The following is a 144,179-nucleotide window of genomic DNA, read 5'->3' as shown; positions in this document are numbered from 1 at the left end:
GATAACAATCTCCATCTCATCCATCAACTGGTTCAATTTCATCAGCCTTCTGCCCTTCTCAATGTACTTCTCGAGGCAACGTTTTATGTTCCCGCGGTTTTGTCCCATCGCTTCTGGGATCCCATTGCCTAACAATCCAGAAGTCATTTCCATTGTGTTATGTATCTCAAGGTTAATAGGAAGAAGAATAAACGTGGGGTTTCACGTTGGTTTGGATGGTCTTCGTGATGACAACTTTGTCTACTTTTATAGGGCAGATCGGAAATGCCTATGTGAATATGTTATTTGTGTTTGTCATATACCTTTCGTTTTCGCAAGGCAATGTTTTGTCCTCCAACCAATCAAATTACTTGTTTGTGTTTCGAAGGATTCAAAGAAATGTTTGGCCACATGAGAGAAACTAAGAAAATAAATTTTGGTCAAACAAAATTCATTTAAATTGGTCTCAAGCTCTGTCACAATATAATAATAAGCTAACTAGATGATAATCCGCGCTTTGCGCGGAGCAAATTTTTTAAAAATATATTGTATCTAAATAGATAATACATTTTTTGTTATCATTATTTTTTTTTACATTTGATTAGGGGGCATGTGGATAGGTATCATTTAGTTTGGTTAGGTTCGGTTTGGATCTTTGTAAACTTGGTTCGAATCTTTATATGTTCGGTTTGGGCTTAGATTCAGAAAACCCATTTAATTTTTTTTAAAACTTAAAGTTCATATATACTTTAAATTTCTCAAAACAGAAAAATAAAAATAATATGTTACATATAAATTTGAATAATGTATACCAAAATACTTAAACTTAACATAAAAATTGGTTTAACTTAAATATTTGGATATAAAATGAATAGATATTTTCAGTATTTTGGTATTTTGAGTAATGTTTAGTTATTTTAAATATATAATTTTTACTATTTTTATATATTTCTAAGTAGTTTGGACAATTTAAAATCATCTTAAGTATTTTGTATATTTATTTTAGATATTAATTTTTTTTAAATAATATATTTAAATATATAAATTTGGTTCAAATATACTCGGATACCCAAAATATTTTGGTCCAAATCGGGTTAGGTTTCGGTTTTTTTAGATACCAAAATTTTAAACATGTTCAGATATCTAACCAATTTGATTAAAGTTCCATACTATTTTCTGGATTGGATTGGTTCGGTTATTTGCATTCGGATTATTTTCCCAACCATATATTTTTTATTGTAACCAAATTTCAAATGAAAGTGACGATGATTCATACTGATTTTGGGTATGCAACAATTTTTAAACCAAAACACTTTCTATTATGTACGTGGTTTATTTAGTTAATCATTAAAAAATGGTCAAGGTCCATTAAAAACGATGGGCTGAACTGAAAAAAAGTTACCATTGATACAAATTTTTCAATGTGAGGGTTGTACCATTTTTAGTAATCTATAATCGTTTTAAAAAATTCGAAATGCAACATTTAAGAAAAAATATAATTTTTTTTATTATATGCTTTTAATGTGATTGTTTAATTTATTTTAACAACTAAAATTAAACGAAAAGTATAGAGGATAAAAATATTATCAAATTTTTATTATTCATAATCATTAATGGTGATATATATGTCAATCATATTAGGAAGTTCCATATCTTTTATTTAAGGAAAGAATAGATAATATTATTTTGTATATTAATAATTAATTTAATAATTATTTAATAAAAACTATAATATATGTGTAGATGGACCAACCATTTCTCTAACATGTGACTACCAAACAATGTTGTAATGCTCCAGGATTAATATATAGGGGATGACAGTAAAATATGTTGTAAGAAGTAATAATTCTACTGTCGAATAAGTCAAAAATAGCCAATATGCAGTTTATTATTTATAAACGTTACACAAAGTATATGCACTAATTAAAAATATGTAGGCCATTTGTTTTATTTTTCAAAACAAAAATAGATGCAACGGAAATCTTAGTTATGAATAAATTTGTAATATTCCAGATTGTAATATATATAAAACATTAAGAGAATTGATTTTGATACATATGTCATCAAAATACATTTACCTTTTCAGGAGCACATCTATTTAGAATTCCAGAGTTAAGTATGGTTGAGCTGGAGCAATAGAATGATGGATGACCTATCCGAAAGTGATTTGCAATACGTGTGAGTGAGGCCAAAACACGAGCACATCTATTTAGAACTCTAGAGTTAAGTATGGTTGAGCTGGAGCAATAGAATGGTGGATGACCTATTCGAAAGTGATTTGCAATACGTGTGAGTGAAGCCAAAACACAGGAAAATGTTGGGTGATGATTGCAAGGTGAATAAACAAAACTTTCGAGCCTCGAAAAACTTAAAGGACTGACAGTTGGAACAAGACGGGGCCCATGGGCTGAATGAGCGAGAATGGGTGGCCCATTAACTGTGGGCGGTCGGGACGTTACAAGTGGTATCATAGCTGGTTAGTCATCTCGGTTCTGACCCAAGAGGCGTCTTAAGACCTGTCGTGGGGCGCAACGAGGACGTTGCGTTCTTTGAAAGGCGATCAATTGTAACATTCCAGATTATAATATATGAAAAAGTTTAAAAGAATTGATTTGGCTATTTATGCCATTAAAGCGCACTTACCTTTTCGAGAGCACATTCATTTAAAACTCTAGGGTTAAGCATGCTTGAGGTAGCGTATTTGAAGGATGGATGACCTATCGAAAAATGATTTGCGATATCGTGATATTGTGTAAGTGAGCCAAAGCACGGACAAATGTCGGGTAGTGATTGTATGGTGAGTAAACAAGACTTTCAAGCCATAGAAAAATTAATGGACCAACCATTGAAACATGATGGGATCCAGATATATATATATATATTTATTATGATTTTACTAAATATATATTATTATTTTATATGAATAACTAAATAAATATATTATTATATGAATAATGAAAGGTCATATATATATATATATATATATATAGAAAGATTTAAGATTATCCTATTTGATTTAGTTTTCATTCATTGTATGAACTAACAAATCACGAGGTTAAACTTTTTAATTTTTTATATTATTTTCGCTATATTAAAAATTTACAATTATATTGACAACAGTGTATGTACCAAATATAATTCTCTCATAGTGAAATAGATCTATTTATCCCTGACGCACACATGACTAAGATTTTTTTTTTGTTCTGGTTGTATTTACATATCTGCAATACTTTCCTCTGTGTGGGGGGGGGGGGGGCACGAGTGAACAGGCGTAGATGGCCCATTAACCGTGGGCAGTCGGGGCGTTAAAAATTTACTTCTATATTTTTATGTATATCTATCTTATTAAAACAGAAACATTCTGTTGGACCTAACATTTATTTTGTAAGTTTTTAAATTAAATACACCTTTATACTTTATAGTTAAACATATATTAAGTCACTAATGTTCTTTTCTTTATACTACTATCCATGTTTTCAAACAATATACTTATTTCTTTATACTACTATCAATGTTTCTAAACAATATATTTTTTATACTACTATCAATGTTTCCAAATAATACAATAATTAATCTTAGTTATTTTATATCTATCATTTTCTCTTTAAAATTTTGTAGAAACGTCATAATTTCATAAATTGCAAAATAGTGAACTTTAAAATTTCGATTATAAGATTACAAATTATGAAACTATTACAATTTAAATCCAATTAGATTACATTTCGGTCATCCATCAGTTCAATCGGTTAGTCTCAGGTTTTAGTGATTTTTTAATATGAATATTTTAAAAACATAAATTGAATTGTCAGATCTCCGGATTAACCGGTATAATCACAATCGGGTTGAATTTAAAAATAGTGATTTAAATGCAAAAATATTTTAAATACACACTCTTTAAAAATAACCAAAATATTTGTTAAATTATTAGTGAAATTTTTCATCGTAAAATATTCCGCGCTTCAAAAGCGCGGATCAAAATCTAGTTGTTTTGTAAAACAGTTTATGTTGCTAAGCTGTTAACCATTTATTTTACATGATATGATACTATTGTAAAGGCATTTATTTATGGTTTAGAAACGTGTAGTCATCTTACCCAAAATACCCAACTTAGTAAATACTAAATACCAAGAGCTTTAAAAAATAAATAAATAAAAGTATTCCAATGTTTTATCCTATATATAGTTAGGGATAGATAAAAAAACGAACCGAACCAAGTCAAACCGTATCAACTGAATCGAAACCGATCCAAATCAAACGAAAGTCTATTATAAAATAGTTTGGTTTAAGAATTTCCCAATCCGAACCAACCGAAGCGAAATCGATCCGAATCGAAACGAATTAAATCGGACCGATAAACCAATATATTTTTGTTATTATTTGAATTAAACATATTAGCAATATACAATACTAAAATATAAGACTAAAGTCACTATTAACTTTATTAACGATGTTTTTTTGTAAACTAACTTTATTAACGATGTTTGTTTTTTAAATTGTTTTATTTACTTTAGTTAACTTTAGTTTGATTGTGTTCTTATATTTTTTTTGTAATTTTAAAGGTTTTCAGTTTTATATTAATTTAATTTACATAGTTTATTTTTTAAAATATATTATTAACAATGTTTTTTAATTTTCTATTTACTTCAGTTAACTTTGATTTAATCGTGTTTTATAAACTTTTTGTGTGTTTTAGAGATTTTTGTTTCAGTTTTATATTGAATTTAGTTTACATATTTTATTTTTCCATAATCACACGATTTCCTAACCATGTATTTATGTTTTAAAATATGATTTCTTTTAAAACACTAAACTCGAAGAAATCTGATTGAATCGAACTGAAATACAAACCAAACCGAATACAAACAAAACCGAAACTGATCCAAATCGAAATAATTATGGTTTACATCAGTTGAAAAAATTGTAAAACCAAATTAATCAAACCAAACCGATAAAATAACCGAAGTGGTCATCCCGGTACGTTAGCACAGAGGAAGGAGAGAGGGAAATTCCAAAAGCTTAGGGCAAGACGAACGTAAAGGATCTTTTTTTGTTGTCAGCTAGAGTAAAGGATCTAAAAGTGGACCATACACACAGATTCGTTCCGTTTCAAAGCTGCCATAGAACGATTCTTTTCTTTATTTTATTGTACGGAAAATGTTGTACAATGGCATAAACTGTTTCTTGCATATAACACCAAAAATTCTAATAGAAACTTTCAAACTAAATCTCAGTGCCGGTTCTTCCCTTTTGTCCTCTAGTCGGTTTGCTTAGGTTTAATACCAGCCCGGTCCGCATGTGGTATATTCTTGTTGTGTTTTCTTTCATTTAACATTTTAAATTCCATTTGTATTGCATTTAAGAAAAACTAAAAAAAATTAGTTGGAAAAGTATAAAAGACTTTCAAATTCAGTTAAACAAGTTCATTCATTTAAAGAGCATGGATATCCTTTACCCATTTTCATTCCATGTAATTGGATATATGTTTTCAATCCAGTTCTTGGAAGTGATTGATTCAGCCGTAACTATAGAAAATTTACTGAAGGATTTAGGCTGTAGAATTTTTAATTTAGATTTGAGTGATGTGGCTTTAAAATTTATTGGTACAACAATATATTTTCTACAAAAAAAATATGGAGTTTTAGAAAATAAGGTTGTTACAGTCATTTTTTATTTTATTTTTTGCTGTAGTTTTAAAAACAAATATAAAGCATGATATGTGATTTTAAAGGTTAGATAAAAATTAAAACTAAAGTTACCTTCTAAAACCCAACCAATCACACATTTTATCTTAAAATATAAATTAAGAATGAGCCAAAATATCAATCTTATTTTTTGCGCCATGCCAAAATAACAATCCAGTTAAGAAAAAGGGATAATTTGAAAAATACCTTATTTGTGATTTGAAATTTGAAAAATACACTTCTTTTTTTTTGTTTTTTGAAAATTAGACTTTGTTACTTGTAATAAGATGTTTTTACCCTTGGTATAATTAGTATTTTTTATAATCATATTATTAATTCAGAAAGTATATAACTAAATTAAACTTTTAAAATATTATTATTTGTGTTTGTTGTAAATAAACGTTTTGATTTTTTTTAAACATATTCATGTTGTTAATTTTTGGTATCCTTACGGCATAGAAAGATGAATGGGTTGAATTATACATATAAGAACAGTAAAAAATACGTTAAGAATTTATAACTGTAAGAGTTCTTAAAAAGGAAAAAAAGAAAAAACTGTAAGAGTTCTTACGTGCTCTAGATTCACAAAGTTCATAGAATAAATATTTTCTGGTCAAAGAAGAAAAATAATAAAAAAGAGAAAATATATATCAATGCACCATTTGCCTCTTATATTTCCTCTCTGGGTTTGTTTCATATGTCAATCATACATCGGAACCAAAAACAGATCTTTCAATCAGAGGTACAGGAAATTCTCTTGAAAAAAAAAACTGAAGAACATTTTGTTTGGAAAGGTAAGAGTTTAAAAGATGCTTTTTCAAACGCAAATATTTCTAAAGTTATTTGTGTTTATTAAAAAAATAATTATCAACATTGTAATTGGATATTTGGGTAATTTGACTTATGAATAAGTGTGTTTTTCCAAAAAATATATGATGGTATAGTTTTCAAGATAAAATTTTATATGAAAGTATTTCTCCAAATTTTTCCTAAGAAAAATCCTAATTGTTTTCCTATATAAATAAATAAACTTTCCTTAATTTTTATTTAATGGTAAATGGTTTTCGTCTTGATTATTCTTTTTTCTTAGCGTTCGTTCCCAGCAGTTATTTTTATTTATATTTCTGTTGCCAACCAACGATTTTATAGCTACTTTCTACATTAATGGTAATGGTTCTCTTCGACATTGTACAACTAGTACAACTGATACAACTAATAAACCAAATCTTTATCACATCACATAAAACCATTAAACAAACAAAGATTTAGCAAAATTAAAAGTTATGATTATATGTTGTCTGGACAAAATTTGCAGATATGTATTATTTATACACGTTCTAGTTGTATTAATTATACTTATTATACTAGTTATTTATATTCTAGTTGTGTTGGTTATATGTATTTTAGTTGTCCTTGTTATACTCGTTCGAGTTGTAGTAGTTGTTTTAATAATACTATGTGTTTTTCTTTGTTGTGAAACTCGCACAATTGAGTTTTAGTTTCGGGAGAGAAAAAATGGATATAAGATGATAATGTGTTGATTTTTTGATAATAAATTTTTAACATAGTACAACTATTATAAATAGTATAACTAATCATTTTCACATTTTAGAAAATAAGGAAAAAGATAATAAAAAATAAACAAGAAATAAAAAATAAAAATTTGAAAAAAATAAATACAGCTTGAGAGTTGTTTTTTGACTGTAAAATTTGAAAAATATCAAGGACAAAACCGACAATACATCACTGTTTTGATTAATATATATATATATAATATATATATATATATATCTATTTATATAAAGAAGAGCTACTCTCTTCTCTAGTGTTGCCACGTCACTAAATAAAGTGATTAGCGTTCGACACGTGATCATTTGTGTAATACGCTACGTTTCATTTAAAAGATGTGTTCGTCATTTTCTTGGGTTATGTTTGTTGGGCTTTAGGTGTTACGGAAGCATAGGAGCCCAACAGAGAGAAACCTTTGTCGTCCTCATCCGCCTTCCATCGAATTTTAGGGTTCATCCTACTGTTCGATCTCCGACGACGGCGTTGTTCACATACCTCTCCGACGAAAACGTTGTTCATATACCTTATCGCAGCCGACGTCTCTGTTGATTTGCTTGAAGTTCATCTCAACGAGTATCAAAAACAGGCACCGTTACGGAACTTCTGCATTCAATTATTTTCATTAATGCTCTATTTAACTCTATTTTCCCACTCATCACACGATCTGTCGTCCAATACATCCTCTCCTTCCTTCCGTTATGAGAATCTGCAGCTATAAGTATGTAAGTTTCCTCCCATAAAATTCATCATTTCTCTCTTCTCAATCCTTAATAGTTTAGTTATGTTCTTAAAGACAGTCTTCAACAGTTGATGAGCAAAGAATAGGTCTGCATCTATTGTTTTGTTTTGTTTTTTTTTCCGTATCAGATATTAAGGATCGTAACTTTTCAGCTCATTTTTTTTTTCAGCTCAGCTTACTTCATGCATTTAGATTAATGTTGGGTTGAAACAAACTTAATTCATGGTCATGTGTCCGTGTGTCGTTACTTATTTACTTATATGAAGAGGATATGTAATCTACTTCACTGTATTTGGGTTTATATTTATTGTGAATGGAATCACTAAAATTATATGGTACAGCCAGAATCTACGTGGGTTTCAGTGTTTTATCATGATCAATTCTTAGTGTTTTTAATCATGATAAAGTCTTTTGTCCTTTTGTGATTCTAATTGGTGGAATTTATACACTGTTTTGGCTCTAAAGATTTTGATTTCTGTGTCAAAAAAATTTCTTGGTACCTAGAAAAGGTTATAACTTTTCTTATCATGAAAAGGCATAAACTTTATTATTGGGTTGTTGTTGGTTTTGCTATGGAGACTCAGGTTGCAAAGATAAAGAGGTCTCACAAAAAGCTGGGAAAGGAACTCTGAGATGGGTTCGTTTGGACAATCTAGATTTTTAGCTGTACGTCCTAATTCCTTTTCTTTTTTTGAACCAATATGTACTAATTCCTCTGTTATGATTTTATGAAACATATATATAAACACACATTTTTGTTCGATTATTTATTGAGAAAGTAAGAAAGTAAGTTTGGGTTTCTCTTTGCTAGAGTCAATTCGAGTTGAGCACATTGTGTTTGAAGTGGATGTTTGTAATACCAAAGCAAACTCCTAAGATCATTAGATGGTGATAACTTTAATGTATCCTTTACCATTTAACTGCTAAGTTTGTTGTTTGGTATGTGATTACAGATTTAAGGTTGGTTGCTTTGGTTATTACAGGGAAATGAATAATATAGTTGAATGAAGCCATCCCTTGAATACTACAATAACAACAGGTCAAAGATGACATCTCATCTTCGGGAACATCCGTCTTGGAATGAGAATCATGCATCAACGATCGTGGTGGTTATATACTACAGGTTTGTTGAGGAAGCTCACCGAGCATCAACACATCACATGTTGAAGCAGAGAGTAATTAGAATGGTATCGGGTATGTTAATCTCATGAGTCGTTGCAGTTGTAAGTTATATTTTTGCGTTTTTGTTTTTAACATTACCGGTAAAGACCTTTCAATGGCTTACAACAGGATTCATAGCAATGCATGCTACATAAGCTAGCAGAGATGTCGATTGCTGCCTTACTCCTTAGTCAGCGTCTTATCTCTAAGGGAAGTAGACTCTTGGAGTTCTTTGATAAACGGATCAAGGTTGAGTGATCACATGGTGATTGTTCTTGCTGAAGAAGCAGGGCAAGAGTTAATGTGCGAAAGCATGGAATTTAACACGGACGCCTCTGATTAAAAGCTTCTTAAAGATGTCGGCTTCTGGCTTACCACAAAGCATCAAGGTAAAAGTTAGATTCAAACTTTCACTTATGCCATTTCAGATAACTGTTACGAGGATCATTTTCAGAAGATACAAAGTGGCTAATGGGTTAGAGTAAGTGAGCTGGGTCACGAGTCTTTAACCTTCCATGCAAAGTGATAATAAGAGAGATCCTTATCTAGAGATTAGATCACAAGAGGGGGAGGTGAGAGACTCCATTATAAATTCTCTCAATGTTGTAATATAGTTCTTATCATCATCTACGTTTGTTTCCTTTGCTCTGTTTCTATTTGGGTCCAAAAGATACGTTTCACGTATCAGTAACTTTAAAACTCATCATAATGTTTTTTTTTCTCTCTCTGGTGATAGGATCAATTTAAGAAGCATTAACCGAGGAGAAGCAAGAGGAACCGGACTTTTTGATATTCCTCCAGCAACTAAAGAGATCACTAAGTGAAGATCAGAAAAGCATTGTTTAAGAACTTCCAAAACATATATATTCATGATTTCCGTGAACTTTTGGCCAAAAGGAAATAGTTGTAAGTTCTAGCTAGCGATTTCACATATTTGTTGGCAAATATGCTATGTTTTATTATTCTGTTTTAAATTTTTAGTTTTGTCACCCTTTTGAACGTACACCACATCATGTGATTAGGAATGTGATTTTCTTGGTTTAAACGGATTTTGAAGCATATTCTGGTGGATAACCATTGATTAATCTGAAGTTATATTAAAAAATTGTTTTAACATTATATATATATATATACTAAAACTTTATTTAAATAAAGGATAAACTCTAACAAAGAAAAAATATTGAATAAAAAATATAGTAAGCTTCTCTAAATAATGAAACCCTTGATGGTTTGTTTTCCCTTTTGGATGGATCTGAGGGTGATATGGGTTGTGTTTTGCGGATTAGAACAAGGATGGTATTGTCTCCTTGATAGATGGTGAGATGGTTGATGGATTGAGATAGATATGGTGATGAACTTCAGTGTAGATCGATGGAGAGATCAAACACTTGTGTAGATGTGCTAGAGATCGTGAGTATTACGCCCACAAACAATGATCTCAAGCCAAAGCCTTGCAGAGAATCAATTCCTAGGCAAACAGTGTTCAGAAACTGAACAAAGGATTCACAAAAACAAAGGAAAGATTTTTATTGAAAAAGTGAATGAATCATACTTTGGATTCTCACGGTTTATGTAGAACAAAGACAAAGAAATATTGTGGAAACTTGCAACAAGACTTGTGTGAAACTAAGAAGAAAACACTTAGAACTAGGCAATCTCGAAGACTGAATAATTGAAGAACTCCTTGACTTGATTCTCCATCGAAGTTGGTTCTGGTTTAGAATAAACCAACATCGAAATTGCATTCTTCAATCTCCTGGTTTGTGATCTTGTAACCGGGCCTAACTTGGTTATGAGATCATGGTTGTCGTGGGCTTTACTTGTCTCCTCTTCAGCAACATCTAGCTCACTTGTCTCCTCTTCAGTATCACTTAGCTGAATCAGCTCCTCATGCTCCGCATTGTCTCCTTGTTTAGCTAGGTTTGCATCATCCCCTCCTCCTTTGAAAGGATTTGTCCTCAAATCTAAATGATCAGCACAAAAAGGAATTAGATCAGCAATATTAAAAGTATTACTAATAGCATACTTCCCTTGAAGATCGATCTTGTAGGCGTTGTTATTGATCCTCTCCAGTACTTCAAATGGTCCATCTGTTCTTGGCAAGAGTTTGGACTTTCTTTCCTCAGGAAACCTTTCTTTTCTCAAGTGGATTGTCACCAAGTCTCCTGGTTCTAGTATGAGTTCTCGTCTGCCCTTGTTGGCGAATCTTGCATACTCTTTGGTCCTCTCCTCAATATTCTTCTTAACCTGCTCATGGAAAGAAACAACAAACTCGGCCTTGGCCTTTCCATCAAGATTAATCTGCTCTTTGTATGGTATAGGCAACAAATCAAGAGGAGTCAAAGGATTAAACCCATAAACTATCTGAAAAGGTGAGAACTTAGTAGCTCGGTGAACAGAGTGATTATAAGCAAACTCAACATGAGGCAAACAATCTTCCCAAGTCTTAATATTCTTTTTAATCACAGCACGCAAGAGAGTAGCCAAGGTCCTATTAACTACTTCAGTTTGCCCATCAGTTTGTGGGTGACAAGTAGTAGAAAACATCAGCTTAGTTCCTAGCTTAGACCAAAGGGTTTTCCAGAAATGACTCAAGAACTTGGTATCTCTATCAGAAACAATACTCCTAGGCATGCCATGAAGTCTAACCACTTCTTTAAAGAACAACTCAGCAATGTGAAGAGCATTATCAGTTTTGTGGCAAGCTATGAAGTGAGCCATTTTAGAGAACCTATCTACCACCACAAAAATCGAATCCCTTCCCTTCTTAGTCCTAGGCAATCCTAACACAAAATCCATTGATATGTCTACCCAAGGTGCATCAGGGATGGGAAGTGGAGTGTACAAACCTTGAGGCCGAGCCTTAGCCTTTGCTTGAGTACAAATGACACATCTACTGCATATCTTCTCGACATCTCTCTTCATGTTTGGCCAGTAGAAGTGCTCTTTTAGAATAGCATAGGTCTTAGCAACACCAAAATGCCCCATCAGACCTCCACCATGTGATTCCCTAACATAGAGCTCTCGCAAAGAACAATTAGGCAAGCACAACCGATTTTCAAAGAATAAAAAACCATTAGCTTGATAGAATTTGCCACTAGTATGTTTCTCACTATCCTTAAAGTGTTCTTTGAAATCAGGATCATCAGCATAGTAAGATTTTACTTGATCAAAGCCTAACAACTTAGTTTCCATGGAAGCAAGCAAAGTATATCTTCTTGAAAGTGCATCAGCAACAACATTCTCTTTACCTTGCTTGTAGTGGATAACATAAGGAAAGGTTTCAAGAAACTCTACCCACTTGGCGTGCCTCTTATTCAGCTTGTGTTGTCCCTTCAGGTGCTTGAGTGATTCATGATCAGTGTGGATCACAAACTCTTTTGGCCACAAGTAGTGCTGCCATGTCTCCAAAGCCCTGATTAATGCATAAAGCTCCTTATCATAAGTCGGGTAGTTCAGCATAGCACCTCCAAGCTTTTCACTAAAGTAGGCAATGGGTTTCTTCTCTTGCATCAGCACTGCTCCAATACCTATTCCAGAAGCATCACACTCAATTTCAAAAGTCTTAGAAAAATCAGGAAGTGCAAGCAAAGGTGCTTCAGTCAACTTCCCTTTTAGGTTCTGAAAAGCTTCTTCTTGTGCTTCTTCCCATCTGAACCCCACATTCTTCTTGATAACCTCAGTGAGGGGTGCTGCAATAGTGCTGAAGTCTCTGACAAACCTTCTGTAGAACCCAGCTAGTCCATGAAAGCTCCGGACTTCACTCACACTCTTAGGAACTGGCCAATCTCGTATGGCTTTCACTTTCTCTTCATCCACCCTGATTCCTTGAGCTGAAACAACAAAGCCTAGAAACACAAGGTGATCTGCTCCAAAAGTACATTTATCAAGATTAGCAAAAAGAGTTTCTTTCCTAAGCACTTCTAACACAATTCTCAAATGTTCAGTGTGCTCAGACAAACTTTTGCTATAGATCAAGATGTCATCGAAATAAACTACCACAAAGTGTCCTATGAAGGCTCTCAAAACATGATTCATCAGTCTCATGAAGGTGCTAGGAGCATTAGTTAAACCGAAAGGCATAACAAGCCACTCATACAAACCATGTTTTGTTTTAAAAGCAGTTTTCCATTCATCCCCTTCTTTCATCCTAATCTGATGATATCCACTCTTTAAATCTATCTTAGAGAAAATGCAAGACCCATGCAATTCATCAAGCATATCATCAAGTCTAGGGATAGGATGTCTGTACTTTACAGTGATATTGTTGATGGCTCTGCAGTCAACACACATGCGCCAGCTTCCATCCTTCTTTGGCACCAGTAGTACAGGCACAGCACAAGGGCTCATGCTTTCTCTAATGTGTCCTTTAGCCATCAGCTCATCAACCTGCCTTTGCAACTCCTTGGTTTCGTCTGGGTTGGTTCTATAGGCTGGTCTATTTGGAAGAGAAGCGCCTGGAACCAGATCTATTTGGTGTTCAATCCCTCTGAAAGGCGGCAAGCTAGCTGGACTTTCTCTTGGAAAGACATCTCCATATTCCTGCAAGATAAACTCAAATCCTTTCGGAAGCTCCGGAGCATGGTTAGAAGAAGTTAGTAGTGAACCTTTGAAGATAAACAAAAGCAAAGGTTGTTGGAGAATCAAAGCTTTTCTGATCTCACTGTTTTTGGCCAAAGGATTAGTTCCCTTCTTTGAGTCAGATGAGTTCTCCTTGGTTTCTTGTCGCCTGAGCCTTAGTTGTAGCTGATCTTCATGTACTTCTTGAGGTGACAAAGGTGCAAGCACAATCTTTTTATCTCTGTGAGTGAAGGAGTGGCGATTTGTAAACCCATCATGGATAGCTTTCTTATCATACTGCCAAGGCCTGCCTAAGAGAATATGACTTGAATCCATGGGTAGTACATCACACACTATCTCATCTTGATACCTCCCAATGGTTATAGGAACCATAACTTGCTCAGTGACCTTCAACTCGCCTCCCTCATTAAGCCATTGAAGTGGGTAAGGTCTAGGATGCTTCCCTGTTTTTAGCCCAAGCTTTGCTACAAGAGATTCACTAGCCACGTTAGTACAACTTCCACCATCTATAATCAAGCTGCAAACTTTATCATAAACAGTACAACGAGTGTGAAAGAGATTCTCCCTTTGATCAATGTCTTCTGGTTTGGATTGGACCTGAAGAGACCTTCTTGTAACCAGGAGCTGTCCTCGGACTGGATAGTCTATCAACTCTTCCTCGGAAGTATCAGCTTTCTCCTCCTCAGATACAATATCTCCATTATCCAAGAGAATCATCACCTTCTTGTTAGTGCACTCGTTAGCATAATGACCAATGCCATGGCACTTGAAACACTTCACATCTCTTGACCTAGTTGCTGGTGCTTTGCCCTTGTCATCACGTGGTTGGTTCTTAGCCTCTTCTTTAGGTTTAGCTAGGCTTCTCTCATCTTTGGTTGTCCTGTAGTTGTTGCCGTATGAACCTTTGGAGCTGTTCTTTCTCTTCTGTTGTTGCTCAATGAGGATAGCTTTGTGAAGAAGCTCATAGATGTCATCATAGTCCTGTAGCTCCAATCGATCTTGTATTTCTCTGTTGAGACCAGCTTGGAACCGAGCCATAGTTGCATTAGAATCCTCAACAACAGATGCTTTTATCATGAGAGTCTCCATCTCCTGATAGTAATCCTCCACGCTCTTAGATCCTTGAGTGAGCCTCCTTAGTTTCAGATGAACATCCTTGTGGTAATGACTTGGAACAAATCGTTTCCTCATGAGAGTCTTGAGTTCAAACCAACCTGATACTGCTGCTTCCCCGGTCCTTCTTCTTGTGGAAGTAATCTGATCCCACCAGTGAAGAGCATAACCATTGAATTCAGTTGCGGCAAGTCGAACCTTCTTGAGCTCTGAGTAGTTGTGACAATCAAAGATCAACTCTATCTTTTTTTCCCAATCAAGGTAATCGTCTGGATTGCTGGTACCACTGAAGATTGGTACTCTGAGTTTGATGTTACCAAGACTGTCATCTGGCCTGTGTCTCTCTGCCCGGTTGGTTCTGGTCTGAGATGGTGCTCTGACTGATCTTACTTCATCTGAACTCCTTCCAGAAGAGGTGATATCATCATCAGTTAAGCCAGTAGCAACTCTCTTGCCTCTCCTTTTCTCTCTAGCAGCTTTCCTAGCCTGAGAAGCACTACCTAAAACATTGTTAGTAGCAAAAGAATTTCTTTCAAATTCAAGTTTCTTATCTATTGCTTTCATCAGAGTTGACATCATAGCATCCATCTGGACTTTGTTGAATAGGTTTGGATGATCTTCCCGCTCATGCTCTTCATCCGACATGATTCCTATTAAGAAACTCAACAAGAAAGGTTAGAACACAATATGATAGCCGAAGCCTCACTGGTGTTTCTCTCAAGTGTTTCTCACAAGTGTTTCAGTTTGTGAATCCAGGAGTTCAATAGCAAACAGAGTTCAAGCCTTTTGAAGTCAATTCCCTACCCCAAAGAGAAGAAAAGATAGACAGTATTAAGAGATTTAGTTCGCAAGAGGCTTTACCACCAGAGACTGGATTTCTCTTCAGTCTGGCTGGATTTCTCTTCAGCCTTAGATGCCTTGATCTTTCTTTTTTTTTTTTTTTATACTGGTCGGCCCCCTCGCACTTTTAGATAGGTAGAAAAGAGATGGATAGATTCACAGAATGATCAAAAAGAGGTTCCCAAAGAGAAGAAGAAAATTCGAGTACAAACCCTGAATCAAAGCCCTCAATCTGCTCTGATACCACTTAATGAAACCCTTGATGGTTTGTTTTCCCTTTTGGATGGATCTGAGGGTGATATGGGTTGTGTTTTGCGGATTAGAACAAGGATGGTATTGTCTCCTTGATAGATGGTGAGATGGTTGATGGATTGAGATAGATATGGTGATGAACTTCAGTGTAGATCGATGGAGAGATCAAACACTTGTGTAGATGTGCTAGAGATCGTGAGTATTACGCCCACAAACAATGATCTCAAGCCAAAGCCTTGCAGAGAATCAACTCCTAGGCAAACAGTGTTCAGAAACTGAACAAAGGATTCACAAAAACAAAGGAAAGATTTTTATTGAAAAAGTGAATGAATCATACTTTGGATTCTCACGGTTTATGTAGAACAAAGACAAAGAAATATTGTGGAAACTTGCAACAAGACTTGTGTGAAACTAAGAAGAAAACACTTAGAACTAGGCAATCTCGAAGACTGAATAATTGAAGAACTCCTTGACTTGATTCTCCATCGAAGTTGGTTCTGGTTTAGAATAAACCAACATCGAAATTGCATTCTTCAATCTCCTGGTTTGTGATCTTGTAACCGGGCCTAACTTGGTTATGAGATCATGGTTGTCGTGGGCTTTACTTGTCTCCTCTTCAGCAACATCTAGCTCACTTGTCTCCTCTTCAGTATCACTTAGCTGAATCAGCTCCTCATGCTCCGCATTGTCTCCTTGTTTAGCTAGGTTTGCATCACTAAATATATAGTAGATTAGTAACATATAAGATTAGCTAATCCTAAAAATATTCAAAACTAATGAGTAAATTTTATTTTTAAAATCTAATCAGTTATTTGTATAATAAATTTGATTAAGTTTCTAAATATAATAATATATATAATTCAGTAATAATTAATATTACGTTTACATTGTAACTACCAAACTTGAAATAATTATCTATAACAGTGAATTATATATTTACTTTTTGGATTATGTAAGTTAGTGATTCCAAAAAAAAAGAAATAAAGTATTAACAAAATTCAAAAAGATGTAAAAGAGAAAAATCAATGTTTTGAGTGTTAAACATAACTGAAATAATAAAAATAGATTATATTTGCTATATTTATGTATATATATTAAAATTTTAGCATACATTTGAGGAATATATATCAATTACAATAATAAAAGTATTTCCATGCTAATAAAAAATTATGACTTTAACCAAACTTATAAAAATTTAATTAGACGTATACAAAAATAAAATAAAAATATATTTTTCATTAAATATAAAATATACAATAGAAAAGAAAGATAATAACTGAAACAGTACAATGTCGCAAAATATATTTAATAAAAAATAAAAATGAAAACACATTCTAAAATTAATCAAACATCACAACTTGACTAATAACTTTCCATGTTTAAAACCTCAAAAATCAACATAACAAAATATAAATGTTCACAACAAAATATAAGATTAACAAAGTAAGTACTTTTCTCCATCTCCAAAGTAGGAGAAGGAGATAAAAACAACTACAAAGGAACATAGAGTGAGAGAATCCATGACGTACTTAGAGAGAGAGAGGCCTGCAGAAATAGACACGGTTCAGTGGTTGTGATTACAGACACAACGGAATCTAAGAAGACTGTCAAGACAGACCAGCCTCCATCAATTGTCAAGGAATTGGTATCTGGAAAAGAGGAGTTAGAGAAGCCAGCAACAAAAGAAAAATATCCAGAAAGAAGAAGAGTCACCAAAATTAACCAAAAAGGAAGAGGCGTTGATTAAGAAAGAAGAGGAGAAAAGAACACAAAAGGAAGTAGCAGAGGTGAAGGAGTAACATCGGTTGCAGGAGATATCAAAAGCTACAAAAGCAAAAGTAACATCGTTTTGGCAACATTATATCGACACTTACACGTACGTCAAATTGCGTTGATATATCCATGAAATATATCCTACTACCTTATTCATACAACTTCTTAAAATCATCATTAGTTTTAACCTCATAAATCTAATTATCTTCATTTATTTGACATAGCCCCAAAATATATAATCGAAATACTATTAAATTATTCTAACATTTTTAGAAACACATAAATATAATAGTAATAGGTTGTACATCCATAATATTGCTATGTGAAAAAGTATACTTCGCATATTCTGATGTAAGGAAATGTATATTAATTCATAATCATTTTATTCTAATATGTATAATTTAATATAATAGAAATATATATTAAATATATACCAAACCGTTTCAATTAAAATTTAATTTACATCCCGCCCGTAGGGCGGGCCGACCCTAGTCTATTTATATAAAGAAGAGTTGTTTTCCTCCTCATGACACGTCGGACGCTATGTCACAAATTCAACTCCTGTAATTGCACCACCTGTCAACCTAACCAATGAATCCGGCGAGGTTTTGCTATTCTTCTTCCGATCTTCTATTAGCCGCCTACGAATGCAGAAAGCTAAGAGTTTCAATCTCTTCATATACCTTACAATTAAATTCTCATCTTTAATAAACCAGTTGAGTTTCAAATTAATTGTAAAGACAAATGATTTCTACCGCTTCATATTTGATGTATAAGTGGGAAATTTCAGCCAAAGCCGATATGATTCACCCCTTATTCCTGCCACAGATCCTAATGCACGTCCGACAACGAAAGGTACCAAGTTTTCGCTCAAATCCAAAGATACATGTTCTTTAGTGTTCTTCATGTTTGCATCATAGAGATTGACTTCGGATTTTTTCCTCCTTGATTTGAATCTAATGGTAAGACTCTTTATTTTCTTCAAGTTTCTGTAGTGTCTAGAGATCTTTACAGTTACAAGTCTCTTCCTGTTTGTTTGCTATTTTGTTATTTTTGCTTAAATTCTCTCCTGATTGTTGTTTCTGTGTTATATCAATTCTGTTTTAGTCCACCATAATGCAAGCCACCATCGCCGCTGCATCTCCTGATTTGTCGTTGCATCAGTCTCATGCTTCCTCGCTGCGTCTCCGAACTATCCCTCTCAATTATGGTTTACTTGACATCTGATTCGAACTGCTTCACCCTTTTGTTTATTGACTTTGACTCAATTTGATTTAGATTGCAGATGAATCTCCTAGGCGTCACGAACAGTTAACCGAAGGCGTCAATCTTAAAACTGTTTCCTTCATGGCTCAGTTCCACAGCTCGCGGCCTGATTGTAATTTATACGCTTCTTGGGTTAGATTCTGTCTCTGTGAGTTTTTTTCTAACCCACATTTAGATTAGTGAAAATGATGTTTAAATGAAAATATTGTTTGGTTCTTAGTGTAACAAGAGAACCTGGAACCCTTGCTTTTATTTCATTTTGAATGGTGCTTGATTTATGATTTGACGAGTGATTAGATAAAAGGATGAATGCTTTACTCACTTTGTGTTTCCATTGTCATAGGTTTCTGTAAACGATGAAGTATTGTGTACTGCTTGATATCAAGGTGAAAACTTTGAAGAAGCTATCTAAGCAGCAGGTGTGTTCTCGACTGTCTTTTTACAACTGTTCTAGACTCTCTTTGTTATTTTGTTTTCTATTCGTTTATATAAAATGGGTTTGTTCTAAAGCTTGCTCCTTTATGTGATCTTGACCAGGCTTTAAGTCTCAAACACGTGTAGTCAGGCAGAGAATAGCTGTTGTGTGAAGTGTCCACTCTGTGAGAGGTTTGCGTGTGTGGACCGTGATGTTCCTTGGCGTGAATCTATGAGCTGTGAAGAGTTTCAGATTCTTCAGGTTCGTGAAATATATCAAGATGATATCATATTGCATCGTTTGGCGAGGTATAAGAGGTGGAGACGGTGTCAGTATTGTCGTGTAATGATTTTTAATTGCTCAAGGCTGCAACCACATGACTTGCCGGTAAGACATACACCCATAGAACGTTTCATATATATGCATTGTTTGGCTTTGTGGTTTTTTCTCTTTAATCTTGGTTAGTAGAAAAAGGAGATTCTAATTCTTTTTTTCATATAACTAATAATTCGTTGATTAAGTTTTATTTTCTTTATAGAACTTCTTTTAGTTAAGTCTTTACTTCTTGGGTTTGTTTCAGTTTTGAAACTTGAGTCTTTAATTCTTGAGAGTGAATGATGAAAAGATCTTCATTTTGACTTCTTGAATTTCATATGAAATAGGTATTAAAAAAGGAGCGAATGATAAAAAGATCTTCATTTGGTCACAAGATGAAACCGGTTTAGCACCGAGTGGACAAGTAAACCAGCTGATGAAGGTTGACATCTCATTCTGGGTTTGTAAGTCTCTAACTTGCGATCTCATTGTCTTAAATAAATTGACTAGATTTGATTTTGGTTTTATTTGAGATCAGGAGAGATGTAAAAGTATTTTCTTTAATCAATAAAAAAAGTAAAACAATTGAGCTAAGCAGATACGAGTTATACATGGAGGAATACACAGTTTGCACACATGTCTTGGTTAATTCAAGGATCCGATGCACCAAAGAAAACCATTCATTTTTCTACAGGAGATAAGTTTTGCTAGAAACAAGGCGCAACCAGAATTTACTGCTCTTTGCTCATATGTTTTGTCAGTTCTTCACTTTTTTATTTAAGAATGTATATGTTTCAGGTGAAAGCTTTGCACCACGAGGTTACTTGCAAATTTTTTTTTTCTTAAGGCTAAATGTTCTGTACAAGAGGTTTGGTTTTCTTGCCTGTTATTTTTAAATCATCTTTTGAACTTATATATATATATTAACTATAATCTCTCTGCAAATATGGGGTTCCGCTACAAATCTCTCTGCAGCTTATCATCCGAGATATTCAGTTATAGTTCTTGGCCTAATTCTACAGGTGAGTGAGAATAATGGCTCGGTTACGAAACGTATTTTGAATTAGGACTCCACTGAAGAAGTCATTCAACATCTTAGTGGAAACGAAAATGTTTTCAGCTTTTTATCTACCTGATAGATATCCCGCACGTACACGCTTCAATCTATAGGGTAATGAATCGGGACCAGCATGAGATCTGGCTCCAGGTTATGATGATGAGGACAGTGAGCATCTGAAATCTACACAGTACTCATCAGAAGCTTAGCCTCCAGAAGCAGTTACAACGGTGATGATCCCGCCATGATGACTTACTATGATGGGTGGCTTACTAGGATGCTAGAAAATATTTGGAGCAAGACGAAAGAAGCAACTATATTTCCGCCAGTCCCCTTCGAGGGACATGCCTAAAACACATACATAAGTGTTGGTTACTAATGTTACAGTACTTATCTTTCTACAGGAGTGGAAGTAGAACTGTAGAAGTAACATCATGGCTGTATCTGTAGCTGAAGCCCATTGCAGGGAGTAAGACGAGATGCTGGAGAATACTTCCACACACACAAGATGAGGCTAGGTAGAGAAATTAATGGTAGATGTAATAGAGATGGTGACTACAATTTTGTTTATATTGAAAATTGATTTCTGTTATATTAAACAGCCTTAAATTTATATTGTTTTAATTTCTAAATGGCTCTCTTTTCATTGTTTTTGAAATATATAAGAAAAATATATGAAATATACAAGAATATTTTATGAAGCAAAAGTTAAACAAACTAAAATTACTTTTCCCCGTCTAATGAAGAAAAAATAATGTCAAATATTTGAAGGAAGGAGCAATACAAAGACAGTAAAAATTCAGCCTACTTAAGGTCGGCCCCATATTTTCTATAAGGCAAGAAACTTACGATACCTTCCCTGTTGAAATGTCACTTAGACGTTTCGCGTTGCGTGATTCGATTTGAAAACCTTGGTCTATCAAGGGTAAGCCTAAACCCCTATGTGATTTGATTACAGAAAGTAACAACATCAATAAGAAAATCATAAATAGTTCAAAGTGAAAAGGTTTTTGTATTATAGCCAAAAATATTTTTTTGGTTTTATCAAAATTTCACTTATTATATTATTTTTATACTTTTCAAAATATTGGTTGAATTGATTAAAAATGTAAATCATTAATTATTAGTTGTGTAATTTAAAGATATAAAAATTCAACATAAATAAAGAATTTTAGATCAATCAAATTAAAAAAAAAGTCTTCAAACAAAAAAAATGATTTTCAATTGTTGGTTCTGTCACTAAACTAACTGTTGAATTTTGTTTACAGGACATAAATATTGAAGAAAACTATTAATAATATTGCTCCTAACATTTTTGGTTGGATTCGAAAATATCAAAAAGTGACATGAACAAACAATAAAATTATAAAATATTTTAAATCAATTTAGTATAACATATGTAAACTTAGCAATCACTTGAACTATATGTTGCAAACATCAAACAGTAATTTATAAAAACACATTAGAGCTTTATTTCAACCTTTATCATAAATTATTATTGTATTAATTGCAAATGTCTTTTTCATTAGAGCTTAGCAATTAAATCCTTTTCTTTTCTTTCTCAAAAAAAAATTAATTCATTTTCTCTTTTCGAGTTCAGAGATTTTGTTAATTCTTAAAGTGACTTTTTGATACGGTCCCTTTTCAAATTCATTTTTATATCAAAATAATATACAATATATAAACAGCTTTCCTCCTTATTTATATAATTCATAATAGTTGACTTCTTAACTAAAATAATTAGAATACTATTAAAAAATCATATTTTCAAAGAAACAGGCTAAATTTTCCATTAAAAACTTAGAAATAAATTAGAAAGTATTATAATAGTTAGGTATTTTTTCGGTTCCCAAAAATATAATATTATTTAAAATATAACTTAAATCAAAAGTAAAGAAATATTCCGCCCGTAGGGCGGGCCGACCCTAGTATATATATATATATATATATATATATATATATATATATATATATATTAAGAGTGTAGTTATATATATATAAAGGTGTGGTTGGGTGTGATTAATATATATATATATATATATAGGGGTGCTTGCAAAACAACCTAGAAATTCAAGTCAATCCCAAAACCAACCTCTTTTTTTGTCATTACTATTCACCATTGAAAGTTCCTATTCATCCCTATGTTTTTGAAATATTTACAGAATTGCCATTATTAATTATTTTTTTAATTAATTCGAAAATGCTAAAAAACCTATAACACCCTAAATATTTCTTATTATCTACAACCATGCCATTATCATCAATTCTTCAACCACCATTAACAACCATTTTTGAGCTCTTTCCACCTCTATCATTCAATTCTCAACCATTTTTTTTGTGTTTCTAAACAAACAAATCTTCATTTCTTCTCATTTCCTCTCCATTTTCATCTAAAAAACTCACATAACTTTCATTTTCATAAGTACAACTTCAAATTTTCGAGTGTTATCTCTTAAGGGTCGCGAAAGTTCCTTCTTTTTGCTCATATTTGGAGTTTGAACGGTGGAAAATGGTGGAAACGAGTTTTACACCGCAAAAAGGTAACTATTGACATAGTTTTCATCATTTTTCAGATCTGTGTCGCGAATGTAGACAACTTTTGTACGTCTATGTTTATACGTAGACTTACATTGCGGTCTACAAGTCAACGCACAGGTTAATTTTGCAATTGACCAAAATGCTAAAAAACCTATAAAGTAGACTTCCTTGGAAGTAGACTTTTCCTTTGATAACAAAAAAAAATAACGCGTTAAACTTACCAAGAAGTCTATGTAAAGAGGTTAGTTTTTGCATTTGACCGAACTTTTGATTTTTCAAAGTAGACTTCTCCAACAGTCTACAATATGTAGACTGCTATGGAAGTCTACATAAGGTCTGTTTTCCTGTTGACCCAAACTTTGACTCCGTTTATTAAGTTAGTTTTGTATTTGACTAAAATTATAAAAAGTTGACCAGGATGGAAAAAAAAGTGTAGATTTCTTATTCAGTCTACTAAACTCAGGAAAAAAAAGTAGATTGCATATGAAGTCTACTATTTTATTTTGGTCAAGCAAAACTAACCCAGCGGATTAAAGCGTAGACTTCATATAACATCTAAACATTTGTAGACGTTCGTGTCAGTCTAGTTTTCGAAAGTCAACTTGGTCAATTGCAAAAACTAATATGTTCTAAAAAATAAACAAATTGTAGACATATATGAAGTCTACTTTTCAAAGTCAAATCTGGGATGAGTTCTGGTCAATTGCAAAAACTAACATTTTCAAAATGTGGACTGAAAACAAAGTCCACTTGTATAAAATCACAATGTTTTTTTTAAATACAAATAGTAACCCGTGAATTTTGCAATTGCAAAAACTAACCTAAACAGTAGACCTAGAAGAGTCTACAAACGTAAACTGATAAGAAATTCTATTTATTTGTTGATGAAAAAAAGTCTACCTTCGAAAATATATAAAAAATGAACTTGTGTATTATTCATAATGTATTTTCAAGATTTTATTGTTTGAGAGTGTTTGTTAGTTAATCATAATGGTCCTGAACTATTTTGAAAAGGTAATCTTTAATAATTATGAAAGTATCAACCTTTTGGTTTGACTATTTGGTTAGCTAATAAGTGTAGACATATTTGTAAGTCTACGTAATCGTAAGTCTACAAAACCCTAAACTACAAAAATCAAACCCTAAACCACGAAACAAAAACCCTAAATGTTAGTTTGATAGGAAATTATTGTATTAAATATCAAATTTACAAAATATAAACTACTCAGTAATAATATGCTAATTTAAATCAATAAAACAAAAAAAAATTGTCAATCTAAATCTAACCCTAAAGATCTAACCTTTAAAAATATAACATGTTATGATATTTTGTTACTAAACCATAAACATTGTCTCAAATGGTTACCAAATCAACATATATTCTTTTTAATTGTTCACTTATATACAAATTTAGTTTATAAACTTCATATTAACTTTTACATTGATGATTAATTAATAATTTCAGAAAAAAATAATTTTATATATTTTTAAACGTAATTAACTAGATCAAATTACAATGTAGACTATAAATTAAGTCAACAAAGTAGACTGTGTATGACGTCTACAGATATGTAGACTATTTTTGTTATGTGTAGACTTACGAAGGACAAAACCGTAAAATGACTTTATGGTTTTTTGTTTGGTCATAAGGGCTAAATAATAGTTTTAACACTCTTTTAGGTTGGTTTGCAATTGATTGAATATGAGATCTACTTTTAGGGTTGCATTCAATAATTAGGTTGGTTTTACCAATTTTCCCATATATATATATATAGAGGGTTTACTTGAGAAGATATTGAAGCCACTATGGTCATATTACAATTTGATCCTATTAAGATGAACTCCATATATACTTTTTAAAAAAAAATTGTGTACAGTAAAAGAAGGTAATAATTGTTTCTTAGATTATTGAAGCTGAATATACACGGTTTTATGTTTCTTATTTACTTATGCATTCCAAGACAATTTCGAACTTAATTTCTCATGTTTTTGGTTGATTAGATGCTTGTTTACCCAAATGAAAGCAAATGATCGAAGCTATCTCGGTGGTTCCTAAGAGGATCATGTCTCTTCTGATTCCGGTTTTGAAGAGGATCATCGTCATCTAGACTTGGCATGCTATTATGGTCTGCATCTTCATCATCTGGATTGGGGTTTTGATAAGTGGCGGAGCCAGAAACATTTTTTACCGGGGTTAATAATATTTTAATATTAAAATATAAATTATATTATATAAATTTAATAAATTATTATATGTACTCTAACAATATTAAAAAATTAGTTATATATTTCTTTAAAATATTGACTATTAGTGAAAAAATAAACATCTCTAGAAAATATTATAATTATAATTTAATTAATCTGACTAACTATTAAATAGTGACATTTGTATAAGTGACGAAACTGACCAGTTTTTACTTAGTGTATCTCAACGTAATTGCTAGTTATTTTAGTATGTGTAGAGAATGCGTAAAAAATACTTCTACTTTATTTAAATTATGTATAGAAAGGAAAAAGTTAACTACAAACATTTACATTTTGATTATGAAAACAAGAAACTTCTTAAAATTTCCAATACAATCGAAACTTGTATTTGTATATTAAATTTTAATAACATGATAATTATGTATAAGATATAGACAGAAATACACGTTCTTAATACTTTTGCAAGCTTATTTATGTTATCTATACCACTAACATGGCTATAGTGATCAAATACAAATACTTTCAGTTAGATTAAAATAGGCTTCAAATACATAGGGGTCAGGAGCAATTTTTAACTGGGGTCAACGCTAAATATTATTAGAAAACATTGTTGATAATTAAAATTGACTGGGATCAGCTGACCCCCCTACCCTTTATCTGCCTCCCCCTGGTTTGATTACGGATTGGGCCTCTCCTTTGAGGTTGCTCCAATTGATCTACGCATGTGTTGATCTGCCCAAACTCTCCCAAGACAGCCCTCGTCTCCTCTCTCATTGCTGCCATCATCTGGTCCATGGTTGGATGATTAGCTCCATCGTTTTCAAGATCTCTCATCATCTGGTCCATGGTTGGATGATTAGCTCCATCGTTTTCAAGATCTCTCATGATTGGGCTTGAATAGCTAAAGCTTAATCAAAATAGCAAGAGAATAAAAGCAACAACGGTAACAAAGTTTAAAAATGAATGAAAACTTTTATGGGATTTTCAAAACATTAAAGAGACAAAACAAGAAAGGAAATTTTTTATTTTTCAAATTTTAAAATTAAAAAGACTTGGCCACAAGCAAAGGTCGAACCAATTAAGGAAACTCGACCAAAAGGAAAATATGCGCGGGGGAGGAAAAAAAATAACACAATATTTTGGGTTTTCAAAATTTTAATGAATTTAAACAACTTAAGCAACAAGGGAATCATGATTTCTTCTTGGAAATTTTGCCAAAACGGAACAAAAAATTCAGCATGTTGTCCATTTGGTATAAAACCATTTTTGTCCATTGTTGTCCCTTTCACCTTTCCACTTCTTAAACATAATGAAATAAACAATTTTATGAATAAAAAATATATAAAAATTGATAAAACATCTATATACACAAACTAGTATTTTTTGCTGAAAATTTTGATAAATAAATTTTCTAAAATTTGTTCTACTAAAAGTAGGTTTCATCTGCTATGGAAAATGTGTTAGTAGAAACTGAATTCAAGATTAAACAAGTTCATCTATTTTTTTAACAAGAACAATCTACTTTAATTAAAATTCTAAAAATGGAGAATGCGAATTCTACTAGTCGTAAAGATAGCTACTTTTCTCGCAAATGAAATTTCTACTTTTATTAAGTATTCTGGAATTCTCGGAATACAAATCTAGACACTACTCAAACGGTACATGAGGTAGAAATTGCATTCAGAATTTGTGTCTTGGTTATACGTTCTGTAAAAAATTTCTTCTACGGATAAGAAAACCTGATTTTTGCGAAAATTAAGGAACTTTCACTTAAAAGATTATTCTAAAAATATTTGTAATATTCTAACTTCCTAAACTGTGTATATCTGGTCATAAAAGTATTCTTAAAATATTTGATATCTTTGTACTTGCCTAAAACGTTACAACATATATATAATTTTTTATATATTTACAAATATATATATATATATATATATATATATATATATATATATAATATTCAACATTTTGATATATTTGCAAAAATATATAGACTAAAAATTATATAAGTATATTTTTTATTTTATTAATAAATTTATTTCTATAACTATTTTGAATTTAATTGTGTATATCACAGGTAATATATAAATATTATTATCCATGCTATATATGAGAATATTTTATTTTAATTAAAATTTATATTAAAATAATAATTAAATTTAAGTGTATAAGCACCGTAAAATATTAACATAAGTGTTAATTATTATAACTAATTAAAGTATAAAATTATTTATAAAATATGATTAAACATTTAGAATTTATAATAAAATTTAAGATAATTTAAATAATTTATAAATAGTTAACATACACTAAAATTGTTGAATATTGACTAAAATATTTAGTCTATATATTTTGAAATATCTGTTTGTAAATTTAAATGTAAAATTTATATAAAAAACATTTAACTTTTTGTGTGCTCTTTATGTTACTTAAGTTTTTTATAAATATTTTTTATTAATGTATTTATTTGTTTAATTCTTTATATCAAAAATTTTATATTAATATAAAAATAAACGTTGAATGTATTATTTTTATTAGTATATTCTAAAATGTCGACTTAAAATTATATTTTATCTAGACTTTTTAATTAATTTTTAGTTTTAGTTCATTTTTAACATTTAAATACTTTTAAATATATATTTATTTGATTAATCAAATGCCAGTTCTGGAATTATGGAAAAATTATACTATAGGAATAAAATAATGTTAGTTTTATACTATAGGAACAAAGATGGTGAATTTTCATTCTATTATGGCAAATTTCCTTTTCGTTTTTGGGTTTTCAAGTTTGGAAGTAAGAAAACAACGAATGCAAGAAAGAAACAATCGACTCTTTGTATGGTTTTCTTAATAAACGACTAGCAAATTAACAAAAACCTAATGGTTGACTCAAAGCAAAAAGGAAAAGACTCAAAATGACATGACTAAATGTAAAAGCATAAAAGGAAAACTAACATTGCCTGGTTTCAGAACAAAATGGAGTGGAAGCACCGTAGCCTATTGATTAAGGTTTAAAAGTTTCTACACCCAAATCTGGGGTTCGAACTCCAGACTATGCAATTTTTTGCAGATTACATGAAATCCAAGTTTCAAATCATGGAGTAGGCAATTTATTAATACATACTACAAAAGAAAAGCGTACAAGAGAATTGTCGGTTGTCGAATCGTCTATGTAAACTTTCTCATAATTGTAATATCAAAATAAATCAGCGTTATAAAAAAAGAACAAATCGGAAAGTGCATAAGAATTAAAAAAACTCAGCCTAAACTAAGTCTTGTTTCAAATGCTGGTTTATCTCTGGGATGGGAGAATTTAGGAACCACTAGATTGACTTATCTTACCTGCACAATTCGTAAACAATGAAAACACTTCCCTTGGTTAAATTTTGGTCCACTTTGGTATGTTGTTGAAGTTGATGTAGCTTGGACCGGCCTGAAGTGAACTCTTGGCTTGATCTTCTTCTTAGGATCTGCAGTACTTGAATCTTCAAGGTATTCATCTTTACTCTTGTCTTGTTCCATTTAAAGGCTCTCTTTATCGGCCTAATTTCCTGCCAAATAAGCTAGCTTACCTTGGGGTTTGCTTTTGATATTGAGTTGTGCAAGGGCATTGCTTAAATCATCATTTGGCGCTTCTTTGGTTGCTTCGAAGGTTGACACGTCTAAAGGTTCATGTATGTTGTCTAGGATATCTTGTACTGCAAGCACAAACCCTTCTTTAAACCCCCTTGCCTTCAAACGTGTCATTTGTCCTTCTTTGACCTAAGGAATGGCTATCTGATTAACAGGTCTATGCTGGAAGCATCAATGGTACCGCAACAATACAAAGACAACTCTTCACCACCACGAACCTTACGCCAGGCGGCGCAAAACAGACAACCGGTGGTGACAACCTCGTTCCAGGTGGCGCATAGCGAATGATGGATGATCTAGAATAGAAAATGAGCCGTCGAATCGCTGAACTATAGCTCTCGATGCAAGAAATTAACTTGATAATCCACCACGTAACGAGTTTGGCACCGAATATTGAGTGTGTTCTCGCCGCAACTCTCAGAATCCCTTTTCGAAGAAAATCACTGACATCAAGGTTCGTCCAACGGATAAACTCGTACTACTCCAGAAATAAAGATCCTACTCAATATGTGACACCATTTAATATAGCCATGGGACGAGCCCATTTCTCCGACAAGGAAAAAGATTCCAATTTGTTTGCCAACTTTTCGTCGAAAGTCTCTCTGAGACAGCGTTGACTTGGTTCTACAGATTGGCCAATGACTATCGACATTTTCCACGACCTATTGGCCAAGTTCCTCAAACTCTACACCATGTTTACTCGCTGAAGAGCCTCGACATCTGGCCTTTGAAAGATGTCACAAACTTCCGGCGAGAGCCTTAAATATGTCATCGTAATATTCAGTGGTGTCGAACGTACACATTTCGGACAAGACAAAAGTATCGATGATAACGAACTTACTGCGGTTTGTGTTTTGTGAACAGATTCCACGATGACTAACGATGATAACATGACCGACGTCATTGGGGCGAACGGCGGTTCAACCAGTGAGATGATAACCCAACCCGGGAATGGTCAACCACTTGTAGTGCTGCCTACACAAGTTCCATCTGTTCCTAACAACCTTAACGGACTTCAGCCCGACCACTTCGATGGAACGAATTTCAAGCAGTGGCAACAGAGAATGCACTTCTTTCTGACCACTCTGAATCTGGCTAAGTATCTTACTGAGGTCATACCTGTGCTACCTGCGGACTATACTGATCCAAGGGCGCTTGCTAGCCTTGACGCATGGAAGCATGGTGACTTCTTATGCAAAGGTTACATTCAAAACCGTCTGGTGGACCAACTGTTCAGTGTTTACAGTGAGGTCAAAACTTCCAAAGATCTGTGGGATGCTCTGGAATAGAAATATAAGTCCTTCAATGTAGGCTCTGGGAAATTTGCTACGTCAAAATTTCTCAAATTCAAGATGGTCGATTCCCGACCTATCATGGATCAAGTGCATGACCTACAACTGATCTTTCAAGGGATCGCTAAAGAAGGAATGAAACTATGTGAAACTTTCAAAGTAAATTGTTTCATTGAGAAGCTTCCGCCTAGTTGGGCAGACTTCAAAAACTATCTTGCTTACAAACAAAAGGCCTTGACGCTGACAAATCTGATTACCAGGCTTCAAAATGAGTCACTAAAACGTGACAAAAAGGGGCTAATCTCTACTATTGATGCCAATGTAGCTGAGCACAAGAATAAGGGTAAAGGAAAGGCAAGATTTAAAAAATCAGGGCCGAATAAGCTTGCCCACCAAGCCTCCACGAGCTGCAAGAAACAAGCTCAACCTTCCACGAACAACAAATTCCATGGGAAGTGTAACTATTGTGGCAAGATGGGACATAAATCCTCGGAATGTCGCAAGAAGGCTATGGGGAAAAGTAAAGCCAACTTGACTGAAGCTGATCTGTGTGCTGTAGTCACAGAAGCTAACATGGTTGAAGGAAATCCAAAAGAATGGTGGTATGACACATGTGCCACTACACACATCTGCATTGACAGAGAGATGTTCAGTACCTATCAGAAGTATAAGTCTGATGATCAAGTGAAGATGGGAAACGTCTCCCAGTCCAAGATCGAAGGTACTGGAAAAGTTGTGTTGAAGATGATGTCCAGACATGAGGAAGAATCTGATTTCTGGATCTCTCATGAGTAAGCATGGTTTTGGAATCAACTTCGAATCCGACCAGCTGATCCTCAGGAAGAATGGTGTTTTTATTGGAAAAGGTTTTGTTAAATCTGGACTAGTCAAAATGTGTGTAATGACAGTCCTTAAGAAAAATGTCATGCTTCCAAAGTATCAATGAATAAGAATCCAGTTGCTTATTTCGTTGAGTCTTCTAATATTTGGGATGAACGCTTAGGATATGTAAATTATAAATCTGTGCAAAGATTGATGAATTTAAACATGATCCCAAAGTCCAAAATTAGCAAAGACAAATGTGAAGTTTGTGTCCAAGCAAAACTCACAAAAACACCATCACCTCATGTTGAGCGAACAACCGAACCTCTAAGTTTAATACACACAGATTTCTGCGACTTGAAGTATGTCCAAACTAGAGGCGGTAAAAATTATTTTATGACTTTCATTGACGATTGCACAAGATATTGCTACGTATACTTGTTAAGTAGTAAAGATGAAGTCTTGGACAAATTCAAAGAGTATAAACTCGAAGTTGAAAATCAATTGGAAAAGACTATTAAAATAGTCAGAAGTAATAGAGGCGGTGAATATGATGGACCGTTCAATGCGTTTTGTCAAGTAAACGGCATCATCAATCAAACGACCTCTCCCTACTCACCAGAATCAAACGGAGTTGCGGAAAGAAAGAACTGAACTCTAAAAGAAATGATGAATGCAATGTTGCAAGAATCTGGCCTAGCCCAGAATCTGTGGGGGGGGGGGGGGGAAGCACTGCTCACCACAAACTGTATCCTCAACAAAATACCTCATAAGGTAACTGGCAAAACGCCGAATGAACTTTGGAAAGGTAATGTACCTTCGTAGAAATACCTCAAAGTGTGGGGGTGCTTGGCAAAAGTCGCAGTGCCACCTCCTAAAAAGGTCACGATTGGACCCAAAACCGTGGATGCTGTATTTATTGGTTATGCGCATAACAGTAATGCTTATCGGTTTTTGGTATTCAAATCAGATATACCAGACATCCATGTCAATACGATCATGGAATCAAGGAACGCTTCATTCTTTGAAGATATATTTCCTTATAAGGTTAAGCAATATCCTAAATGTACTCGTGAATAAAGAGATGTGAGTACCTCCACGGTTGAGGCAAGTACTTCTGGAACTTCCGCAACCAAAAATGATGAAGAAGAACCTAGACGAAGCAAGAGAGCTCGCAAGGAAAAGTCTTTCGGTGAAGATTTCATAATGGTATTTCTCGCTGAGAATGAGCCGAGATCTTATGCAGAAGCCATGTCTACCCCTGACGCAGATTTCTGGAAAGAAGCCGTCAATAGTGAATTTGATTCGATAATGCAGAATCATACCTACGAGATAGTTGATTTACCTCAAGGGTTTAAAGCACTAGGGTCTAGATGGCTATTCAAAACCAAGTTGAAAACTGATGGCTCAGTTGATAAGTACAAGGCCAGACTTGTGGTGCAAGGATTCAGACAAAAAGAAGGTCTAGATTTCTTTGACACTTATTCTCCGGTGACGAGAATAACTTCGATCAGACTTCTGATTGCAATTACAGCCTTAAGAGACTTGGAAATCCATCAGATGGATGTTAAAACTGCCTTTCTAAACGGAGATTTAGAAGAGGAGATATACATAAAACAACCTGAAGGTTTCGTGGTTCCGGGTCAAGAACATAAAGTCTGTAGGCTCGTGAAGTCGTTGTATGGGCTGAAGCAAGCTCCGAAACAATGGCATGCAAAATTTGACAGTGTGATGATGTCAAATGGTTTCAGCATCAATGAATGTGATAAATGCATTTATTTCAAATGTACTCCTAGTGGGTATATTCTGTTGTGCTTGTACGTAGATGACATGCTCATCATCGACAGCAACAAAGATATCATCCAACAGACCAAGAACATGCTCAATGGTCAGTTCGGCATGAAAGGCATGGTTCTTTCGGATGTTATTCTTGGCATTAAGATCACAAGAACTCCTGACGGATAACTTTATCTCAAGATCATTATGCTGATAAGATACTCGAGAGGTTTAAGACCTACTCCAGTGGAACCACAAAAAATCCAGTCGACACTATGTTGCACTTGACCAAGAACGAAGGCGAGGCAGTGTCACAAGTGGAGTATGCACGGGTAATTGGAAGTCTGATGTACTTAACCAACTGTACCAGACCCGATCTGGCGCAAGTGGTCAACGTGTTAAGTCGTTACACAAGTAATCCAGGTCACACACACTGGAAAGCCATAACAAGGGTGTTAAATTATATACGATACACCAAAAGTTATGGGATGCACTACGGTAAAGAACCAGCAGTCTTGTAAGGATACAGTGATGCAAACTGGATATCAGACTCCAAGAACTCGAAGTCCACAAGTGGATACGTCTTTACGCTTGGAGGTGCAAAAGAAGCAGAATGGCTTCGTAACTTCTTGGAATATATTCCAATGTGGGAGAAACCAGTCTCAGCTCTACGCATACACTGCGATAGTCAATCGGCTATAGCTCGGGCGCTGAATACTCTATATAATGGCAACGCGTCACATTAGACGACGACATAAGACCATTAGACACTTGTTCTCAACCGGTGTTATTTCTGTGAATTACATCAAGTCAACTGACAACCTTGCGGACCCGTTTACCAAAGGTTTACCAATAGATCAAGTATTAAAATCATCAAAGAGAATGGGTTTATTGCCTATGACTAAGAAGATGCTTGATGGAAACCCCACCGACGAGATTGGAGATCCCAAGATGTCGGTTCAAAGGGACAACTAAATCAAGTAAAATCTATTTAAAGCACTGAAATTACTCAGTTCCCACGATGACAAACAATGCTTCCTGTATATATTTAAGGTAAAGCAATGGCTTTTTAATGAGATAAGACCATAAACCTTCCTATATATGTATATAGAGTCTAACAGGATACTTTCTGTATATACGACAGGTTTTAGTGGCAATCACCTAGTGAGTGTGAAATGGGGCCGTTTCTAGGAGAATGAAGTTCAGGGTATACTCTCCAAGTTCACTCATGACTTACCAGGCAAGTTCACGGCCAAAATGAACACAACAGAGAACTTAACTCTACGAGAAAATGCAGCTGGGTTATATATGTTGTCTCGGTTTACACAAACTTCGGGTGGTTCAAGACATCATGTTCACCTCCTTAAAAGTAAATCCGACAGGTATTAACAATGAGTAGTTCAAGGCTGAAATACGCTACTACATCACATACAGCTACTTTTTTTGTTTATACTCTCGAAAAGTCCGTCTGTCTAGTCTAGGTTTAGGTTTAGTTGTCTAGTCTATCGAGTCTGTCAGTAATTTCTATTCATGTGGGAGATTGTTGGACTAATTAAGTCATAAGCCCAATGGGCTGTGTGGTTAATTGGATATGCGAATAAAAAATCTTTTGCAAGCCCAATAAGCTGAGTAAAAGATTGATTTTATGTGTGTTTATGGGGATTATTTGAATCATTTGCAAGCCTAATGGCTGAGTAAATTGAATTGTGGATATTTAAAATTAAAAAAAAAAAAAAAAAAAGTTTAGTGCCCAAGTTAGCCAACTTGATAACAAAGTTAAACCAACTTGGTAATCAAGTTAAGGCAAGTTGGCCACTAAGTTTAACCAACTTGATTTTCAGGTTTAGCTATCTTGATAACCAAGTTTTATTCACTATAAATACCCCATAACCTCTTCACAAAATCATCATCTCTTTCCACACAAATCTTCTCTCTCACTAGAAGCTTTCTCTCACTAAAAAAATACTTTTTAGATTTGCTCTTTTTAAAATAAGTGTTTTAGAAGTGTCTCGATATACTAGTTCGTAGATTCTATTTCGGGTGTTGCGAAACGGTCTCATCACGGTTGTATCCTGGGATTCAAAAATCGCATAAAAAAACGTCACATATTACGGGCGATTTATTGAGTTAAGGAAATAGATCAAATCTCGATTCCGTGAATTTGTCTATTTCCTTACGATTTTTTAAAATGTGGTAAATCTTTATATTATCGTATAGATATTTTGTTTCGTAATTTTCGATCAGGATTTTCGCGGTGCTATACTTACAACTCTGCTCTCTTTTTTTTGTCCCAATCTTATTTTATGATGACGATCCTAAAAATGGAAAAAAAAAGAAAAAATCTTAAGTGCCAAAAAGACACGTGTTTTCAATACCTTAGTAGACCCGTTGCTACCATGCACGAACTTTCATCCTAACGTCCGCGGAACCCAGAATTGACAGCGAGTTAATTATTCTTGGTTTAACACAAAACTATTCGACTAATATTCAACGGTTGACGATTATGGTCCAAAAGGGTACAATGAATTCAAAAAGGACACGTTTGGTCTGGAAATTAAATGTTTATTTATTCGGTCAAGCAGATGTTTTTTCCTACTTTTTGTTAATTTCTTACATACATACGTACATGCATACGTATTAAACAAAACACCAACTAGCTTATAAATACCATTAACCTAAAGAAAACGTGAAGAAGATCCTCTCTCCATTTAAGCTTTATTCTCTTCATTTGCCTCAAAAACCTAAAGAGTAATTGAATTTTAATTTCTAAACGTATAAACAAATCTTCAAGCACGTAAAAACATGTCCGATCACCAGAGAGTTCATCCGGTGAGCGACCCGGAAGCTCCACCTCCGGCACATCCAACGGCTCCTCTAGTCCCACGTGGCTCCTCAAGATCGGAATACGGTGACCCGACCAAAGAATTTGTGACGCAACCACCACTGTTGGATACTCCTCCGAGGAAGAAGAGAGGAAGCTGTTGCTGCAGGTGCGTGTGTTACACGCTCCTTGTTATTTTCCTTCTTATTATCATCGTTGGAGCGGCCGTTGGTATACTATACCTTGTCTTTAGACCTAAGTTACCGGATTACAATATCGACCGGTTACAGCTCACCCGATTTACGCTTAACCAAGATTCCAGTTTGTCCACTGCGTTTAACGTCACCATTACCGCCAAGAATCCCAACGAGAAAATTGGAATCTACTATGAAGACGGAAGCAAAATTAGCGTCTTGTACATGCAAACAAGACTTAGCAATGGTACGTCAAAATGTTTGTTAACTTTGATATTTTATCTGTTTCGTTTAAATTCATTTATAAGAAAACCAAAACATGATATTATATTGTGCATCTAAACATGCATGTGGTGGCACTAACCGGGGGTTTTTTTAATATTGACAGGGTCGTTGCCGAAATTCTACCAAGGACATGAGAATACGACTATAATATTCGTAGAAATGACTGGTTATACTCAGAATGCAACCAGTTTAATGGCGACGCTACGAGAGCAACAACAGTTAACCGGAAGTATACCGTTGCGGATTAGAGTTGTACAACCTGTTCGGATCAAACTCGGGAAATTAAAGCTGATGGAAGTAAAGTTCTTGGTGAGATGTGGTGTATCCGTTGATAGCTTGGCTGCTAACAATGTGATTAGGGTTAGAAGTAGCAACTGCAAATTCAGGTTTAGATTATAAATTCATTTTTTTCTAGTTCAAAATCATTTAATATTACTATTTTATTCATAATTTGCATTACAATACGGAAGGGTTGAGTTTCGTAGTACCTCCCCCAAACACGATCATCTCCTTTGCTTCTGTTTTTTTTATAGAGAATAAAAAATTTTGTTTCACATCTTGTCACCTTGTAAGTAATTAGTAAATAATATACACTTATTTTTGTTGTTGATAATTATTAATTAGGTTTTTATTTCATTAAAATTATAAAAATGATTTTTTTTTGGATAACCGTGGGGGTTCTCAGGCGGTAAGTCCAGACTAATCCCCACGAGACCTTCTATCCGGGCATGCATGGTTATAGGCGGGAAGGTGGCCAAGGCGACTCGAACCGAAGGCGGGCACTCCAGCTGGAGTTCTATTACCACTAGGCCAAGTTGTTCTTAATGCATTGAACACTCAAAAAATGGAATTTTCTTTTTCATTGACCGAAAAAAAAAGACTGATGAATATTGTTTAACTGTATACACCGATGTTTCGAGAAGCAGCATATGACTGTCAAAAAAACCTGTGGGAGGTGTCATTCTCACTAGAGGAAACATGGGTAGTAATAGCGGACGAAAAACGCTATGATTCATTTTCAATAGCGTTTCCTTGGACGCTCTGACATCGCCTGTTATAATAGGTCCGACCCTTTTAATAGCGGTTTTCGGTTGTGCTATTATTAAGTTTATAACAACAGTGCTTTTGTGTTCGCAATTGTTAATATTTATAATAACGTTTAACAAATGTTATTAGAACCTAATAATTTGATTTTTCTCAGTATCAAAGATAGCAAATCTTTCGTGTTATTAATTAGTTTTTTTAATTATCCAAAAAATAATTAATAATAATTAGTTAAAATTAAATTAAATAGGCCAATTAATATAATTAAAATAAAATTTTATTTAGTAATTTAATTCTGGTTTACAAATAAATTCTGGTTTACAAAACTTGGTTTAGAAATGTAAACCTAAAGCTTAACCTAAACAAAAAATTAACCCTACATCTAAACTTTTTGCTGTCAACTTCAGTTTCTTTGGTTTCTTCATCTTTAAGGCCGAGACCACCAGCCTAGAACACCACAGTAAAGCTTATTCAGCCTCCTCCCCTCCTCCACTGCGCTAAGCTACCATTGACGACGTCGAGACGACCACTGTTGACGCCGAGACCACCATAGTTGACGCCGATACCACCACCAGCAAGCTTCTTCAGCCTCTTCCGCCTTTTTAACTAAGAATAGAAAAACAAAACCGGAATCAGATGAAAAGAAAGAGAGAACAGATAAAAGAAAGGGGATGTGAGTTTACCTGTCGTGGTGGTGAGGAGGTCAAACGATCTTCTTTATGCCCTTACCTGCGAAAAAACTTCTATTTCTAGAAGGAACAGCAATCAGATTAGCTCAAGCAGCTTTAGCATCCAAGCTAACCATTAAATCTCTGAAACCCTAATCGAGACCCATTGATGCAGAATAGTGAGGACAAATCGAAACCCTAATCCAAAGTGAGACAGAAGGAAAGTGAGTCTCGAGACAAGACAAGATCTGTTTTTAACACTTCGAATCAGTAAAAACCCTTGGGACTGAGAGGAGAGGAGATCGAAACAGAGACATGGAGAGAGAGGGAGAGAGGGAGAGAGAGATTAATTTTTTCTTCTGAGATCTGTAGAAAAGAAAGAGACGCAGAAAGAGATCGAAAGAGACACAGAAAAGAAAGGAAAAGATAGAGCGTTAGATTACCTTTGTCCATTCTAATCCAACGGTAGAGATTGTGATCCGTGTAGATCTATCTTATTGGTCAATATCATTTTTTCTATTTTTTTCTTTTTAATTTGTTTGTTTTAAATTTTTAAGCTATCTTATTGGTCAATATCAATAACCATATCTTTAATTTATAGAAAAAAAATCTTTAATTTTAAATAATGGCTGTATGTATATAGTTAAATTTTTTATTTTTATTTTATGGTTTATAATTAAAATTTTAAGATTACAAGTTCAAAATGAAAGGATTGGTGTTTATGATATAGGGTTTGGTGTTCAAAGTATGTGGTTTATGGTATTATATTTATATTTTTGTATTTGAAAGTTATGACCTATATAGTTAGATATTTTTTGAAAATATATAGTTTAAGTTTAAAATGTTTTATATACTTTGGGAATATATATTAGAGATTTGAATTTAAGCTTTGGGGTTTAGGGTTTGAAAGGTTTGTGAAATATAATTCTGGTTAAGATCAATATTTGAAAATAAATTAATAAAGTTATTGTTTATATAAGGAATAGGTTTTATTTTAGTAATCATATTGATTGTAGTAATTAGATTTTTGACTTTATATGTAGGGTTTGAATTTGGGGTTTAGGGTTTGAAGGGTTTTTGAAATAGAATTTTGGTTAAGATAAATATTTGAAAATAAAATGTTATTGTTTATATAAGAAATAGGTTTAGTTTAGTAATTGTATTATTTGTAGTAATTATATTTTTGACTTTATATGTAGGGTTTGAGTTTGGGGTTTAGGGTATTAGTGTAGGATGTAGATTTAAAATTTAGTGTTTGAGGTTTTGATTTTAAATTTGAGATTATATTTTAAAATTATTCAATTTTGAGTTTAAGTTCAAGATTAAAATTATACTATGAAAATAGTAAAATATTTAGATTATGTTTAGAATCTTAAAACATGTTTAGGGTTTAGGGTTTTTGCTTTTTTAATTACAAAATACAAATAAGCAAAATTTTTTTTATAGATTTTTAAAATGATTATGTATTTAAGGTTAAGATTAAAGCATTATGAAAAACTGAACTTTTTAATTTATGTTTACAGTTTAAAAAGATGTTTAGGGTTTAGGATTTTTTTTAATTACAAAATACAAAAAACAAATTTTTAACATATCAAAATTTAATAGGTACTTTATAAATATAAACAATAATTTAATTTTTGAACATAACTTTTTTTCTTTTGATGAAATTTCAAAATTTTAAGCAATCATAAAACATATTATTATAAGTAAAAATTTTACTAACAAACATAAGTCTTGCCAAGTCTTAAAAAAACGAACTTTAAACTTTACTTTAGGCAGAGAAGAAAAAAATATGTCGGTTTAGGCAGAGAAGGAACAACAATCACTTAAGCTCTAGCAGCTTTACCAGCCAAAATACACACAATCACAACCACAATCTAGTCCACAACCTAGTTAAGTCACTCATATCAGCAGTTCCACGGCAAGCACCACCAGGAATACGAGCCAGAGCAATATGTAAAGCTACCACTTCATAGGTTGCGACTCCCCTGAAACATATTAACACTTTCTGTCTCAAGCTTGATGTAACCATACATATAGATCCATAACTGACAGAAGAAAGCTAAATCTTACAGTGGAAAAGATGCTTAGCCAGAGTTTTGTTAGGCATAAACTCAGGAACAAGAAGTCTCTCTTCACCTTCATAGCAACATCCAAGCAGACTTCCCATCCTATAGTTCCTTAACTGCCCAACAGCTTTAGCTTCATCCTACCGAAAAATAAAAGCAAAGATTCAAGAACCAGAATTGCATAAAGGTAAGAGCTTTAACCAAAGATGTATACCAGAAACTGACAAGAACCAGAATTGCATAGATCTTTGGTTATCAGGTTTCCCTTTGTACACAACAAGAATGGTCTTAGTGGAAGTAGCTAAACACCCAAACAGAGCAGCACAGAACCCAAACAAGTTAAAGCTAAGCTCTGTTACAGAGGTCAGAAGAATCCCTCCAACAATGGGGACAAGAGACGCCCAAATACACCAGTCAAAGCACTTCCTAAACACAAGCCACTGTAACACAACGGCTCAAAACACAACAAGAAACAATCAGAGATTCTCTTGAGATCCAAGAACATAAGACAAAGAGAAAGATCACATCTCAAACCCTAACCTGTAGTAGCTGGAGTGAAGGACTTAATCGTCTGTATGAAAGAAACAGGGATGTATCTATAAGGCTGACATTTCCCAACACAGATGTTGATACACCATGGTCTTTGGGACCTCATTAGGTTGGTATTGATCATAGAAAACCGTGGGCATCTGGTTTGGCCGAATCTGGTCTTGATGGATCAAGCTTCTATGACCTCCTTTGGGCACATCTCTCTTTGTCTCTTCGGACCCATGGCTTGAAAACCTTCTTGGGTACCTTTCTCTAATCTCTGGTGTTGGAAGTGAGGATACATACTTCCTGATCATGGCATCTTTAAGACCTTCCCATGTTTTGATAACCTCTCTTTGACTACTCCATCTTGCACCATCTACAGTTTTCCACCATTTGTATGCACTTCCGGTGAGTTGTTTGATGGCATGGCTAAGTCTTTCTTTCTTTGGCATGGTATGAAAACCAATCATCCATGGATCTCTCCCATGAGAGATAATCATCTGGCCAGATGCCTCCTGAAAAAGAATAAATCTTAACATCATTAACAGATTTAAAATTATGAGAGGAATGAGTTAAGTATTTATGAGTGCAAGAATTTTGATGTGGGGTGATCCATGAAGGATCTGGTGGCTTGGGCTCAACATAGCCAGCCTCTGGTGCATTTCCAAATCTTCTTTCTCCATGTGGTGGTCGCCGGCCTTGTGGCTTATTTCTTTTTCCCAACTGAGCAATCTTGTCATTGAGCTCTTGTATAACTTCTAATTGTTGGCTCAGTCTGGCCTCTAGGGTTAGGCCGTGTGCTTCCCCTACCATTGCTTCCTGAAAACACTTTAAAAGATCAAGTGAAATATGAGGAAGTTCTGGTTTAGCAAAATAACAATGCAGCAATGCAAACTAATTTAAACAAAACCGATAAATATGCCAATATGAACCGAAATGAAATCAACTATGCAAAAATTATTTTTCTTTTGGTTTTCTGGATGCAAAATCAAAATAAAACTAATATGGAATGCTAACAACACAATGAAAGACAACATGAAAATAGAAACTAGCACTGATTTTTTTTTGAAATTTTCTTTGATGCAAACAAGTAAACCAAATATGCAAATGATATAGACTAAACTCTTAAAATATTTTTCTTTTTCTTTTCTGATGTAAGCACGAAATGGATCAACTAATATGATCTGAAACAATAACTAGGATGATTTTTTTTTGGCTTTTGAATTTATGAATGCAAATGAAAAGGAATCAAATTCAAAACAGAAATTTTGATGGGATTTTCTTTTATGGAAACTAATGAATGCAAACACTTTCTTTTGGGATTTTCGATTTTTAAATGAATCAAACAAAACTTTTTCTTTTCTTTTTCGTGTCTTTAAAGTATGATGAACGGAAACAACAAAAATATGCAGAAACAAAACTTGAAACAAAACTTGAAACAAAAAGAAACAGTTTTTTTATGGATTTTCGGTTTATGAATGGAAAAATAAATGCAAGCAAGTATGAAAACTAGGGGGATGTTGTTGTCGCATTCAATTTAATATTTAATGTGAATTTATTTCTAATGGGGTTTTAGATGATTTCAATAAGCTGCAAAAAATTAGGTGATTTTTGTATAAAAACTCTAGAATATCACCTAAAACCGTGAGATTTGAGTTTTATTTTTTAACTAAACTCCACACAAACACTCTAAAATCGTCTGAAAACTTTAACATTCCACAACTTAAAATATTTTCAATAAAAGTGGATTCCAGAATACTTTACGAAATGTCAAGTTCAATAATAGTGGATTTTAAATGAGTTTTTAAAATTCATGTTTGAATAACAGTGGATTTGTCATTTTAATACAAATCACTTAAAACTCTCAGTTGAATACAGCCCCCTTCATGTATTTTATTTCCTATAATTTGGTTTGTGATTAATTGCAATGAATTTTATTTGCATTTTCCATTATTTTTGTAACATTCTCAAGTAATATGCAATTTAAAATGTCGAATTTTTAAGTTTAAAATGTTTGAATTTCAATTATTAATAATTTATTTTTGGTTGTTTTGAAAAAAAATAGATAAATATGACAAATTCCAGTTAAATAATGACGGATTTGAGATAAAAATTCGTACCAAACCAGAATCGAATTTTATCAAAAAATTGGATATTTATAAGTATAGAACCACCCCGAGACCTAGAGGAATTGACCTAAAACCAAAAAGAAAGTTTATAAATATCTTGATGGATACAAATATCTAAAACCCGACAAATTCGAATCCGGCGAGAATTGACCTGAATCCAAACCGAGTATCCAAACACCAGGCCTACAAAGTCATCACATAGTCAGACTTATGATCCAAGAAAGTCATTCCTCTTAAATATGGATTGATCATCTTGAAGTTTCCAGTGAGCAAAGAGTATGGATTGAGATGTTCCATTTTTTCATTCATTTTCTTCTCTCACAAAGCCAACACTAGTCTCAGACTACTCACTTCAAGGAAATTAGCTCATATTTCCATATTGATGAGCCTTCCCTTTTAACTTGCATTCTTTTTCGGTTTATTCTTTCAATCGATCTCATTAAATTTCAAGTTCAAAAGATGATTCTTATGACAGTTGCACTTGCAGCCAATTTCATCCCTCATAATCAAACAACTCTCAAAGTGTCCTACGCTGCGACTTCTGACTCGATACAACCCATTAATCCTCTGAAAATAAACGCAAAAAATCAAAGCCGCGTTCACTAAACACTATTGATTTAGTAGTTTCCAGCATTTCATCCCTCATAATCATCCAACTCTCAAAAATGTCCTACACTGCATTTCATGGCTCAATACAACCCACTAATCCTCCAAAATAAACACAATGAAAAAAAACAAAGGACATGCAACAACGTTCACTAAACACTCTTGATTTAGTAGTTTTCTGCTACGGGTCTCGAAGGAAAGAGGCGCATTAGAAAAGTGATCAGCGACCAGAGACACAGAACAGCTAGAAACTGCAAAGTCACAACCAGACCAACCAGCGCAACTCCTCGCTCTGTAATCTCTACAGTCGTTGACGCATCTTTCATCATAAACATCAGCCTCTGAACAAAAGTCACTGCTCTTGTCACCTGATACAGCCTATACACCTGCCATTGCATACAACCATAGTAACTCTTTAGAACAAGACAGTAGCTAAAAAAGATTTCGGCCCTTTTTTACTACAAACTAGTACTCTCGCGCTGTCTCAAAATTGCATCGTTTGAAAACAAATTGATTTCTTCCTACTGGTGGTGATGATAAGATTGTTGTTGTACATTGCAGTGAGTGTTATGATAAGCTGGTGGGGTTCCTTTTATACTGGTTCTGGGTGACGCTTACCGTAGATCATTTTCCTGCTGATGCAGCAGCGAGAGAAAACTGTTGGTACGGATACGCGTGTAGGACTCAGCACCACAACGAAGAACATGCTCGTAAACGTAACCATGTGTGTCGCCCTACCAGAGGGAACCATCCCTCTTAGTCCGCATTGCATCGTTTGACTTCTTGTTTTGTATGAACGTGTGCTCGTCAGTCACAGTTTTTTTATTATCTTTTGCTGGATATTGAATTACTTACACCACCTGTACATAATAAATATTGACTTATGGATGCTGAAGTATATTCTAATGTCTGGATGGGGATTATTGGTTGAGTTTTGGTGGATTTAAAAATGCAAGTAAAATCCTATAATATATTAATGTTTTATTGTCAAAATAATGAAATAGATATATTTAATGATTTAAAATACTAATTGAAATTTTATTAGAAACTTAGTGAACGTTTTTTAAAAGACTAAATATCACTAAAACTTGCGAAAACTAATCAAATTTACTTTTTAAAAAATTGTTAAAGTGTATAAGATTTGCAACCCACCCTTATATTTCCTAATCAACTAAAATATAGAAAAAACAAGTTTATCTAATTCTTTTTCGAGTAAAGACGGTTAATTAATAGGACTGAAATAGTACACTTAAATATAATTTAGATGCGCAAAATGATAACTTTAATTTTTAATTATAATAGGACTGAAATAGTACACTTAAATATAATTTAGATGCGCAAAAATGATAACTTTAATTTTTAATTATAATAGGATATCTTCGTTCTCACTCCATAATTTACTCCATATATAGAATAAATAGAGTGGAAAAAGAGTATTGAACAAAAATAAAAGCATTACTCCATTTATAAAGTAATTGTTTTATTTTTTTGTTTATTACCTTATTTCTCACTCCATTTACTCTATAAATAGAGTAGAATATGGAGTAGAGATGGAGATGCTCTCATGCCTTGTAAAGTGGATATATATCCATTCCAATATGATTTGCGATTTTATTCCTAAAATAGCATTAATTAGCGAAAATGGATGGATTCTCATTATTATCATCTCCGTTATAATAGAGTGCGTATTTTCAAGCATCAACACGCATCAGTGATAATTCTCATAATTAACCCAAGCAAACAACATAGTTGAGAAAAGCAAAGATGGGCCCTAAAATATTGGTTACTATTCTCATTATTGTCTCTCTCTTTGGTCTCAACCAGTGTAAGAACTGAATCTATATCTTCCTTAGCTGCTCTAAAACTCAATACTAATAAAAAAATGTTACACACGTTTTAGTGGACTTTGTGGATTCAGTCATTTCTGCCACATGATTTTATAGTTTGAGATAATCATTGCAGGTGTTGATCGCCAGCATCCGATCGGGATGGAAAGATGCTTCCACAAGTTTATGGGAGGCGGCACTCCATTTGAACTCGAGTTCTTGTGTTGTGTCAAAGATCCTTCCAATTGCTTCCCTGAATACGAAAATGAAAATTGTATCAAATGTCCACCTCTACGCAAAGGTGAAGCACCATCTCCTTCGCCTAGTGGAGCACCAGCTCCTCTATAAATGCTCATTTGATGGACCATGTTCTTTTGATGTCATTAGTTAATGATCCCTGTATTTTTGCAAATCATTTATTTATAGATATAAATAAATATTTTATTACTTCAAAAATATATTTTATGGTATTTAAAATAGTTTAAAATAGAATATTTCTATTTTGTGAAATTTCCTTTTTAATGAAATCATATTATATAAACATATATTTTCGTTTTTAAATTTGTTTTTAAACTTTATAAATTTTTCCTTTTTTATTATATATGTTATTTGAAAATTTTTTAAAGGAAACTAAATATAAATTTTAATAATAGTATTTAAATGTAAATATTTTAATTTATTAAGGATATCAGCGTAATCAACCATCATGAAAGTTAACGTGAGAGCGATACATAGGAAATTGACTTCTCAAATAATATTATAGAGATATATAATGTAATCTCTCATTCTAATAAGATCAATTGATTCCCTAATCTATATGGTATCAGAGTTCCGATATCTAACCTATTTTTTTTTTCTTTTAGCCACCGGCTCTTTCTTTCAAACACAGCGATCATGTCTTCTACACCAAAGTTCCCCAATGAAATTGTGTTGGTTCCAACTCAAACAACTTCTCTTCTTAACGTCAATATGACCAATGTCACTAAGCTTATTTCGTCCAACTTTCTTATGTGTAGTCGTCAAGTCCACGCCCTCTTTGATGGGTATGATCTGGTCGGATTTATCGATGGGTATGAGTCTAAGCATACTTCGTCCAACTTTCTCATGTGGAGTCGTCAAGTTCACCGATTCATCGACCAAACAGTCTCTTCTGACAACGTCAACAAACCAATGGTCAATCGATCTATCGAAATCTTCAGACACAACATCTGGTCTCAGATCAGCTATCAAGTCTTTGACTCTCTACAGGTTCCACGAGCTTCAATCCGCGACTTCCAACTTCAGCGAGGAAAACAAGATCAAAGGCTCGGCGTACCGCGCGACGATCAACGGAGACGACGTGGCGGTGAAGGTGATCAAAGGAGACGTCTCATACCCCCGATACATCAACAACGTCATCTCTTTTGAATTCTTGCTCCTTAAGTCCTGTTACAACACCTTTTGACAAAGACAAGTGCATCACACAAGAATTTTGAACCAATAAATCAGATTGAATAAAACTATCACTTTTTATAGATAAATCTGTTTTCTCTTTAAGTGATGTTTCTTTCAATGATTCCTTATTTGGAGCAAACCGACATTAATGTCCAACAGCTCTTTTCTCTTCAGATCAGGCACGACATCAGCACCTTACAAGCATCCAAGAAGGTCCCAAGAATGCTCTCTTATCTCCTCAAACCGTCCAGGTTCAAGCAAAGACACGTCTCTCTCTTGGAGCCAAAATCCCACAAAAGGCTCCAACGGCTAGTTTTTCAATTTATTGCTTTGTCTTTGATTTGTTTCCTTTCTTTTCTTCTTAGAACTTTAGCACCTTTGTATCTGAGCATTATATAAGCTCATAGACGTCCATTGTAAAAAGCACCCTCAATCATCAAGTTAATAAAAAGTTTATTCAGTTCTATCAAAGTTGTTCTTTGTATAAAATATCGGTCTTTAGGATTCAAAGAGAGATTCTTTGTTGTTCTATTGATTTTGTGAGTCTAGTTTATTTGTGCAAATCAAATAAGCTCAGTACACAGACTGAGAGAGTCAATCACTTCGTTTCCATCATCCCATAGATTGAGAGATTCAATCAAACCTTCATCCGCAAATCCACTTCAATCCATCATTTGATCAAGCTGAGAGTGATACACATCCAGCAGCTTGATTCCGCCATATCTATCCTTTATCTTTGTTTATTTACTCTGATTTATTCTTCATATCATTAGCATCTCATTCATCTTCCATTTGTTTCAGGTTATCAAGTCAGTTTCTAGACTTATCGACCAATAGATCACATCTTTGGTTGGTCCGGTTAGAACCTCAGAAACCAATTTGGAAGACCCCCATTCTGGGCTGTATCATTTGTTATCAGAGCCTAAGCTCCTGGCTCAGGTGACATCTATCATTTCATCTCATATTTGCTTGCATTTGTTTTGCATTTATAAATCGAAAAAGCCATAAAAACAGTTTCTGCATTTTTGTGTTTTTGTTGCATTAGAAAAAAAGAAATTATATAAAGAGAAGACAAGTTTATTTTTCGTGTAGATCATCTAGGATTCAAATTTTACTCATTAGCTTGTTTGCATTCATTCCATTAGCTCCACTTGCCATTTTTAGATTTTGTGCATTCATTTCATAAAAAAAAATATGCATTTTGCATTTATTTTGATTCTTGAATTAAAAGTTTAAAAAAACAAAAAGGGCATATCATTATATCATTTTGTTCATATCATATTTATTTCATCCTTTTGAAATTTGCATTCATAAAAAGAAAATAAAAAGGTGTTTGCATTCATTTAGCTAATTGTTTCCATTTTCAAAAAGTCAAAAAAAAAATATGCATTTAAGTTGTTTCCATTTCTTTTTGCATTGCAAATCAAAACTGAAAATTCAAAAAAAAATCATCCTAGTTATTGTTTCAGATCATATTAGTTGATCCATTTCGTGCTTGCATCAGAAAATAAAAAGAAAATATTTTTTTAAGCATAGTTTATATCATTTGCTCGTTGTGATTTAATTCTTTGCATATCAAAGAAATTCAAAAAAAAGTGTTAGTTTCTATTTCCATATTTTCTTTCATTGTGTTATTAGCATTCCATATTAGTTTTATTTCGAGTTTTCATCCAGAAAACCAAAAGAAAAATAATTTTTGCATAGTTGATTTCATTTCGGTTCACATTGGCATATTTATCGGTTTTGTTTAAATTAGTTTGCATTGCTACATTGTTATTTTGCTAAACCAGAACTTCCCCATATTTCACTTGATCTTTTAAAGTGTTTTCAGGAAGCAATGGTAGGAGAAGCACACGGCCTAACCCTAGAGGCCAGACTGAGCCAACAATTAATAGCTATACACTCAATGATAAGATTGCTCAGTTGGAAAAAGGAAATAAGCCACAAGGCCGACGACCACCACATAGAGAAAAAAGATTTGGAGATGCACCAGAGGCTGGCTATGTTGAGCCCAAGCCACCAGATCCTTCATGGATCACTCCACACCAAACTTCTTCCACTCATGAATACTTAACTCATTCTTATTATGATTTTAAATCTGCTGATGTTGTTAAGATTTATTCTTTTTCAGGAAGTGGTTGGCCAGATGATTATCTCTCATGGGAAAGAACTATGGATGATTGGTTTTCATACCATGGTGTGCCAAAGAAAGAAAGACTTAGCCATGCCATCAAACAACTCAACGGAAGTGCATACAAATGGTGGAAAAGTGTAGATGGTGCAAGATGGAAGAGTCAAAGAGAGGTTATCAAAACGTGGGAAGATCTTAAAGATGCCTTGATCAGGAAGTATGTATCCTCACTTCCAACACCAGATATTAGAGAAAGGTACCCAAGAAGGTTTTCAAGCCATGGGTATAAAGAGGCAAGGAGAGATGAGCCACAACAAGGTCATAGAAGCTTGAACCATCAAGACCAGATTCGGCTAAACAGGAGCCCCACGGTTTTCTATGATCAATACCAACCTAATGAGGTCCCAAAGACCATGGAGAAAAAGAAGTTTGTCAGCCAAGACATGTTGGCCAGACACAAAGAAAAATCAGACAAACCAATTTTTCAAGAAAAGGCCAAGGTAAGTCCTATACTTGATAAATTTGTTTATAAATCAACTCCCACTGGTATGAATCACTTGTCTTTGTCAAAGGATGTTAAGACAGATCCTGAGGCCCAGAGAGACACAATCTCCACATCCTTGTTGGACTCAAAAAATTTCCAAGATTTATGTCCAAGGAGTAAAGAGATTTCAAATCCAAAGAAAGAAGAGGCACCAAACCAAGGTAAGTCTTCTAACTCTAAGGATTTAAAAGAGCAGATATTTTATAAATGTCATAAAAGAGGACACTTTGCTGTAGTTTGTCCAAATAAGAAAGCATTGAAAGAAACATCACTTAAAGAGAAAACAGATTTATCTATAAAAAGTGATAGTTTTATTCAATCTGATTTATTGGTTCAAAATTCTTGTGTGATGCACTTGTCTTTGTCAAAAAGTGTTGTAACAGGACTTAAGGAGCAAGAATTCAAAAGATATGAGCCACTAGGCGTGACTCTTATGATGGACCATAAGATAGTTCAAGACACAATGCAGTCCATGATGCTTAATGAAGCAAAAACAGTATTAGAAGTATCACACCAAGGTAAGTGTCTAACACCACCTTTAGATACTAATACTGACGTGTGTGTTCTTGATATAGGGAGAACAGATAAAAACTATATGCTTACTGAAGTTCCAAGGCTGGAACCAGACAATGAGTTCAGTCATGAACCAACTCCCAAGCTGAAACCGACAATTGAACAATATGTTGTTCAAATTCCAAGTCCTAAGGTTTGTTTCACATTAAACCATAATTTTCTTATTAATTCCATGACAAGATTAATGCACTTGTCTTTTCCAAGAGAATGTGAAATATTTTTAGGAACCAAGGAGAAGTACACTGCCCAAAAGGAAGAGACTCAATCCATGATGTTACAAGATGCTGAATCCATGCCATTAAAAGTCAGCCAAAGAAAGGGAAGTGTTTCTAATTTTAAATTGCCCTTATTACTTGATAAAGAAGACATCATGCACTTGTATTTGCCAAAATGTTTTGATCCAGGAATAATAAAAATAGATGAGCATCAAAACCGAGATCAAAAGTTGCAAGAAAGGCAGCTAAGCAACACAAGTTGTCCAAAGAAGAAATTCATTCTTCAACTTGTGGAAGCTATCAAAGTAAGTCTGGAACTCTCACATTTTGTTTATAATTTTTCAAACACAGAAATAATGCACTTGCTTTTTGTCCAGAATGTTGAGATTATTTCAGGTTCCAAAGAAGAAATCTTCAAAGAAATCCCACCAGATGATCTTTTGTTGCTAGGAGAATCAGCTCCAAGGAAGACCAGAAACGTGGCCACAAAAATCTTGAAGGAAGATCCACTCCAGAAGAGATGCAATGGTCATAACCAGAGCAGAGGCGTGATCCTTTCACATATGTTCAAAGAAGAGCCACCAGATGCACCATGCATCACCAAACAAAAATTGTATCAAGGTAAGGTTCTAAACTCCCAAAAGAGAATGAATCTTGACTTGCTCTATTGTGGTGTATCAGGTTATCCAGTTTTGAGATCAAAACCTTTACAAGGTGGAGGGAATGATGCGACCATCAAACCACTAGCTGAACCGGAGGTCAACCCAACACCTTACCAAACCAGCCAAGGCGCTAACCAGGACATATGTGCACTAAAAATGCCATATCTTTCAAAACAGGAGGTTTCTCACCATAAAACAAATTTTCATGGATTCTACACTCAAGACGGAGCCAAGACCAATTGGAATTATCCCAAAATCTATCCGGATCAAGAAGATATCAATTTTACAAACCGGAGGTTCTCCAGCCCATTCATTTGCGAGTATCAGGTCTTAGAAGAAGTTTCAAGCTCATACATGAAGCGGCTTTCACCATATTCAATCATGAGCTTGAAGAGGGATTTATCAGCTTTCCAGAAAGCCCGAAATCAAAAGAATAGGTCAAGGAAATCAGAAGTTATGAGTAATTTCCCAGAACCGGCCAAACCGACGCTACCTATGGAAAGTTGCCAACCAATTTAATTTGGTTCGACCCAGAGCTATTTATGGAGACCAGGAGATCATGTTAGCCAATCAGGAGACATTCCAGGATTTCTTAGATGCACCAGAAGCCAGAGGATCAGGCGGATCCTTGAAGAAGTCATTAAACTCAACCGGAGCTATTTATGGGAAGATTGAATCTTTCGGTTTAATCACTTCCAAGCCAATCAATTCCGACCAGAAGACAACCAGACTACACCAAGGAGTCCAGGAGATAATATGCACGAGCAAAAGGAGTTATATGAGCTCATACCATGCACCAGCCAACATTGGATCAGGGGGATCCTCATTTACACTATCTTGCCTTATTTGGAGCAAACCGACATTAATGTCCAACATCTCTTTTCTCTTCAGATCAGGCACGACATCAGCACCTTACAAGCATCCAAGAAGGTCCCAAGAATGCTCTCTTATCCCCTCAAACCGTCCAGGTTCAAGCAAAGACACATCTCTCACTTGGAGCCAAAATCCCACAAAAAACTCCAACGGCTAGTTTTTCAATTTATTGCTTTGTCTTTGATTTGTTTCCTTTCTTTTCTTCTTAGAACTTTAGCACCTTTCTATCTGAGCATTATATAAGCTCATAGACGTCCATTGTAAAAAAGCACCCTCAATCATCAAGTTAATAAAAAGTTTATTCAGTTTTATCAAAGTTGTTCTTTGTATAAAATATCGGTTTTTAGGATTCAAAGAGAGATTCTTTGTTGTTCTATTGATTTCATGAGTCTAGTTTATTTGTGCAAATCAAATAAGCTCAGTATACAGATTGAGAGAGTCAATCACTTTGTTTCCATCATCCCACAGATCGAGAGATTCAATCAAACCTTCATCCGCAAATCCACTTCAATCCATCATTTGATCAAGCTGAGAGTGATACACATCCAGCAGCTTGATTCCGTCATATCTATCCTTTATTTTTGTTTATTTACTCTGATTTATTCTTCATATCATCCTAGGGTTCGTCAAGAAGGCAAGAATCTCAGTTTAGAACTGCTCTCATATATGTACTGCTAAATATCAAATTAACTTGGAAATACATGTAGTTGATTAACACTTATAAAATTTGTTTCTAAAAGGAACGCCTAATATGGGCTCCCAAATAGTTTGTTTTTTTTTTTAATTTAAATAAGTTACCAATAGCTTGATCACTTTATATGACTATTCAGTAGCACAAATCTCTTCAAACAAAAACTTTGTTTGTTGATATAGGACAGCATGGACTTGTGCATTAGAAGAACTAAAATCAGAAGTTTCAGTGAAAGAACCAAGTGCTCGTAGCTTGGTGGTAAAGGAGGTAGAGCTATACTGTCTGCCACCCGGGTTCGAGCCTTGGCCACAACGGATTTAACATCTTTTCCGTTGGGGCGCTGGACCTCTTTCGGGGAATAGTTAGGAATGTGGCTGCCCAGATACCAGAGTTATCAAAAAAAAAAAAAGTTTCAGCGAAAGAGGACGATCGACAGCAATGGCATGGAGCGGGCCTCCTTTTGCTGTCTATCACATATCTTTTATTTTTGTCACTAAACCTAAACGTGTGACACAACAGAGACATTTAATCATATGCACATCTAAACTTAAATTGTTCAAAGATATTTTTGTCATTTCATCACCTTTTTCTTAAAGACTAGAAATGTTGCCATGCCTTTATATCTATCTTATTAAAACAGAAACATTCTGTTGGACCTAACATTTATTTTATAAGTTTTTAAATTAAATACACATTTATATTTTATAGTTAAACCTACATTAAATCACTAATGTTACTTTCTTTATACTATTATCCATGTTTCCAAACAAATACTTATTTCTTTGTACTACTATCAATGTTTCCAAACAATATATTTTTTATACTACTATCAATGTTTTCAGACAATACAATAATTAATCTTAGTTATTTTATATCTATCATTTTCTCTTTAGAATTTTGTAGAAACATCATAATTTCATAAATTGCAAAATAATGAACTTTAAAATTTGGATTATAAGATTACAAATTATGAAACTATTACAATTTAAATCCAATTAGATTACATATCGGTCATCCATCAGTTCAATCGGTTAGTCTCGAGGTTTAGTGATTTTTTTTAATATGAATATTTTTAAAACCAAAATTGAATTGTCAGATCTCCGGATTAACAGGTATAATCACAATCGGGTTGAATTTAAAAACACTGATTTAAATGCAAAAATATTTTAAATACACACTCTTTAAAAATTACCAAATCACAATCGGGTTGAATTTAAAAACACTGATTTAAATACAAAAATATTTTAAATACACACTCTTTAAAAATTACCAAAATATTTGTTAAGTTATTAGTGAAATTTTTTATCGTAAAATATTCCGCGCTTCCAAAGCGCGGGTCAAAATCTATTGAAACATTGTTTTATATAGCTTCAAATGTAGTCATACAAATCATTGGGTTCTACAAACCAAATTTTTTTTTTTTTTTTTTTTTTTTTTTTTTACGTCATACAAATCATTAGGTAATCAAATCGAAAATGATACTCTTAGTATATACGTCAGCCCAAACTTTCCTGGAATCAGAGATACCTGACCTAGCCCATTCTTTTTGTTGTTGCTTCTGGCGAGGCGATATGATTCTTCAGCTGAAAACCCATAAAATCATGCTCATGTTCCATAAAACCGCTCATCGCATCTTAGGTTCACGATTAAATCGTCACATATAAAAGCACTAACCACGAAACATAACAATAAACATAAATGTAGAATGAGTGGTTCTAGTCAAATAATTACTTACCTGATAAGTATTCTTTAATAGATCATATGGAGTTTCAAATTGTTTGGGAAATAGATTGTCAGCAGAAAACAATCCACTCTGTATCCAAAGAAATTTCAGAAAATATTGGTGAAATTATAAGGATAGACTCAACAGGATAAAAAAAATCATGAAGTCAGGAAATCTAATATACTACGTATGTCCTAACTATCATCCTTAATTGACTGAATAATCCTCGATCCAGGATCTGACAGATACCAAACGATCATTAAGTACCTTTTTTACCTAGTGTTTCTGTAGGTTGGAATCTCAATGGGAACTACACAAGTGAAATAAAACCATATATGATTATACCTACCTGAACTCGTTGGTGCTCTTTCTTCTTCTCTTTTGAGATGAACAACATGTTTTTGATATTAATTTCCTAAGAGTACACACATAGAACTCCATTCCCCTTCACTCCTTCAGACCCATGATGTCTTTCATCTCTATAGCTTCTTTCACATTCATCGCCTAACAAAACATTACACGATGCATGCTCTTTTATAAACCAGCCAAGACAATAGTAAAAGAAGTTTTGTTATTAAAATGATATACCTCTAGGGATTCAACCACATCCTTTTTATTTCCCTTGATGTAACTCCCAGTTCATTTTTAAGAAGATTCAGAACTAAAAATTTTAGAAGCTTCTGAAAGAAAACAGAAACATTTTAAAAGAGATTTAGAAACAGAAAGGAAAATTTTGACTAAATAGATAAACACATTTACTTCTTAAGGCTCTGCATATTTTCTTCGACCAGCAACGCTATTATTCACCTGCCATAAAATGTATCCACAATCTACTCTAGAAAGCTTAAATAGATGCCAAACTAAAATGAAAATGAAAAACAAAATATAAGGTACGTTTCATATCTTTTTAAAATAAATAAAATATATACTGAATTCTACCCTAATAAGGTAAGCCTGGAGACTACAAACGCACAGATCAAAGCATAAAAGAGAAAAAGGTTAGAGGTACTCCTCCGTTAAACACCAAACACCGGTGAGCTCACAAATTCAATTTCCAAGACTTCTTGAGGCTAGGGTCTCCAAACAATCTCAAGAGCCATCACCGGTCATCGTTAGAGGAGCCAACCACGGAGCGCCCCGCCCCGCGGCCACAGTCGTCGGTTTCGGATCGAAGGTCCGACACCAAACCTAAATCGCCACAAGCTATGGTTGAGGCGGCGCCTCACGGGTCCGAGTAGCTACCGTTTCCTCCCTTCTAGAAGCAGTGGAAGAAGAAGAATCCATACCGGAGATGAAGAGCTTGAGGGGAACCGCTGTCCGTTCAAGATAATCACCCACACCGAAGAGCTCTACCGCCCCGATGGCTAGCTTGCGATTTCCTTTGGCCTCTGCGTCGTCATCTACCCGATTGGCAAGGAGAGAGAGGAGTGAAACCACCAAGTAGGAATACAGGAGTCGAGAAAGAAGAATTTGCTGAAGACATGAGTTACTGTGGATTGTGGCGAGGGTCTTGTGTGGCCTTAAATTCATAGGAGAGCTTTCATAGATACATGAAATGGCTGGATTCAGATTCGTATGAAAGGGTGGGATTTAATTTGGAATTGAAGGTGAAATTGTGAGTTGAGTAAGGTTTTCCCTTAAAGAATGAGTCAAGAAACTGTAACGTTGATCTATTCATGACTGATTTTTTATACGTTTGATGAAAGAAGGGATGTGAAGGGAGATGAAGGGTTTATTGAGAAGACCTATTAATGAAATCTAATCATATATGGCCCATCTCGTTTTTTCAAAGAAGAGGTAGGACCCACATATCTGTACAGGTGTCCTCCTCATGAATGACTCAAGTGTTCTATTATATTATAGACTAGGGTTAAACCCGCCCTACGGGCGGGAACACAAATATATAAATAATTTAAATATATTTAAAATGCATAATTCATTTTTAGATTAAAAATAATTAATTTTTAACATTTTTGTTACGTCAAATTTGTCGATTATTTTACAAATTAAATTACAAATAGAAAATATATTATGTTTTTAAAATTTTCCCTAATTTAGTTTCTAACAATGTGTCACTTTGATTATTTTTAACAAAGAAATATCTAAGTTTTGTATATTAGATTTTTGTTTTTTCTTGTTAAATCTCTTATAATAAATTTTCAATAAGTTAATATAAACATATATCTACATTTCAAGATAATTTTAACATTTTTTCTTTATATTTTTGTAGTTTTGTATTGCTTTTAATTTTACACACATGAATATTTGAATTTTTTAGAACTTAATTTGTTTTTCTAAATTGTTTTTTTTGTCAGTTAAAATTTTATGTTAAATCATTTGTGTTATATATCAAATTAATTATCTGATGAAGAATTTTGTCTTTAGCCTATTTTATTTTCATTTTATTTTGAGAGAAATAGTTTTCTGATATTTTAATATCTAAAAATATCAAATTAAGATATTGATTTAGTATATTTTTCAGTGATATTTGTAAATTCTATATGAACACATCAAATAAACAACAGTCTCAATTTTAAAATCATATGTACTTTCAATTCATATTTTATGTTTATTTGAAATTCTTTTATTTTTTAAGATTAATATTTTTAATTAATTTCCGGTTATCTTTCAAACATTTAGGTTATATAGTAAACAATATGTTGACATTAAATGATTTATGGATTTAACTTATATATAGTATATGCTATTTGTGGATATTTCAATAACATATAACATAAATTTTAAAAATTGCATTAACTTGTATATAATATATATTATTTGTTATTTTCAGTATCATATAACCTAAACTTTAAAATTACGTGTTTTGAATTACATATTTATAATCCTTCCAAGTTTTATGTAATAATTATCCTTATTGGTTATATTTATGTTAAAATTATATGTGAACATTCTCGATTATTTATACCATCAACTTATATATATATGATATATGATATTTGTGAACATTGTCAATTGCATATAACCTAAATTTTGAAACCACATATTTTAAATCTATATAGTTATAATTGTTTTAAAGTATTGTATTTTTTTAATTTTTATGTTAAATTTCAAAAATATTATAATTATTAAGTTGATTTATATAAGTTTTTTTGTTAACCTACCTTATCTGATTTTCATTTCTATTTTATTGTTTCAAAGTCTTTCAATATTTATTTAAAATTATATTTGTTAGTAATTTTTATGTTAATTTACAAAAATTAGTTTAACATAAGTAACTTATATATAACGTTTTTAATTTTGTAAGTTTAACTTTTATATGATTTATATTTTATTTTGTAATGAAATTTTTTCGTAATATTGACATTATGAATAAAAGATTGAGAAAACGATTGACATATTTTTAGTGATTAAAAATAATATGTCGACATTTCAGTAATTTATGACATCAACTTATATATATTATTTATTATTTTGAATATTTTCAATAGCATATAATACAAAATTTTAAATTAACTGTTTTAAATTTTTATCGTTATAATTATTTGAAAGTTTTGCATTTTTTATTTTTCAAAATTTATTATATATTCAGTTAACTTTTACTTTTGTTAGCTTTTCTTATTTGATATTGGTTTATATTTAATTTTGAAACAAACAAACTTTTGGAATATTGACATTTTTGGAATTTTAAACTAAAATAATAATTTCTCATATTATGGTTAGTTGTTTTAAATCTTATGTGTCTTCAGTTATATTATTGAATATTTTCAATAGCATATAAGCTAAACTTTAAAAATCATGCTTTCTAATTTTTAAATATCTTGTATTTTTAAAATAGTTATTATATTTATAAGATATTTTATGTTAATTTCGAAAATATATTATATGTTAAGTTAAATTATCTATAATTCTTTGATTTTTGTAAGTTTACCATATTTAACTTGATTTCAGCATATAAATATGTTAATATTACAATAAAAGTTTAATATAATATTTCTATTGGAAAGTTTTGCATTTTTTTAATTTTCGAAAATTTATTATATATTCAGTTAATTTTTAATTTTGTAAGCTTTCCTTATTTGATATTTATTTCTATTTTATTTTGAAACAATTTTGTTTTGAATATTGGCATTTTTGAAAATATTAAACTAAAATAATGATTTCTCATATTATGGTTAGTTTTTTTTTAAAATCATATGTGTCTTCAATCATATTATTGAATATTTTCAATAGCATATAACCTAAATTTTTTAAAACCATGCGTTTTAAATTTATATAGTTTTAATCGTTTAAATATCTATAAGATATTTTATATTAATTTCAAAAATATATTATATATTAAGTTAAATTATCTATAATTCTTTAATTTTTGTAAGTTTACCATATTTAATTAATTTCATCACATAAATATGTCAATAGTACATATTAATTATTTTTCTATATATGGTAAATGTTTACTTTACATTTTTTATAATATGTAAAATAGTATAGATATCTAAAAATATCAAATTAAGATATTGATTTAGTATATTTTCATTGATATTTGTAAATTCTATATGAACACATCAAATAAACAACAGTCTCAATTTTAAAAGCATATGTATTTTCAATTCATATTTTATGTTTATTTGAAATTCTTTTATTTTTTAAGATTAATATTTTTAATTAATTTCCGGTTATCTTTCAAACATTTAGGTTATATAGTAAACAATATGTTGACATTAAATGAGTTATGGAGTTAACTTATATATAGTATATGCTATTTGTGGATATTTCAATAATATATAACATAAATTTTTAAAATTGCATTAACTTGTATATAATATATATTATTTGTTATTTTCAGTATCATATAACCTTTAAAATCACGTGTTTTGAATTTACATATTTATAAGCCTTCCAAGTTTTATGTAATAATTATCCTTATTGGTTATATTTATGTTAAAATAATATGTGAACATTCTCGATTATTTATACCATCAACTTATATATAATATATGATATTTGTGAATATTGTCAATTGCATATAACCTAAATTTTGAAACCACATATTTTAAATCTATATAGTTATAATTTTTTTACAGTATTGTATTTTTTTAATTTTATGTTAAATTTCAAAAATATTATAAATATTAATTTGATTTATATAATTTTTTTTGTTAACCTACCTTATCTGATTTTGATTTCTATTTTATTGTTTCAAAGTCTTTCAATATTTATTTAAAAATTATATTTGTTATTAATTTTATGTTAATTTACAAAAAATAGTTTAACATAAGTAACTTATATATAACCTTTCTAATTTTGTAAGTTTAACTTTTATATGATTTATATTTTATTTTGTAATGAATTTTTTTTCGTAATATTGACATTATGAATAACAGATTGAGAAAATGATTGGCATATTTTTAGTGATTAAAAATAATATGTGGATATTTTCAGTAATTTATGACATCAACTTTTTTTTTTTTTTTTTCAACATTTATGACATCAACTTATATATATTATTTATTATTTTGAATATTTTGAATAGCATATAATACAAAATTTTAAATTAACTGTTTTAAATTTTTATCATTATAATTATTGGAAAGTTTTGCATTTTTATTTTTTCAAAATTTATTATATATTCAGTTAACTTTTACTTTTATTAGCTTTCCTTATTTGATATTGATTTATGTTTAATTTTGAAACAAACAAACTTTTGGAATATTGACATTTTTGGAATTTTAAACTAAAATAATAATTTCTCATATTCGTAATATTGACATTATGAATAACAGATTGAGAAAATGATTGGCATATTTTTAGTGATTAAAAATAATATGTGGACATTTTCAGTAATTTATGACATCAACTTATATATATATTATTTATTATTTTGAATATTTTCAATAGCATATAATACAAAATTTTAAATTAACTGTTTTAAATTTTTATCATTATAATTATTTGAAAGTTTTGCATTTTTTATTTTTTCAAAATTTATTATATATTCAGTTAACTTTTACTTTTGTTAGCTTTCCTTATTTGATATTGATTTATATTTAATTTTGAAACAAACAAACTTTTGGAATATTGACATTTTTGGAATTTTAAACTAAAATAATAATTCTCATGGTTAGTTGTTTTAAATCTTATGTGTCTTCAGTTATATTATTGAATATTTTCAATACCATATAAGCTAAACTTTAAAAATCATGCGTTCTAATTGTTTAAAATATCTTGCATTTTTAAGTTAGTTATTATATTTATAAGATATTTTATGTTAATTTCGAAAATATATATATATTAAGTGAAATTATCTATAATTCTTTGATTTTTGTAAGTTTACCATATTTAACTTGATTTCAGCATATAAATATGTTAATATTACGATAAAAGTTTAATATAATATTTATATTGGAAAGTTTTGCATTTTTTAATTTTTGAAAATTTATTATATATTCAGTTAATTTTTAATTTTGTAAGCTTTCCTTATTTGATATTTATTTTTATTTTATTTTGAAACAATTTGTTTTTTTTTGGAATATTGGCATTTTTGAAAATATTAAACTAAAATAATGATTTCTCATATTATGGTTAGTTTTTTTTTTAAATCATATGTGTCTTCAATCATATTATTGAATATTTTCAATAGCATATAACCTAAATTTTTAAAAACCATGCGTTTTAAATTTATATAGTTTTAATTGTTTAAATATCTATAAGATATTTTATATTAATTTCAAAAATATATTATATATAAAGTTAAATTATCTATAATTCTTTGATTTTTGTAAGTTTACCATATTTAATTGATTTCATCACATAAATATGTCAATAGTACATATTAATTATTTTTTTAAATGGTCTATATTTTCTTTACATTTTTTATAATAATGCCACGTGTCTTCTTTCTGGAGAAATTTTGTTCGCTGATGTGGACGCTCTCTGGAACCTCAAAACTGTACTTTTAATAGATATAAGCAAAATTTATTATATATTCAGTTAACTTTTATTTTTGTTAGCTTTCCTTATTTGATATTGATTTATATTTAATTTTGAAACAAACAAACTTTTGGAATATTGACATTTTTGGAATTTTAAACTAAAATAATAATTTCTCATGGTTAGTTGTTTTAAATCTTATGTGTCTTCAGTTATATTATTGAATATTTTCAATAGCATATAAGCTAAACTTTAAAAATCATGCGTTCTAATTGTTTAAAATATCTTGCATTTTTAAGTTAGTTATTATATTTATAAGATATTTTATGTTAATTTCGAAAATATATTATATATTAAGTGAAATTATCTATAATTCTTTGATTTTTGTAAGTTTACCATATTTAACTTGATTTCAGCATATAAATATGTTAATATTACGATAAAAGTTTAATATAATATTTATATTGGAAAGTTTTGCATTTTTTTTAATTTTTGAAAATTTATTATATATTCAGTTAATTTTTAATTTTGTAAGCTTTCCTTATTTGATATTTATTTTTATTTTATTTTGAAACAATTTGTTTTTTTTGGAATATTGGCATTTTTGAAAATATTAAACTAAAATAATGATTTCTCATATCATGGTTAGTTTTTTTTTAAATCATATGTGTCTTCAATCATATTATTGAATATTTTCAATAGCATATAACCTAAATTTTTAAAAACCATGCGTTTTAAATTTATATAGTTTTAATTGTTTAAATATCTATAAGATATTTTATATTAATTTCAAAATATATTATATATTAAGTTAAATTATCTATAATTCTTTGATTTTTGTAAGTTTACCATATTTAATTGATTTCATCACATAAATATGTCAATAGTACATATTAATTATTTTTTTAAATGGTCTATATTTTCTTTACATTTTTATAATAATGCCACGTGTCTTCTTTTTGGAGAAATTTTGTTCGCTGATATGGACGCTCTCTGGAACCTCAAAACTGTACTTTTAATAGATATATAATATTACTTACTGTCTTTAGCCTATTTTATTTTCATTTTATTTTGAGAGAAATAGTTTTCTGATATTTTTATATCTAAAAATATCAAATTAAGATATTGATTTAGTATATTTTCAGTGATATTTGTAAATTCTATATGAACACATCAAATAAACAACAGTCTCAATTTTAAAATCATATGTACTTTCAATTCATATTTTATGTTTATTTGAAATTATTTTATTTTTTAAGATTAATATTTTTAATTAATTTCCGGTTATCTTTCAAACATTTAGGTTATATAGTAAACAATATGTTGACATTAAATGATTTATGGATTTAACTTATATATAGTATATGCTATTTGTGGATATTTCAATAACATATAACATAAATTTTAAAAATTGCATTAACTTGTATATAATATATATTATTTGTTATTTTCAGTATCATATAACCTAAACTTTAAAATCACGTGTTTTGAATTACATATTTATAAGCCTTCCAAGTTTTATGTAATAATTATCCTTATTGGTTATATTTATGTTAAAATTATATGTGAACATTCTCGATTATTTATACCATCAACTTATATATATATGATATATGATATTTGTGAACATTGTCAATTGCATATAACCTAAATTTTGAAACCACATATTTTAAATCTATATAGTTATAATTGTTTTAAAGTATTGTATTTTTTTAATTTTTATGTTAAATTTCAAAATATTATAAATATTAAGTTGATTTATATAAGTTTTTTTGTTAACCTACCTTATCTGATTTTCATTTCTATTTTATTGTTTCAAAGTCTTTCAATATTTATTTAAAATTATATTTGTTAGTAATTTTTATGTTAATTTACAAAAAATAGTTTAACATAAGTAACTTATATATAACGTTTTTAATTTTGTAAGTTTAACTTTTATATGATTTATATTTTATTTTGTAATGAAATTTTTTCGTAATATTGACATTATGAATAAAAGATTGAGAAAACAATTTCTCATAATAGAATAATAGATATATAATATTAAACTAAAATAATGATTTCTCATATCATGGTTAGTTTTTTTTTAAATCATATGTGTCTTCAATCATATTATTGAATATTTTCAATAGCATATAACCTAAATTTTTAAAAACCATGCGTTTTAAATTTATATAGTTTTAATTGTTTAAATATCTATAAGATATTTAATATTAATTTCAAAAATATATTATATATTAAGTTAAATTATCTATAATTCTTTGATTTTTGTAAGTTTACCATATTTAATTGATTTCATCACATAAATATGTCAATAGTACATATTAATTATTTTTTTAAATGGTCTATATTTTCTTTACATTTTTATAATAATGCCACGTGTCTTCTTTCTGGAGAAATTTTGTTCGCTGATATGGACGCTCTCTGGAACCTCAAAACTGTACTTTTAATAGATAATATATAATATTACTTTCGGTTTAAAAAGAATTTGGAAATATTAACATTTAAAAAAAAAAAATCTGATTTGTCGTATTTTAAATGGTCGTTTAAAATCCTATGTGGACGCTCTCAATGGATTATAGCCTCAACTTTTATATAGTATAGACTAGGGTCGGTCCGTCCTACGGACGGGATGCTAATCTAAAAATAATTTAAATACTTAAACTAAATATTTTTGATTTTTATTTAATATTTGTTTTTACTTTAAAATGTTTTGTTCTATATTAGTATGAATCATTATTTTATTAATTGTTATTCTTTATTCAGTCTCATTCTCATTACAATTAACTAAATTTTCTGTTACAATTAATAAAATTGTTTATTTGAAGTTTTATTCTGTTTTTATTTTAATAGTGTAGAATTGTTGATTTTTTTTTTAATTTGAATTTGTCTAGTTTTATTCATTCTTTCACAGTATTTTATATCGTGTGTCTCCTATTCGACTATATAACTATATATTTTATTTTACACAGTGGTAGATCTATGTTTATAGTTTTTTCAGAATTCTTGACATAAATATTTAAAATACATTCTACATTTATTTAGATAGAATAACTTAACATATATCTTTTAAATAAATAAATTATTCATTTTTGTTTGTATATTTATTTTTATTTATTTATTTTATTCTATTTCCCGAACAATTATTTTTTATTTTTATTATCTATTATTTTTTATCGTGGTCAGAAATTTTTTTAATCTATTAAAATTAATTTACCCAACTAAAAATATGCAGAATTTTGTAATTGATTGCAAATTTTAAAAAATATTAAATTTTATCTTGAATTACGCGAACATCGCTTATAATGAAAAAAAATTTGTTAAAAACCACTTAAAATGATATAGAGAAAATATTATTGTTTTCTAAGAAAATATATTATAATATAATTTAACTTATTAATTATATTATTTGCAATAAATTATGTTTAAAATGATATTTGAATTTAATATATATGACTGATTATAAAATATTTTAGACTGTTAGCTTTATTAGGGCATCTCCATTAGTGAATCCCATGAGAGGGGTTCACAAAGTATTTTTTATTATTTTTTTTTCTGTTTGACTTTTTTTTTTTTTAAATGAATAATCGGATCAATCGTGGGCCGCCACGTGTCGTTGGGCCCATGAAAGAGTCATGAACCCGTTTCATCCGAGAGAGGTTTTGCGAGACTGAGTTCTTCAATGTGTATTATTAAAATATTTTTTTTTTTGGGAGCAGTGTGATACTCTCCTTTGAGACTCCAATGGAGATGGTAGTACCAAAATTATTTCGTGCTGAAAATTACTTTGATTTTTTTATTTAAACGGTTATAACTGACATGGATTAAAAAAATGTCACTGATTACTAAAATGTTTGTCGACTATTAAGTGTTGTATTAAAATAAACGGTTCAAATAATTAATAAATAAGAAATATGTTAAACTACAAAAAATAAAGATTATATGTGTTTATTCGTGGTGCTTTACTTGAAAAGCACGAAGAATTGTGAAAAGAGAAAACAAAGAATTTACCATTGCTGGATAAGATCTTACAATCGAGAAATTACACCTTTCTAACAACTATATGAGAATTATGTACAATTTTCTGAACTGGTGGTAAGGAGCTTCCTCGGCCACCACGGGTCCTATTTCTCCTCCATCTAACCATGGCCCATTACATTTTTTTGGAACTTGTGAGTTGGTTACTGCCCTTCCTACTCGAGTCCTTTGAGAAGAAGCATTCATCTCAGAGCTCAAACCCGAGTCTAAGACATCAAAACTACTACCAAAAAGACTCCATTTAACTTCATGAACCAATGAGCCTAAGATAGAAGTAGAGACGGCAGCCAAATTAGTATCAGACTCAAACATGTGAGTTGTGTTTGCGCTTTGAATAAATAAGGACTTAAAACTACATGAATCCAAGCTAAACCCTTTAGTCTTCACCATTGTGTATTTACGTATAGACGATGGTCTCATAGAATAGTGGAGCTTCCTGGATCACTGATAAAACAAAGAACTATCAATATCATAAAGAAAGAACAATTGTCGTGGTTATCAACGTTGATTACTTAGCTGCTCGTGTTAATTTGCTCGCGTCAACAGGAAATATATTGTCTTACACCGAATAAAAAAATCAACAACAAATAATCATGCATCATTCAAATAACAGCATTTAATTGCTACCTCTCAAATGTTTATAACTATAAGAAAGTCATAAAAACCAATTCCTTTAAGAGGCTAGAGATGCAGAGTGGTAAATAGGATATACCTTCAAAGCCTTCTCTTTTAGATCTGGAAGTGTATCATTAGATGATTCATCAAGGGCTTTGACAAATCGCTCATACCTACAAAGTCAGCAACAGTAAGCTGTTTAGTGAACTATGAATCCAGAACAATTATAATACAGTTACAGATATTGGAAAATTATAATACCTACAAAGTCAGGTGACAAATCTTTTAGCTGTTCATCTCCTGATTCATCACCTCTCTCCAGCCTAGGAAGAAGTACATGCCTTAACTGAACCGGATCCTCCGCAGAATCAATCGCCGCCGCAAGAGATGTGTTTAAGCCACTGAAAATGAAAACCAAATCAGAAGTTTCATTTACCAGTGAACCTGAATGATCACTTTTGAACTGTTCATAAGTGGTATTCATCACTTTATTTCGTTAGACATTATACATAGAGAGAATATTTGAGATTACTAAACAAATATCACAAATCCCATGGTCAGCAGAAGAATCAAAGCTCCGATATGAAAGATCATTTCTTTAGTCTTCTACACATAAATCTCAGTCTTTATGAATCAATCTCTAGAAGCAAACAAAAAACCTAAAAAATCGAGCTTTTCACGGGATGCAAGGCAAAACACTTACGAAGTTGTTGAGGTATATAGACCATTCTAGAAAACATCTTATCGTGAGGACTTAATACTCATCATCCTAGCTGCCTTTCTTTACATTCCGAGCTTCTCAAAAAGGGAGCAGCCATGTGACCATGTCGCCATTACAAAGATTCGACGCAGAGAACGATAGTTGGGAGGCGGTCATGGTTTGGATATTTTTTGGAGAGGAGAGGCGCAAAGCTTCTTTGAGATTCATGGCAATGGAGATGCCTATTTATAGGTGAGTGAGTGTGAAGAAGCTGAAAGAGATGGTGATTGGGAATAAATAGAAGTGGTGGAACGCGTTTTCTGAGAATAAATGTGAACGATAATGGTGAACTCTTAGTGTTGATTGCATGCGTTACAAGAATTTTGATTTAAACGTATATACGAAATTAATATTTGATTTTTTATTTTTTTAAAACAAATATATGTCTAAACATATACATTTCAGTTGGTATAGGACTTTGTCAAATACATTTTTATAACAAATATAATTTTAATATAGTTTTGGTTATATATATTTATAACATTAAATGTATTATATATTTATTTAATATGACGTATCTACACAAAACTAATTTTTTGCTCATATGCAGCAATTTAATATTTTAAATAGTCAATTACATTAGTCGTTTGTCTACATATATTTGTTATAGATTAGATATGCATTGGCAAAATATTTATATAAAATATGCATGAAATAATACTAAAAAATATTAATTATTCATATATAGTCTTGTATATAATATTTAACTGAAAGTAATTACTTAATTATTCTTAGATAATTTACAGATTTTAAATATTTTTTCTCAAAGTCATGTACACTAATACTGAAATAACTTTTAAATTTTACTATTATCGATTATCCTATTAATAAATGTAATTCATATATGGTTTTCCGAAAATATAGAATTTAATTGAAAGAATGACATGTTTTGGTATAAGTATAAGAATATCGATCATTTGCCTTAGATTTTGGTGTCAGTATAATAATATTCGGTTATTTGCTTTTATATTTAGATTTTATTTAGGAGATTAAAGATTCTAATCTTACTAATTTATGTGGTAGCTATAAATTAGGTAAATTGACGCTTGACGGTTAAAGATTAACTATGTTATATTATTAAGAATATTTGTTGAAAGTAAAAAATTTGGTTCTCATTTAGTTCCGGGTTGGATACTTTGGATATTTCGGGTAAAATATCGGTTATTTAGGATAAAATTTCAAATGATTAGGAAGATTTAGATTAAAAATTGGATATTTTGGATTATTTGGATATTTCAGATAAAACTTGGATACTTTTGGATAGTTCGGATAATTCAAATATTTTATAATAATTTAGTTATCTTCAAATACTTTTGGATTCTTTTAAATAAAATTTTAAGTTATAAATATATATTTAGTTATGTTATATGTATATATAATCAATTATTTCAGATATGAAAGTATAGAAAACATTCGAGTATTTGTGGGTTCTCGGTTCGGTTTTGGTTCGGGTATGATTTAATTGAGTTTATGCATGTATCTGAAAATCTTAGAGTTTTGTTAAGATTAAATCTATATTCCAACTCGTTTATTTGCAATATGTTGATATAGTAGAATTTCATGTTTAAGAATCCTATTGAAATCGTGATTTAGTTTTAGTGATCTAATTAATTTTGTATTTAATAGTTAGATATTCATTAATTGTAGAGATTCTATATCTTGAACATTAAAACAAATCTATATTATTTACTCAGTGGCATGAGATTGTAATTCTTTAGGAAAAGTTAGGGTTATTTCAAATTTGTACTTCTGTTTTAATTGTTTAGATGTTTTAGAAAATTAGTATAAAATCACTGTAAGTTGAATATTTGTTCTCATATCAGAAATTTTCAATTTCAAAAAATCATATACTTTATACCACATTCTCTCAATGTTATCTACGGTTCTGGAGCTTCTCACCTAAAGTTCTTGCATGTCAACATTCCAACCTCTTGTTATAGGTGTATCAACGTCGTTTTCGACTATCAATTGTTCTTTCGAACAATCGCCATGGGAACAAAAGTGAAGCTTCTTTTTGGGTTTCTTCATTTCGCTGAGCGTGACTCGCCCCTATATGGTTCTATCTCTAGTTGTGTTGTAATATTTTCTAGCTTTTTTCAACCATCGAGCATGACTCCGGAAATTTCAATTTCAGTTGTAAACTTTGCTCTTTGGGCCTTTTATAATATAAGTATGTGCACAAAAAAAAAATTCTTATTAGACAACTGGATCTAAATTAAATTACACTAGATTTCAACCCACACAACCGTGCGGATGTTGACTTTTATTTTATATACATAAATATTTGGATTGATGGTAAGGTAAAGAAAATCAAATGTTCAGAATTAAAATAATAAGATTACATTTAATAAGAAATCAAATAATAATAAGGAATCAAATATTAGTTTGTTAACCAATCCGGTTTTATAGGAGTATGGTTATATATTATTATTAAGCCAAATTATATTAAGAGTGATATATTATTAAGCCAAATTATTAATAATAAATGAATGCTAACTGATTTCTAGTGAAAGTCTATTTTTTTAAAAAAAAATCACACATGAATTGAGGTTGTGACTTCTGTTTTAATATATAAGATGATGCACATAACTAAAACATTTTCTTTTCTTTTTCCTTACCAAAAAAACTAAAGTTTTTTGAAAAAAATATACATGAAACAGTTGGTGGTTATATATTAAGCAAATTGTGCTGGCAAATTGTTTTTAGCAAATTTGTGAAAAAATCTTCCATGATATGAATTCACTAGTGCAACAACATAATATATATATAAATTATGAATTTAACTTCCACGTTAAAAGGGTTGACCAAAAAAAAAAAAAAACTTCCACGTTAAAACAACCATAAACCACAACTCAACTGATTTTCAAACATGTCTAAAAATAATAGTTTTAATAAACTTTTTAATTGGTTGTTACAGAACGAATATTCTTTTAAAAATACCACAACACCTAAAATACACAAATTAGTATATGCTAAATGGTAAAATAACAAAACAATTCCAAAATAATATAGATCAAAAGTTCAACTACATTAATAGTAGTTCATAATCGTGAACCACAATAGTCTAAACCCATTGTAATATAAAAAAATTTATTGGCATTTAATTAACTTTCAGAGATTTTTCTATTTGATTAATTTTCAAAAAAAAAATTAAGATCATTTAAATATTTATTTAACTATATGTTCCACATTAAGCAAATAGAGGATATTGTTCAATAAATATTATTGTGGTATTTTAATATTCATCGTTATTGTAACTAATATATAAAACTTTTGAAATCCATATAATAATTATCTTTCTAAAATATATATTAAATAAAAAGGACTTTAAATATGTTATAGAACTATTAGTCCAATAAAAATAAAATAAGACAAATATATAAGCAAATGACTAATGTAATTGATGGTTAATAAATAAGATTACTCATATAAACAATAATACTTTGTGTATAAATGTTATATTATACAAAAATTTAATACAGATAACTGTTGAAAATATATACTATCAAAAATTTAAATATTAATATCAATTTATATATAACTATAAAAACCCGCACGGACGTGCGGGTCAAACTCTAGTTATTCCTAAAATTTATAACATATTATATTTTTCGTAGTTAGTTACCTAACTATAAAAATTATAATTGTTCTTATTATATTACTAAACTTTTGTTTTTTATAAAAATAAATAACAAATTATAGAAACTATTTTGTTTTAAAAAATGTAGATTAAACTTATCCTATTAACGGTCAATTAGGCAATAAATCTTAACCAAAATACATTTTTAAAAACAATAGAAAAAATAAAAAGCCCATAGAGATAGTTATTGGAGTTGAGTAATCGAGTGGTTTATGTATGAAGAATGGTAGTAACTGCTCTTAATCAAAGCGCGGATTTAATTTTAGAATTAAATAAATTATTTTATATAAATTTCTATATAAGATATTGTATGGTATACAGAGTCTAGATGAGTCTGTGTCTTTGATGTCAAAAAAAAAAAGATATTGTATGGTCCAAGCACCTTTATCTCGAACCCAAAAAATTAAAAAAAAAGTTTTTTTTTTGTTAAAAAACTAAAACCAAACCAAATTTTATAAATAAACTGAGTGGAACATATAACTCTGAAACAAAAAGAAAATATCAAATTTTAAAAAAAATAAATTTTCAGGTTAGGTATAAATAGAAATATCCAAACATAGTTTTTTTTGTTTCTGTAAATTTTCTTTTGTTTCTGTAAATATGTAATATTTTCTTTAATTTTTATTAAATACTAAAGCAATTTAATTTATATACAGTTATATAAGGTTGGATTATCCTAACGTAGTGGTTAGTGTATATTTACAGAAAAACATAGGATCATATAACGTATATTACTATGGGGTTAATTTTTTCTTACTTGTTGATATAATTGTCCTAATGTATTGGTTAGTGTTTAAATAAAATTAGATACAGTTATATAAAAAGAATAATAAGTGGTTTCTTAAATAAAAGAATAAATAGTTAAATATAAAATTTATTAATAGATCATGATCTGTTTTAATAGAATAGATTTTAAAAAACCAATCTAATTTATCAAAAAAAGATCAGTGTTATTTTTATATGTATAATTACTTAGTATATTACTTCTTTTACCACTGGACCTACATATAATGATCTAAATAATCGAATAACTAAATATAAAATTAATTTAAATGGACGACATGAATTTTTCGTATAACCAAGAAGACTACATATACAAAGTAGAGATATATTTTAATTTTAATCCGCACCAGAAATTGTAAATCTGCTAAACGGAAACAAATACCCCATATATGAAAGATGAGATCCAATATACATTATAAACAAACAAAAAAAGTTTAAAGATCAAAACCAAAAAGTTCATAACTTTTTCATTCCCTTTCCGAAGGATCAGGTAAAGAGAAAAGACCAGCATTTTTATTTAATCAATGTCGGATAGTTTTTGGATATAAAGAGAAATGGGTGGTCCCGGTTATTCTAAAATTGAAGTAGTGGTTACAGAAAATATTTTGTAAACGTAGAAAAGTAAATTTTGAAATATAATTAGAAGCAGCTATGAAATAATCAGTTTTTAGAAAAGGTAGGTCTAATGACATTTTAAGTAATATACCAGGTAAAAGTAGGGATAAAAAATAGGAGTGATCATGTTTTAATAATATTGATTTCCCAAAAATCAATCACCGTTGAAAAGGCGTCGCTTTCGCTTGCGTTTTTCCCTCTCTTCTCCTTCCCACGTCTCACTCCCTTCCTTTGGTTCATGTTTGAATTCAAGTTTCCATCATCCAATACCAAATCTAAAAGACGTCAACAACAAATACAAAAAAAATCAGAAAGAAAGTCAATAAAGCAACTTTTCCAAAAAATATATATTATTTTATAATCAAAATTTGAAATCGTAGTGAAGGAGATAATCTCTAGTTTACAATAACGACGAGCATGCTGGATTTGAGTGTAACTCTACGCATCTTGGTGGCGGTATCCATGTCCGTGATCCAATTAGGCTCGGCTAACTTCGTGTTTAATGTGACGCATAAGTTCGCGGGAAAAGATAAACAGCTTTCGGAGCTCAAATCCCACGACAGCTTCCGTCACGCTCGAATGCTTGGCAACCTTGATCTTCCTCTCGGCGGGGATAGCCGCTCTGATTCGATCGGGTTCTCTTCTATAATCCAAAATCGCTGTCTCTAGATTTATTGTTTGATTTGTGTTATATATTTCAGATTGTACTTCACGAAGATCAAGCTTGGATCACCGCCAAAGGATTACCATGTTCAAGTTGATACAGGGAGTGATATACTTTGGGTGAACTGTGCACCTTGTCCTAAATGTCCTGTCAAAACCGATCTCAATGTAATGCTTCTTTCATACTCTTACTTGAGCTTCAGAGAATCATTATTTTTGTCTCTCAACTGTGTTATGTTTGATGTTTAGATATCTCTGTCCTTGTACGACTCAAAAGCTTCCTCCACTTCCAAGAAAGTTGGGTGCGAAGATAATTTCTGTTCCTTCACCTCCCAATCGGACACTTGCGAACCCAATAAGAAGCCATGTATTTATCATGTTGTGTATGAAGATGGAAGCACAAGTGATGGAGATTTCATCAAGGATAACATTACCCTTGACCAAGTCACTGGAAACCACCAAACTGCACCACTTGCCCAGGAAGTCGTGTTCGGGTGTGGAAGCAATCAATCTGGACAACTTGGGCAATCTGACTCTGCAGTTGATGGCATTATGGGATTTGGAAAAGCTAATACCTCTATCATTTCCCAACTCGCTGCCACGCGGAATGTGAAGAGAATCTTTTCACATTGTCTAGACAATGTAAATGGAGGTGGAATTTTTGCTGTTGGCGAAGTCGAATCTCCACTAGTGGAAACTACTCCTTTGGTTCCTAATCAGTAAGTGTGAGAGACCAGACCATCTTTGTTCTGTCATTTTTTTGGTTGTGTTGCTTATATTGAACTTTTTTTTTTTGTTTTAGGGTACATTACAACGTCATTTTAAAGGGGATAGATGTAGATGGAGAACCTGTTGATCTCCCACCAAGCATAGCTAGTTTTGGCGGAAATGGAGGAACCATTATTGACAGTGGTACAACTTTAGCTTACTTACCAGAGAATCTCTACACCTCGCTACTTGAGAAGGTGAAACTCTTTCCCCACTTTTTTTTTGTTTTACTTTCTAATCACGATCCTCACATGGATGTTTTCAGCTAACTGCTCGGCAACGGGTGAAATTGCACACAGTACAGGAGACTTTTGCTTGCTTCAGTTTCACGTCAAAGTAAGATGACTCAAAGTAAGGTTCTTCATGCATGCATTGTATTACATGTTGTAAGATATTCTTCCTTGTCACTTGCAGCACAGATAAAGCATTTCCGGTAGTCAATCTTCATTTCGAGGACAAACTCAAACTTACTGTTTATCCGCACGACTATCTTTTCTCCCTTCGTGTAAGTCAATAGCCAACTTCCTACTTTTGAGTTGTTTATACCGACAGCCAGCATAGTTCTGGCATGGTTTTTCAGAGAGAGTTCTTGATCTTTGTCTCACCAACAGAAAGATTTGTATTGCTTTGGTTGGCAATCTGGTGGAGTGACTAGTCAGGACGGATCTGATGTTATCCTTTTGGGAGGTAACCATTTTCAACTGCTTTTACTTTGGGACGATTTTCTTGTATCTGACTCTACATATGCAGATCTGGTGCTTTCAAACAAGTTAGTAGTATACGATCTGGATAATGAGGTCATTGGATGGGCAGAACACAACTGTAAGTATCTGAAACCTTAGAACTAAACTAGATTACCATCAATTAGTTTTAAGAAAAAAGAATCCAAAAATATGTTTTTGTTAGGTTCCTCAAGCATCAAAGTGAAAGATGGATCAGGAGCTGTTTACTTACTCGAAGCAGATAATCTCATACCTACTTCTTCTTCTACGGTGATTAACAAAACACTTGCCACATTGTTGTCATAATAATTTCGCTTTTCATTTATTTTACTTTATAGTTTTGCTAAAACGAGTTGCATTGGGTTTTCAACTTTTCTTTATTTGGTTATTTTGATCTTCTTTGTGAATGTCATTTAATTTAACACATTCTTTGTTCTATAACTTTCAAAGACAAAACTATATTGCACTGTTTTGGGTCTAACTCTTCTCCTGTAATAAAATTGTCTGATAATCTTTTTTTTACAGATGGTAGAAGAAACTTTAACTGTTGATATTTGTATGTAGGAAACCGGGGACAGAAGAATTAAAGGCTTTTGAGGCAAATGCGCAAGAATTTTTGTAGTTGTTGAAATTGAGTGATGTAGAAAAAGGGAGCAAATGGTCTAATAATATTTGACGATTTCGTTGCATTTTTACAAAATATTCAAAGATAGAGGAACTAACAGATTTTAATAAAAGAAACTAGATTTTGACCTGCGGGTATATTTTCTGTTTTTTTAAAAAATTTAGTTTTGGTATTTGTTGTTTGTTGCCATATACATAACTCATAAAATAGAAGTTTAAATTGTTATGGAAGGTGATATGTTTTTTTTAACAGGAACATGGTTATATTTTTCTTAGATGCAGTTATATATTATGTTATACAGTTGTATTTTAAATGCAATTATATTTTTAAGTTAGTCACAACATTTTATCAACTGGTCATGCTGCTGTAAAATAGATATTTCAGATTAACAAATTTGACACAATTTGTGTTCGATTAATAGACTCACTACAATTTAATCAATATAAACATGTAAAATTAAAATTAGGTTTAGCCCATTCAAGAAATTCTACATTGTTTCAGTCTTCCACTTTGTAGATTTGGCCTGAACTTGTTACTGGTGGCCAAGATGGTGAGTTCACTGTAATCTCTTCCACTTCACAGCTGTCTGGTTTCCTTGTCATGATGCTATTGTTATGAATCTACAGTCTATAAAAAATGTTATGAATATGCGGTCACTCAAAAACGATGCAAATTTGAGTTGTGATTTTAAATCTTTTTAGAAGAGAGTAGAAATCACCTATACTTACCAGCTTTGGCTTATGTTTCTCCGGCACCAGGAGATTTATGATCTTGTTTGGATGTTACCCTTCTTTTGTCGCTCACGAGTGTTGCTTTTAAGAGTAGCAATATGTCAACAAATCAATGTCCAAGTATTAGTCAAAACTACAAACATGAGATTCCATTAAAACTAAAAACATGTTCTTTGGTCACCTGTAGGATCTACTCTCAATGCAAAATTCAAAATGCTTGTTGGTCAGAATAGAGCTTTCTCTCTCTCTCTCTCTCTCTCAAACATTAAGAGGCGAATGGAAAAATAAAAGGATCAATAACCAGAAGGTCTTTAACTTGTTCATTGTAAATATTAATCATCTGAACATCAAGATCATAACGAAATGTATATTTTCTTTTGTCAACAAGAACAAACAGATCACCAAGTGCTCTGTAATTAACTCCTTGAATCTTCTCCATTAAATCGATATTCCTATAAAATCATTGATCAACGCTTTTTTCAGATCAACAAACAGAAGTTAAGGTCTGAATATCTAGACAATAGATAGTCTAAACAAACGGAAGTTGATCGACTATTGCTTACGTTGAGTTCTCATATATCTTGCATGCTGCTTAGTATATGTACTACTATAATCCGGATTACCTGAATAGAAACCCTACATTTAACTTTTTCTTATTATTGTCTAAATCTCAACCCAACTGATGAGACCATCCAAGTAGAGGTTCCCATAATTAGGCGCGGACCGACCACTAGGAGTGGAACCAAGGCCATAAGAGAAGGGTTCTCCAAGGCGGTCCAACAAATCCTAGATCAAGATGGGCAAACCGGTCAGAACCAGCTACTGATTGAAGAGATGGTCCAATTGAAGATACAAGACCAAGCCGGTTCAATTGAATTTCAAGATTCAGCCGGTCTACTCCAATTCAGATCACTCCACCAGAACCAATCCGGTTTCATCATCTCCACATTCAACCTTGGTTCAGAATCAATCTCCAATCCAACCGACCACATTGCTTCCGGTTCAGAGATATAGCCGACCACCAAAGTAAGTTGTATGTGTTGTACTCTTTTTCCTTCATCGGGTTTTGTCCCACTGGGTTTTCCCGATAAGGTTTTAATGAGGCAACATGCAAACATACTATGAGCTTTGGTTTAGGCATCTCAACCAGCAACCGGTTTTCTATTTTATTTTAATTTTATTCTGGTTTAAGACTTTGGGCATTTGTCAGCATTTTATTTTTATTTGAGAGTTGGCCATTTGTTTAGGCCTTTTTGCCATCTTGAAACCCAATAAAGGGATGGCTATAAAACCTTGTGATGGTGGCGATTTTGAGCTGCTTAAGTCTTTTATGAAATTTGTTTTGCCTTTGCAAAGAAAACCCTAAGTCTTTCTAGTGTGAGAAGCAAGAGAGAGCAGCCTGAATCTTATCAAGCTCCAACCATCAAGCTTGTGGCGATTCTTCATTCCATCAATCCCCCCAACGATTTGCCTTGAGAGTGATACACATCCAGCAAGGCCAATCCCATCTTCTACTCATCATCCATCAACTGATCTGTTGAGAGAGACACACATCCAGCAATAGATTCCATCACCATCTCTATCCCTTTTTATTTCTCTTGTTTTTATTTCTGTTTGCATCTTTTGTTTGATTCATTTTTATAAATCTAAAATCCATAAAAATCATCTCTGTTTCTGTTCTTGTTTTATTTTCATAGTTTTGCTTCTGTTCTTCATTTTTATAAATCCATAAAACTCATAAAAAGTTTCTTTTGTTTCAGGTACAGTTTTGGACAGTTTTGATCCAAGCATCAAGTCCTTTCAAAACCAGTACCAAAATCGACCAGAATCATATTCTCCAAGCCATTAGTTTGCAGCCTCGTTCCCAGCCTGTAACATTTGGTATCAGAGCCAAAGGCTCCAAAAGATTTGGTTATTTCTATCCTTTAGTTCATTTTGTTGTCTGTTTTGCATTTGCATCTTTAAAAAAAAAAATTGTTGTTCTTGCTGTTCATCATAGTGTTCATCATAGGCTTGCTAGATCATTTCGTGGGTTGCATCATTTAGTTAACCTGTTTCTGCTGTTTGATCGATTTTGCTTTCCTTGTTTAGAGCTAATTGATCATTTTTGCATTTATTTGTTTCTGCATTTGCATTCATCATTTAGATTGATTGGTTGCATTAAAATCCTGATTAGAATCTCATTTAGTTTGCATTTATATTTTAGATCAATCATCATTAAAAAAAAAAGGATTTCAATCATCTTTAATTTTGATTTGCATTTAGTTTTCCAATCTTTTCTTTTCCATTTTTAAACTTTGTCAAATTTATTTCTTTCTTTTCAAACTTAAAAAAAAAAAAGATTTCAACTTTCCTTTTAAAAGTATTTCGAAATTAATTTTCATAAATCAAAAAAAAAATTGCATTCATTCATTCATTCATTTGCATTCAAGTTGTTCTTTCTTTTTTTTTTCTTTCTTAAGTCCATTTCTTTCTTTCTTCCTTCTTCCTTTCTTTACCATTTCCCTTTGCACTTGATCTCCTTTCTTTCTTACTTTCAGGAGATATGGGAGACCTTAATGGTGCAGCTGAGATCAATTCCCAACTCCAAGCCTTGCAGGCCGGACAAGCTCAGCTCACGGAAGCCCTCAACACCTTGACTGCACAGATGAATCTCATGGGTCAGGGAAACCAGAACCAACCCAATGGCCAGCAGGCTAGAAGAAGGTTCGGCCCTTACCTCAACCAGCCGCAGTCCGAGTCGGAGGAAGATGAGTCCGAGTATGAGCCACCAGATCGTGGAGGTGCCAACCAGGCCGCTCGAGGTGGGAGGCGTGGAAGAGATGTAAGCCCTTACCAAAGGAGGGACGGAAGCCCTGACCAGAGGAGGGACCGAGACCGGAACGATGATGCGGCCTTCCAAAGAGGCAAGGACATCAAACTGAAGCCACCTACGTTCGCGGGAAAGGTGGATCCGGACGCTTACATCACATGGGAGAAGCGCATGGAATATATCTTTGAGTACTACAAGTACTCTGAGGCAAAGAAGATAGCTCTAGCCGCGGCCCAGCTTACTGATAATGCTCTATCCTGGTGGGATCGAGATGTTGCTAAGTCCAGTCCAGTATGGAGAGCCCAAAACTGGATTGAGATGCGAACCAAACTCCGAGCGAGGTACATTCCATCACATTATCCTAGAGATTTACTAAAACGTTTTCGTAAGTTGTCTCAGGGAACTAAGTCCGTGGAGGAGTACTTTGAAGAGTTTGAGGCCCTAAGGAACAGATTGGAAGTGGACGAGTCTGAGGCGTCCATGATGTCTCAGTTCTTGGAGGGGCTGAACGATCGGATTGCACGGAAGGTGGAGCGCCAGCCGTATGAGGACTTCAATGACCTCTTGCATTATGCCGTCCAGGCTGAGGGCCATATCAAGAGGAAGAATGCGGCCACTAGCCGGAGCAAACCTGCGTGGTCTCAACCAGGTTCCAAAGGTGCTGAAAAGAACAAGTCCATAGAAGTGGAGAACCGGTTCAAGAAGAACCAAGCTGATACAACTAGAGCGGGTTCATCTGACCAAGGTAAGGGTCAAGTTCAAAATCAGAGAACTCGTGATATTACTTGTTTTAAATGTCAGGGAAAAGGACATTATGCTAGAGATTGTCCGAACAAGAGAGTGATGGTCCTTAAGGCCGATGAGGAGTATGAGTCCCAAGATGAGGCCGAGTTGGAGACGGATGCATCTGATGAGGAATTGGTCGATTATGCTGAGACTGGTGAGTTACTAGTGACCAGACGAGCCCTCAGTGCACTCTTTGATCCTGAAACCGTCCAAAGAGAAAACATCTTCCATACAAGATGTAGTGTGGAACAAAAGGTATGTAGCTTGATCATAGATGGTGGTTCTTGTACTAATGTGGCTAGCAAGTATCTTGTTGATAAGCTAGGTTTGATCAAGACGCCACACCCGAGGCCATACCGACTCAAGTGGCTCAATGATGAGACTGAGCTCAAGATAGCCGAGCAAGTTGTTGTGTCTTTTAGTATTGGCAGGTACCATGACCAGGTGAAGTGTGATGTTGTTCCTATGCAAGCCGGCCACATACTTCTTGGCAGGCCGTGGCAATTTGACAAGGAAACCATCCACCATGGTCGGACCAATGTCTACAGCTTCTGCCATAACAACAAGAAGCACAGCTTAGCTCCCCTTAGTCCACAAGAAGTCCATGATATGCAGAAATCAATGGACCAGACTGCAAAGGTAAGTAAAACCAACCTTTATATGTCTTCAGGCCAAGTTCTTAAATCTTTATCTCGTGAGACGCAGGTGCTACTAATGGTCTTTAAGGAAGGTTGTTTTGCAGGTTTTGAGGCACAAGAGCTGCCTGGCGAGATGCAAGACCTCATGGAGAAGTACAAGGACGTCTTCCCTGATGACATACCCGCCGGCTTGCCCCCCATCCGCGGCATTGAACATCAGATCGACCTTGTACCGGGCGCACCACTGCCCAACCGAGCCGCTTACCGTGTTAACCCTGAAGAGGCCAAGGAGTTGGAGAGGCAGGTCCAAGACCTCATGGACAAAGGCTATATCCGTGAGAGCCTAAGCCCTTGTGCGGTCCCGGTCCTATTGGTGCCTAAGAAGGACGGAACATGGCGCATGTGTGTGGACTGCCGAGCCATCAACAACATAACCATCAAATATCGGTACCCTATACCTAGATTAGATGATATGTTGGATGAACTGAGTGGTTCTACTGTGTTTTCTAAGATTGATCTCAGGAGTGGATATCACCAAGTTCGTATGAAAGAAGGTGATGAGTGGAAAACCGCCTTCAAGACGAAACAAGGTTTGTATGAGTGGCTTGTGATGCCATTTGGCCTTACCAACGCCCCCAGCACATTCATGAGGCTTATGAACGAGGTTCTAAGGCCATACATCAGTAAGTTTGTGGTTGTGTACTTTGATGATATACTGATCTATAGTCAGAGCTTATCCGATCATGTTTACCATGTAGAACAGGTGCTGAAGGCATTGAGGCAAGAGGGACTTTATGCTAACCTAAAGAAATGTGTGTTTTGTACTGATGAATTGGTTTTCTTAGGTTTTGTTGTGAGTTCACAGGGACTGAAGGTCGATGAAGAAAAGATCAAGGCGATCCAAGACTGGCCAACTCCGACCACAATAGGCCATGTCCGCAGTTTTCATGGTCTGGCCAGCTTCTATCGACGGTTTGTCAGGGATTTCAGTACCATTGCTGCTCCAATGACATCTGTGATCAAGAAGAATGTATCCTTTACTTGGGGTCCTGCCCAAGAAGAGTCTTTTAACAGGCTTAAATATAGTTTGACTCATGCACCAGTCCTTACTCTGCCTAACTTCGATAAAACCTTTGAGATTGAATGTGATGCATCAGGTACAGGCATAGGAGCTGTGCTTACTCAGGGAGGCCGACCAGTAGCCTTTTTCAGTGAGAAATTGAGTGGAGCTGCCCTCAATTATCCCACCTACGACAAAGAGCTTTATGCTCTAGTGAGATCTCTTGAAACTTGGCAACATTATCTTTTGTCTAAAGAGTTTGTTATTCATACAGATCATGAGACTCTTAAACACTTAAGAGGTCAGACCACACTCAAGAAGAGGCACGCCAGATGGTTAGAGTTTGTGGAGACTTTCCCTTATGTGATTAAGTACAAGAAGGGCAAAGACAATGTGGTGGCCGATGCACTGTCCCGGAGACACACTCTTATCTCCACCATGGAGGCTAAGATCATGGGTTTTGAGTATATTAAGGATTCTTATCTTACTGACCCTGATTTTCAAGAAGTTTTCAGGAAAACTACCAAGATGGCAGCCGGCCCATTTTACCAACAAGATGGCTTCTTGTTCAAGGAAAAGAAACTGTGCATTCCCCAAGGTTCCATGCGGGAATTGCTGGTTCGGGAGGCCCATGGTGGCGGCCTCATGGGACATTTTGGTAGAGATAAAACTCTAAGTGTCCTAGCCGACCATTTCTTTTGGCCAAACATGAGGAAGGACGTTGAGAACTTGTGCACCAAGTGCATTGTCTGCCTTAAGACAAAGTCCAGGTCACATCCTTACGGTTTATACATGCCTTTACCTATTCCTGACCACCCTTGGGTAGATCTTTCTATGGACTTTGTGCTGGGCTTGCCCAAGATAGACCACAAGGATTCCATTTTTGTTGTTGTGGACAGGTTCTCCAAGATGGCTCATTTCATTGCTTGTAACACAACCAATGATGCCACCCAAATCGCCAACCTGTTCTTCAAAGAGGTGGTTCGTCTACATGGCATGCCTAGGACCATTGTATCTGACCGAGACACCAAGTTCTTAAGCCATTTCTGGAAGACTTTATGGGGTAAACTTGGTACCAAGCTGTTGTTCTCGACCACTTGCCATCCACAGACTGATGGCCAAACCGAGGTAGTAAACCGTACACTCTCTCAGTTATTGAGAGCTACGGTCGGTAAGAACTTAAGGAACTGGTTAACTTGTCTACCTTTTATTGAGTTTGCTTATAACCATGCTAGACACTCTACTACTGATCTTTCTCCTTTTGAAGTTGTCTATGGTTTTCAGCCTGAAACTCCTTTGGACCTTTCCACACTGCCCAGTCCTATGTACCGCAGTAGAGATGGAGCCAACAAGGCGGAGTTTGTTAAGACCTTGCACCAAAAAGTCAAGGAGAGACTAGAAGCCAAGGCGGCCAAGGTCAAGGCGCGGGTCGACCAGAAGAGAAAGGAAGTGTTAAACCAGGAGACTTGGTGTGGTTACACATGCGGCCAGAAAGGTTTCCTGAAGCAAGGAAGTCCAAGCTATCACCTCGAGGGACTGGACCCTTCCGGGTTCTTGAAAAGATCAATGACAATGCTTATAAGCTTGATCTTCCAGGTGAGTTTAAGATTTCCCATACGTTCAATGTATCTGATTTGTCCCCTTTTCTTGCAGATGATGATGTTCTGAGGCCAGAACCTTTTCAAGAGGGAGGGAATGATGAGGCCATCCAAGTAGAGGTTCCCATAATTAGGCGCGGACCGACCACTAGGAGTGGAACCAAGGCCATAAGAGAAGGGTTCTCCAAGGCGGTCCAACAAATCCTAGATCAAGATGGGCAAACCGGCCAGAACCAGCTACTGATTGAAGAGATGGTCCAATTGAAGATACAAGACCAAGCCGGTTCAATTGAAGTTCAAGACTCAGCCGGTCCAATCCAATTCAGATCACTCCACCAGAACCAATCCGGTTTCATCATCTCCACATTCAACCTTGGTTCAGAATCAATCTCCAATCCAACCGACCACATTGCTTCCGGTTCAGAGATATAGCCGACCACCAAAGTAAGTAGTATGTGTTGTACTCTTTTTCCTTCATCGGGTTTTGTCCCACTGGGTTTTCCCGATAAGGTTTTAATGAGGCAACATGCAAGCATACTATGAGCTTTGGTTTAGGCATCTCAACCAGCAACCGGTTTTCTATTTTATTTTAATTTTATTTTGGTTTAAGACTTTGGGCATTTGTCAGCCTTTTATTTTTTTTGAGAGTTGGCCATTTGTTTAGGCCTTTTTGCCATCTTGAGTCCACAAAGGGATGGCTATAAAACCTTGTGGCTGGCGATTTTGGCTGCTTAAGTCTTTTATGAAATTTGTTTTGCCTTTGCAAAGAAAACCCTAAGTCTTTCTAGTGTGAGAAGCAAGAGAGAGCAGCCTGAATCTTATCAAGCTCCAACCATCAAGCTTGTGGCGATTCTTCATTCCATCAATCCCCCAACGATTTGCCTTGAGAGTGATACACATCCAGCAAGGCCAATCCCATCTTCTACTCATCATCCATCCACTGATCTGTTGAGAGAGACACATCCAGCAACAGATTCCATCACCATCTCTATCCCTTTTTATTTCTCTTGTTTTTATTTCTGTTTGCATCTTTTGTTTGATTCATTTTATAAATCTAAAATCCATAAAAATCATCTCTGTTTCTGTTCTTGTTTTATTTTCATAGTTTTGCTTCTGTTCTTCATTTTTATAAATCCATAAAACTCATAAAAAGTTTCTTTTGTTTCAGGTACAGTTTTGGACAGTTTTGATCCAAGCATCAAGTCCTTTCAAAACCAGTACCAAAATCGACCAGAATCATATTCTCCAAGCCATTAGTTTGCAGCCTGGTTCCCAGCCTGTAACACCAACCTACCGAACAGCTACCTTGTTCACCACTGCTTTTTAGTTTAACTGCATCCAACCTAGTTTAATCACTGCTGATTATGATTTATTGTGTGTCCTAGTTCTCTGTGGATTTGATCCCTAAGTATTACAACTGATCATCTTATTTAGAGAGTAATTCATTCTTTAGGGTAATTTGAGTGAGATCAGTAAGGCCTCGTCCTTATGCCTATGTGGTTCATGTAGTCTTTATTAGGCGAAGCGTCGGTGTTGTGAAGTTGTGTAGTCCCTTGGTTTGCAACCTACGGGTTCTACGGCTAACTTGGTAAGGGCTATGGAGCTTGTGCTCAATTGCATGCTGTCTTGGAGTAGTCGATTGCCAACATGTTTCCGTTTGCTGATCGAGTTGAATATGTGTTCTATCTTGGCTTCTTTTAGATGAAGTAATGTTAAGTGTAGTACTTGGTTGTTGTCCCTTGGAGGGACTTTCTGAAGAGATCAGTTTCAACTCCAATAATATAGGTCTGTTTTCGCGTTCTCGATAAATCCTGCTTCTGGTTCTGATTTGCTTCGTCTCTTTTGAATTGAATAATGCTCTTTCCTTGGCTTTTAGTTATCTTTTTATTCTTTGTGTAAATCATTTATCTCCGGATGGTATATCATATCTCACCGGCTTATGGTTTGGAAAAGTTGTTATCCTTTGCTGACATTGGGTAAACAACGCTTAGAATTAATAGGGATGACTGCCTAAAAACCCCTCTAGTCACCACAACCCTATATATTCCCACCTATACTCCTCATCTCTTGACCAAACCACCCAAGGATATGAACTATCTTCATATATTCCCCATTCTTTGTAGTTCTGCCTAGACCCCCATTTCTAATTGATTTTGAAATCACAATAACATAATGGTTAATTTCTTTTTGTGAAACAGTGATTGCCCAGTAAATAAAACCCGACCCGGCCCATAATGACCTGATCCGACTCAACTAAAAATCAAATCGATTTGGATGTAAATTAATTTGGGTTTGTGATTCTTTCTGACGATATATACCAAGATGACACGAGAGAGAGAGAGAGAGAGAGAGAGAGAGAGAGAGAGAGAGAGAGAGAGAGGAGAGAGAGAGAGAGAGAGAGAGAGAGAGAGAGAGAGAGAGAGAGAGAGAGAGAGAGAGAGAGAGAGAGAGAGAGAGAGAGAGAGAGAGAGAGAGAGAGAGAGAGAGAGAGAGAGAGAGAGAGAAGAGAGAGAGAGAGAGAGAGAGAGAGAGAGAGAGAGAGAGAGAGAGAGAGAGAGAGAAGAGAGAGAGAGAGAGAGAGAGAGGAGAGAGAGAGAGAGAGAGAGAGAGAGAGAGAGAGAGGAGAGAGAGAGAGAGAGAGAGAGAGGAGAGAAGAGAGAAGAGAGAGAGAGAGAGAGAGAGAGAGAGAAGAGAGAGAGAGAGAGAGAGAGAGAGAGAGAGAGAGAGAGAGAGTATCGAAAAGGACATGTATGAGTAAACCCTGGGTTTGACTTGGATTATTGCTGGCACATGTTAAGAAACATTGTGTTTGTCTTTGGTTATAGAGAAAAACAGAGTCACTTGTTCAGATAGATTGATGAAGGTTTGCTAGATGAGATAAGAATGCTAGATTCAAACATAAGGTACTTGTATATGATGTGAAAGAGCTGCAAAAGAGCATGATGGAGCAATTTGAGTTCCAAAAGAAAAGACTTCAAATATGGAAGCGCTATCTGGGAAGATGAATGAAGAGACGTTGGTGTTGTATTGCCTTTGAGAACATGAGTTTGACTTTGTATAATTGTTATGTTTGGTGTTGTGTTGCGTTGTAGAACATGAGTTTGACTTTGATTCACTGTTATGCTTGTTGCGTTTATGAGTTTGCATCTTATTTGTTTCAAACATGGTTTTGTTTATGCTTTTCAGTTTTGAACCAACACATAAATGCCAAAAGAAAAACAACATATGTTTCATAATAACAGGTTTTAAAGTGCCAAAAGCCACAGAACAGAAAGTGTGAGACACAAAGCCAAAAACCAAAATAAAGGGAAATAAGCTTCTCCACTTGCTTCTTCTTCTTCTTCTTCTTCTTAGCTGATTTGTTTTCACCTTTTATTCTAGAAAAATTCTTTTGGTTCTTCTTCTTCTTTCTCCCAGGTAACTCAGGCTCTTGAGAAGCTACTACCAATATCATAACCAAATAAGAAATTCAATTTTAAATAGTTGTAAACAAGTTGTAAACGAGAGCTCCTTGAAAATTCTCCAAGTCGTCAATACTTATTAAATTCTTAATAAACGTGAAAACTCTAGAAAATCCTACTTTCGGGAACGGAGGGAGTATATTTTAACTTTTTATGAAATTTATCTTAAATTTACTTATATGACTTACTTTTGTTATTTTCAATATGACTAAATTTCAGAAGACTCTAAATAATTCTAACTCGTAATATGATTTTATTTATTTAAACCGAAGTTAAACTTATTTTACACTGATTTTTTTAATTTAAAGAAAATATCTTATATCTTCAACACTCTTGTTTGTATTGAAAAATTCATTTGTGCGTTTCAAAATATTTTCTATAATTTTATTAAATTTAGTTTATGTGATTTAGTTTTTATTTTAAACGAAACTATTTTTTAAGGAGTTGAGATAATTGAGACCCGTATTATATTTTTGTTGATTTAATCATTTTTTATTTCAAGTTGATTTTATTTTGAGGTTTCATTTAATAAATGCTTTCAAATAATTAATAATGTGAAAAAAAAATTGGAAATATATGGTGCAAATATTTAGGAAACAAATTTTCAAAAAGGCTGGAAAAAATACATGCAATTTTTGTAATTACTTAGAAATTTCAAGGGCAGATTCATAAACAGTCATCTGCTTTAATAGTATAGATTTATTTTAAACGAAACTATTTTTTAAGGAATTGAGATAATTCAGACACGTATTATGATTTTGTTGATTTAATCATTTGTTATTTCAAGTTGATTTTATTTTGAGGTTTCATTTAATAGATGCTTTTAAATAATTAATAATGTGAAAAAAAATTTGGAAAGATATGGTACAAATATTTAGAAAATAAAATTTTCAAAAATCCCGAAAAAAATACATGAAATTTTTGTAATTACTTAAAAATTTCGGTGGCAAATTGATAAACATAACAGTCATCAGCTTTAATAGTATACTAGATTTTGACCCGCCCTTTAAAAGGGCGGGTATGTTTTCTTTGACAAAGGGCGAGTATATTTTTTGTTGGAGAATTATTTTACGTAATAAAAATTATGATTTTTGATAAATTCTATATTTTAACTTTTTATGAAATTTATCTTAAATTTACTTATATGACTTATTTTTTGTTTTCAATATGACTAAATTTTAAAAGACTCTAAATAATTCTAACCCGTAATATGATTTTATTTATTTAAACCGAAGTTAAATTTATTTTACACTGATTTTTTTAATTTCAATAAAATATTTTATATTTTCAACACTCTTGTATTGAAAAATTCATTTGTGCATTTCAAAATATTTTCTATAATTTTATTAAATTTAGTTTACGTGATTTAGTTTTTATTTTAAATGAAACCATTTTTAAGGAGTCGAGATAATTCAAATCCGTATTATGATTTTGTTGATTTAATCATTTGTTATTTTAACTAAATTTTATTTTGAGGTCTTATTTAATAAATGCTTTCAAATAATTAATAATGTGAAAGATTTTTTGAAAAGATATGGTGCAAATATTTAGGAAACAAAATTTTTAAAAAAGGCTAAGAACAGAATTATATTAAATACTCTTTAATGTAATTGCAAAATAATAATTTTTGATTGGTTGCAAATAATGCTGAAAAAGGTACATACAATTTTTGTAAAGGGCATGTATGTTTCCTTTGACAAATTTGTTTTTGTAACAAATGTGTTTCAACATAAAATTAATTTGTACATTTACTTGTAAATTATATAAAAGTCTAAATGAATTGTAATATTATTTAGATTAATAATGGCTATTGATATGATCCACTATATTCATAATCAGGTTTTTAAATGGATACTCGAAAATATAATATATTCAAAATGTCTAATATCCATTGTGAGAACTCCTGCAAGTCTAGATTTTGATCTGCGTTTAAAAATGGCGGGTATATTTTTGTTAGAAAATTTATTTTCCGTAATAAAATTATGATTTTTGATATATTATATATTTTAACTTTTTATGAACTTAATCTTAAATTTACTTATATGAATTATTTTTTTTATTTTAAATATGATTAAAATTTTGAAGACTCTAAATAATTCTAACCCGTAATATGATTTTATTCATTTAACCCAAAGCTAAACTTATTTTACACTGATTTATTTCTAATTTAAATAAAATATTTTATATCTTCAACATTCTCTGTATTGAAAAATTCATTTGTGCGTTTCAAAATTTTTTTGTTGATTTAATCATTTGTTATTTCAATTTTCTTTTGAGGTTTCATTTAATAAATATTTTTAAATAATTAATAATGTGAAAGATTTATTGGGAAGATATGGTGTAAATATTTAGGAAAATCGGGAGATCTTATTTCTGTTTCTATATTATGTTGGTAACAATTAGAGAGAATATTCAATTACAGAGAATATTCAATGATCTGTTTTGAGTAAATATCCCGATAATATATGAGTTGAAAAAACGATTTTGGTTATTGATATTTTTTGGTTCATGTGTATTTAAAAATTACAGGATTTTGGTTATTGAATATTGAAGGCCATTGATTCAAAATTTTAAAGTGCATTTCGTTTTATTGATAGAGAACAAAAAGTTGGGCTGTCAATTTATATGAAGACTTTGTTGGGCTTTTAATTAAAGGATTTGATTTAAAAAATGCAAATGGAATGGGATGTTTTGTAATTACTTAAAAAGTCAGGGGCAGGTTTATAAACTGTCTTCTGCTTTAATAGTATTAGTATAGATAAATGGTAAAACTATAGTATTTTGATGGAGTGGCATTGAGTTGTAATTTTTGTGCAAAAGTAAGGGGTAAGTACTAAATGTACTCCAGTCTTAATAGATTAGATTTAATATAACATTTATACAAAAAATGTTTTTTCTTATTCTGTAATTTTATATATATATATATATATATATATATATATATATATATATATATATATATTTACATTGGCATATAGTCATCGGCGTCTGGATCGGATTTTTTGGATTCGGTTTCGATTTGTATCACACTCTAGATTCAGTTCTAGTGAATTTAAAAGTACTCGTTAGGTTCTGATATAACACATCGGTTACAGTTCTAATTTGTATCATATACTAAAGTTCATAAAGTAACTATATATCATTGGATCGGTTAGGATAACCCGAAGTAAAATCTAAAATTTAAAAGGAAAACATAAACATATATACTTATTTATATAGAATTGAGTATTTAAGGTACTTATTTAAATTTTAAAATATTTTTCTTTAGATATCATATAAGTATAAATAAAAAATTGAATATTTGAATTACATATTTATGTTTCAAATATTTATATTGCATACTAATTTAAACATTTGGTTAGTTTTCTACATTCCGAATTGGGTTTTTTTCGTTCTGGTTCAGTTTATGTCTCGGGTTACATATTTTATGCCCAGACCTAGGCATATAGTTATATAAAATATGAATGAAATAACATATGTAAACAGCCATTTTTAATTTAGTATAGTTTTCTAAAATTGATTATTTATATGGGTTTGTAAATTTTTAGTTATTAGTAATAAATAATGATGAGTAGACTATAATACCATAAACAATATTTTGTTGATCAATTATCTCCATTTGCTAAAACAGGGAAATATCCAAAAAAATCATTAATTATATATATACAAAGTTATAGACGTTAAAAAATAAATGCGTAAATGTTATTTTCATTTCCTATTTGCAGAATATAGAAATTGTATGTATAGGGTTTAGAAAACGTATATACAGAATATACAAAGTGTATGTATAAGGATTTAAAAAGGTATCTAATTTATTTTCATTTCCTATTATCTATTCTGTTATTAATTATTATATATCATAGCGGGTGTAAATATTGTTTCTATTAGTATTGGAATATTATAATTTCTTTTTATTTATATATTAGATTTTCTTGTGATATGTAAAAAGATTGTGCAAAAGATTACAATCTTTTACAATCTTTTGCGTTTAAGGTATAGCTAAATTTTAGGAATCCGATAGGTATACTAACCATGTTATGAATATGAGGAACAATCTTAGAAAGTAAATAATATTTTTAGTATTCTAATCGTTAAAAAAAAAATATAGCAGGAAAGACTTTTCTTTTTGGTCAATAATATTCAGGAAAAATAAATATCCAGAAAATTTCAAAAGAAAAAACAATAAACAGTGACGAAAGACTTCAAAGCAACATCTACATTCATAAACAGAAGCAGGAGCATTATTTATTAGAAAACCTCAAATATTAAACAACAAAGAAAAAAGAAGAGATCGATGTGATGTGGTGATACAAAACTACCGAGAACCTAAAGTGATAAAACCAAACATTACACATCTCAACAACCATTTAAAATCAGACATTCTATAGAAAAATCTAAAAAGGTTAACTCAAATTATAAGAAAAATAACTCATAGGTTGCTACTCATTGACGCCCAAACTGCATATATCTATTCATATTGTTTCTTCTTTCTATTGGGTGCGGATTGTTTTTATATAAAACTTGGAGTTGCAGAGACAGAGAGCTTAATGGTTAAAAAGTTTAATAATAATATTTTATTTTTAATCGAAAATCGAGAAAGGAATAGATAAACCTTTTGTCATTCAAAAATAGAGCACTGATGGGAGATCAAGATTACAAAGCATAAATTTATAATGTTCTTTGGGTAAAAGTAGAGAAGAAATTGAAAGAAGCGTTGGAAAGATTACTAAAATGTTAAGTTTTATAAAATAATAATAAATGATTAAATTGATATAAATAGTTATTTAATTCAGTGGCATTGAATTGTAATTATTGTACAAGTCTTAGGGTTATTTCAAATTTGTACTTCAGTTTTAATAGTTTAGATATGAGTTTTTGATTTTTAATTATCTAAATGGAGCCTAAATGGAGCCTAAAGCTCTAGCCCCAAATGTACTAAATGATTTTTAAGTACCTGAACCGAAATATATAAAATTATCTAAATGGAGCCTAAAGCTCTAGCCCCAAAAACCAAAACCAAATTCCCACATCAAGCATAAACCGTTGCAAGAAGAATTCAGAACCCCATATTGAAAACAGAGTAAAATATTCAACACTAAAAGGAAATACAATCATCACATACCAGAATTATTGTCAAAATACATTAAGAAAAACAGAGAGCAGCAAAAGCAAGCAAAAGAGTTTAGAATATAAACTCCGTTGGTTTATTGTCTTTAGCTGAAGAAACACAAACACTGAGCAGGCTTTTATTGGAAACAGGGTTCACTCACGGTTCACTCACTCTTCTTCCTCTGCCTCTTCAAGCCAATTCACAAATGGCTCAAGGCTCTTGACAAAGGTTTGCCTGCAACATTTACCACAAGAACAAAACCATAAAATAAATTACCAGACACCGGATATTTTGTTATACCGAGCTTTCCAGATGAGTATAATGCTATGGGACCAAAGCGCATACCTGCCCTTCGGGTTAGTTCCTTTACGGAACCAGTGGAGGATGGTATCCTCAGCGAGGACATCCAGATCATAGAGCGACCTCACTACTTCTGGAAATACTTTCATAAGCTTGGCGTCCTCATAGCATTGCATTTGGACCTTGTACATCAGCTCCAGCTCTAGCTTTCCACTGCTGCAGACTGTGTTCAGAAGTGGAGCCCATGCTTTCACCTACGCACAGTTAAAAAAAAAATCAAGAGGTAAAACTGTGACCATACATAACAGGGATCATAACATACAACTCTTACATGGAATAACACAGACTATATGCAACTCTTACATGACATATCAGGTACAAATTTGAATCTTACCTGGCGCAGAACAGAATTAGCATTTTGCTGCTGGTTTTTACCAGACCACTGAACAGCATCCATTAAACCATCCCAAACAACACGCACAACCTCGATCTCTGGGAGTTTAGCATCTCTGACAAGCTGCTTCACCGTTTCAATGACTTCATCTACACTACTTTCCTCAGTGACCTTGCTTGTAAGAACGGTTTTGATTTCCTTCAGCTTCACCTCAAACATTTTCTTTGAATGGTACTCTACTAGATCAGTCAACCCCTCTTTCCTGAAAATCCAAGAAGTAGATCACAAACAGAAGATAGGAATGCAAACTTGGCAGACTAAAGAAGAATACAGCACCACAGGTTTGATTAATAGACAATGATCAAAGATGTACAATCAAAACTATGATTACTAAAACGAAACAAAGTACAAGGGAGGAAAACTCACGTGAAATGCTCTGAGAAACTTTCAGCAGTCCGCCTTACAGGTGGTAAGAAATCCAAAAGGTTGTCCTCCATTTTGCCACGCCTCAGAATAGAAATCAAGTCTTCAAGACTGTTCTCAACCAAATACTCCTTGAAGAAGTCTGTTACAAAAGTGAGCACTATCCCTTTGGCAACAAGATTATCCTTGAGCAAAGGCTGGAAGACAGTCTCCGGAGGTAATCCAGAGAGCTTCTGGGAAAAGGCAAGTGCTGTGAAGATGGCAAGCTTCTTCCTTTCATTTTCCTCAAAAAGCTCCAGAGACTGCAGGAATCTCCTTGTAACATTTTCAAGGTTCTTTATGAGCGACGGCCTCCTCCGCAGAATCTTCTGTATATAGACAACAGATGGCAAAATGGCTTCACGCGTGGGCTCGCAGTCGATTACAGAGTAAGGATGACGTTCACCCTCATCAGGCTTCACTGTTCCAGGTTGTGTACGTCGTCCAATGAAAACAACCTTCAAGAAAAGGATCTCCCAACCATAAAAGAAAAGTGAACAAAAATGAGAGTAAATGATTTGTCCAAAAGGTTTACCTCAAAGAAGATGTCACCGTATCTTGAGAAATTAAGATCTGTTGACTCAATACTTTTGGCAACAAGTTCCTAAATCAAGAGCTATAAGTTTAGACAAAAAAAAACACTTATGTTAACAACAAGTAGGAGGACATGAAACATACCAAATCACCAGCATTATCAAGGTAAATCTGGACTACTGCATCAGAAAAAGCTGCAGGGTCCAGAGGAGCAGCAATATTCCGCTTGCGGGTCTTAATCCGCGTACCTCTGCTCGTACAGAATGAAGAATATAAGCAAAGAAAGATCATGGTAGAACTGTAACAATCACTTAAGTTTCAAAAAGAAAACAAACGATGGTTCAAGATGAAAATACGAACAACAAAGTAAAAGTAAAGGACCGGACTTAGAGCATGAGTTTGATAAAGATTTTTAAAATCGTTGAGAGGAAACACAGATTGTCCAGATGACTTACCCGAGAGTGGGTTTCTCCTTCGAGCTGCACAACAAAACGAACAAAACATATTAGTAAACTGAAGGAGAATAGATGTACAGATGTTACTTATCAGAAGAAACCCTAGCAATCGAAAATAAAGGAACCCTAATTAGCATTCAAATCAACAGTATTAATTGATGGAGATACTCATATTGAAAAAATGAGAGTATCGATCCATCGGTCAGTGGGGGAATCTTACCTCATAAACCAAGATGAAGAGGGATCAAAGAAGAGATTAGACTCTGTGGATCTGAGAAGCGTATCGAGTGTGAAGAAGAAAAAGGAAGGAAAGGTGAAGTAGGCGATGCTGTAAAAGAAGACGAATATAACCCTCACCACCAAAAATATCTTTCTTCTGACCCGGTTCGCGGAAGTTTGTGATTATGTCAATTGGGTCGATGGGTTTAGACGATCACAAAAGTTGGTTTATTACTAGAATAATATGTATATTTAAAAAAAAAAACTAGAATAATATATATCTTTTAAAAATTATTAAAATGTTTATAGGCTTGTATAAATTATAATTAAAAATTTTAGTTAGTTTTTTTTAATTGAGATAAATTTTTAACAATAAATTAATCCACATCAAACACTAACTCAAGCGTCTCTCACAATCTGTTATGGTTAAAAAAAACACAACACAATTTTATTTCTTGTTCTTTTGTCTCGAACGAACTATCTTGTTTCTTAACTTTCTTTGATATCGTCTTATCCAAAATCGTCGTCTCCAATCGTTTCGTTTCTACGAAATCATCTTCGCCGTCATCTCTGGTATGTTTTGACTGCGTTTGATTTGCAGTACAAGAAATATGTCCATTGTTAGCGCGGATTTTATGCTATGTTAGGGGTTTGATAGCGTTTTACCAAATGCTATGTATGCGGCAGCAATCATAGATACCCCTTCTACGATAGCATTTTCTTAACGCTACAAAAAATAGAGATACAATAGCAATATTTGAATGCTATTATTAAATTAAATAATGGTTCATATTTAGTGCCATGATAGATCATTCTAGAATTAAAAAAAACTAAATTAAAATAATTAAAATTAAACCCAATTTTTTTTATAATTAAAAATAAAATTAAATTTATTGATAAATAAATTCCGGTTTACAAAACTAAACCAGAAAAAATAAAAATAAAGTACACCACAACGGTTTATCCAATTCGGTTTACACTAAACCGGAAAACCCTAAACAAAAAAAACACTAAACCTAAAAAACAAAAACTCCAGCCGCCCTTCTCCATGTGTGCCTCCTCAACCAGTGTGCCTGGCTTTCTCCATCCTTGACCGGAGACGCCGTCGTCTCTGCTTCCGGCCTCAGGGTCTCCCCCACTACAGCTTCCGTGCGCCTCCTTCGACGCAGCTTCCGAGGATTCACCATCTCCGCTTTCATTGAAGTCAAAGAAGGAAGAAACTGAACAAATTAAGGAGAATCCAACAGAGGCGAGTCGAGAATCCAACAGAGGCGGGGTGGTAAGCTACCTGAGACGGGGAACTTGAACAATTCGATCTGAAAAAAAAAACAGAGAGCAGAGAAATTCATGGTAGGGAGAATCAATTCGATCTGAAAAAAAAAGAGAGCAGAGAAATTAGTTTTAATTAACTGCTTGATGAGAGAAATAACATAAGATGGCAAAAGGTATGAAGAGAAAGAGAGATTGATTGAGAATCCAGATTTTTTTCACTGTAAAAGGAAGGAGAAAAGTCACGGTGGAAGAAAAAGAAGGAGGAGATGGAAGAAAAAAAAATGTTTCTAACATCTGTGCATTTGTGTCCGTTAGATTAACTTTCATCAATGGTTGTGGTTACACAATGAGTGATCTGCACCCTTTAATGTGATTGGCCACATCTTTTTTTTCTTAAACTTGATTGGCCCCATTATCTTAACCAATCAGATATTTTGTAATTGTTTTTTTTGTATCTATTATTTTTCTATTCATTTGTGTGTGTGCTTTAATATATAGATATTTATGATAAATTTTCAAAAATAAAAAAAAAATTAGGAAAAATCTAAGATTTAGATTTTACAATTTAAAAATTCAGATTTAAATTTTGAAAGTTAAACTTTTTGATTGGTATTTAGGTATAAGAAAATAGAGTTAAAGAGTTTATGAAATAGAGTTTAGAGTTTACATTTTTAAATTTCGAATTTGAAATTTGGAAAACAGATGTATAATCTAATTTTAAGATTTAGATTTAAAATAAATTTTGATTATATCACTTTTAAAGAATATATAGAGTTTATGTTTAATTTAGAGTGAAGTTTGTGAATAAAATTTAAAAATTAGATTTGTAATTTATGTGTGTAGATTTATAATTTATGATACAATACAAAGGGTTTGACGTATATTTGAGGTTTGGAGTTTAGAGTTTAGTTAGAAAGTAAAAGTTATAAAACTAAAGAATTTTGGAAATTACAAATTGTGTTTAGATATAAAATTTAAGATTTTTTTTTGTTTTAAGATATAGATAATTGAGAATATTAAGTTTTGATTTTTAAATTTAAAATTGAGATTATATTATGAAATTATTAGATTTTTAAAGTTTATGTTTAGAGATTATAGTTTAAAGGTAGGTTTAGAGTTTCAACTTAGGCACTTTATTTTGGTATGCTTTTGGAATTGATTTAATATTTATGTTTAGAAAATTATAGTTTAAGATTAAGAAGATTAAATTTTGAATTTAATTTTAAGATTTGAAGTTATAATATGAAAAGGTTAGAGTTTTAAGGGTTATTTTAGAATTTAGGGTTTAGGATTTAGGGGATCAAATAGTTTTTCTTAGCATTAGAAAAATGCTATTATATGTCTTTGATAGTTTTATCGAAGACACTTGAATAATATTTTGGTGCTTAAACCTAATTTCCCGATAAGCATTGGCGGAATCAGTAATTTTATTTTCCCGCTCAGTTAATTTTCAAAATAGCATTAATTAAGTGATATTTTAGGTTTCACCCTATTATAGCGTTTATCTAATGCTATTATATAATACGGAAATTTTTAAGTCATCTACGATAGCAGTTCAGTAAAACGTGCTATAACAATCTGCTATCAATGTAGACTTTTTTTGTAGTGTTGATGAGTTTTATTTAAGCTGTAACTGAGTTATATAGTAGGTTGCGACTGAGTTATATAGTAGGTTGCGACTGAGTTATATATTAGGTTGCAGCTGAGCTATATTATGTTACAGCTGAGTTATATATTATGTTTCGGCTGAGTTATATATTATGTTCCGGCTGAGTTAATTATATAGTATGTTTCGTCTGAGTTATATATTATGTTTTGTCTGAGTTATGTTTATGTTGCGGCTGAGTTATATATTATATTTCGTCTGACGGCTGAGTTATATTATGTTACGGCTGAGTTATATATTATTTTGCGGCTAAGTTATATATTATGTTTCGGTTGAGTTATATATTAGGTTTCGGCTGAGTTATATATTATGTTTCGGCTGAGTTTTATAGTATATTTCGGCTGAGTTATATAGTATGTTTCGGTTGAGTTATATATTATGTTTTGTCTGAGTTATATTTATGTTACGGCTGAGTTATATATTATGTTTTATCTGAGTTATGTTTATGTTGCGGCTGAGTTATTTTTTCGTTGATATGATCAGATGGATGTTTCTGAAGCTCAATCACCGGATTACCCTACAAGACTTTACTCTGAAGGGTCTTCTAATCTAGAATCTAAAGAGATTAATCACAATTTTCATTTAGGAGAATTCCATTACGTTAGAGAAGCAATAGGACGTGATGTGTGAGCATAACTGGAAAATATTCCTCTTGGTGTAATTGCTAAGCTAGCTGGACGCAAAAGTGTGTGGTCTGGTAGAACCGTACACTATCTACTATGCAGACAGCTACAAGTACATAAGAAGAAGATTTGGAGTCTCGTTGTTGATCAACCTATCAGGTTTGGCTTACACAAGTTTGGAGAGATCACTGGGTTAAACACAGACCTAATACCAACAGAAAGTATTTAACCGGACCAATACAAAGCATTTTGGGAGGAATTGAAAGTGCTGCTTGGGATGGGACCCAAGTTAGATGAACTGAAGGTTACATTAGAGGTCTGTCCATCTTGGAATTTTGAAAAGCGTAAATGATTAGGGTTGTTACTTCTTCAAACCATGGGACTCTATGTTTTGCATCATAATTCTAGGATACCATTTGAAAGTGCAAAAAGAGTATTCAACGATGAAGTCATGATGTTGTATACATGGGGTGAAACTAAATATGAAGTTATTGTTGACTCTATTAAAATGTTGAATCCGCAAGGAAGGTTATACACAATAAATGGCATGAAGGACGTGTTATTGGTTTGGGCGTATGAATATGTCACTTGCTTTGGAGAGCGGTTTGGGAGAGTGGTCAATAATGAAGACATTTTGCTTTTGCGATAAGGTGGAAAGCGTACACGAGCAAGTTTTGCTACTATGTTCTCTGAGGAGATCAGAGAGCATGGCGAGGTAAAGTTCAACGCTGAATTGAGTTTATTTTGTAGAAGGATGAGTTATTGTATTTGATGACTGAGTTATTAAGTAATTGTCGCCTGGGTTATAAGTTATTATAATTGATGGCTGAGTTATGAGAGATTTGGTGGCTGAGTTATTAGTAATTTGATGACTGAATTATTATAATTGATGGTTGAGTTATGTGTTTTTGGTGGCTGGGTTATGAATTATTTAATGATTGAATTATTATAATTGATGGCTGAGTTATGTGTTTTTGGTGGCTGAGTTATGTGTTTTTGGTGGTTAGGTTATGTGTTCATGTTGCAGGTGTGTGTTAGGAAAATGATTATGAAGGAATCAATTGAAGAGATGTTTTCTCAATGATCGGGTGAAACTGACGACCCACAACTCGTTAACATGATAACAAACATATATGCAAGTAGATTTGTTAGACGTTTTTGGGAAATGAAAGGGCGTGAAGAGAAGAAAAGAATGAAGGGTGGAGTTTCGTCAGAAACTGAACCACCCACTTAGAAGAAGAAGAAAGTGAACACCAGAAAAGGTAGAGCTGCTGCAACGGGAAATGATTATAGCGAGAAGGAAGGTAGGGAAGATTTGGAGAACAATGACTCTGGGAAGTATAAGGAGTACTCTGGATAATATTTCCAGAAAATTTGATAAATAAGAAAGTCAATTTACTGCGATTGACTCGCGGTTAAGCACCTACGATTCCAACTTTGGTGAGTTAGCCCAAATGACCCTTGATGATATTGTTAATGAGCGTCTGAAAGCTCTGGGGTAGGTGAAAGCTTCATTGGTAATTATCCTCCCCATATGAGGGTGACATCTACAACATATTCATCACTGAAAGACCGTGGCCAGATCGGGAATATGGATGGCTGTTTGATAATGTAAGTCTTTATTACGGCTGAGGTATATATCTATTACGGCTGAGTTATATATCTATTGCAGCTGAGTTATATATATTACGACTTAGTTATAAAATCTATTACGCCTGAGTTATATATTATTTGATGACTTAGTTAATCTCCTGCATATATCAAAGTCCTCATTGGAAGGTCCATGCGAGATCCCACCCCATTCTGGTCGAAGATAATTGCCTTTATTGACCTTTGGTTTCTCACTATGTGGTGTCACTATTTGGTACGGCCCTGGAATGGCTGTCTCTCCCTGGATCACTTGAAGGGGGCGTGGGTGGATGAAAGTGATGGAGGTGGTCTTCTCCTTAGAACTATGAGCTGCTCTAAAGATGTTTTGCTACTCCTGAGACACAGGTTCACCCTGCTTGGTGTCTGGATGAATCACAGAAGATCACTCTTCTTATTGTGATAAAAGTTGTTCACTAAGAACAATGGTAAGAAAGTCTCCAAGGAGACAGTTGTTGAGCCAACAAAGCTTCAGTTTATTCAATCAATGGTTAATGATACATGGAGGCTCGTGTTTAACATAAATAAGAAAGCCAAAACGAAATCCTAAGCTAGAGAAAACCCTAAACCAAAACCAAATCGGTTTAGTAAAAACCATATCCTAATCCTATTGCTAGTTGGTTTATAAATCACCAAACTTAATCCTAGCTGGTTTAAACTTAACAAAATAATAAATAAACTTAAAATAAACCATCTTGGACGTGCCTAATCTTCTTGGGCCAATCATAATCCAAGCTGGCTTGTCTTTCCACTTTTTGGGCCGATAAAGGCCTTTTTCGAACAATTCTTGCTTGGGCTCGATCCATCTTGTTCCAGGTCCGACCAAGTTGCTCCTTATGCTCATTTGGATGATAAAGATCCTCATCATGTTCCCTTTCCAGCTCTTGTTCTTCATCTTCCATTTCCAACTCATTTCTCGTCCATGTCGGTTTGAACAGTGCATTTCCTGATCATAGCTGATCTCCCATTTCATTTCCTGTCTATCCAGCTTCCTCCCATCCATTTCATGGTCAATCACATTGCATACTAGTCGTCCATGCTGGTACATAGTCATTCCTTTCTCTTTAAAGGCCTCATCAAGGACAATAGACTTCTCTGTGTCCAATACTTCATGAATCAGGCCAATAAGCTCTTCAATAAGCCCACTAGGTCTTGCTATGACCCATTTCCTTTCTGGTACATGGATTAGCTTCCAGAACATGAGTTTGAAGCTGCTCCAGGTCGCACCATTCCCTCCTCCTTTAAAAAGATTTGTCCTCAAATCTTGTTCTTTAAGGATGAATGTACTGTCCAATCTCAGCTTCTTTGTTTCTTCTTGTGCCAGGGTGTTGTTAAAGCTCTTGTTCACGTTTATCTCCCCTCCCGGCTCAAAGATAAAGCTTTGTAAAGCCTTCACACATCCTAGATACTTCACTGGACAGAGCTTCTTACAAGCAACACATAAAGCAATCAATTTATGGTCTTTGTTTGTCTCAGATCTGATGGCTTCTGATTGAGCTTCTCTCCACTGATACCCAGAACAAGCCTTGATCCTAGACTTCTTGGCAAGTGATATAACCTTAGAGAAACCAGAAACTGACGTTGGTTCTTCCTGCTCATGCAATAACCCTTCCAAATCAACCTTCACTGCTGCTGCTTTTTGGATCATATTGTTGTTGATGCTTTGATGTAAACACAAGCTTCCTCCTGGTTCAAAAACAAGGTATTGCAGCCCCATAACAAACCTCATATGCTCCACTATGCTGGTCTTAAACCATACAATAGGTTTGGTCAGTAGATCACAAGAAAAAGATTCAATGATATCACCTTCTTCAACCACAGTTGTAATTGCCAATTCATGAGCTTTAGGTGATCCATTAAGCACTCCTTCTTCAGCTTGGTTTTGACCAGGCACGTGATCACATGTAACTGATGATATCTCCTCTTGTTTCAGATGGTTATCCAAGTAATCTCCTTGACAAGGAGTGGCTGGTTCTTGTGCACTCTCAGGAACCTTTGTAACTGGTTTTGAGACTGGCTTAAGAGAAGTTTGTTTTGTGTTCTTGCTGATGATCTGTTGAGTAGACCAGGAACCAAACTTATCAACTAGTTGTTTGTCTCCTACAGGTGGTTGTATGGCAGGGGGTTTCAATGTATCACAATCTGGCCTCCTTTGCTGATCTTTTACTAAAGAATTGACTGCTTGTTGTATCTTCTGCCTGTTTACATCTTGGAACTGTTGGCTGTGAAAATAACCAAATTGCTGAGTTTTCTTTTCATATCCACGACCATAACAGACCTTTGGCTCATCTCTGGATGTTTTAGGGCGTGTCCTAACTGACCTTGATTGGCTCTGTAACCTTACTAGATCAAGTTGACCATACCTCTTGGCTACAAACCTTTTCTTCATGATAGCCTTCATCTCAAACCAAGAAGAGACTTGAAACTCTCCAATGTGTCTCCTATGGTTAGCAAGCTGATACCACCAATCCAATGCATAGCCACATAAACCAGTAGATGCTAGTTGAGCCTGCATCTCTGCTGTGTACCCCTGACACTTAATAATTAAATCCATCTTCTTTTCCCATTCTAGGTATGTGTCTGGATCAAAGTCTCCATAAAAGAGTGGAATTGTGAGCTTTTCTTCATATCTAGCCATCAAAGATGCTTGTATACTTCTAAATTTCGTGCTCCTTGGTTAAAACTTCAAACCCTAACCTTCAAGAGGCTCTGATACCACTTGGTACGGCCCTGGAATGGCTGTCTCTCCCTGGATCACTTGAAGGGGGCGTGGGTGGATGAAAGTGATGGAGGTGGTCTTCTCCTTAGAACTATGAGCTGCTCTAAAGATGTTTTGCTACTCCTGAGACACAGGTTCACCCTGCTTGGTGTCTGGATGAATCACAGAAGATCACTCTTCTTATTGTGATAAAAGTTGTTCACTAAGAACAATGGTAAGAAAGTCTCCAAGGAGACAGTTGTTGAGCCAACAAAGCTTCAGTTTATTCAATCAATGGTTAATGATACATGGAGGCTCGTGTTTAACATAAATAAGAAAGCCAAAACGAAATCCTAAGCTAGAGAAAACCCTAAACCAAAACCAAATCGGTTTAGTAAAAACCATATCCTAATCCTATTGCTAGTTGGTTTATAAATCACCAAACTTAATCCTAGCTGGTTTAAACTTAACAAAATAATAAATAAACTTAAAATAAACCATCTTGGACGTGCCTAATCTTCTTGGGCCAATCATAATCCAAGCTGGCTTGTCTTTCCACTTTTTGGGCCGATAAAGGCCTTTTTCGAACAATTCTTGCTTGGGCTCGATCCATCTTGTTCCAGGTCCGACCAAGTTGCTCCTTATGCTCATTTGGATGATAAAGATCCTCATCATGTTCCCTTTCCAGCTCTTGTTCTTCATCTTCCATTTCCAACTCATTTCTCGTCCATGTCGGTTTGAACAGTGCATTTCCTGATCATAGCTGATCTCCCATTTCATTTCCTGTCTATCCAGCTTCCTCCCATCCATTTCATGGTCAATCACATTGCATACTAGTCGTCCATGCTGGTACATAGTCATTCCTTTCTCTTTAAAGGCCTCATCAAGGACAATAGACTTCTCTGTGTCCAATACTTCATGAATCAGGCCAATAAGCTCTTCAATAAGCCCACTAGGTCTTGCTATGACCCATTTCCTTTCTGGTACATGGATTAGCTTCCAGAACATGAGTTTGAAGCTGCTCCAGGTCGCACCACTATTACACCCAGTTCAAGATAAAACCTAATCTGATAAAGTTCAAAGATACTGATTACGAAGAGTTAGTTAACGCTAAGCTTCCCGCTGATTCTCCAATAAAGTTGAATTGGTTTGAAGATGTGGATCATTTGTACGGAGTGCTTCAAGTTAAAGGCGATCATTGGGTGGCGTTTCACGTGGATCTGAAAAAATGAGAAGTTTGATTGCTACGATCCAATCATTGGACTTGTGACACCCGCAAGTGAGTATAGAATGGTAGTTGCATTTAAGCCGATTATCCAAATGCTCCATGTGATGTTGCATGATCTCATTCCTGCTAGTCTCCGAAAACTAAGTAACAAGCAGTTTGCGTTTAGAAGGAGGAGAGGCAAAAACATTCCACAAAATACCCAAATTGGCGATTGTGGGGTGTATTAGTTAAAGTTTGTCGAGTGTTTAGCGCTTGGTATAACTTTTGATGGGATAAATGATAAAAATATTCAAGGTTTACGGGTGAAGATGACAGTAAAGATCCTTGATGAAGGAAGAAATGATGCGATTAACAATATGTTGGCCTGTTTAACCTTTAGTTTCCCTTGTATTTGACTTAAGTTGTGATTTTAGTTTTTATTTGACTTTCAGTGCGAAATTTTATTTAGTATTTGACTTTCACTTATGGATCTCAGCCTTATCGTTTATATATCTCAGCCGTATCGATTAATATAACTCAGCCATACCTCAAACATATCCTAAAATCGAAAAATCTTTCTATAACTCAGCCATATCACTTTATATAACTCAGCCATACCTCAAACACTACAAGAAAAATCGGTATTAGTAGCACACGAAAAACGCTACCATAGGGTTTTCGTAGCGTTTTTGTAAACGCTCTGACAGCCGCAGCTATGGTAGACCCCCCCTACCATAGCGTATTTTTGTGTGCTATAAAAAGTAGATATACTATAGCGTTTATTATGTACTATATTAAACGGTTTTAATAGCGACTTATTTTAGCTATTACGTTATTTTCTATGGCATTTTTATTTCGTTATAACGTAATTTATAATAACATATATTAAATGCTAAGAAAATAAAAGAAAATTAATATTTTTCTGACAAATATATAATTAAATTGATTATTATTATTAATTTTGAGATTTAATCTGATTATATATTGAAAATTGATTTACAACTGATTTCGATAAATAAATTAAATCCATTTATAAATGATTTCGGTTTATATTAAAAATTTGGTTTAACTGATTTCGGTTTATAAATTAAACCAGATTACAATTTTGGTTTACAAATTAAACCGGTTTACATACAAACCGGGTTTAGAAACTAGATCTAAAAAAAAAAATCCCCAACTGCTTCGCCTCCTCCGCACTGCTTCCTCCACTCTGCCTCCTCCGCCGCCACAACCTCCATCTTTGAAACTTCTCCGTATTTGCTGATTCTTCTGCTTCCGCCTCTTCTCTCTGTCTCCTGCTGTTTTTCATCTTCTGCTTATCCGTGAATCTGAGTTTTAAAACATATACAGAAAAAGATTCAAACGAAACCTCGTCGTCATCATTCACTACCTCTGAAAAAACGAATCAAAAGGACCAAATTGATCAAAAGGACAGACTAGAGATTACAAATCTAAACCCTAATTGGAGCCCTGGTGAGGAACTTACTTGATGGCTTAGTCGATGTCAGATTCTGTTTTGATTGGAGATTCGCTTGGGCTTGAGACATGAATCAATGAGGTGAGAAGTGAAGTTCTTCGTAAAAGATGGAGAATTTTTCTGGGTTTCTTAGGGTTTATTCCAGAGAAGAAGAAAAGAGCTTTGATTTTTTTTTTCAGGTTTACGACAAGTAGGAGATGAGAGGAGCAGAGATAGAGAGAGTAAAAAAAAAGCAAGTGTTTATGTCCCTTAGATCAAATTCATCAACGGTTAAGATTAAGAAAAGAAGTTATCCCCACTTTCTTGTATTAGCCAATAGGAAAGAATCACTAGGATTGCTTTCTTTCTTCTCTATTCTTTGTTTGTGTCCGTTGGATGATGAATAATGGACGGCTGTGATCTAATAAATGGTAATCCTTGCCCTTCTATGAGAGACCAATGAGAAAGAAGTTTACGGATTGACAATTACTTTAGTGTTTTTTTTTAACTAAAGCTTTAGTGTTTCTTTTGGGTTTTTACTATTTTGTTATTTAGTTTAATTATTAAAGTGCATAATCTATAGAAAGTAATAAATTTGCAATTTAAATTTCGAGATTCTGAATAAAAGCTTAGACATGTTGAATAATTACAAGTTTTTAATGGTTATATTTTGATTTTTGTTGTAAAACTAAGTGGGGAAACTTGTTTTTATTATTAATCTCGACCAGGGGTCTTACATATATATATACATCAGGTCGTGTTTATCCTAAGTGGATAAGTACAACAGTCGATAAGCATTATCTCCTGCGGTCGGTACGGTCCTGGTCGGTCCGGTTATGTCGATCACAATCTGGTACATAACACTCCCCCTTGATCGACACATCCGGTACTGGTTCGTTGCATGCTTAATGTTGCCTCATTAAAACCTCTCCTGGAAAACCCCAAAACCAATGTGGCAAAATGGGAAACCATGGACAGGAAAAAGAGTACAACACATGAACTCCCCCTGATGAATGCATCACTGTAGTAGACGCATTCCATCTGGTATCCGAGTCTTCCTGAACGTTGAAGCTGCATGTGACTTGGTGAAGATGATCAACTGGATTCTCCTTGAATGAACTAGTGAATGTTGGACGTCTTGATGTCTTTGGAACTCCATAAAGATGTGGTCAGGATGTACATCTTCGCTGCTGATCACTCCATGTCATGGTCGGACTGATGGCGCTTCGAACGATGCTCGGATGGACTTTATAGTCTGCAATAAAACTTTACTTGCAGGTCCTTTTCATGTCCAACGGATATACTTTGGTTATATGGCTTTATCAAAACGTGGACATTCAATATATATTGAGTCTTCTGACCCAAACACATACGAACCACTTCTCTTTATATCTTTTGCCCATTTGGACTTATTTCTCTTTGTATGTGCCAATTGTTTTATCCATTGTAGCCAATCTTTCTTTATTTCCTTTTCTCGATCCATGTTATGTTATAGACCTTGTCTATACACGTCCATTACCATGAGTGTCTAAGGTCATACCATAAATAATTATTTGCTGCAATGGAACTCATCAAACTATGAATTCGCAGTCAAATGCACTCATGTCTTTTATACATGGCTATCGATCTTTTCTTGCCTTTAGCAATACTATATTTATTAAGCCACGACCAGGTATGCTTCTGGTCACTATCTTAGATTATGGTTCTCACTTTAGGCGTGCTGACTTAAGCATACACACACTCACACGGCTATGATTTTTCTGCAGTTTTACCATATGTAAGACATAGCCTTTTTAATCAATTGATAACTTGTATCATTGAAACTATTGAACCATTGAACCTCTCTTTAGGTTGGTTTGTTATAAACATAACACAAGGAATTATAATATCCTCTATAGGGATCTATGGACTGATTGTACCAAGTATTTCCTTAGTCTTTCATTATCATTTGCAGCAGCTTTGTTTCAGTCCATGAATAGCTTAGGAACAAAACTATTCAATGAAAATTTTTTTTCTCATCTTTCTGATACTCTTATCATTTTTTTTATCCAGTGATCAATATGCTACTTACTACATTTCTTTCTTACTTATATCCAGACCTTTTCGAATTTGTAGTAGCATCCACCACATAGGAGTATATCTCCTTATAATCTGTTCCTTTGGTCTCTGTGAGTATCCTTGTGTAATCAAGCCATTCCTTGAATACTTTAAATAGGAATATGAACACCTTAGTCCATGTCTCACGATTTCTTTTTCTTTCCCACACAAGACCTATTTTTCACTGGTTTTATCTTATCAGATGGTGTTTCTTTATATGGCCAATACACCCATCTCTTTTATAGATTCTTTGAATCTTTCTTTGAACCCCCACGGTTTCCTTTAGTCTATGAATGCATTCTTGTATTCTCGTGGGTTCTGATCCTCGCTTATATCTTTTAAACTCAAGTGCTATTTCCTTATGCATCTTTATCTTTTATGTGTCGACACTTCTTTTATAGTGTTCCATTGTGTTCCAGACATGAACTAATCGATTAGAGATTTCATTCTTACTAAGAACCTTCATTTACCTTGCAGTTTGGCGTCCCAAACTACATGGTCTGGTTCCTTAGATGTTAGCTGCGCAGCCATATCTCAATGTCTGGTCTGGTTTCCCTTATGACCTCGGATATGTCATTTCTATGCACCTTTCTTTTCATTTCCGAAGTTTCTTATCTTATGGAACATATTGGTCTATCTTTAGACTCTATAGCAACTTGATTATGTCTCTTCTAGGACATTAATTTCGTGGTGCTTAAGCTGGTATGACTTAGTCATTCTTTTTCTTTTCTTTTCGGGTCTAATCTGTCTGGCATTCTTTTAGCTAGCTTTGTATGATCTTTCTTTGGACGTCTTAAATCATATTCTCTGGTCTGAGGATCTTGCCAAGACAAGGATGGTTAATACCATTCCATTTCTTTATACTTGTACCAGCTTATTTCTTTCTCCCCCTGATGTTGGATAGTCGGATTTAATCATGCAATCCGTAAACCTGGCCTTAATCTGATCACCCATATTTGGCTCAAGGTTTCTTATAAAATCGTGGGAGAAAGCATTCTCATATCCAACATATATTCCCAATCTTATTTCATCTTCTTATGAGGTTCCATCCTAGACGGCACATATTATTGTGGTGGTCTATACATAATCTCTTAGGATGTCCTATGTCTGGATCATGACCCTTTATCATTCTTAGATGGGAATATCTATGCTCACTTTATATGGCCTGATGCATATTTTTATTACATGTAAATCCATGTGTTCCCAAGCATTAGCTAGTGATCTTTGTACACAAAGAATTCGGCCAAGTTCTATCATGGTCATAGACCATGTCACTCGGATTTTTAGTGTTGTTCATGTACCACGGGAGTGTCATTTCTCCCCCTCATGAACATGCTTATAAATCTTTTAGATGCTTGGAACATTATAGCCTATTGAGTTTCCCTTGTGTACATGTTACACAACGTGAGATTCTATGAGATAACTCTTTTGTGCCTTTTTCGATATTAATCTTTGCATCAATTTTAAAGACCTGGATGGCTAGTCCAGTCATGCCATAAAGTGTATAAAATTTCGTGGTCAACCTATCTGGTTACCTAGGCCTTTTGCTTTTATCATACTGATATTTTAGCATAGTTTAGATCAGTTGGGAGTACAGTCTCGACCATTTTTATGCCTTGGGCAATTTTTACTTTCTTTATAATCTTAAGGAACTTATATTTCCTTTGCCCATTGGTTCAATGTGGAAACCATTCTCTTTTCAAAATTTTATAACTCAAATGGGACTTTTATTTGGGTGAATAATTCATGCCCCTTTTAGGCAATGCCTTTGGTCGGATGATTTTTAATTACTATACTCATTTTCTAAATTTTCATTTGTCATTTATCAATCAAGGAATTATCAAGCCAATCAAGCAAGATAATATAAGACCAGAATCAACTTTTATTATTGCTATAAATTTTATAAATGACAAGCAAATCAAATCAAAACATAAAACATGAAATCAGAATGTCTGAATCTTTGATTCTTTAATCAATGTGTAAGCCAACCTCACAATTTATATTTTCCATACGGCTTCCTCAGATTTTTCTTATATATCATTTTCATCCTCAATGTTTTCAGGAGGTTTCATATCATTGTCTTGTTTCTCAATGTATGTTTACTAAATTTTATCAATCAGTTGATGGTATCTCGAATTTTCTGCTTTCTTTGCTCGGCTGCCAATAGGCATGATAATAAGTCTTTATAGGTCGTGAAACCTTTTAGACTTATGTGATAACAACATATCCTTTGAATGAAATGTGGAATAGTTCATATAAAATAAGTCCTCTTCTGTTACCACTTCAGCACATAGTTTAAAAACTATAGGTGATTCTCATTTGAGCAGAATGATATTTGTCCACGGATTCAAAATCCTAGAACCTGAGAATCTTTCATTCATCTATGGCCTTTTGCCATAATACCATTGAGAATCTGAAGTTTTGTTTTGACCAGAGGTCATAAGGATCCCTAGTATTTTCATACTGCTCTCTCAGATCCTTAGTGAGATGATAGCACATAATTGTTATGGCTTTATTTTTTTTTTCACTTTCAGTTACATAATTACCTTGATTAATACACTGTCTGAGTCCTCTTGACATCAGGACTACTGAAGTGTTCATTTGCCATTTTCAATCAATTATCTCCATAAAGATTTTAGGGTAGTATAATCTGAAGTTTCGAAATTCGACATCTGAAATCACATTATCCAAAACATGTCTTAATTTATGTTAAGTAATCTTTTTAGAAAATTTTATTATTCATATCAATACTTCTTATCACACGCACCAAAGAAAGAAAACTTTTTTTTTTTTTTAATAAGTATTGATGCAAGCAAAATAATCGAAGTTATGATGCAATCTTAGAAAACATTTCTAGATGATCAATGAATCAGAGAAGTTTCCCATAAAATTCTATAAAAAAAATTTCAGAAAAAGAAATTTCTATAAAAGGAAACTTACTAAAAATGGAAACTTTATATTTTCGAAACTTTCTATAAATGGAAACTTTCTATTTTCAAAACTTTCTATAAATAGAAATTTTATATTTTCGAAATTTTCTATCAAACAATCAAGTAGACAATCGAATTTCAAGTTAATCAAAAAATAGGGGTTTTTTTTTTTTTTTTTTTTGATGAAATCGATCAGATTTAGATTTTAAAGGGGATTGATCGATTTCTAGGTTTTATCGATTTGATCATTAAGATCAAAGAGGTTTTGAGATTCAGAAACCATTGTGGTTTTGATTTTAATTGTAAAACAATCTCATATCGAACTTTTGGTTTAAGAGTTTCAATTTACTCATGGAAGGGTTTGGACCTATTAATCTTTGCTAGGGTTTGATTTGGGGTTTTGCAAAATTTTAATGGTCATTCCTTTGTCAATCAACCATGTTCGATTATGAGTTCTTTTAGGTTTCAAAGTTTACCTTTAGAACTTTGAAGTGTAGATTTGGACCACCGAGAGCTGGAACAAGTCGGATCGCGAACTGCATGACCGGAACGGATCATGAGCTGGTCGCGTGTCTTAGGTTGAGCAAAAACCTCTTGTATCTTTAGAAACCTTAATCAAAAATGAATCAAAATAAGTTAGTATAGATAGATGAAGTAAATCGCAGAAAATAACAAAGTATAAAGAGAGGCTGCGGTTTAGGCTTTTGATTAGGGTTTTAGGGTAGTTGACGGCGCGGGTTGGAACGGAGTTTGAGGGCGCGTTTGATATCGGATTGATACGAGGTTTGCGGCGATGGATTCTTCACGTCAAGAGCTTCAATTTGATATATTACACGTCGTCTGGATCCTTACGGTTTGAGAGAACGAACGGTTTGAAGTCGTCGAATGAATTTTAGAATTTCAGGGTTTTAGGTCACTTGACGGCACGTCTTAGAATAGAGCGTGAGGGCGCGTCCGGAGTCAGATAGAGGCGCGGCCGACGGCGTTAGATTCGCCTCGTCAAGAGCTTTAATTTGATATATTACTCGTCGTCTGGTTCCTCATGGTTGAAGAGATCGATCGATTTGAAGTTGTGCCGAAATTAGGGTTTTTAGGGTTACTGGCGGCGCGTATTGAAACAGAGCGTGAGGGAGCGTCTGAGATCAGATTGACACGAGGTTTACGGCGTTGGTTTGGTTTCGTCGAGAGCTTCGATTTGATATGTGGCTCGTCGTCTGGATCTTTACGGTTGGAGAGATAGAGATATTTTAAGATGCGCTGTTTTTAGGGTTTTTGGGTAGCTCGGGTTTTAGAGAATGTATCGTGCTGATAACGTGTTGTAAAACTAAGTGGGGAAACTTGTTTTTATTATTAATCTCGACCAGGGGTCTTACATATATATATACATCAGGTCGTGTTTATCCTAAGTGGATAAGTACAACAGTCGATAAGCATTATCTCCTGCGGTCGGTACGGTCCTGGTCGGTCCGGTTATGTCGATCACAATCTGGTACATAACAATTTTATTGTTATATGAAGATTTTGGTTTTAAAATTTTTGATAGATATCATTTCAGTAATTATAATCATATTTTGACTAATTTTTATATAACAATTTAGTTATTCATTTAAATTTTATAAAACTAATGATATAAAATTAACAAAATGATTAGTGAATTCATGGTTTGGAATATAGTGTTTTGAGGTATGTAGTTTAGGGTTTTAAATTTAGGGTGTAGATTTAAGATATAGTCTTTGGTGTTTATAGTTTAAATTTGAGATTATATTTTTAGGGACTAGGGTTAAGATTTAGGAATAAGTATTCAATTTTCATAGTTTGTATAATTTCATTATTTAGTATAAAACAAGCGTTATAAATTTAAAATGTTATGATTTAATATCTGTTATATAGAATTTGGAATATGATATAAGATTTGGAGTTATAAGTAGGGTTTGTATTATAATGTTTAAAGTTCAATATTTCTGTATGATATATAATTTGAGTGTTTAGATTAAAATGTTTAAAGTAGAAGATTTATGTATAAAACGGAATTTAAGATATATGGTTTGAGATATGTAGTTAGGGTTTAGGGCATGTTTAGGGTTTAGAATTTGATGTAAAAAAATGTTTTTTTGTTTTTTCTAATTTATTATTAGTGTTGGATTTTTTATCATATTAATTTTAAAGGTTTAAGTTTAAATTTTGGATTTAAAAATCTGAAAGTATTTTATTTAGTATATCATTTAAGTTTAAACTAGATTTTGATCCGCGCTTTGGAAGCGCGGAATATTTTACGATGAAAAATTTCATTAATAATTTAACAAATATTTTGGTAATTTTTAAAGAGTGTGTATTTAAAATATTTTTGCATTTAAATCAGTGTTTTTAAATTCAACCCGATTGTGATTATACCGGTTAATCCGGAGATCTGACAATTCAATTTAGGCTTTTAAAATATACATATTAAAAAAATCACTAAAACCCGAAACTAACCGATTGAATTGATAGATGACCGATATGTAATCTAATTGGATTTAAATTGTAATAGTTTCATAATTTGTAATCTTATAATCGAAATTTTAAAGTTCATTATTTTGCAATTTATGAAATTATAACGTTTCTACAAAATTTTAAAGAGAAAATGATATATATAAAATAACTAAGATTAATTATTGTATTGTTTGGAAACATTGATAGTAGTATAAAAATATATTGTTTGGAAACATTGATAGTAGTATAAAGAAATAAGTATATTGTTTGAAAACATGGATAGTAGTATAAATAAAAGAATATTAGTGATTTAATGTAGGTTTAACTATAAAGTATAAAGGTGTATTTAATTTAAAAACTTACAAAATAAATGTTAGGTCCAACAGAATGTTTCTGTTTTAATAAGATAGATTTTAGAGTTTAGGGTATTAGATTTAGGGTATTAGATAGATCTAGGTTGCATTAGTATATTTACATTGAACTGTATTTTCATAGAAAATTTTAAAGTTTAAATTTTATGATTATAATTAGGGGTTAAAAATATAAATAGGGTTTAGGGGTTAAAAATAAATCTATCTAGTCACTTTGTTAAAATTATATATCCCTAAAATTATAAAATAGAAATGATAACTTAATTTTTAAACATAAATTATCCAAAAAATACATTTAACCTTTTTATTGCATAAATTATCTAAAAATACATAAAAAGTACTATTACATTAACCAAAACAAGCCTTATATGACATCAATGTTTTCACAAAATATCTAACTGCTAACGCCTCTCGTTGCAGAAGCTCAAGTCTCGCTTCAATGCATACCCTGGACAAATATGGATTGTTCAAGCACCACATAACCCCACTTTCTCACACAAGGAAAAGGCAAACCACCAAACAGAACGTGAGTAATAATCCAAGAAGCACTACAAGCACTGGTGTGTCGTTTCAGCACCAGCTGATCATCTCTAGGCACACCCTTCTCTGCCTCGACCTGTAAAAACAGTTATTACCACTTGCCAAGTTCCTAATCAAATGATTCAAAAGCTAATGCATTTAAAGATCTAAGCTTTAAAAGGTAAAATGTTAAAAAGAGTCAGGACTCAATACTGACCCGGCTGACTTGGATGTTTCAAGTTCCAGTCCCACTCAGTGTTTCCAGCCATTGAAGCTGCCAGTCACCTCCACAACATTACCATTGTTACAATATTCAATATAGACCTGAAGAAAAAAAAAACAACTTTTAATTATGTTAAGTATATCATGAACGCCCACCAAACTCATGACAAAGCTATAGATTCCTGCAACTTATCCTCATGAATCGTGTGATTATATCAAAAGAGCAGATCAAAGATTCAATCTTTACTCTGAAATTGGACTTGCTGCTATCAAACAAAGCTTACTTTGGTAACAAAAAACGCAGACATTGACGACCTCTAGAGTCCATGAATCAAAGAAAGCTTACTTTGTTAACAGAAAACTCATACCGACGAAGAAGAAGCGACAGAACTTGAGAAAGACGCAGAAGCAGCGATGGAGAAATATAGATGAGATTGGATTCAACAGAGACAGAGAGAGAGAGAAAGAGAGGCGGAGGAAGTTTTACCGTCTACAGGTTCGTCACTTGCCCCGATTAGCTTTATCTATTTAAACCCATACTTCTCGTCTTCTGAGACCCGGATAGCATTAGTGTTCTCTTCTTCCGCCATTGAAGAGTAGCAGGTCTTCTTCCCCTCCAACATCTAGGGTTTCGCAGAAACAGAGAGAATAGATAGGGTTAGGATTGTCGGATAGAAGCGTCACTGGATTGAGAACGGAAGAGGTGGGGAAACTCGCCGGAGTTGTGCCGAGTCTGGATTTGAGATCAATTGATTGAGTGAAACGAACTGAATGATGAATGATGAATGATGAATGATTTTTTGTAGACAAGCCTCGATGAATGATTTTTTTTTGTTGGAAGGAAGAAAGCGCTTAGCAAAAAAAAACAATTTTCCCAAAAACAAATAAATTTAATGTCAAAACCAAAATTTTGGTAAGTGTTGGCGGTTTCTAAGTGTTACCTAAAAAAATGGTTCTAAAATGTGTTTTTGATTTCCCGCTTAATGAAAATTCTGGATAGCGTCGATTAAATGCTACGATAGAGTTAAGATCTGGTTTTTGACACTTTTAATAGCAATTGGTGAGTTCGTGCTACCGCGAACTGCTACCAATACTCATATTTCTTGTAGTGAAACATACCCTAAAATCGAAAAATATTTACATAACCCAGCTGTATCGGTTAATATAGCTGTATCGGTCAATATAACTCAGGCATACCTCAAACCTTTGTTCTAAAACGCGTCCGATTCGGACGATTACGCGGCGGATAAACGTGAATCGGCTGGGAACCGTGGCGATTTCACATTGTTTGGTGAAGAAATCGGATTCAACAAAAAAAAATCTTTTCTAAAGTTTTGAGTATTTAAAATCGATAGAAAAGAACATATTTATGAATCTGATGCATAAACAAGAAGAAAATACATAGATTTCGAGGTTTTTGACATGTATAATGGCTGGCGGCGACCAAAAAAAGTGTTGAATTCCTAAGAATCATAAGGAAGATGATGACATAATTACAATTATGCCACTCATCTAAAAAACAATTAAAAAGACCAAAAAACGTGTTGTTTAACTTGAACTTGGGCTGTTTCAATCTAAAACAAGCCCAACCACCAAACTGCATCAATTACAATAATTTGGTTACTGAAAGCTCACTAATATAAAATCTATATTATGTATTTTTTTTTTAAAACCTGTATTATACATAAAAATTGGTATTGTACGTATAAAAATACAAAAATTCCTCTCCGCGTACTTCCCGATTTTTTCCTTTTTTTTAATAAATCGCTAGGCCCAGGTGCACCGCACGCGTAGCGCCTAACGAGTTTTTGAACAAGGCCTCAAACATACCCTAAAAAAATACATAACTCAGCCATACCGGTTGATATAACTCAGCCATGTCAGTTAATATACCTCAGTCATACCTCAAACATGCCCTAAAATATAAAATGTAATGGATATACATTAATCAACTGAATGTGTTTACTTTATTGATTTTGAAGGGTATATACAATCAAATTAATGTGTCTACTTTATTGAATTTTGAGTTTAGAATCGATTAAAACTATTGAGGTATATGTTGTCTTACAATTAGGTAAAGGGTTTCTTGGTTAAAACATTACATTTAATATAGAGAAGTTGTGAGCCTAATTCAATCTAAATAAATTATATACAATATACTTTTAACTGAATTTATGTTATTTATTATATTTTACTAGTGGTACTTTTAACCTAATTCATAATCCTAAATACTAAATCCTAAACCCTAAATAATTAACTCTAAACCCTAAACCATATACAATGTATTTTCAACTGAATTTGTGTTCTTTATTATATTCACTATTATATTCACCCTAATTCCTAAATACTAAACCCTAAACCCTAAATAGTTAACCCTAAACCCTAAACCTCAAATAATAAGTCAGCCGTGAATGTTTAATAACTCAGCCGTAAAGAGAATTATAATAACGACGTTTTGTATTATGGGTGGGAAAAAAGATCTTACTTTCAACTCATTAGTTTTTGAGAAATTTTATCTCACCACCTTTGACGTTCTATATATAGACCCATTCTCAAACTTTTTATGGACATATTCGAAATAATATCTCTCAACATTTAGTCACCTACAAAAATGTATTGATTTTCCTTGGTTGGTCATTAAAACTTGCCAGCAGTGTGAATGCTATTCTAAGTTCTCTAGATCGGGAGAACCTCCACGTTCTAAACCCTGGCCATGGTGTCTACGTGACAAAACCTCTGTTACGTGCTTTAGTTTTTTTACATGATCTTTCGCAGGCGATCCCACATATTCTTCGACAAGGATGGGTTCATGAGTGGCCGACATATCGGTTTGTTCCCGCTCATTTTAAGGAACGGTGGTTTCTTATACTCGCCTTAAGCATCGATTATGTATCCATATTTCATTAAACAACAACACTAAAATTTGTTTGTCATTTTCTTTTAACGGAGAAACACATGGGAACCAAAGCATAATTTTTTAGTCTGGACACATTTTAATCTGGTGGCCAGAACACTATTTCGATCTCAAATGCAGTGGTTGAAGAGGTGTTGGCGCATGGTGGCGAGAAGCCTGAGTGGATGGTGTTGGACCCAATTTTGGACCTAGACTAAATGGGCTAAGATCAAAGAAGATGGGTGTTGGGGTCGAAATCGGACAAGGCAAAGTTGGCATCCAAATTTCCGTTAAAAAATTATTTACTTAAGAATTTCTAGGTTTCCGAGAAAGAAAAACTTATACGAAAAATCTTGCGGAAAAATCTTGTTTTAAGACAACGATTCCTTAAAATAACGATTTCTTAATCACCGATTTAAGAAATCACGATTTCTTAAAACAACGATTTATTAATCAACGACTTAAGAAATCAACGATTTTTTAATCAACGACTTAAGAAATCAACGATTTTTTAATCAACGATTTAAGAAATCAATGATTTCTTAAATCAACGATACGATGTTATCAAAGGTCCAAACATCCGCAAACAAACATCCTAAAGAGCATCGTAGCCTCGCATTGGTTTCGGACGCTTGGACAATGGATTTCATTTCACGGCACAAACCCGATCGCGATGGCGATCGGGTCACGAACAAGAGCTCGGTTGCTATAGCGATCGGATCACGGAAACACGCTCGGTCGCTATAGCGACTGAGCATTCGTGCATCGATCATTTTCCGAAACGTCTGAAGTCTTCCGAAACGACGATACGACGTAAAACTATGCATTCTCGACTATCCGTATAGCAATTCTACGCAAGCCACGACTAACCATTTCCTGATCTCTCGATCAAATGGGATTCTCCGTTCGGTTTACGATAAAACCACGGAAACTTAACTTTATCGGAGAAATCGTAAAAAACGTCTCAAACCAAAAGACGGCCCAAAGGGTCCTAAACTTGATTCGAGGCCCACTTGCGATTTCTTAAAATCCCATAAATCTTATGACGGTTTATGCTTGGAGGATAAACATCTGTTTCCGTGGATAAATGGAAACTTTCCGCAGATAATCATGAAGATCAGAAAAAATGGAATGTTCCAATTTTTCGACTATGACGGCTTAAGGGCAAAGAGGGGAAGCGTAAACCGACCTTGGAGGGAGTATACAAGGAGTTCAAGGTTAGAGGCATAGAGAGAGACTTTTTCTCAGAGCAAACTTAGCACTTAGAGCATTTAGGCAACTTTCCGTTTTTGTTATTCGAGCTGCGACTCAATTAGGTTTAGCCACCTTCGAGTATTAGAACTAGGGATCTCGCCGACAGCTCTCGTAGCCGAAGCACGTTTCCTTGTTGTTGTTACGCTCAAACGTGGATTCGGAATAAAACCCTTTCTTGCTCTCTTTTTACGATTTTTACTTTATTTCTCGTTTATTGTCGTGTTCTGATTGCTTGATGTGTGGTTTCTCAGCAATCCGGGACCTCTGGGAAATTAGAGTTTTCCTAGTTTCCTAAATTATACAAAATATTGACGGTGCGAATTTCGGTTCCCACAGTTTGGCCTAGAAGGAGGGGGGGGGGTACGGATCAATCTTACTCACGACCAGCTCACGCTCAACCAGACCTGACTATCGATGACCCAGCGAACTTGCAAACTCCTCTCAACGGAGCAACCAAGGACGCTTTGAACACTCCAGCAGCGGATGTTTCCGCAGCCAACGCACCTGCTAACGCCGCGTCGTTCGACGAGTTCAAGAAGCTGATTTCCGCCTACGAAAAGAGGTCGGAAGAGCAGGATAAACTCGTGGGAACCCTAACCAAACATGTTCAAACCCTAACAGCAAGGACCCGCGCAGTCCTCCCTCGCGGAGCTACGAAACTCCGCAGAAGGAGACTCGAGTTTGCGACCCCACACGATAAGCCTGGAACTTCGCAGGAACGTCCTTCCGGACAAAACACTAGCGAAACATCCCCTGTCGAGAAAGGCAACTCAGAAAACCCTCCGCCGTCCGAAAAGGACACCGAGGTGGATGAAGTCGAACGCATCGATTTGGCGCCCAGCGATGACTCCAAGGAGGATCCGACGTCCATCCAAGAAGAACCCGCAGCCGTTCGGCTCGGGAGAATTCTCCGTTCAACAAGGCCATGACGGAAGAAGAGGAAAACCTCTATTGGGTCGACCAGGAGAACTTGCCGAAAGGCAAACCGATATCACTCGCCGCGAACGCCGACAAGCTCGAAAAAACGCTGGAGAGAATCCGGTATCCGCGATCTCCGTGATTACATCACCAAGACCACCGCGGAAGTCAGGGCCGTAAAATCGCAGATCCACAACGCCACGAGCGCTGCCCTAGAGATCGATAGGTGTTGAGGTCAAAAACGGTCACAACAAAATTAACGTTCGAAAATATTCCCCGAAAAAAAAAATTCTCGTAAAAATTACTTAAACTAATTTTTACGATAAAATTCTTGAATAGATTTGTCCGCAGCGTCGAAACAAGCTCTAATGGTTCGTGTTGACGGCGAAGTTAGTATCAAAACATTCAATAAAAATATACGTCCTAAGAATTTCTACGTTTTCAAGAAAGGAAAACTTATACAAAAAACTTATACGAAAAACTCGCGGGAAAATCTTGTTTAAGAAAATCAACGATTTCTTAACTCAACGATTTCTTAAATCAACGATTTCTTAAAAAATCGTCTCCTTGCAAAAGGTTCCGCGACTAAACGACGTTCTCGTTAAAACACGAGCATCGGAGGTAACAAAAGATCGTTAGACCACGACGAAGCCCGGTCGCTATAGCGACCGGGCAACCAGACCTGTCTCAGTGAGGGTTTCGATTTGATATCTTGATCGTTTTCTGGGTCGTCACGGTATGAGAGAACAGCCTCTTTGAAGTTCAAAGGCAGATTCCTTTGCATTCGGCCTGTCCAAACCTAGATCAATTCCCGTGACTTCCGTATACTTTTGTATGGTCGTGTCATCCCAGCTACGGACATAGTGTCTCTCGGTTCGTCTCGATTGAAGTTATCATCGAAGTTTTACGACTAAAACTGAGAAGGTTATTTTTCTCGTAAAGTGTATCGTGTAAAACAAGAACGATCGACTTGAACATCGATTCTTTAAGCTATACGATTTGTTTTGCGGAGAAAGACAATCTTTCCGAGAAATCGTATAAACGTTCAAAGGCTTGAAACATGCCCACGTACTCACCTACGATTTTAAGGGTTCAGGCCCAACGAAGCTATGACAGTTTATTTTATTTCCCGAAAATAAGATAAATGTCAAGTTTCCGAGGATAAATGTAAAGTTTTCAGATAAACATGAAGATCGACGAAAATGGAAAAAGCCCGATTTGCGACAGATCAGGCCCAAAGAGAGGATAGACCGACCTATGAGGAGTATATAAAGAAACTTGGGGCAAAGAGCAATGGGATATAAAAAAAATGGGAGAGAGAGAGAGCAGATCCGAGATCATAGACTTAGAGAACTTAGAACATAGGTGGTTAGACTAGCGAGGCAGAACCTAGAACGTCTGTCCGTATCTTGTTCTATTTTCATCTTCTCCGCAGACTTCCGTTCCTCTCGGAGGGATCTAACGATTCTTTTACTTAGAGTTCCGCACATAGAAACCCTAGGCATTATTCTCGACATGCCAGTTTCTATGACCAACGCTCATACTAGACGAACTCCGCCAGGCAGTTCCATCTCTTGTTCAATCCTTTCTAACTGAACTATCCGACTTGATCCTCGAAAGGGGTACGTAGGCAGCCTTTCATAAGGTCCAGTTGATAGAACCAAAATCGAGCACCGTCCTTTTTGGTTGATGGACATAGCCCAAGATGGGGATCATGTCGACCAGCTTGATCCAACCGAGATTTTTCCATCAGATCGTGACACTACTTTGGAGCTAGATGAGCTGAGTGAGATAAGTGAAACTACTATGAAGCTGGATGAGCTAAGTGACACTAACTTGGAGCTGAATGAGCTAAATGACACTGAAGAAGGAGCTGGTTTAGCTGCTGGGCGAAATAAGCCTTTTTCAGCCCACCGAAAAATTCATAACAAATTCAATTTGGGTCCGTTTTACACCAAATTCGACCAGGCCTTTCCTGATGGTCTCCTGCCCATTTGCATCAAGAAATATCAAGAAAATGAGTCAAATTCGTGGCCTGCATTGATTTCTTCAAAGACTAGTCAAAATTCAACTTCTCGGTTTTACAAAAGTCTTTAGTCTTAGTCTTTGTTTGTGTTTTCTATGCTTCTAGTTTTCCACAATTATTTATGTCTTTCTTTGACTCATTCTACTATAAATATGTAATCCATTTCATGAATAAAAGGCAGATCATTTTGGAGTTTATCTTTGTTCTTCTTTTCTCTGAGTGAGAGAGAGTTCTTTAGCTAGTTCATCGGTTTGAACCGGCTTGTTGATTTGGTGGTCAGCCAATCATCTTTGTGTGTTATTTGGTGGTTAGCCAACACACTACAACCGTTCTTAGGTGGTTAGCCTTCGATCGTTGGTATTTCAAGAGTCATTCCGCACCTCTTGACGATCCTATCAATCCATCCCAGTTCCGGAAGTGCCTTCGCCTTCACGGTTCATATCCAACACCCGGCCAAAGCCATCCTCCCGATTTTGGGTCTATCATTTGGTATCAGAGCCACTTTGGCTGGTTTGTTTTCTATCTTCTTTTCACCTTCTCATCTCTTCATCATTTTCTCTTCTTATTTCTTTTTGGATCCGGGCTGTTCCTTTACTCCCTTGTGATCGCCATATAAAAAAAAGAAAAAAAAATCAATAAAAAAACAAAAAAGTAAAAGATTTGGCTTGAATCACTTCTGAAGAGAAATCGAGGGGGAGTGGTGGAAGAGAAAGCCTGCTGGCCGAAGAGAAATCCGGCCTTAGGACAGTTAAGGCGGATCCACACAAAAAAAATCTCTTCATCTTCATTTCTTTTCTTTTTTCCACAAAGTTTGTTTTGGGTTTTGATTGCTGAATTTTGACTGCCTATCATCCTTTGAACCAGTAAAAGAACTCTGAGTGATCACCTAAAAATCGTGAGCTAAACACTTTGAGAGTGTGAGGATTTTTATTTGCTAACGTTTGTTAAGTGTTTCAGGATGTTTGGACTTCTCAAAAAATCAAAACCACTACAAGATGATATCTTCTATCCTTTTAAAACTTTTTCGGAAAAAATAATAATTAATTTTTAGAAATAAGAAACAATTTGCTGCTAATAGGTTTGATTTTGTGCAGAAACAAAGGAAGAGACAAAACATGTCTGATGATGAGAAGAGGGTTAGAAGTGGAGATCGTCCCTTCACCAAAGCCAAGAGAAGCGACCGTGATGTGCTAGATCAGAACGAACTTCAGACTTATGCTAGCTTGGAGAAAATGTTGCATAAGGCAATTCATGCTATCCGACAACTCAAAAGGAAGGGAAACACCAACACTTCTTCAGCACCAAAACAACAATGTAATTTTTCTTTTCTTTCAAATTCTAATTTGAAAACTAATGTGTTGTCTTCTGATAAAAGCAAAGCTGTGAAACCTACAAGCGAAGCTCTTTCTACCAGGTGCTTCAAATGCCATAGGGTCGGTCATTATGTTAACAAGTGCCAAAAACAGAAATCGTTGGTGACCTTGAAGAACGTTGAAACCGAACCAGAAAAGGAAGTATCTTTGTCCATTCAAAAGTCGGACCACATTCATAATGAGCTTTGTATTGATTATAATCCTTTTGCTTATAATCCTTTTCCTTTTAATGATTCAGATTTGAGGATAAATCTTTTTGAAGAGGGAGAGTATGATAGAACCAAAATCGAGCACCGTCCTTTTTGGTTCATGGACATAGCCCAAGATGGGGATCATGTCGACCAGCTTGATCCAACCGAGTTTTTTTCATCAGATCGTGACACTACTTTGGAGCTAGATGAGCTGAGTGAGATAAGTGACACTACTATGAAGCTGGATGAGCTAAGTGACACTAACTTGGAGCTGAATGAGCTAAGTGACACTGAAGAAGGAGCTGGTTTAGCTGCTGGGCGAAATGAGCATTTTTTGGCCCACCAAAAAATTCATAACAAATCCAATTTGGGTCCGTTTTACACCAAATTCGACCAGGCCTTTCCTGATGGTCTCCTGCCCATTTGCATCAAGAAATATCAAGAAAATGAGTCAAATTTGTGGCCTGCATTGATTTCTTCAAAGACTAGTCAAAATTCAACTTCTCGGTTTTACAAAAGTCTTTAGTCTTAGTCTTTGTTTGTGTTTTCTATGCTTCTAGTTTTCTACAATTATTTATGTCTTTCTTTGACTCATTCTACTATAAATATGTAATCTATTTCATGAATAAAAGGCAGATCATTTTGGAGTTTATCTTTGTGTGTTATTTGGTGGTCAGCCAATCATCTTTGTGTATTATTTGGTGGTTAGCCAACACACTACAACCGTTCTTAGGTGGTTAGCCTTCGATCGTTGGTATATCAAGAGTCATTCCACACCTCTTGACGATCCTATCAATCCATCCCAGTTCCGGAAGTGCCTTCGCCTTCACGGTTCATATCCAACACCCGGCCAAAGCCATCCTCCCGATTTTGGGTCTATCACCAGTCCCAAATCCTAACAAAACCTTTTTCATACGATTTCCGTCTTTTGTTATCGAGCTGCTACTCAATTAGGTTTAAGGTTTTGAGACGGCAAGGACTAGAAAAATCGCCGACAGTTCTCGCAGTCAAAGCTTTTACAATCTTTTGTAATCGTCGAAACGCTCTTACGCGGATTCGAAACATATATCTACTTTACGTAAAACCCGTTTTGTTATCTTTTCATATTTTATGTGTCTATTTGGTCACTTGTCGTTGGCTCCGCATAAATCCGGGACCTCTGGGAAATTAGGGTTTTCCTACTTTCCTTATTTATACGATATATTGACGGTGCGAATTTCGGTTCCCACAGTTTGGCGCTAGAAGGAGGGGGGTCACGGATTATTCTTACTCATAGTCACAAAACGCTTGATCAAAAATACATACGCATATATAAAAGACAAACTCGCAGCACTGACTGCCCCTACGGCCAACCCATACGCCAACGCCGTAGTGTTCAACAAAAACGAAAATTTAGTCGCGACCTTCCGTCACAGAAAGAGCACTAAAATGAGCTTGTGATTTTTCCCTCCAAACACAAAGGACAACGATAAAATCTTTCCAACCCCGTGAAATTCTTCTTATTGCCGAGTTGGAGAAATCTCAGCTCATAAGGGTTCGACCAAGACGATTTGTCTGAAAACGTTTTGGAAAAGTAAAACTCACTCCCCCAATAACTGCGGAAAAACCCTTGGTTACTCGCAGAACGTTAAACTCAAAGCCAAGCTCAGTCGCTATAGCGACCAAGCATCGAACCAAACTCGGTCGCTATAGCGACCGAACACCAAGACAAGCTCGGTCTCTATAGCGACCGAGCACCGAGACAAGCTCGGTCGCTATAGCGACCAAGCATCGAACCAAGCTCGGTCGCTATAGCGACCGAGCATCGAACCAAGTTCGGTCGCTATAGCGACCGAGCAATGAGCCAAGCTCGGTCGCTATAGCGACCGAGTACCGAGACGAGTTTGGTCACTGTAGCGAGCCAAGCTTGGTTACTGTAGCAACCCAGCCCCAATATGAGTCCTCCTCTGCATTCTCCTTTGAATCCTCTTCGAAACACTTTTCGTTTCGTCTCAATCGGAGTTTCCGTTGAGATTTTACGACGAAAACAAGTTGGACTCGTCTTGGCTCCCTTTCACTCGCTATAGCGACCGAGATGACATCATCACTCGCTATAGCGACCGTTCAGGCCTCAAAGGAGTCCTCCTTTGTGTTCTCCTTTGATTCCTCTTCAAAATTCTTTTCGTTTCGTCTCAATCTGTGTTTCCGTTGAGATTTTACGACGAAAACAAGTTGGACTCGTCTTGGCTCCCTTTCACTCGCTATAGCGACCGAGATGACATCCACGCTCGCTATAGCAACCTTTCAGGCCCCAAAGGAGTCTTCCTTTGTGTTCTCCTTTGATTCCTCTTCGGAACGCTTTTCGTTTCGTCTCAATCGGAGTTTCCGTTGAGATTTTACGACAAAAACAATTGGGGCTCGTCTCGGCTTGCTGTCACTTGCTGGCGCCGGGCGGCCAGACCGACGTCACGGTCCTGGGCGCCGGGTTGCGAGTCAATCAGCGAGTGCGGCCGATTTCTCGTGAAACCATCCCGACACTAGTCCAATCACGTACTTTGCATCCTCGTTCGAAGCCACGTAGTGCAAATTCTAAAAACCGTGAGTCTAAAACCTCGATCAGAACGACCGGGAAGTTACGGAAAAAACTCGTAAGGTCCGGCTAACAAATGGATTGCAATTCATCGTATAAAACGATTACGGTTATTCTAAAACACCAATCATCTTAACTATACGAGGAATTGAGATTCATTCGGAAGACCGATACCATTACCGTACTTCTTCCAAACAACTCTTCCGAGCAACTCCCGTTGTGAATGTGGTTTGTCTCGACTCTGTCCCGACCAGCTCGCCATCCTTCTCAACCAGTTTCGAAAAAATGGAGTGATTTCTATAAAATCACTCGAAACTTAAAACGGTTAACGAAGACTAAACAAAGCCAAAACGAGAGATCATATCCCTCACTGCTAAGTCGTTTTCTGACACCTAAAGTTTTGCTCGTTGCGGATTCTCGACTTTTGTCTACTAAGCTTACTTTCAAAAAACTACTCAAAACTCCTTCGGGTCTATCCTACGGAAACGAGAAAGTTTTTGATTAAGTTTAGCATCAAAATTACGCCTCACCGCAGTTAGGGATTCTGATATTAAAATTTGATAACTTTTTACGAAACACCTTTCGTAAAACAAAACTCGACAATATTTCACGAGACAGCTTTTTATGATTAAACTCGACAACATTTTACGAACCAGCTTCCGTAAAATTAACTCGACAATAGTTTGCAGAATAACTCTCGTAGAATAAAAGCTCGAGAACGTTTTAGGAAACAACTTCCGTAAGATCAAACTCGGCAATATTTTACGAAACATGTAAAGCCAAAAATATTATATCAAACAATAAGATCTGGAACATGACCAGTTTCCTCACAGTCTGACGAACTGAGAGCCTCACACGAGTGACGCCTTGTCCATTGACCCGTCTTTCCAAAACGCCCCTCTTTGTCTGCTTCTCCTCCCTTTGGTTCAACGATTTCGTAAATTACTTCGATGCATAAAACACAATGTGATTTTACCAGATTCTGCCACGTTGAGTCGAACACATCTATTCATAACGTTTGATAGACTTTTCAACAATATACAAAGCGCACCTGGTCAATTTGGTAAAACCAGAGATACGAAGAAACGAGGACGAACTTGGACATTGATATCCCTTCCTCATTCCGATATTCTCGTCATAATTTCATCGAAAACCAATTCATATGAAATTCGGTAAATGACTTTTCGAAGTCCTTTGACGTTGACTCGAAAGTGGCCATTCCTAAACGCATAATAAACTTTCGATAAATTCAGAAGAAAAGAGGATAAGAAGAAGGAATAAGGGGCAATCTCGAATCATCAATGGGACTAAGGTACGTCCGACTAAAACTGCTGTCAAGGTTTTTTTTTTTTTTGGTAGGAAAGGAATGAAAACGTCTTGAAAACTGCCGTAGAATTTAGGGAACTTAGAACCTAGGTGGATAGTCTAGCAAGCTAAGTCTTAGGAATAATTTCCAGTCTTGTTCCATTGTTCCTTGACTTTCCAGTGCTTCGAAAGAACGTTTAACCCGTTTTCTTTCGTAAAATAAAATAACGGATCCAACGGATATCAGTCTTAGATAATTTTTGCTCCATAAGGTTACTGATTCCTGCTTTTACTGCCCTCGGCTATGTCCAAGCAGGAAATGACCCTGCAACCGAATCCGCACATATTATACGACGATCCTTTACCAACAACTTCCCTGGCTATACGGCTGCACCTAGCCTCCATGCCAATCCAAAACTACTGAGTGACCACCGCTCCAACCGCTTAACGGCTAACGGCTAAACGACAATCCACGATTTGTCGTGAAACGCCAAGTGACTATTATGCAAGCAGTTTATCGTATAACCCAGAATCGGAAATCATACGATGAATTCTTCGTAACAAAACTCAGTCCTAACAACCATATAGTTAACGGAATATTTAAACTTATCATCAATCGATTAAGTTTTATACGCTCCGTAAAACGCGGCATAAAAAGAAACACTCGAAACAAAGCTCCTAGAGTTATACGAGTCATTCTTAAAAATTCAAAAACAAATTCCGGAAGGCCAACACTTCACGAAACACAGTGAAGTTAGACGTTTCTCCCTGGTAAATTTACGCGACCCTTCGGTCCAAAATCCTCAATACAATTCGCCAACTACTAAACGGCTACGACAATGTATCCAGTATCCACAAAACGATTATCACATCTAGACACATGTCTCTCATCGCTTACACCTAAAAACGCTCGCTAAAAAATAGCATACGCACCAAGCAACAAAATCAAAATCCGAAGTGACTACTCGGATTCTACCCTTTACACTTGACGAAAGTATAAATCAAATCATAAGCGAAAGCCCATAAATCTTCTTATGGCGTAAGAAAAATAAATTCGCAGCACTGCGAGACGTCGCTTCATGCTCGAATAAACATTTTTCGACCAAAGTTTTGTACGCCTTCTAAACGGCATCATTTCGTTGTTGCTAATCACAACAAACGAACTCTAAACGTCCTAAACAGACAAGCCACCTAAGGGTAGGCTCTCTTACATCCGACAAGGATAACATAGCACGCTATACAAGAAAACTAAAATTTCGTCTAAGCGCTTCGTAAAGGAAGTAGCTTCGATTCGTACCCAGACAAATCATATAAGTCGACAACACTTCGCGGATTTTAAAACGGTACGAGTCAGGTTAAAATCGCAAACAGCCAAAACGAAAGCCGATTTGTCATCGCAAAGCCCTCAGTCCGAGAGTAAACCTAGGTCTTGCCCTAAACCCAGCCTTGTTGGTACTTAACATGTCACAGACATAGTATCAACACCCGATACAAGATCCCAAAACTTGTCTCTTCACTTAAGTCTATCCGTTTCACAAACCTTCGCGTAAATCAGTAAACCGCGAAAAATCTCGCTTTGTACAATCGATGGATACGGTGATCATCAGACGACAACTCACACCTTGTCCCTCTAACTTCGATAAACGGAAGTTCTCTCGATTTATAAAAACCACGATTTTATAGATTTGAGCAAAATATTTTTTACATGCCAAACTTAGCCAAAGTAAACAGCCTCTGAGGCCACTCTTGCGGCCGACAAATGTCCAATATGAAATACCATCGGCAGCAACATGCTCGAAATTCACTACACTACACATAACTAGACGATAAATTCTTGCTGGAAAACAGGTCGTAAATATCTTAAGCTCCAAGACGAACTACGAATGGCTTGATCCCTTTTGACAACGGGTACGTAGGCAGCTTTCATCAAGCGCAGCCCCAAACTTATAAGATTCCACTCTTCTTAGAGTGAACGTACAACTTTCAACGGATATTTTCAACTGTTAATTCCGTCTAACTTGACTAACTTGCCTTATCGCACGCTAGAACATCGCATCTACGATCCACGGTTCTAACGGGCTAGCTGTTGGGGTCAAAAACGGTCACAACGAAATTAACGTTCGAAAATATTTCTCGAAAAAATAATTCTCGTAAAAATTACTTAAACTAATTTTTACGATAAAATTCTTGAATAGATTTGTCCGCAGCGTCGAAACAAGCTCCAATGGTTCGTGTTGACGGCAAAGTTAGTATCAAAACATTCGATAAAAATATACGTCTTAAGAATTTCTACGTTTTCAAGAAAGGAAACCTTATACGAAAAACTTATACGAAAAAACTTGCGGGAAAATCTTGTTTAAGAAAATCAACGATTTCTTAAATCAACGATTTCTTAAATCAATGATTTCTTAAAAAATCGTCTCCTTGCAAAAGGTTTTGCGACTAAACGACGTTCTCGTTAAAACACGATCATCGGAGGTAACAAAAGATAGTTAAACCACGAGGATAGGGGCTTGGCAGTCGCAGGACCATACGAAGCTTGGTCGCTATAGCGACCAAGCTCCATACGAAACCCGGTCGCTATAGCGACCGGGCAACCAGACCCGTCTCGGCGAGGGCTTCGATTTGATATCTTGATCGTTTTCTGGGTCCTCACGGTATGAGAGAACTGCTTCTTTGAAATTCCAAGGCAGATTCCTTTGCGTTCTGCATGTCCAAACCTAGATCAATTCCCGTGACTTCCGTATACTTTCGTATGGTCGTGTCATCCCAGCTACGGACATAGTGTCTCTCAGTTCGTCTCGATTGAAGTTATCATCGAAGTTTTACGACTATAACTGAGAAGGTTGTTTTTCTCGTAAAGTGTATCGTGTAAAACAAGAACGATCGACTTGAACATCGATTCTTTAAGCTATACGATTTGTTTTGCGGAGAAAGACAATCTTTCCAAGAAATCGTATAAACGTTCAAAGGCTTGAAACATGCCCACAGACTCACCTACGATTTTAAAGGTTAAGGCCCAAAGAAGCTATGACGGTTTATTCTATTTCCCGAAAATAAGATAAATGTCAAGTTTCCGAGGATAAATGTAAAGTTTCCTGATAAACATGAGATCGACGAAAATGGAAAAAGCCCGATTCGCGACAGATCTGGCCCAAAGAGAGGATAGACCGACCTATGAGGAGTATATAAAGAAACTTGGGGGCAAAGAGCAATAGGATATAAAAAAATGGGAGAGAGAGAGAGCAGATCCGAGATCCTAGACTTAGAGAACTTAGAACTTAGGTGGTTAGACTAGCGAGGCAGAACCTAGAACGTCTGTCCGTCTCTTGTTCTATTTTCATCTTCTCCGCAGACTTTCGTTCCTCTCGGAAGGATCTAACGATTCTTTTACTTAGAGTTCCGCACATAGAAACCCTAGGCATTATTCTCGACATGCCCGTTTTTATGACCAACGCTCATACTAGACGAACTCCGCCAGGCAGTTCGATCTCTTGTTCAATCATTTCTAACTGAACTACGTCCCACTTGATCCTCGAAAAGAGTACGTAGGCAGCCTTTCATAAGGTTCAGTCCCAAATCCTTTCTAATGATTCTAAATATTGTGAATCATTAGAATCCAAACTATTGCTAAATATTTGCTAACCACTTTTGCTAACCATTTACTTTTTAGAAGCCGAAAATATTTTACAATTAAATTCAAGGATTGTTTCTTTGAAAACTAGGTTACCGCATATTTTTTAGTCTAGGGTTTTAGTAGACCATTATATATAATTTTAATGTTAATGTATAATTTTAAATAACATACTAACCATGTTTATCTATTTTATATATTTATCATCCAAAAAATGTTTTTGCTATATATCTTACTCATAGATCTAATTATATAAATGTTGGATTTTTATATGATATCCAGTATTGGTGATATATTTTAAAATGCAAAAAAGTTTTCTTAATGTAATACAATTACATTTATTACAAACACAAATTAAATTTTGAAATTAAATATATGTGCGGTCACGCAGACCAAGGACTAGTTTATAACTAAAAAAAAAATAAGGAAATGACATGACTTATGACTTTGTAAATACTTGTAAAACAGAAAGGTGCCTAAAAAAGACGTTTTGTTTTAATATTATAGATTAGTCAGGTAACAACATTGTATCTTAATTATTATTGGAGGTGCCAATCAACAGTAAAATTCGCTGACGTTCTAGCAAATCCAATTGATGACTCAACTATGGTGTGGTCTGAAAAATGTGAAGATGAGAAGATTAGGAATCTTTTAACTATATTAATTATTCGTTAACCTAAAGATATTTTTTTAATAATCAACATGCCGGTGAGAGCATAAGCCATATTCGGCCAAAACAATCCTGACATTGCCTCTCTTCCTGAAAAATGTCATGCCACACCCAAGAACTCAGTAGAGAATGCCAAAACCTAATATGTAACCTTCATGTAATTGTGTATATCCAGTTTAAAAAAAATTGACTGCGAACATAAATTATTATCTGATTCCACAAGTAATAAGTAGTTTTTAAGAGAGACTAGCTACATAGATCATTATCCAGTTTCATAATTATCGAACAGCCTAAGTTATTCTAATGTGAGACTAGCAAAATACTTACATAGAGTAACCCAGACCATACAGATGGGGCAATCTCCCAAAATATTGGTGTCTCCACATAATTACTTTACTAGATTTTGATCCGCGCGCCCGCGCGGGTTTTCATTTTCGGTTTAGAATTATATGTTTTTTATAGGTTATGTAATTGGGATATTATATATCTTATATTATATGTTTATCTAAATACCCTAAAAAGTGAATTACATTTCTTGTTTATATCTAAATTGTTTAAAAGATATTTGTTAATCATATAGTTTATATAGTTTGTCAGTGTTATTTAGTTAATTTATAATTAATAATTAGTAAAACAAATATTTGATATGTCTTTATACTCATTCACTTGCATGGATTATTTTGCATAAATATTTATATATAGAAATGCATACGTTCATATAAATTATTAACCATATTTAGTTCTTGATCAAATATAGTTGGACAGATTATATGTAGCTCAAGAAAATTCGAATTATAATTTTTTAATATATGATCATGTTTTAATAATATAGATTAGAATCATGGGGAAATTGGGCTTCGCTTATTCTTCTTTTATGTTTACATAAGGTATGTCTTTTTGTTATACTATATATATATAGTTAGACACAGCTAGGACTGAACGGGAAACTGGTTTGTTTTATTGAGAGTGAAATGGATTAGATAGCTGTGATTTTGTGAATTTAAAATCAATATTAGATTCTAATTAATATTTAGGTTAGATGGATGTTGTTTGGATGATTGTTTTATGAACAACTAAAAAAAAATAACAACATTTGAAATAATTAAACAAATGAAACTGTTTCTTTTTCTAAAAAGAAAACAGATAATAAGAATAAAATGTTCTTAGTTTTGACAATGAATAGAAAATACAAAAACAATGCACGTCGTGTTTGAATCACATCTGAAACCTGCATTGGCAAAAATAAGAAAAAATATTACTGATCTTGTGTATGTTTACCTCACAAAATAGAAAGATTAAAAGTAAATAAAATATTTACCTTGTGATATTTTGAATAAAAGTAAATAAAAATTACTGATCTTGTGATAACACGCCATTTTTTCCAGTGGCAGTTTTCGTTTAACACTTTGAATGTGATTCCTTTTGCATGTAGCATAAATCTTTTCATCCTACAAAATAAGCACAAAATAATATAAGATAGTGATAGCAAGGAACACAAAAAGATGATTGATTATGTTTTGAAACAATTACATCTTCATCGGTTAGAACCATTTGAAGAGTCTCTCCATTTAGTTTTATATGGCTTCAAAGTTTTGACCGGGTTGAAAATTGCATTGGCCATCATTTTCTTGTATTGTTTTTGATCGCAATGTGAATGTGATTCTTTAACTTGTAGCTCGTGGTATGTATAGATACATAGGTGAGAAATCGTTGAGAATTAAATGGCCTAATATTAATTAGAAATATTGTTGATCAAATTGTGTAGATAAGGAATATACTTAATGATTAGAATATTTTGAAAGATTTTTGTGCACATTTTTGGATTGAGTAGTTAAGTAGATTTTAACTTGTCGATATACAGTATTAATTGTAATTAAATGGTACCTATAATTCCGTGATTGTCAAGTGGTTTGTAATTTATTGTAAATGTGAAATATTATATGTAGGGAATTATTATGTTAAGTTAATAATTTTCGGAAAGACTTAAGGAATATAGATTTGATTTCTTAACAGCTTTTAATTGATATTATCCGTTTTAATGTTTTCATAATATGTGCAAATCTTTATAAATCACGAGTTTTCCTAAACAGAAACATCTAATCCGCTGGTTGAACTTCAATTTTTTTAGTAAGGCAAATAGAATAATCTTAAGGGAGTAATTCTTGGATTCACCCCCTAGGGTGAACCTATAGATTCACCAACCAATAGGATTTAGTTATTTTAAATTTGACATCTTTTGAAAAAGGAAACAAAATATTGCCAAATTATATTTGTTTTAAAAATAAAAAATAAAGTAAAAATAATAAAATAATACTAAATGCAAAAAATAAATATTTTTTTTTTAAAAAAATTAATACCACAAAAAACACTAATCTCTAAATGTTAAACCCTAAATCCTTTAGTAAACCTTTGGATAAATTATAAAACTTTGATTTAAAAAACTATATAAAACACAATCAACAAAAAACTATACCCTAAATCCTAATCCTAAACCATAAACCCTTGGTAAACCCTAAACCCTTGGGTAAATCCAAAATTCTTGGATAAATCTTAAAATTTAAGATTTATCCAAAAGTCTAAGATTTAATGTTTGTTGAGAGCGTTAAATTTTTTTTTGAAAATATTTTTTTTAAGATTAAAAAGTTTTGTTTTTGTGATTAGAATAATTTTTATTTATTTTTTATTTTGAAAGTATAATATAATTCGATAATATTTTGTTTTCGTTTTTAAAAGATTTTGAATCTTAAATGACACAATCCTATTGGTTGGTGGGGTGAACCTCTAGGTTCACCCTATGGGATGAACCCAAGAATAAGTCATCTTAAGGTTATTGAAAACAAAAAGAAGCCCATAAAATTGTAGTACAAAAAATGTAGGGCTTATTGCAAAAGTGACTCAAAACTTGAATTCAAACAGAAAACTAACCTTTTCTTTTGACTCATTTTTTTTTTGAGTTTTTAACCCCACATCTGCATTTTATCTACGAAAATGCCATTAACCCTTTTTTTTTTTTTTTTTCGAAAATGGCTTCTTTACTGTCTCAACCTCATTTTCTTCAAGTATTTACAATATTGCCACTGCCATGAATAGTGGGAACAACCTTGTACGAACTGTTTGGAGCTTTTAATGCCCTTTAATGCACGTAAATCTCTTTACACTCTCTCTGTTTCAATTGTTATGAACTAAAAACAACATTTCTTTCACTTTCTCTCCATATTCATCCAAAAAACTGAAGCTTTTGATTCAAAATTGTTTGGAGCCATATTTCTTTCGTTTTGACTTACGGTTGCTTTCGTTTGAGGTTCTGGGTGGTTGGAGAAGACCCTGTGTGCAAACAAAGTCATCTCACCTAGTTGAAGGTACGAATTTGAATTTTTTTCAAAATCTGTTCGCGTAGAAGACTTACAAGTAAGTCATCTGTATGTAGAAGACTTACTGATGAGTCTTCTGGTCAAACGGACGACTTAAACTAAGTCGTCCAGCTTTGTTTGGTGAAAAAAAACAGTCCAGACGACTTATATATAAGTCGTCTACGAGAAACAGGCTAGTTTTGCATTTGACCGAATCGTGTCAGATCTTTGACTATTTCTGGACGACTTATAATTCAGTCGTCTCTCGGAAAGTTAAAATTTCAATATTTTATTAAACTAGACGACTTACGTGTAAGTCGTCTTAGGTTAGTTTTGTAGTTGAAAAATAAAACTTCATAATTTAATTTTTACCAGACGACATAATATAAAGTCGTCCCGTCAGAAGACTTAATTTAAAGTCGTCCGGGGAAAGCAAAGTCGTCCAGAATTTTTCCCAATTAAGTCGTCCAAACCTTGCTTATCCCGGACGACCTTAAATTAAGTCGTCTAGCTGGACGACTTTTAGTTAAGTCGTCTGGAGAAAGTTAAATTTCAAGTTTTATTTTTCAATTACAAAACTAACCTGGGACGACTTACGTGTAAGTCGTCTAGTTTGAATAAAATATTGAAATTTTTACTTTCCAGAGACGACTGATTTATAAGTCGTCCAGAAATAGTCAAAGATCTGACACGATTCGGTCAAATGCAAAACTAGCCCGTTTTTCGTAGACGACTTATATATAAGTCGTCTGAATTTTTTTTTTTAACAAACAAAGCCGGACGACTTAGAATTAAGTCGTCCCTTTTAATTTTCAATTGCAAAAGTGACCTCTTTAGACGACTTACCTTTAAGTCTTCTGGACGACTTAAATCTAAGTCGTCTGCGATAATGTTTGTTGAACTTCTTCATTTTCTCTATGTTTACTAATGTGTTTTATTTTGAATATTTGCAGATGATTTTTAAGTTACATGCAGTGTATGGAGAATGGTTGTTGAGAGATTTCCGTTGGGATTTTGTGGTTGATGATCTCAAAGGAGCAAGATTGTTTTTATTGAATGAAGATTCAACACATGCTGAACTTGTTGCAATGGCTCAAGAAGATTATAACCTGGACATGAGATCAGTGACTGTGGAGATTAGCTACTCATTACCAGCAGAAATGATGATGACTCCAAGCAGTCCTCCCATTCATGTTACAAGTGATAGACAAGTTCGAAACTTGCTCGAGATACTCAAAACGCATAGAGTATGTCTTTGTGTATCAAGCCGCAGCAAGGTGGAAACGGTTTCAGAGAAAAGAGAAGAAGCTGGTGATAATGATGAAGCTGGTGAATGGGAAGAAGATGTTGGTGATAATGATGAAGCTGGTGAATGGGAAGAAGATGTTGGTGATAATGATGAGGCTGATGAATGTTTTGAAGATGTTGGTGATAATGAGTCTGTTGAAGATGAAAATCAAGATGGGGAGGAGGAAAATGGGGAGGAGGAAAATGGGGAGGAGGATGCTGATAACACTATTGTTGGTGAAACGGATCAGAATGGTGGGGATTACAGTCTTTATGGAAAGGTTCTAGATGAGGACGAGGAAGATGATGATAATATTTGTTTTGAAGAAATTGAAAAGACATATGCTAAGACAAATGCTATTGAAGGAGGAAAATCGGATTGTACCAGCATCTATGTCAACCAGAGTTTTGTTAGCAAGGATGCACTGCTTTCAGAGCTGCGGTTGACAGCAGTGAGGGGTAGGTTTTCTTTCAGAATATACAAATCAACAAAAACTCTCCTTGTGGCAATATGTCGGGTTAGCGGTTGTGGATGGAAGATCAGAGCGAGTGTGAAACATGGGTCAAACACGTTTTGGGTAACAAAGTATGTGGAAAAACATTTATGCTCAATTGGAGACCGAATCGCTCAGCGGAGACACTGTACTCCAAAGTATGTTGGTAGTCTTTTCATTGATCGTGTTGGGATCATTGATGGGATAACTCCACAGCATATCACTGATGCAATGAAGAACATGTTTGGCATGACGCTTGATTACACCACTTCATACAGAGCACTGTTATATGCACAGAAATTGGTGAGAGGATCAGCAGAAGAAGGGTATTCGCGTCTGCCTTCATATCTCGAGCAAATCTCCATTGCAAATCCTGATTCTATCACGGCTATAGAACTTGATTCTGAGAAAAGATTTAAGTATCTATTTCTCTCTTTTGGAGCTTCTATCAAAGGTTTTAAGTATCAGAGAAGGGTCATTGTGGTGGATGGAACTCACCTAAGTGGAAAGTATGGAGGTGTTATGTTAGTTGCAGCCGCACAAGATGGCAATTTTCAGATATTCCCATTGGCTTTTGGGATCGTGGATGCTGAAGATGAACCTTCTTGGGAATGGTTTTTCACAAAATTGGCTAGTTGTATATCTCATGACAAGCCTCTGGTGATAGTCTCTGACCGGCACGCGGCCATTAAAAGTGCGTGTGAGAAGGTGTTTCCTTGGGCAACCCGAGGAATATGTTATTATCACCTTCAAGATAACATTGTCAAAAAGTTTAAAGGGAAACATCTCATGTACTTGGTGAAAGGGGCTGCTTATGCGCACACGGTTCACGATTTTAACCGGTACATGGCTGAGATACGGAGTGCAAACCCGGAACTTGCAACGTATTTGGAGAAGGCCGACGCCAAGCTATGGTCAAGGGTTTATTGTAAGGGGAACAGGTTCAACATAAAAACAAGCAACATCGCTGAATCTATTAATTCCGCACTGAAGCGAGCAAGAGGATTTCCGATTCCGTTCCTGCTGGAGTTCATAAGGCAGAAGTTAGGAAAATGGTATTGGAAAAGGAGACAAGATGCTTTGAGTCTCCCAACTGTACATAGCCGGGGTGTTGAATACTTGCTTGCTGTTCGATCAGAGATAGCGGATACGATGACGGTCGAACCAATTGATGGATGGCGTTTCTTTGTCAAAGGTGGCAAAATGGACTGTGCGGTTGATTTGGAACATGTAAAGTGTGGTTGTGGTGTCTATGGAGTGGAGAAAATACCTTGCTCTCATGCTATAGCAGCTGGAACACATGCTGGTGTGCATATCGACACACTTGTATGTCCACTTTACTCAAAGAATCATCTGTATGCAGGATACTCAGAGAATATATATCCTATCGTGTCACAACATATTGAGGAACGAGAATGCTTTCCTCCAAACGTAAAGCGTGGTCCGGGGAGACAGAAGAAATCAAGATGGCAATCTTGGTTGGAGCTATCTAGGATGAGGGGACACAAACCCAGGAAGAAACACAGGGCACGGAGATGCTCAAACTGCAAGGAAACTGGCCATACGAAACCACAATGTACACAACCAGTTGACTAGTTGTCCAGACGACCTAAATATAAGTCGTCCAGTCTTGATTACCCGTCCAGACGACTAATTTCTAAGTCGTCCAGTGTTTCGTCTACCTTCTACGAAGTCGTCCAGTGTATTAGACTACCTTCTACTATCCCTTCAAGTGTATTTTTTTAGACGACCTTTTACGAAGTCGTCCAGTGTATTTAAGTCGTCCAGTGTATTTAAGTCGTCCAGTGTTTAGACTACCTTCTACTATCCCTTCAAGTGTATTTTTTTTTAGACGACCTTTTACGAAGTCGTCCAGTGTATTTTATTTTTAGACTACCTTATTTTTTTTAGACGACCTTATTTGTAAGTCGTCCAGTGTATTTTATTTTTAGACTACCTTATTTTTTTTAGACGACCTTATTTGTAAGTCGTCCAGCTGGAAAACCTTCCAGACGACTTATTTGTAAGTCGTCCAGCTGGAAAACCTTCCAGACGACTTATTTGTAAGTCGTCCAGCTGGAAAACCTTCCAGACGACTTATTTGTAAGTCGTCCAGCTGGAAAACCTTCCAGACGACTTATTTGTAAGTCGTCCAGCTGGAAAACCTTCCAGACGACTTATTTGTAAGTTAGAAAATCTATACAAGTTAGAAAATCAAATAAATCATACATGCCCACAAACATACAAATAGATTTGTGTAAACAAATAGTTCAAATATACAAATAGATTTGTGTATACAAATAGTTCAAATATACAAATTGATTTGTGTATCTATACAAGTTAAAAAATCTATACAAGTTAAAAAATCTATACAAGTTAAAAAATCTATACAAATTGATTTGTGTATCTAATCATACATGCCTACAAACATACCACCATCCTCATTATCTTTCAGATGCTGATCAACAAGCTCCGTCCATATAGCCAAAGCCATAGTATCCCTCATAGTCTTCGCATTGGACCTAGCAAAGTCTTTAGGGCTAAAGGGGACCCCAAGAGCATGACATTCAATGTACTTTGCAGCGTACACGCCACAATCACCATTGTTGGCCGTGGGTACATCTTTGAGGAGTCTCTCATAAGTGTATCGCTCCAACCCATGCATCTGGTCTCCGCACTCCACAATCAGATAAGGGACCATCTCGAGAAAAGGCTCCATTATCTCATCCCATCTTTCTGGTATGGTAGTTGAAGGTATGCTGTCCCAGACGACTATGTGCCTCTTAGGGATCGATATCCAAATAGCCACCCAATGTTTGTTGTCCAAGTTCAGTGGCGCATAGATATCATCAATGTCCTCCCCCCACTTCTTGTTTGATTGGCAAAATGAAGGCATTGATCCGTCATACAAACTCGCCGCCCCACTAGGTAGCATTTTTCCTAAACCATTGTGATCAGACGACGATGTTTTGAAGACCAGATACTGTTCTCTCCAAGACTGGGTAAAGTTGTGATCCAGGAAGCACATTCGCTCGCTCCGGAAACATTGTGGGTTCTCCTTATACCTCTGCCTCAGCACATTCATCCAAGCATCTATATGCAACTTCGTGTTATCCGTATGATACGAAATGCTATTGTGGGGTTCTGGCTCTTCCCCTAATGTGTATAACCTACGGGGGAGTTCTGGAATATCCATCCTTTTTGTCTGCAAAATAATCAAAGACAACAATAGAAGTCAGAACACAAGCTAAATCAATCACGCCTTAATTGTTACTCCAGACGACTTAGTAGACGACTTAAATATAAGTCGTCTAGAAAGTCGTCCAACTGGACGACTTAGTTGACGACTTATATTTAAGTCGTCTGGAAAGTCTTCCAAATGGACGTACTAAGTCGTCCAGGTTGAAGACTTTCCAGACGACTTACTTACAAGTCTTCCAGTAGAAAAATTTCAAGCGGACCTGATTAGTCGCAGAAGGAGTTCGAGTACTCGTCATTGTGGTTATAGATCTGAAAAAATAAACGTGAAACGGTGAGAATGAGTAAATTGAAAGAGACAACGTTTTATGTTCATCTTTTCCACGAGTTTGATGACTTACCGGCGTTAGGGTTTACAGAGAAACGGCGCTACGGTTTACAGAGAAGAAGCGGCGGCGCTAGGGTTTAGAAGAAGCGGCGGCGCTAGGGTTTAGAAGAAACGGCGGTGCTAGCTAGTGTTTAGAGTAAGCGGCGGTGAGAACGTTGGTGAGCACGGTGGCGAGGGCGACGGTTTGTTCGGAAATAGTGGAAGCGGGGGCGCTAGGGTTTAGAGGAATCGGCGGCGCTAGGGTTAGAAGAAGCTGCGGCGACAACGGTGAGAATGAAGTGAGATAGATAGCCGACGTTGAGAACGATGGTTGTTCGGAAATAGTGGGAATTCGAATCGCCTTTGATATCGCCGGTGAGAGAGAACTGTTAGGGTTTCTGTTCGCGGAAAATGAAAAAAAAAAAAAAAAATCACCTTATATATTGGGTAAATAATCCGGTTAGCTTTAAAAGTACATTGGTAAACTTTAAGGTTTGGTCCGGTTTAGACGACTTATTCTGGCTGATAATGTACATCAGACGACCTAATATTTAGTCGTCTGGGAACAGAAGACTAAATATTAAGTCGTCCAATACCCTAAAATGAACCCCTAAACTAAAATGACTAAATTAACTTACTAACCACGTTATAAAATCAAATTATACTTCAATAGTGTTTACTATACACAGAAACGAACACGCCTAGGTAATTTTAAAAATTTTCAAAAACGGTTTTAATGCTTTCCAAAATCTAACCCTAAGAACACATACAATACTACAACATATGTTGATGAAACATAAACTAAAGAATATCATGACTCACTACTTTCACTCATCTGGGCTGAAAACAATTGAAATTTGTTATATATTAATTTATATCTCTTAAGACATATGTTAATTACATAATTCCAATTTTTCACTTATCAAAATATTTTTTACAAAATTTTTAAATTATGTTTAAGAATAACTGTCCAGACGACTTAACTTAAAGTCGTCTGGACGACTTATTTTCAAGTCGTCTGTTTACAGACGACTTGCGAGGGGTAGAAACGTAAAAAAAAATCCGTTTTTTTGTTTGTTCACAAGGAGATAGTTGTAATTTCAATAGCCTTTTAAGTTACTTTTGCCTTTGACCCAAGTTGGGGTACTCTTTTGGGTTTGACTCCAAGTTTTGAGTCACAATTGGTAATTCTCCCAAAAATGTAATGGGCTTGTACTAAGCTTGGGGTGAAATCTATCATAGTTCATTAGGGAAAAAAATTTAAATGAAACCAGTGGCACACTGTTGTAAATATTGAGAAGAAGTAAGGGTTATTCCCCATTTGTACTTCACTTTTAATAGGATAGATGATCGAGATACATTATATATTAAGTTATGAAGTAACGTATTATATTGTTTACAAAGGAAAACTTAAAATACATTGACGATGGATCTGTACCTTATGAAAACAATTTATATTAATGTTCTGGTTGTCACATAGAATTTTAATGGGTGTTATGCGATTGTTATTGCAACTGATTTGTTGTGCTTTAATTTAGGAAATGATTTATTAAATTAGGAAAATACAAAGGATGTTTAAAATTAAACTCATTAATTATATCAGTGGCATTCTATTGTAAATATTGTGCAAGTTTTAGGGTTATTCTATATTTGTACTTCACTTTTAATAGATTAGATGATCGAGATACATTATATATTAAGTTATTAAGTAACGTATTATATTGTTTACAAAGGAAAACTTAAAATACATTGTCGATGGATCTGTACCTTATGAAAACAATTTATATTAATGTTCTGGTTGTCACATAGAATTTTAATGGGTGTTATGCTGTTGTTATTGCAACTGATTTGTTGTGCTTTAATTTAGGAAATGATTTATTAAATTAGGAAAATACAAAGGATGTTTAAAATTAAACTCATTAATTATATCAGTTGCATTCTATTGTAAATATTATGCAAGTTTTAGGGTTATTCTAAATTTGTACTTCACTTTTAATAGATTAGATGATCCAGATACATTATATATTAAGTTATTAAGTAACGTATTATATTGTTTACAAAGGAAAACTTAAAATACATTGTCGATGGATCTGTACCTTATGAAAACAATTTATATTAATGTTCTGGTTATCACATAGAATTTTAATGGGTGTTATGCGATTGTTATTGCAACTGATTTGCTGTGCTTTAATTTAGGAAATGATTTATTAAATTAGAAAAATACAAAGGATGTTTAAAATTAAACTCATTAATTATATCAGTGGCATTCTATTGTAAATATTATGCAAGTTTTAGGGTTATTCTAAATTTGTACTTCACTTTTAATAGATTAGATGTACTTCACTTTTAATAGGATAGATGATCGAGATACATTATATATTAAGTTATTAAGTAACGTATTATATTGTTTACAAAGGAAAACTTAAAATACATTGTCGATGGATCTGTACCTTATGAAAACAATTTATATTAATGTTGTGGTTGTCACATAGAATTTTAATGGGTGTTATGCGATTGTTATTGCAACTGATTTGTTGTGCTTTAATTTAGGAAATAATTTATTAAATTAGGAAAATACAAAGGATGTTTAAAATTAAACTCATTAATTATATCAGTGGCATTCTATTGTAAATATTATGCAAGTTTTAGGGTTATTCTAAATTTGTACTTCACTTTTAATAGATTAGATGGGTCATATGTACTACTAAAATACTAGTTATTACCATTTCTAATGATCAAGTTTCAATGAATGTATAATGTCACATCCCCGATCCTGGATAGGATCATCCGGATGGACCATGCTGCGAGGAGACGCACCAGTCAAGTCATGTGATCTAAACACAAGTGTATCATGGCCTGGAAGTAAGGTAAAGGGCATCAGGAAGCTGAGACATAGCTAAACCAAGAAGGAGACAAGTAAAAAGGAGCTAGACAAAGTGTATCACAGCTGGGCGATGCAAGTAAGAAGCTCAACCAGCTGGACGAAGCTCACTTGGAGCTCAAGTAGAGTGTGTCAGCTCCCTGAGCTAGATGGACTAGCTCACTCAGCTGGGTCAGCTGGGGATCAGCTCAACTCAGCTGGACTGAGTGTTCAAGTCTTGGGTGGTTGGGCCAGGTCCGGGCCATGTGGGTGACCCATGTGTGCCGATGGGCTCTTGGGATGGGGCTAGTGGCTTGTCATTTGGTTTGGGATTGTTTTGTATATGACCAGGAGTTGTTTTACAATCCAGAACGTCAGCCAACTTCCATAGGCGAATGGGTGTGATCTGAACCATTGATGAAATCAAATGGCCAGAAAATGATACCGAATGGATGCAATGTGTAACATCCCTGTTCCTAGGATCTTGCATTTAACCTTAATCATTCCACTTTCAGTTCAACAACTCATTTTATTCAAACTCAAATTGTCTTACATGAACTTAACTTAAAAGCAAAAGTCGAATAACCAAATAATAGTCTTGGAAAACATAGCAGAAGTTTGAAAGATAAAGTAAACCCAAAACGATGGTACCATCCCAACTCCGGCTCCTGCTACTCTTTGGTCATACCTACAAGAAGGAGGGGTAAGTAATTGGGATTACTCAGTGAGGGTAGGTTCTGGGAACCTACGAACTCATTTCATATTACATAATGCAACAACACAAGTCACAAGCTAATATCATCTAGCAATCACAAACAACATAGACTCTAGACTCAATCAAGACCTATCGCCTGCGGACCTGTCTCCACCACGAGCGTTATCGGCAGCGCTGCTAACTCATACCGTAAATCACGGCTTCCTCCCCATCATTACCACCCTTCTTCATCGACGCGTTCTAATGCACTAAATTGATCGACGACATTCGTATTGCCCAAACATAATTGATCGACGGCGTTTACATCGCCCTACTTAACTGATCGACGACATTCATATTGCCCAAACATAATATATCGACGGCGTTCACATCGCCCTACTTAGCTGATTGACGGGTCACAACACCCAACAGTCTCATCGACTTTCAATGTTATCAGAAAACTCATCATCTCATTCACATCACTCTCATTCTTATCACACATCTCATTCATCTCAACACACAACCGGTTTATACTTTTACAACCTATCAATCACTAGGTTCTTTCATATCAATCAACACCTCATTTCAATGTTATCAAACGAATCATCATCTCATTCATCTCAACACGCATCCAGTTTATCTTTTAACAACCTATCATTCACTAGGTTCTTTCATAAAAATCAACAACCATCATACTTTCATCATATCAACACAAGTCAGACCTAGATCTAGACAACATTAACAAGGGACTAACGCCCGAGACATTATCCAACATGAAAAGGGTTCACAACCGAGTCCTCACCTTTGCCTTACTCGATGACACAGATCGAGGTCTAGGAGGAGAAGCTGTCAACTGTACAACCACAGATCTGCACTATCAACTCATAATGAAATGGGAAAAAGGGGATTAGGGATCAGATCTATAACACCCAGTGAAAAACCATAGGGAGAACGGGGGGGTTGGGGGGGGGGGGAAGGCAAGAGATCCGAGGCTTACCAAATAGATCTGGAAAGGAGAACAAGTGAGATGCGAGATCTGATCACCACCACCAATCGGCTACCACCAATCGGCTACCACCACCACCACCCCACACCACACGGCACCGACGAGAAGGAGAGAGAGAGAGACATCGCTGAGGAGGAAAGAGAGAGAAGAGAGGCGGCTTGGATCTAGGGTTCGGGTCACTTGACGGCTGCTGGCTCGGAATCTCTGCAGGGCTTCGCTTCTATTCTCTCTGCAGAGAAAAATGGGAGGAGGCACCTCCTTTTATAGGAAAAGGAAGGGAAACCTAGGGTTTCTCCCTTTTGGGCCTTTTTGCCAGTGGGCTTCTCCTTTCAGATAACACAATTTAACGGGCTGGGTTTCGGGATGTTACACAATGGTTAAGAAACAACCACCCCTTCTTCTATATAAGGAAGGTAAGTCCGTGCCTTTGCAGGCACGCCAGGACTTCTTCACACACCCTGAAACACAAAAAAACATAGAAAAACAGATAGATGGTCGGATTACACAATCCAAGAACAAGAGATGCTTTAAAGCAGCAAAGAGGCAGTTTTGAAGGCAATCAAGAGGGGAGTTGAGAACAACCCTCTGGTGTGTTTTGATTATGTTTTCCACGCCATGGGCTTCCTATACATCCATACAATACACGAAATAGCCTAGAGAGAAGATAGGAGGACGGATCTCACTTCCGATGGTTGAGACAGCCTTGAAGGCATTGGGTTTTTATCATGGATGATCACGCCCTAGACTTCCTCTGTGTCTTGGGGACACACGAAAATGGTCAGAAGAGAAGGGAGAAGGCTGGACTCCACTCTCAAAGGAATGAACAGCCTTCAAGGCGAATGCAGTGCAGAAACTGGTTCCATAGAAGTTCCATGGAAGGGATGATGAGCACAACCCATGATTGGATCTTATCAATACTAGAATTATGTGGTAAGGGCTTGATGGAGGTGTGCTTGGAGGAGCAAGGTCACCCCTGATAAGGTAATATGTGTGGACTGCAGACCATCAGACATAGCTAGGTGCATATGGGCCGATCTGTTCATACAATACACATTACTCTAATTATATATTTATTTTTCATCTTATTTCTTCTGTTTATGATTGAGATTTATGATGAGACATGTAGGCACTGAACCATGGCCTTGGCCGGTTCAGGAAGTGAATGTCCTTGGCCATGGGCCGGACTGACCATAGTCGGTATCCATAAGATCCAGACCTCGGGGTTGGATTCTGATTATGGAAAAAATGATTTTGGTGATTTATAGGAGTTTTTGACATATTTTAATTAATATTTAGGAATTGATTTGATGATGTCAACTTTTGACCGGTTGGACTGATCATGATCGGAATCCATATGGACTGGATCGATTCATTGGATTCTGATTATGGGAATCTCTTAGTGGAGATTTATCAGGAGTTTTCATGAATTTTAACTAATTTTTGGAGCAGTTTTGCTTGAGGTCGAAATTGCATCTGAGGGTATATTGAGGTCAGATCCTTGTGTTAGGTTATCTGATCATATGCTTGTGTGTGGATATATGTTTGTAACTTATGATATTGATCATAAGGAATGTTAGTTATCAACCTTGGTGTTGGTAAGCTATGTGCAAAGCATTGTCTGAGAGCAATGAAGAAGAGTAAGTTTATACTAGGTGGCGTGGACCATAAGTATTGAGCTAAGGATGGACAACCTGATCCATAGATGATGGATCAAGGTGTCTGCTCTAAATGATCAAAGGATGCATCGGTTTTAAGAGGTATACTGATCGGTTTGATTGGGACATAGTTCCATGGCCGGTTAGGTATGAGTGAAGACTCATCAGTTCTGAGATGTGGGGTGGCTGGTTGATTGACTTAGGATCTGATGAGCATTATTAGTCCAAAGATGGATTTGGTATCAGGTTCTACAAAGCGTAAGGAGGACGCATGAGCTAAGAAGAGCTATATGCATGTCATTTACCATTGAAGACTTCCCAAAGGTTACTTGTTCAGTGGGGATGGTTGGTTGAATGACTAAGTACCTAAGGGAAATGTTTATACATGCATAAGAGAGAGCAGGACGAGTAGACGGGGAGCTGGGCGAAGCTACCTCGCAGGTCGACCAGCTGGACGAGAGTGTATGGAAGCTCAAGTGAAGTGGTTCAGTTTAGCTCAGCTAGACGAGCTAGCTAAACAAGCTGGGGGACAGCTGAGGCAATGAGCTAACGAGC

General features: G+C 34.1%; 4 protein-coding genes and 6 long non-coding RNA genes across 14 annotated transcripts in view; 3 read left to right on the top strand and 7 right to left on the bottom strand.

Annotated features, from left to right (window-relative positions):
- The window catches only part of LOC108814255 (sucrose synthase 5), a 7,360-nt gene extending 7,124 nt beyond the window's left edge, over positions 1-236 (bottom strand). Inside the window, exon 1 of the mRNA XM_056990464.1 lies at positions 1-236. This exon is cut by the window's left edge and continues 66 nt beyond it. Within this exon, the coding sequence (XP_056846444.1) occupies positions 1-153 (153 nt within the window). The 5' untranslated portion in view covers positions 154-236.
- A 7,360-nt stretch (positions 237-7,596) lies between these two features.
- On the top strand, positions 7,597-10,178 carry LOC108834884 (uncharacterized). Of its 5 annotated transcripts, none has more exons than XR_008936544.1 (6): positions 7,597-7,951; positions 8,553-8,634; positions 8,952-9,162; positions 9,259-9,518; positions 9,587-9,701; positions 9,866-10,178. It is a non-coding gene; the product is annotated as an uncharacterized LOC108834884 (long non-coding RNA). The 5 variants fall into 5 exon arrangements; XR_001946880.2 differs by having other exon boundaries at positions 9,584-9,701; XR_001946878.2 differs by adding an exon at positions 8,780-8,856 and having other exon boundaries at positions 9,259-9,701.
- A 25,507-nt stretch (positions 10,179-35,685) lies between these two features.
- Positions 35,686-37,427, top strand: LOC108816209 (NDR1/HIN1-like protein 6). The gene is made up of 2 exons (XM_018588779.2): positions 35,686-36,269; positions 36,411-37,427. The coding sequence occupies exons 1-2, from the start codon at positions 35,810-35,812 to the stop codon at positions 36,704-36,706; spliced, it is 756 nt and encodes a 251-aa protein (XP_018444281.1). The 5' UTR covers positions 35,686-35,809; the 3' UTR covers positions 36,707-37,427.
- Positions 37,428-37,610: 183 nt separating this feature from the next.
- Positions 37,611-38,357, bottom strand: LOC130497598 (uncharacterized). Its single transcript, XR_008936604.1, has 2 exons — positions 38,035-38,357; positions 37,611-37,957 (listed from the first exon to the last, which is right to left on the bottom strand). It is a non-coding gene; the product is annotated as an uncharacterized LOC130497598 (long non-coding RNA).
- A 1,444-nt stretch (positions 38,358-39,801) lies between these two features.
- LOC130497623 (uncharacterized) lies at positions 39,802-40,853 on the bottom strand. Its single transcript, XR_008936623.1, has 4 exons — positions 40,629-40,853; positions 40,303-40,528; positions 40,093-40,228; positions 39,802-40,007 (listed from the first exon to the last, which is right to left on the bottom strand). It is a non-coding gene; the product is annotated as an uncharacterized LOC130497623 (long non-coding RNA).
- Positions 40,854-53,646: 12,793 nt separating this feature from the next.
- Positions 53,647-55,758, bottom strand: LOC108814809 (uncharacterized). Its single transcript, XR_001943703.2, has 5 exons — positions 54,786-55,758; positions 54,615-54,706; positions 54,376-54,530; positions 54,039-54,116; positions 53,647-53,886 (listed from the first exon to the last, which is right to left on the bottom strand). It is a non-coding gene; the product is annotated as an uncharacterized LOC108814809 (long non-coding RNA).
- A 15,993-nt stretch (positions 55,759-71,751) lies between these two features.
- LOC108833853 (aspartic proteinase 36-like) lies at positions 71,752-73,824 on the top strand. Its single transcript, XM_018607247.2, has 9 exons — positions 71,752-72,000; positions 72,067-72,196; positions 72,278-72,747; positions 72,831-72,993; positions 73,062-73,132; positions 73,211-73,301; positions 73,408-73,483; positions 73,547-73,618; positions 73,703-73,824. Exons 1-9 carry the CDS (start codon positions 71,783-71,785, stop codon positions 73,822-73,824), a joined length of 1,413 nt encoding a protein of 470 aa, XP_018462749.1. The 5' UTR covers positions 71,752-71,782.
- Positions 73,825-90,298: 16,474 nt separating this feature from the next.
- On the bottom strand, positions 90,299-92,885 carry LOC108834856 (uncharacterized). Its single transcript, XM_056991025.1, has 8 exons — positions 92,705-92,885; positions 92,485-92,508; positions 92,174-92,279; positions 92,031-92,099; positions 91,460-91,953; positions 91,034-91,295; positions 90,685-90,893; positions 90,299-90,573 (listed from the first exon to the last, which is right to left on the bottom strand). The coding sequence occupies exons 1-8, from the start codon at positions 92,707-92,709 to the stop codon at positions 90,507-90,509; spliced, it is 1,236 nt and encodes a 411-aa protein (XP_056847005.1). The 5' UTR covers positions 92,710-92,885; the 3' UTR covers positions 90,299-90,506.
- A 690-nt stretch (positions 92,886-93,575) lies between these two features.
- Positions 93,576-94,469, bottom strand: LOC108834857 (uncharacterized). Its single transcript, XR_008936500.1, has 2 exons — positions 94,114-94,469; positions 93,576-94,019 (listed from the first exon to the last, which is right to left on the bottom strand). It is a non-coding gene; the product is annotated as an uncharacterized LOC108834857 (long non-coding RNA).
- Positions 94,470-111,378: 16,909 nt separating this feature from the next.
- On the bottom strand, positions 111,379-112,799 carry LOC130497952 (uncharacterized). Its single transcript, XR_008936992.1, has 3 exons — positions 112,368-112,799; positions 111,876-111,982; positions 111,379-111,755 (listed from the first exon to the last, which is right to left on the bottom strand). It is a non-coding gene; the product is annotated as an uncharacterized LOC130497952 (long non-coding RNA).
- Positions 112,800-144,179: the final 31,380 nt, after the last annotated feature.

Source organism: Raphanus sativus, chromosome 7, assembly GCF_000801105.2.
Source record: "Raphanus sativus cultivar WK10039 chromosome 7, ASM80110v3, whole genome shotgun sequence".
Lineage (NCBI taxonomy): Eukaryota > Viridiplantae > Streptophyta > Magnoliopsida > Brassicales > Brassicaceae > Raphanus > Raphanus sativus.
This window is presented reverse-complemented; position numbering and strand designations above follow the sequence as displayed.

Bases quoted from the DNA above. Each gene is read 5' to 3' on its own strand.
- LOC108816209 (XM_018588779.2), top strand. From the start codon at position 35,810: ATGTCCGATCACCAGAGAGTTCATCCGGTGAGCGACCCGGAAGCTCCA. The intron at 36,270-36,410 runs GTACGTCAAAAT...TAATATTGACAG, and splicing joins GCAAACAAGACTTAGCAATG to GGTCGTTGCCGAAATTCTAC.
- LOC108833853 (XM_018607247.2), top strand. From the start codon at position 71,783: ATGCTGGATTTGAGTGTAACTCTACGCATCTTGGTGGCGGTATCCATG. The intron at 73,133-73,210 runs GTAAGATGACTC...TGTCACTTGCAG, and splicing joins TGCTTCAGTTTCACGTCAAA to CACAGATAAAGCATTTCCGG. The intron at 73,302-73,407 runs GTAAGTCAATAG...TCTCACCAACAG, and splicing joins ACTATCTTTTCTCCCTTCGT to AAAGATTTGTATTGCTTTGG.
- LOC108834856 (XM_056991025.1), bottom strand. The intron at 92,280-92,484 runs GTAAGTCATCTG...CTGTACGAGCAG, and splicing joins AAGGAGAAACCCACTCTCGG to AGGTACGCGGATTAAGACCC. The intron at 90,574-90,684 runs GTATGCGCTTTG...TAAATGTTGCAG, and splicing joins GGAACTAACCCGAAGGGCAG to GCAAACCTTTGTCAAGAGCC.